This window comes from Amphibalanus amphitrite, unplaced genomic scaffold, assembly GCF_019059575.1.
Source record: "Amphibalanus amphitrite isolate SeventyFive unplaced genomic scaffold, NRLGWU_Aamphi_draft 001564F_arrow, whole genome shotgun sequence".
Taxonomy (NCBI): domain Eukaryota; kingdom Metazoa; phylum Arthropoda; class Thecostraca; order Balanomorpha; family Balanidae; genus Amphibalanus; species Amphibalanus amphitrite.
The window spans coordinates 1-142,032 of record NW_024883057.1 but is presented as its reverse complement, the minus strand read 5'-3'; the positions used below and the strand labels follow the sequence as shown (position 1 = coordinate 142,032).

The window sequence follows — 142,032 nt, the reverse complement described above, 5'->3', positions numbered from 1 at the left end:
TTGTCTAATGTCTATGTCAGTCTGCTTTAAACTGCCCGTTCCAACAGCTGCTATAAGAGATTCTCCCACACCCACGGACGGTGGTCGGTGGGTAGCCTCGTCACGGTGCTCAATTTCATCCTCGCCAGACTCACGTCTTATCTCACGTCCGATCGAACTGTCTGGAATCAGCTCGGCAAGGCATGCTCCCAGTGAGCAGCGTGGCTCCAATATCGTATGTTGTCTCTGAGCCCGCTATCATACATCGCCATCGCCACCGCCGCACCGGAGCACATAACATTCGGACACGTCTCAATGCTCGGGAGGCGCCTATCGCTACGCCGACCGATCGCGCGCGGCAGGACGGCCGGCGGTCGGCGGTCGGCGACCGGGAGGTCGGGCTCCCGTCCTTCTGCGCGCGGCCCTCGGAGATGGGTCCCGAGATAGCCGGGCGGCTCTGGGGGCAGGTGCCGCCGCCGAGCGGCACATAAAACACCGGCCGTCCTGCCGGCGGCCGCATCGCTCACCGGCGCCGCGCGCAGCCTTTGAAGGGCCGCGCCGACCGACCTGCGATGACGAGTCGGGCGCGACGCCGCACGAAAAACGGCCGAGATCCGGACTCCGGCAGCGGTCCGGACTCCGGGAGCGGTCCGGACTCCGGGAGCGGCCGGTGACAATCCGGTGGGGCGCGGCAGGGGGAGAGAGGGGCACGGAGGGAGAGAGAGCAGGAAAGGAGTGGCGCCGAGACAAAGGGGAGAGGGAGGGGTTGGATTGGAATTGGTTTGGGGTGGTGCGGATATCCGGATGAGTTAATGTTGTGTTTAGAGCTGGAGAAAACAAAACTGAGAGCTATACCGATGTGGCGCGCATGTCGCGATCCACCAGATAAAACAAACAGGCCCCACCTGTGCACCTGCCTTATCCCAGTTGGTATCTGGCTGCTGATGATATCAATGTGTCGGTCAATGCATTGTTCTAACGGTGGTTATTCGACCATAAGTCACGTTCTGGGAGAACGAGGGAGGGTGGGACAAAACATCCGTCGGATGATAAAAGTCGGAGATAGAACTTCCTCATTCCTCCTCGGATATATTACCGATATGATTAATTTGTTGATCATGGTAGTTACGAGTTAAACTGGAAAGCCAGCCATGCGGTCAGTCCTTGTGGTTTTCACGAAGGTCGCCAGGCTCCGTTTCGTCGAAGATGAATGTTCCTGATCCCCAGAGCTGTGGCTACTGGGTACACGATCATTTTTTATCTCACATCAAAGGCAACGCACCGACCGTTTCCAAAAAAACAGGGTTGCAACTGTCACACCGCTCACCGGTCGATATTTTGCCCATTGCGGCTGTTGGGTAAAAGCATCATGCTATGTAAGCCTTCATTTTGAAAACATTGCCATTAGTATTCTTCCAATTGGTCTATGACCACTAAACATTCAAGCCCTCGCTAGTTACCAGGCATCCATTCTGAGATATCGCTGTCAGCAGTTAAAACTGCTTCTCGCCATGCATTCCTCCTGTTAGATGGTGAGGCGGTCATCTTTTTTGCCTATCGCCATTTAAGCCCACTAGTATGCCAATATTTAACGTTGCGTTTCGTTATAAAAGTATTTGTTTGAAAGTATTTGTTTGTATTTTAATTGTAAGATTACGCATATGTTCCCAATGTCAGCCTTTGGCGCCGAGTCTATGTGCTAGTCTCCGTTAGCGTTTGAGGCCGTGTGTGTCTATCTAGTCGTCTCCGTTACCGTTTGACGCTGTGCTATAGGTGTAATGCCAGGTCGTTTTCTGTTACCTCTTGACACGCCAGCTAGGTATGTCTCTGCTAGCGTCTGACGCCGTGCCAGGTCGTCTCCGTTATCGTTTGACGCCGCACTGATTCGAACTCTGTTAGCCTTTGACGCCGTGCCAGGTCGTTGTGTCTCCGTTACCGTTTATGGTTTGACGCCATGTCGTGCTTCCGTTAACGTTTGACGCCAGATCGTTGTGTCTCCGTCAGCGTTTAACGCCGCCTCTGCCGTCCCACCGATCGCCGTCCGACAGGGAAGCCATCCGTCAGCGTGGTGCCGTGGGTCGGGGTCGGCCCGTTGATGTATCCTACCGCCGCGTCAGGTGCCGTCCGCGCCCCTGTCAGAGGACCAGGAGAGGACCGCGCCGGTCCCGGTCCCGGTGACCAGCGCGCTCACAAGGCCGCCGGAACCGGACGCACGCGGCGCCAGCTCCGGACAGACGAGCTCGTCGGATGTCTCAATTGGGTCCTGTCGTCGGGTGCCTCCGTCGGGTGTCCTGTGCGTCGCCTCTCCCCGTCTCAAAGTTCTGCATCCCCGCAGCGTTCCATGTCCCCGCTGCCATCCTACCTAAACGTCCCGTTGATCCGTCTACTGCCAAGTATGCCGCTGTGTATGGTTCTGCGACACCTGAGCGAGCGTCATTTCAGCGAACGACATTTTAGCGAAGCCTTTTCAGCGATTATCAATTTAAGCGATTGCCTTTTTCAGCGATTGTCAAGTCGGCGAATTCAATTACAGCGATTATCAAATTAAGCGAGGACCAGAATTAGCGAAACCAGATTGAGCGAATATATGGAGGTCAATGGGGGACCAATTGAGCGAACACAGTTACAGCGAAACCGAACGCGACGGAAGTCAATCATTTGCTACTTTTCGGGAATTCTTGCCCTTGGAATACCCGCTTGGTATGTGTCATGCTTCAAGCTGCGCGCGGCAAATTAATTTTTTTTTTAAAAGTTGGAAACCACAAAAATATCTGGCCTCATTTTGCAACTTTGATCTGGAAATGTGGAACATGCGAGATAGGACGATGGAAGGAATGCCAAGGACCAATAATAAACTCGAGAGATGGCACTGGGGATCCAGTCTATGTTTCAGGGACCTCAACCAAATATCTGGAAATTCGTACGGTGCTTGGGGCAAGAACAAATTTTACAACATGGGGAACTGATCCAAATTCAAGCGGGGGAATTTCGCGAAAAACAGCACAAGCAATATGAATCTCTGAACAAACGTTTGGTCATCATTATTGGCAAACAGCAGGGGGGGGGGGGGGGTGAAATCGAACCGCTGTAATTTTTGAGAAATGTGGCATTAAATTTGGAGCTTAATGTCTGAACTTTGAACGTGACATCCACCATCCAGTTCCGGATAACCATGAAAAGTTCTGGAAACATTCGTTGTACGAACGCTTGCAAAAGAAAAAAGAAAAAATACACCGTTACGGGACGATGAAGTGTTTCGCTGAAATGACCTTCGCTCAAATGTAGTCGACGAAAAAGATGTCGCTGAAACATAGCTTTCGCTTAAATTGATAATCGCTATATTTGATAATCGCTCAATTTGATATTCGCTAAGTTGCCAGTCGCTGAAAATGGTTCGCTCAAATGACGTTCGCTCAAATGACACTCGCTAAAGTCGCTCGCACCGGCTGTGTATACCGTCAGCCTTATCCCGTCTGTATAGACCTGTTCTTCCTTTCATCAGGTTAGCTAGCATCGCTCCTTTTCCCGTTTACAGCGCCGGCCCACTGGGCTGAAGAGGTGATGATTCTTCCTGGCTTCATATCCCACCGACCCACTGCTGAGCTTAGCCGTGTCATCGCCGCTGTGTCGGGAGCGGTGGTGCTGCACCTCCAGGGATCTCACTGTCGGCAGGCGTGTCCACGATGAGATACTCTCTGCGCGAGCCACTAATGGCCGCTCTCCTGCCAGCTCGTGATGTGGAGATTCCAGTTCCCACGGCCCCGAGCGCAGTCGTGCATTCTTGTTGTGACCGGCGCACAGAAGCGACAAGAAGACAGCCAAGAACCGGGCGGCCTTCCAGCTAGTCTCGTCGTGCCCGAACAAAGCCGCCGACAAAACCTCGCACGGCGCCGACCGCCGCCGAGTCGCATCGGCTTCTGCGAGATCGCAGATCTGACCAATAAATTAGACTTTAGCCACCGCCGTGTGTCTTCATTTTGCACCAATCGCGGTCAATCGTGGTATCGGGCCGTGAATCGGAGAACACTCATTAGCACCTGCCTCTCCGCCGACCGCCACTAATAACGTTGTCAAATCGGCACTCGGCGGCCACCGTTCTGCACCGGATGTGGCGTACCGCAATACGAGAACACATAAGGCGGAGATGTTGTAAATAAGCCGCTGGGCGGGGCGGGCGTTTGTGACGTCCCCCGCCCGCTATCGAGAGATAAGTGCCACTGGCAGCGATCGCGCCGCCCGCCGACATGGCTTCCTGCAAATGCGATATGTAATTTGTGAATGGTCGCTAAAAGGACCCACTGAATACGGCGGGCAGCGTTTGAGCGGCGGCTGCAGTTGTCTGCGCGCGGTGGTGTAGATATCGGCGGGGCTGCGCGGGGAACGACACCCCGCCGTCTCACGTGGCCATGAGGTGGCCCGCCGCCCGGTGAGCGGAGGTTCGTTATCAGAGCCCGCCGGCAGCCGCTAATGGTCTCAATTCCTGCACTCGGCAGCTCCTGGAAGCGGGACCGCCGCGCGCTGACACACCTAGCCGACGTGGGAGCAGTACGGTCTGCAATCCCCGTCTGCAGCAGACAGTGGGCTAGTAAACCACGGCGCACGGCTCTGGATGTGTCACAGCCCATCACCGGGGTGGTCCGCCGCAGCCGGCCCGAGGCGCACTCATTTGCACTCGCCAGCTCGGAACGGGACGCTCGTTTGAGAATCGAGCCCGCTTACGACAACCCATCAGCGCCAGTGAAAACGGCCCGGCCGACCACGCTGGAACTCTTATGTTATTGAGGCGGCGGCCTGGCGACCGTTTAGCTGTCAGCACGTGAGAGACGGCCCGGATCGACTTAATTTGTGTGTCGTAATTCGAAACTAATTTTAGAGTTACGCAACGGCTCATCTGTTAATGTGATGGAGTGTGAAATAACTCGATTGAAACGACTGCCGGCTGCAAATCCTATCATAAACTGACCCCTTCAATCAGCAGCTGACTCGCAACTGAGTGATCCACACGCTAAGCAAGGTATCGGATGGCTTTCGTGCAGCGAGTGACCAACAAGTGTCTTTGGACGGATAGTTGTGTCTACGGGATGACCCAGCCGGACGGGAGGTGCCAAGTTCACAAACTTCAGCTGCCTGTGCAGCGTCCACAGATGATCTTATATTCCGAAGAAATCGACTCCAGCAGCTTTGCCAATCAGCTTGAGTACTTCGACGGTGCCTGTGTTCAGTGCTGGAGCTGTTGCCGCAGTGTCGTTTGGACTCCAAGAGCCCAGATACGCGGTACGGGTACCCTCTTGTGCCGCTCAGTACCTTCAGGGCACAGAGCGGTGCCGTTCGGCCCACCTGGCTCGACCAGATCAATGGTCGGTCGATGGACGGACCGGACGCCCTGTCCCCGGAGAGAGAGAGAGAGCGAGAGCGAGAGCGAGAGCGAGAGAGAGAGAGAGAGAGAGAGAGAGAGAGAGAGAGAGAGAGAGAGAGAGAGAGAGAGAGAGAGAGGGAGGAAAAGAGGGGGAAGGAGGGAGAGAGGCGGCGGTCGCCTGATTGAGATGAATGTCGGACCCGCGGCTCCGGCAGGCCGGCCGGCTCCCGGCAGCGTCACTATGCGGACAAAAACGGTACAGAGGCCCCCGCACCCCGGACCCCCAGAGCCGCGCACCCCGGCCCGGGTGCAGCGGGGGGTGTCACGCTCGGGTCAAGGGTCAAACGCTCGTGAGTCGCGTCTCCCTGTCCTGTCTCTGAACGTTCCCAGTCGCGGCGCGAGGTCCTGGAAGTGTTCCACGGTCAGCGGAAGCCGCGACAGTAGCCGTTGCGGTGGCAGCACTGACGGCGGGAGCAGTGATGGCGGCGACAGGGGACGACCCTGCAGCACCCCGCCCTCACCGTCAAGGACGGCGCGTGCACCGGCGTCATATGCAGACCGCGCCCGACCTCAGTCCCGCCCCGGCCATATAACGTGCTGGAGGCGGCGGCGGCCGGTCACGTGACGGCCTCACACCCGGGACACGCAGCTGCGCGGCAGCCCCTTAGTTCGGCGACACCTGCGTGACAGGACACGATTGGACCTCTGACCGCCCCCCGCGCCGGACCACTTCCGTCCGAGCGGCTAATTGTGAACCGTGGTCGCTTTCAGATGTGAAAGTGGTTGCAGCGCTTCAACATGGCTGATGCGACAGGCGATGACACGTGATTCAGCAGCTTGAAAAGGATATGAAGAAGACGATGATTGAGAATGAAGCCACATAAGCATCTTCATCGAACTGGAATACACTGGGTGGTTCTTCGAACTCAAGCAAGAAATAACATTTGAACTAACTGAACCGTCTGAATGCATTTGATTGTGACCTGAAATATGAAGTGTTCGTAACCAAAAAATCGGCACGATATAAGGCCCGTGCCAAGGCCCTAGTGGTTGCTGTCAGGCCACTTTCTTACGTCTTTGTGACCACTTAGGTGCAGGTAATCTGAGGTCAGGATGTCAAAAGGCGAGTGTCACGAGCTGTTCCTAGCGCACCAACAACCGACATCGTTCAGTCTGCCGACCGTCGAGACTGCCAAGTCATGCAGCATGTGTTGCAGGAAGCATCCACGTCGGTACGACATAACCTTCTGTCATTGTGTCGCGCTGCTAAACGCTTCCTAGACGTACCAACACAGCTTCTGGACTGTAGGATCAAATGGCTGACAAGGCAATCTGTCGCATTTACAACATGCATTTACCCATTGTTTGGACAGAGCTGACATCATACGGCAGTCGTGAACCAAGCATGTAAATAGCTCGCGGCGAGTGTTTTCTCGGCGCTGAAGCTTGCCGCCTTCCTGTTCCTCTTTAAAATCCGGGTCAAGATCGTTTAGTTGTATCGCTGTTACGCAGTTGCAGTACTCAGAAAAGAAATAACCTTTCCACTGCGCGCTCACCGGACCTCATTACTGTCACTAGTGTCAGTCGCTGTGGTAGCACACTGGGGCGCGTTCGTCGGCGATCGTTCCTCGAGCGCGTCACAATCGCCGGTGCTCTAAAACCATCACCGCCGGCCGGCCTGCCCTTCAGCGAACCAGCTATCGCTCAATCGGCGCTCTCCGGTTACCTGGCCGCCGCCGCGGCACAGCTGGCGCCCGACGCGCCAAATTGGCCGCTTCCCGGCGCCGCAGCGCGCCGTTTTCGAGTGACCGCGGCGCGGCGCCGCCCGCCATTGGCCGCCGCCAGGTGCAGGGGGGGGGGGGGTTGACCTGCCGATGGGCGGGGCGGGGCGCCGGGGGACGCAGGGGGTGATTAGGCGGGGTTAGGGGGCGGCGGAAGCGGTGCCTCAGCTGCCGCGATGGGACGGCCCTCTTGGCACACCTCTCCGTGGGAGCGGTCGGCACAGGGGCGCTCCTTCTAGCTCTGACCGGAGGCCGACACAGGGGCACTCCTGTCAGCGCCGACCGGCGCGGCTCCAATTTATCGCTTCCGAAAATTACCCGATCAGTTTTTACGACAGATAATTATTTAGGCAAAGGGTACCAGGAATATCATAAAACATTTTGTGGCGCCAGAAGTTTATTGTGGCGGCAGCTGGAGCTCAGCCAGGATCTCCGTGGATTAAAATTAGCCTTACCGAGGCAAACTTTTTCTTTCCATTTTTTTTTATTTTGTGGATTAACGAGATTAATTTCATCAAGGCGTCTTAGCTGAATGTTTTGTCTGCTTTTCGGGCTAGTTTGCATCTAAGCATTCCATGTAACGAGGAAGCACCAACAGCCTGCGATCCTTTGGGCAAGATGAATGATTGCCAATGACACATTATTCGTGGAAGAGGTGCATGTGGGCTTATCTCACTAATGGCGACTTGCATTCCCGCACATCACTGTAAATCATCAGACGTGAGGCTTACTCAATACTCAGGCAGAGGCGGTGACCATCTCAAAACAGGGCTGCCGCTATTCTTATCAAGCGCACAGGCTCTGTATCAAAGATCTAAATCTAGCGCAGCGGGACCTTTGTGAGACTCATTAACTTCAGATGCGTCCCTTGCATCTGTTTACCGTTATCTTGCAGAAGGAAGATATGCCTCAAATTCGCTCCGGTATTATCGATTTAGATTTATTTGCTCACTGCATCGACTGCCTTCTTATTTGCCTTCGCCAATGTTTTAGTTGCCTTTGCTGGCAGGTTCTCTCTCCTCACCAGAGCCGCGCCAGCTCACCTGTTCCTGCTCCTCCTCTGTTGCATTTTATGCTTGCGTGAACCATGCAACATTGAACATTCACAGGTGTGCCTATCGCTCTTGGGCTCGATCGCAGCCCTCTCGCCCTTGCTAGACGCTCGAACAGAAGTTGCTATCTGTTAGCCCCCCGATCTCGGTAATGATGCAGAGCTGGGCACTGGGCAGCTCACCGCCATCGGTTCAACTGGAGAGAAATCGCCCCGAGCTCGGGTAATCGGGCCATATGGTTCGGAGCAGAGCGGTGGGATGACCGGGTGGGGCGCGGCCGATTGTCGAGGCAGACGGGATGGGAGAGAGAGGGGGAGAGAGAGAGAGAGAGAGAGAGAGAGAGAGAGAGAGAGAGAGAGAGAGGAGAGAGAGAGAGAGAGAGAGAGAGAGAGAGAGAGAGAGAGAGAGAGAGAGAGAGAGAGAGAGAGAGAACAACACACAGAAGTAAGACAGCTAACAGAGTGTATGTATTATACAGAAAGAAAAACGTAAGAATAAGCATGTGAACACGCTGGGAGAGTACCTGTATGTAGTTCTGATGACCACTGGGTGGGAGGAGAGACAAAGGGATAAATGTCTTTCCCACGATCAACAGTCGCTTTATCATACGCTGAATACAGCTGAAAGGCGGCCACATATGTGCTCACATTGTTAACCGTTTATTGCCCTCGTATATCAGGGATGCACGCCGGCGCCCGCCATGACTGTCGTCCACGACACGAGGTCGGGCGTTTGAGGCACATAATTGTCGAGCGTTCGTGACCGACGGAATGCCGCCGCCGGCCCGGTGACACGGGCGACTGTCATATGTCAGCTGAGTGACACAGCAGACTGTCACAGGTCAGCTGAGTGACACAGCGAACTGTCAGACTACATACGTCACTTCTGACCGGACAGTACGGAGTTTGGTAGGAGAGGATACAGTGATCTCCATCACTACTGCGCTTTTCCTCTGGCCGGAGACAGTGGGAGTGACCTCCCAATTCCCATTGTTTCAGCTGTTACAGACATGTGACGCCACCGGCGTCTGGAACAACAATCGACACAGACTCGTACAATGGAGCGACCACCGATCACCCTCGAGCACCACCGCCGCCGTCGCCGCCGCTGCACCGGCGCCGCCAGTCGCTAATTGAAAGCCGATGGTTTTCGGCTTTTTGTCCGGCCTGCGGCGAGCTCTGCTAATTGGAATGTTACCGGCCGGTGAGCGATCGGTGAGCTGCGTCTCCGGTGAGCGCGCGACGGGCGAATTGGAGCGGAAGCGGCCAACGCGGCGCGCCGGCGGCGGCGGCGGCGCGAGCTGACATTCGCCGCCGCCTGACCGACGACTGTCGTTGGGCCAGGTCGGCTCTGGCAGACGGACGATCGGCCGCGTCGTTGGAGAGTCGCTGTAAATGACAGCCGGAGGCGCCGTCAGAAACGACAGCCCTGTATCGAGCGAGAGCGGACTGAGTCCCGGCGGCGTCGGCAGACGTCGGTCACAGACACGGGAGGCGAACGCAGCCGGTGTCACCAGGTCACCAGAGATAAGCCTCCGCAGTGCCGCCGAGTCCACCGAGCCTGCCCTCACACTGTAATTATCGCTAAGCGACCATACGGTGTCGCCAGAGCGCCAGTGCAGCGAAGCGAGAACAGCGGCGAGGCGGCGATGCAGATAGAGCGGGCGAGACGCAACCGCCATCCGGTGCATTTGGCTGATTGCCGACAGCCGGGCGGGTGAATAAAAAATATCATAAACAGAATACACCGGTGTGCGTGTATTGATTGGAGCCGACAGGGCATTGTGCGGCATCGGTCGGAACAGAGGCGGATTACACGGCTGGCTGGCCGGGCGGCGGCGGCGGCGGAGGCGGCGGCGCCGCTACAAAGACGCCGTGTTTACCTTATTGTGCGCGCCGCGGCGGCTGTCACAGCATTCGAGTTCCACAACACTTCACTGGGCGGCGAAAATATGGCACCGACGATCGGCGCGTCGCCCGTCGCCGGCGCGCCGTTTTTGTGCTCGGCCCAGCGGGAGTGGCGACGCGGCGGCGACGGCGGCGCGGCGGCGGGCGACGCGGCAAATTCCGACGCCGCTCACACGAACACGGCGCCACCGAACAAGAGTAACGACCACCGCTTTCAATATTTTCTGTCGTATCGGCCGCGTCGGTAATGTATTGGTCTGGTGGCGTCGGCAGAGGTATAGGGACGGCTGCGGAGGCGGGTGCATAGTTTCGGCCGGCGCCGGGCGGCGCGGGCGCCGACAGCGGCCGGCGCCGCCGTCCCTTTTTGTTGCAGGCGGCGCGGCGCGGCGCGGCGCACCTCGCACGCCGCCGCCGCGGATAATTGAATGCTCGGCCGGGCCTTGCACGAGCAGGCTGGCGGCGCTGGCGTCATGTCGGCACGCTGGTGCGCGCCGCGCCGACCGGCCGCTTTTTTGTTTGCTCACCTGACATGCTTACATTCCCCGGCCTAATGAATGAGGCTTGAATAAATTAAACTATTGGGCTGGCTGCGCCCGGGCCGGTGAAGTTAGCGCCGGGATGATCATGCACTTGAGTCGGGTCGTTCGTTACCGAGATTAATGCTCGTACGTCGACCGCCCGCCGACAGCGGCGCCGCGACTACGCGCCGCTAGAGACATCTATTGAGAGAGGGCCGAACTGGTCGCCGCCGACAGCTCACCCGACGGCCCGTCACTGACGTGGCCCGTGGACCAGGACCGCTGGACCGCGGAGTCCGGAGCGGGGCGGACGGTGGCGCGATATCGGACTATGTCGTCTCGATCGCGTCGTGCAGGGCGGTGCTGTGGAGCGGCCCACGCGGCGCCGTCCGCGGAGGCTGACGGGTTTACGGGCGCAATTTCCGTCCCCGCGCCCGGCTCTGCAGCGCGGCGGGCCGCGGACGGCGGCGGGCGGCGGCGCGGCGGCGGCGGTGGCGCCCCCTGACGGCGGCGGCGCGCCGCGCGGGTTGGCCGGCCGACGGGGGCGGGGCGGCCGGCGCGCGGGGCGGCGCCTGCGTCCGCCGCCGGGGTGGTCGGCCGTCAGCGGGCCCGGCGGGGTCGCGCCGCCCGCCCGCCCGCCCGCCGCCGCCGCCGCCGCCGCCGCCGCCATCGGCACCCTATTGATTCGCGCCGGCCGGCGAGCAGGCTGAGACGGACGGTGCCACCCAGCCGATCGAATGTCGGCCAGCGCGCGAGCGATAAACACCCGCCGGCGCCCAGATGTAATCCCATCGGGACGCGCACTCACCTGGGCTGGAGCTCCGCTCTTCCGGCGCAGCTGTCCCGTCCCACGCCGCCCTCACCGAGAGCGACAACTCTCCCACACGCAGTACAATCTGATACGCATGCGTGAGAAATATCTGTGGGAATTCGTAGGTGGTTTGAAAAATCGAGAACAATTTGCGCGGACACGAAGCTCCCACTTATCCAAATTGTGGTGTGAACCATGACGATATATACCTACCTACGTTTTATTAGTGGTAAGCTAGATAACCATGCTGTGAAAGCACCTGTCAAAGGTCGGACTCGGTTTGTGGGAAAAATGAGTAACAAATAAATATAATATGCCTGTACTGTACCAGATGCATCGAATCCCCAGGCCAATCCTCCAATGAACTGCGTTGCCCTGGCTCCATGGCCGCGTTCCACAGAAATTGAAAATAGGGAAGTGTTTTGCGTTTTTCGCTCCGTTTTCTTTGCATGGGCTCAGCTTCTTTTATTTATTTATTTATTTATTTATTTATTTATTTATTCATCTATTTATTCGATGTCATGGAACAACAGGCGAATTCAGAAATAGAGCATGATTAGGTACTTAAACTAAAAGGATAGGCGCTCGTACTGTCATTCAGCATCAGACTGCGGTACTAGGACTAGTCCCGAAACACTCCTCCTATCGGTTCCCAGGTCAACGGACACCCGTTAGGACGTGTCACCCGACCTCCACCGATCCGGGCCCACCATCTGGCAGCACACGGTGGCATATGGCAGCCGCTACCGCCGCCAATCGAGCGGCGATGATTATAGCTCGCGCGACACTTTATGGCAGACGCTGCGCCGCCGCCGAGAAAAGTGTCTCCCCCGCGGGGCGGACGCGTCTCGGGAGGGCAGGACCGGGTCGGGGCGGGTCTCACCCCGACCGGTAACGGGTAGGTACCGGCTGGCCAGCGAGGGGTGGCGACTTCCGATGGCCGGCTGGGGGCCCAGCAGTCGCCGCCATCGCCCCACCCGTCAGTCACCGGGCAGACTGACACCCATGGGTTCCAGTGGTCGAGCACCCGAGGCTCGAGTCTCTCACAAAAGGTCTGACGGTGTCTTTTGAAGGTAAGGTTTGTTTCACTATGGAAGAGTCATTTGCTAATTGAAAAGCTGCCAACTGCGGTCACTCTAATTCAGCAATACCTAATTCAGCAATTCAGCAAATTGAGCAATAATACCAATCTAATTCAGCAATACTTTCCAAAGCATTTGACTGCTGAAAATTCCGATCGATAGCATCATTTTTTTTTATATAAACGCGCAGGGAGTTGAAACTCTTATGGACAGTGTCTCCGCGAGGGGCCTGCATTCACGGTTTCACGGTCATTCGGTGTGGGATGGACGTGCAGGGTGCAGAGTGGGGGTGGCGCCCGCTCTCTCCAGCTCTCCCCGACGGCAGCCGACCCCTGCGGCGGGGGCAGATTGCCGCCATTCCGGCCGGTATCGGCCGCCGCCGCCGGCTCGCCAAGACGAATGTGGCCAATAAAGGCCCGCCACCGCCGCCGCGCCCTAACCGCCGCCTAACGTGCTCTCTTATTGCGCCGGCGGCGTCTCTGGCGCGCCAACTCCGCCGCCGCGGCGCGCCGTTTCGGTCACGTGACCGGGCAATAGCTGTCGGCGCCGTTTTGTGTCGCTGTCGGCGCCGGCATACGGCCGCTGAAAGGGCGCCGAATCGAATCACGCGCCACGATTGTCGCGCCGGCGGCGATATTGGCGCGCCGGCGGCGGCGGGAGGGGAGCGTGACGGCGCCGAGCGTCACCTCGCCGCCATGACGAGGCCGTGACGAGCGTTGACGAGCGCCGACACGCCGCCGCCGCCGCCGCCGCCGCCGCCGCCGGACGTCATCTGGCTACTGAGCGGCGGCGGCGTGCTCGTCTGGCAGCCGAGGAGAGCCGGCCAAGCCGAGAGAGCGAGAGAGGCAATTATCGTCGGAAGCCATTCAGCGTCGATGACGATCAAACAAAGGCGACGCGCGCCGCTCTCGGCCGCGCGTGCCGTCGTTGTTAGCAAAGCCAACACGTCGCCGGCGGCGCTCCCAAGTGCGGCAATTGCGCCGACCGCTGCCGGAGGGGCGGCGTCCCTCTGTGCATCCCTCCTCCGTTGCTCCTTCCCCCACCCCATCCCCCGAACATCATAGGGTGTTGTAATGTCGAGTCCTCCCGTGTGCTTCCGTCCAGTTCCACGTCCTTCAAACTCACTGTTTAGCCACCACCATGATATTAAAATAAGAACAAACGGCGATAACGTTACATAACAGACTCCAGCCCAGTGAGCTGGCTCGGCGTCTACCAGCCTCGGCAGCCGCTCCTCTGCTCTCGTGGCCGGTGTCAGACTGAGCGCCACCGGCGCCGCACGACCCGTCAACGGTCAGCGCCGCCCAGTCACGCGGGCGGGCCTGCGTCATAACGTACAGTACGTCGTGAGCCGTCAGGCTTAGACCGAACTACGACGCTAGCGCGTCACACAATACTACGCACAACACTACAGGTGTACTCTCAGCTCAGTGGCTGACAAGGAAATGTGTGAGCAGAAGTTCCCAGACATATTAAAAAGGGACTAGCGAAATACACAAAATGATGAACCTTGGAAGGGAATGGGGTCAACGACCAAAAGGAATGCCTACACATGAAACAATTGGCAAACGAGTACACTGTGTCAGTGAAGCTGGCGCTGCGTTGTTCGTAGATGACTATAAATCAGTTTTCAGTTTCTATTTATCATTTAGCGGAAGCACAATGTTAAACGCACGAATGTTAAATGCACGACACACGTGGAAGAAATATTCAAATAATATTTACCTTGGCAGCTAAGAAAACGTTCCAAGTACTTATGATTTCATTTCTACGCCATGGACGGCCGTGTTGACCTTTTGAGGGCCTTGAACGCGTTGTGGCATCGTGCAAAACTCGCGGAATCCAGGACATGGATACAGCCTGTCGTTCGCAGAAGTTCCAACCGCCACTTTTGTTGATATTAGCCGTTTTCACGACGGGCTTTGCGGTGAATGCACCTAATTTGATGGTTGACCAAGTCTGCACCTAATCTCTTTTACAGCAAATATCCTTATTTTATGAATTTATTTTAGTGTTTTAATCGATGATGCTCTGATAATATGACAAAGTAGGCATATAGGCAATAAGTGCAACCCTAGCTGATAGCTACTAAGAGACACACTGAACCTAATTTGACCAAGCCCAAATCTGCACCTAATCTGCACCAGATGTGCACCAAATGTGTACCAGATGGCCGTCGTGAAAACGGCTATTGAAGACAATGCAGCGTCGCCACTTCGCACATCATATGCGCGCCGCTCGACAAGTGACCCTTATAGATACGTTTTACATTGTGAGCTCGCATTGTAGAGGCAGCATTACACTTTTCAGTTGATATGGTTGAGCAATGAGTATTTTGTATGAACTTCTCTTGCTAGTTCCTATTCAGGGGCGTAGGATCCTATACAGTGGGGGGGGGGGCTTCAGCCCCCCCAACCTGCTGGTCAGCCCCCCCCCCAACTTGCCAGGCAGCCCCCCCAACATTATAAAATATTTACAAATTAAAGAAAGCTCAACTTGGCAAAGTTACAATTTTGGGTAGTAGTAAAGCAGGCGTCACACTTCTTTTTGCGACCAAGGAGATGCGCTGTAGGTTAGGCTGTAGGGTGTAGGTTTTAGGTTTTAGGTGGTAGATTTTAGGTTGTAAGTTCCTGGTTGCATGTTTTTGGTTGTAGGTTGTAGGTGAGTTTAGGTCAGGTTTGGTTAGGTTTGGTTTGGCTTGGGCCTTGGTCCGATTAGAAAGCATCTCTGGAGTCTCGGTAAAGCGCCTCTCTGCTTTACGACTAACTACCCAATTTTGGCCTTAAAACTAACTGGGGGCTTTGAAAATGTGCATTACAATGGAGGGAGTAAATTTAATTTATAAAATGACTTTCGAGTCATTAGAAAGAACATACTAGCATAGCAAAACAAAAACCAGGAGGGTACACATAAAAATCAACTGGGTTATTTCACCTCCCGAACGTTGTCACACCGTTTTTGTAACAAGACTATAAATAGTAAAATAGAGGTGAAATCAAGGCCGGTGAAATATCGTCAGCTGATTGTTTATGATTATGTCAAATCTTTAAAATGATAACGTCATAATGAATAAAAATAAACTGGCATTATCTTAAAAGGATTTGGTGAAAGAAATTTGCACATTCAGTAACTTTTACATGTTTTTTTCATCTTTTTTTTCTAAGATATCTCTTATGTCTCGCCTTCAGAAGAAGGCCAAATCCTTTTTACGGAATTTGACGCCATCGCAGGCATAATCAGCTGACGATACAGCACACAACCTTTGGATGTTAGTGCGTGCCTTCGGCATCCGGATAATCAGGGAAAATTATCCGGCATCAGCGATAATTATCGGGGATTACGTTCGGTATCACGATAATGAGACATGTTGAAGATAGGCACCCACCAATAATTTTCCGGCCGAGAATATCCAAACGATATTTTCCGGATACCGAACGCACGCTAAAGCGGCGCAGAAAGCAGAAAACACAACAAAACAAAGGCGCGACACTCAACAGCTTCGTTTCGTTTGTTTAGGGGTGGGTGTAAGGCCATGTGGGTGGAACTCGGACGGTAGGACGAACGATGAGGACAATTGTTCAGGGACGTACCCAAGATGGACAGGGTGCCCCCCCCCCCCTCGGGGTTTTCAGGAGGCCCCCGTGGGCCGAAGGCCACGGGGCCAAAGTCACGTCGGAGGCGAAAGAAATTCAAGGGAATCCCAAAAACCACGTCAGGATATTCAGGGCCTCTGACCAGCCTGACAGCTAGGGTCCTTCTTACTTCCTGGGGCCTCCTGTGAATAACTGCTAGTGTCTGTGTCTGACCGCTAGGGCCCCTCTGACTCCTCAGTAGAGAGGAGGCCCTCTGTAAGAGGAGAGGAGGCCCCTCTGTAGAGAGGAGGCCCCTCTGTAGAGAGGAGGCCCCTCTGTAGAGAGGAGGCCCCTTTAGAGAGGAGGCCCTCTGTAGAAAGGAGGCCCCCTGTAGAGAAGAGGCCATCTGTAGAAAGAAGGCCCTGTGTAGTTAGAGAGGAGGCCCTCTGTAGAAAGGAGACCGCCTGAAAGCAGAAGGCCCTCTGAAGAGAGGAGGCCCGCTGTAGAGGGGAGGCCCTCTGAAGAGAGGATGTAGAGAGGTATGTAGAGAGGACTCCCTCAGTAGAGAGGAGGCCGGAGGCTCTTTGCAGAGATGAGGTCCTCTGTAGAGAGGAGGTCCTCTGAAGAAAGGGTGCCCTCTGAAAGAGATAGACCCTCAGTAGAAAGGAAGTCCTCTGTAGAGAGGAGGCCTTCTGTAGTTGATAGGCCCTGTGAAAAGAGGAGGCCCACAGTAGAGAGGTGGTCCTCTCTAGAGAGGAGGCCCCTCTGTGTTTTGATTTTTTTGCAAATTTGTGTACCTACAGGTCAATACGAGATCGTGACTGTAATTACACCAACCAACCAGACTTGTAAACGACTCAAAATTTTTTTGAGTCGATTCTTTGTTTGAGTCTGGAAATTTGAATCGATTCATCAAACGACTCATGATGTTAAATTTAATTGATTCGAATCAACTCATGACTCATCAAGTTCCTCGATAAAATGATTCGAATCAACTCATGACTCGAGCAACTAGCCAACGGAATGATTCGAATCAACTCATGACTCACATTTTGATGAATCGATTCAAATCAACTCATGACTCACACGACATTTTTAATGAACTTATGTCATTCAACCCATGACTCACTATAGGCATTTGTTGATTATTTGACTCAAAGCTATGATAAAATGAATATGCCGCATACCACAATTTTATTAAGCAGCATAGTAGCCTTGACCAAAGATTCAAGCAGCTACCTAGTAGGACTAGGTACATAGGTACCTACCTTACACCTACCTATCTTCAACACTCAACAGTCAACAGTGCAATATCAGATAAATTTGTAAGTAACTCTGAGAGACAATTATAATATAAGTGAGGACTAAGGAGTAACATAGTAACCTATCTCTTATTATTACCTAGAAAGTCTTTTTGAAAATTCAAAAGCACAAGTTCCGAGAGGCATTCATGTTTTTTTAATCAAACTTTTTCTACATGATAATGAAACAAATGTTACTACTTCTTACTTATCACATAAAATTATTCAAACAGTACAACCTCAAAAATAGGATTAATCCCACCTGTGACACATTCAGCATCAGCAGGGACTCCATGGGCCACGAGGAGCAAACGAGGAGGCCATGACCTTGCATGGGTGGCTCAGGCCTCAGAATTAGATCTTGAGTTGAGACTCATTGAAAGTAGTTAAGGTAGGGGAGAGTGGGGCAAAGCGGCCACCCTAACGCTTCTCACGATGCCAACGCTTGATTTTTAAACTTGGAAAGATTCTTTCTATACCAATGTGATCCCTATTAAGTTGCCTTTTATTTTAACTGCGTTTTATTTCCAAAGGCGTTCACATATGAAAGATATTGACAAAACTTTAAACCTATGCATATTGGCCACTTTGCCCCATACCCTGGGGCAAAGCGGCCACCGGCGTCTTCTCAAGTCCCGATATGAGAAACAAAATAGTTGCCTCGTGTACGATTAGGGTATTTGATGATGACAAAGTCAAGCGAGGATGGATGTTTACTTTATCATCTTCCACCTGTAGATAAACAAAGAAAGGATTTTCATGAAAATAAACATTTAATTGCATTATTTGGTAACTCATGCAAATGAAAAGTGGCCAAGATGAATGCATGACGAAACATTTGAATATAAATAATGTTTTTTATCCAGATGGAAGGAACTTATAGCCAATTGGGGGGTGGCCACTTTGCCCCGGCCACTTTGCCCCGCGCATACCGTCCGAGACAAAAATATTCCAGCTTAGCTATAAGTGGGGTAAAAAACATTAAAATTGGTAGAATACATGTACGATAACCATGCAATGCATGGACAAGAACGCTTATAAAAATTCCAAACGGTTATGGAATAACATAACATTTAAAAATTGTAAACATAGTTGGTAACCTGGCAAGAAATGTTTTTCCGTGTTTCACAGAACAATGGTGATGGGCCTGAAACCCCGGTCTGGCTCATTCGAACGACCGTGAAAAGAAGTATAATTGGAAACCATAAATTGGAACTGACGCCAGCTATGAAGGGCTAAAACGATGGGTGGCCGCTTTGCCCCGGGTGGCCGCTTTGCCCCACTCTCCCCTATCGGTAAAGCTGGCGTCACCGTCGCCTTCCCGCCAAGGTAGGCCATAATGACCAAGGTCACGTATGTCAAACTAGTGGCAGCTTCAGATCGCAGTTACCGTGCGATCGTACTAACTTACTGCAAATTTGTGCTAACCTGCTGCAGTGGAAAACAAGTAAGTATTATGTCCGTGAAGTTAGCGTCAGCAACAACAACGAATACAGCGTCGGATTCAGAACCGCTCAAAAAAACTCATATTCGGTAAATTGGGGGACGGGGAGCAAGAATATGACCTTTATTTGGCCCTAGCTTTTACCCCTTACCCCTTAATCGGCCCTTAAAGGAAGGGGCGCGTCAAAAGTGCCTCAAGGGTTCGTCTGATCGCCAAAATAAGGGTCGCAATCGATTCCCCGGGTTAATATCTAGCCGCAGCCTTGGGTTCCAGATGTGTGCAACTTACCCCTTACCCCTTAATCGGCCCTTAAAGGAAGGGGCGCGTCAAAAGTGCCTTAAGGGTTCGTCTGATCGCCAAAATAAGGGTCGCAATCGATTCTTCGGGTCAATATCTAGCCGCAGCCTCGGGTTCCAGATGTGTGCAACTTACCCCTTACCCCTTAATCGGCCATTAAAGGAAGGGGCGCGTCAAAAGTGCCTCAAGGGTTCGTCTGATCGCAAAAATAAGGGTCGCAATCGATTCCTCGGGTCAATATCTAGCCGCAGCCTCGGGTTCCAGATGTGTGCAACTTACCCCTTACCCCTTAATCGGCCCTTAAAGGAAGGGGCGCGTCAAAAGGGCCTCACGGGTTCGTCTGATCGTATAAATAAGGGTCGCAATCGATTCCTTGGGTTAATATCTAGCCGCAGCCTCGGGTTCCAGATGTGAGCAACTTACCCCTTACCCCTTAATGGGCCCTTAAAGGAAGGGGCGCGTCAAAAGTGCCTCAAGGGTTCCTCTGATCGCAAAAATAAGGGTCGCAATCGATTCCTCGGGTCAATATCTAGCCGCAGCGACGGGTTCCAGATGTGTGCAACTTACCCCTAACCCCTTGAGGCACTTTTGACGCGCCCCTTCCTTTAAGGGCCGATTAAGGGGTAAGGGGTAAGTTGCACACATCTGGAACCCGAGGCTGCGGCTAGATATTGACCCAAAGAATGATTGCGACCCTTATTTTGGCGATCAGACGAACCCTTGAGGCACTTTTGACGCGCGCCTTCCTTTAAGGGCCGATTAAGGGGTAAGGGATAAAAGCTAGGGCCAAATAAAGGTCATATTCTTGCTCCCCGTCCCCCAATTGACCGAATATGAGTTTTTTGAGCGATTCTGAATCCGACGCTGTATTCGTTGTTGTTGCTGACGCTAACTTCACGGACATAATACTTACTTGTTTTCCACTGCAGCAGGTTAGCACAAATTTGCAGTAAGTTAGTACGATCGCACGGTAACTGCGATCTGAAGCTGTCACTAGTTTGACATACGTGACCTTGGTCATTACGGCCTACCTTGGCGGGAAGGCGACGGTGACGCCAGCTTTACCGACCTAGGTGAGTTTATTTATATTATAGCATAGCCTATAGGTAGTTTATAGGCTATAGGTAGTTTGGGCGTATTTGACTCTATAGACGCCCAAATTCTTATGCTGTTGATTGATTATTGGGACCAAATTGGGACTGGGAGAAGGGGAGGCAGCCGCAGGTGTCAATTCTGACTTCTGACAGTGACATGTAAAATGTAGGTACCTAGGTAGTGTAGCAGCCAGCAGGCACTTGGCTTGGTAAGACTAAGTACCTACCAACTGCCAAATGCTTTTGGCTCATTAGGCGCCTGTGCCTGAGCCTCTGAGGCTCTTGTAAGTCTGGAATATGGAGTTAAGTGATGGCTAAAGCTGAGGGAGTGATCTAGCATTGATTATTAGGGTGTTGATGGTGACTTGTAAACGACTCAAATTTTTTTTAGTCGATTCTTTGTTTGAGTCGGAAATTTTGAATCGATTCATCAAATGACTCATGATGCTAAATTTAATCGATTCGAATCAACTCATGACTCATCAAGTTCCTCGATGAAGTGATTCGAATCAACTCACGACTCATCGAAAAATGGTTTGATTCTGAGTCGATTCACGAATCAACTCAGAGTCGTTTACAAGTCTGCAACCAACCGTGTCAAATTGAATCGGAATTCATATGTGTACTATGGAGTGTGAAGGAACGCCGGCTTGTACTACCATACTAAAAGAGTTGTAAAATTTGTGATTTGGAGCAGTGTTTTGACAAATGCTTTTGCAAATTTTCTCGGCGCTCCGCGCCTCCGATTCATACACCAATCAATAAGAAAGGTCGTGACTGTAATAACACCAACCGTGTCAAATTGAATCAAAATTCCCTAAGTGCATAGTCGACTACAGAATGATGTTCCACTCCTCAGAAGCTATCAGTTGACTGGAGCGCTAGTTGTGCCGTTTATCACGCAATTAAGCGCCTGTCGATTGTGAGCATTAGGACAAAGTTATAATTCGTAAACTCAGCCCGTGTGATGCGGCACAGCCTACCACTTCAGGCGAATATTTGCCTGTGAAAAGTGGAACATCATTCTTAAAAAAAAACGTTTTTTTTTGCAAATTTTCGCAGCGCTTCGCGCCGTCGGTTCGAGGTCAATAAGAGAGATCGCTACTGTATGCTACTAATGCATTAGGCTAAAAGTGCGGTAACAATATCAACTTCTATGTTTTTAAGTCGGTCGATACGCCCCCCCCCCCCAAGTAAGAAATCCGTGGCGACGCACTTGCATAGGTGGATTTAACTAAAACCAATGAGCCGAGTGACTTATAACGATAAAGCTTCATCTTATAGAAACGACGAAGACGAAATGCCTTTTGATCTCGACATACTCGCTCCCCTCCCCCGGTCGTCAGAATTCATCCATCAGACCAGTCATGTCGGCCGACCTGTACCCCCCCCCCCCCCACAAAAGCGTTCGCCTAGATCCTCCCTTGCCCTCTGTAGAGAGGAGGCGCCCTGTAGAGAGGAAGCCCCCCCGGATCCTCCGCCCCCCCCCCTTGGGCCAAATCCTAGGTACGTGCCTGCAATTGTTTTGTGCATTTTGGGAGTATTCGTGTGGCTACACGACCTACAACTTTAAAAACAAAACTATGCTTCCAATGATATGCAGAATGCGGGGGTTTTGCGAAATACTACAACAGAAATTGTTCTGTGACTGTCCTGTTTTACCAATCACGATCCGCCTACTTTGTCGATACCGCTATCGTGGCCCTAGAAGTAGTCGAGGAGGTCTCTGAAACAGCCAAAAGGGAGCCATTAAACAGTCTACAATCTTTACACAAAAACTTGATCCTTCCGAAATGAAGTGGGTGATTGGTGAAAAATGAGTACCTAGATTTTAGTTTAGGAAATTGCAGGGGTACCTCCAAGGAAACCCTAAAACAGTTTGCCAAACTAGGGGATAGGAATCTAAACACTGAATCAATCAAGAAATTGAATCTCTCATCAGCCCTAAAGAAGAGCATACATATACCGTTTTAGTGGCATCACTTTGCATTTGAAAAGCATAAATGTGGTTGCAAAACGTTGAGCCGGAATATAAATACCTACGCCTTATTTCATAAGCCTGAACTTGGATCCAGGGGGAGAGAATAGGTCATAACACTCAAGTCATAGACCCGCTTTTCACCACCATGGTCCACGCTCCCTCCCCCCCGGTCAACACCTTTTCCACTGCTGGTTTCCCCCCCCCCCCCGCTCAGCACCTTTCGTCGCCACCCCACCGGCGCGGCGTCCGGGGTTCAGCCCCCCCCCCCCCAACCTATTTTGCGATCCTACACCCCTGTTCCTATTGTTGCTAGTCAAACTCACATTAAAGCTAAGACTTCAACTCACTAAACCCATCGCCTGGAACCTAGGAATGGAATACAATGAAATGGGAAGGTCGTGGGGTGATGCCTGTTTCGTATGCATGCAAATGACCCACATTTCAACGTGGCGGCCAGCTACATTGCACTTCTATGCCATACATTTATAACGAGGCTGAGGGGAGCGATGCATGCCTCCAGGCAGCTCATGAAAATGACCAGCGACCAGAGACGTTCAGCTTCGAAACAGTTGCAAAGTCACAAAACTTTATCGTCTTGGCTTTGTGGGGTCATCTTTGTGATGTTCCGCCGAGTGGAGGGACTTTCTGAGAAACTGAGAGCTCCGCGGCGTCCGGTGTCTCTTCATGACCGGGCTACAAACCGACCATCGTGCTGCGGTGACCGCTGGCCGGGGTCGTCACCGCCCATCAGCGCCGATCGCCGCCCGCGTCCGGCGACTGACCATCGCTCGTCGAACCGTCCAACTGGGCCACTGGCCGGCCCGCCCCGGCCATCAGCCTCCGAACAGACGGCGCCCCTCGCCGTCCGGCCCGGCCGCATCCAGCCACATTCCCGGCCCGCCTCGGGCGATTCGTCGCCAGTGCCCCACGGGCGTCGAGTAGCTTCATCGGCGTCGACGAGCGTCGTAAACGTCGACGAGCGAGGCGCGTCGTCTCCGGCTGACGGGCGCTCAATCATGCGTCCGCCGGCGGGCCGACCGGAGCCGCCGCCGCCGTTTGATGGCCGCGACAAACAGCTGGGCGCCGAGTTTCCGCGACAAATATGAGTGCAATTTGCCGTAAATCGGCTGGTTACGGCCGCGGCCCGGCCGGCGACGACGCCGGCGTCTGGGGCGGCTCGTCGGCAGCGATTTAGCGACGGCACTAAATCAGAGCCGATGTGTTGATGCGGATAGGCGAGTCCACCGGCACGGCGCCGCTGCTGCTCGACGGACGTCGCAGACGACAAGGAGAGGACTGAGGCGGTCCCGCCGGTGGGTGGTCGCCTCCCCCCTTCGACTGAACGAGTCTGGGCGTCAGAGGCTGGTAGGCTTGTTTTAGCGAGCTAATAGACGGCCAATCGGTCGACAGCTCCACCGTAGACTCCCCCCCCCCGCCACCACCACCACCACCACCACGAAAAAGCATGTAAGCAATTTCATAAATTTGATTTTGAATTACCTGCAAAAAGTATGTACTATGTGTAAACTGCTTACCAATGAACAACTGCATTGTGTTACAACTGTATCAGTTAAATGTAAAAAATGTAAGAAAAGTTCATCATTTTATTGCAGCATTTTATTGGTAATTACCCAGAAGCTACACGATGAAAATTAACTGCATCCCTAATATTGTTGCAATTTATAAAAAAGGCCGTTTTCACACATGGATGCCTAATAGACAATGCGGTTTCTTTCCTTTTCAGATACAATGTTATAGTGCAATGCACATCAATATGTAAAGATGGGAATTGGGAAATCTGAAGAATTCTTCAAATTCGAATTATTTGCTTGCTACCGAAGAGCCGAACGATGCCTTTTCAATTCGTCAATGTATTTATCCAAATAAGTCATTTACACATTTTTGGATATTCCAAAAGGTCCTAATGCAGAACATTGCAACGGGCCACACTACTATCAGCGATAGTGAGGGCTGAAAAGGGCAATTAATCGCTGCTGGACTGTTCTTTTCTGTTCGTGCATCACCAGAGACGCAATGTAAAAAAAAAATACCCAGGGCCCAAGTGAGATGTTGCGCCATGGTTCTTGTGGCCGACAATGTCAGCAACTAGCACATGTTCGCGACATCGGCGATCTATCCAAGAAAATCACTTAACATTATTGTCATATCGAAAGTGGCGTCTTGACATAGCTACATTTCATTACTTAAAACGTTCTTAGATTCACCCCTGGCTATTCTCAGGAAAGCAATCACGGAAATTGTTCTATATAACATGCCTTATATGAAGGCAGCGGCTTGGTCTTGAGAAAGCCACCGGACTGACCGACCCCTATACATAGAAGCTTCGCGGACACTGACGTCACTTATTAAATGCTGAAGAGACTAGGCTGCCTTTCTCGCCCTCTCGGTTGATGTCTGAGCGACAGGGCAGTCAACAGCAGTGTCAATATTTGTCTTATGGTGCCATAATTCTGTTCGTTGTAAATATCCGCATATCGCTTCAGCTGCTGATCAAGACAGCACCGAGTGGATTGAGTGAAGAAATGATGCAACTTCCCTTTTCATGAAAAGATGTTTCGTAACTATTATTCTCGAAGACTACGTCTTTTTTCTTTTCTAATCTGTGCAGCTTATTGCTATTCTGAAGCTGCAAAACATTCCCCCGAGTAGCTTTTTCTTCATAAGTCTTACCAATCGGCTATTTTAATTCGTAATATAGTTGGCATGGACCAATGGCCATGCAATCTTCATGACAATCTTCATGGCATAAATCCTATATATCTTATCCTATCCTATCTATCCTATCCTATCCTATATATTTTTTTTAAGGAATGTTATGTAAATTAGATGTATTCAATAAAATAAAATGTAAAACGTTTTCCTTAGCATATTCCTTATGCTTAGGAAATAAGCACCTAACTTTAAATACTTAGGGCTGCTTCTCTCATACTTATATCAGCCTTTTCTGGAGGCTCATACTACGTTTACGTTTGTGAATGAATGTGGGATTCATTTTCAATGAGCAACGAAGTGTATCTTGTCATGCGTTAGTTTTGGTCCGTTAGTCGTGACAGTTTTCCGTTCACACGAAAATTCATCTCGGTGGTCAGCTTGAGTGTTCAACGTTTACCCCCTAGCAATTTGTGCACTTACGATGCGAGCGAGCATGTCAAAAGACATCTGTTGCAGCCACTCCTGAGAGTCCTGAGCATTAATCATGTTCTTTATCATATTTTATTCTACTAATTCTTTTTTAATTTCGTTTTATTTACTTTCATTTTGCTTATTCATAGACCTCTGTATACGGTGCACATACGCCTATGATCAGGTCGATTCCTTTCATTTCACAGAAACAGGCAATCCAAATGTGAAAATCCTGACTGCTACCTTATCGTTGCCGACAGTCACACAATAATCCTTGGAGTGATGCAATAAGACACAATCTTCACCAGCACACAGCAGTTGGCATTTGGCATGTGGTATTCGGTAGCAGCTGGGACATTTTATTTGTCTGTGATTCTATTTATATAAGACCTTCTGTTCTACCCCAATATGCAGATCGTAGATGTGTCCAACGACCCCCTGCCAAGTGTCTAAAAGCCGGGGACGCCTCGTAACTTTCCGCGCCATTTCTAGCCATGCAAACTCTGTTTCGCTGTTGAGCTAGCACTCGGAACAACAGCGGCGGGCCGGTTAATGAAGTCATTATGGCCGGCGAGTTCTGGTAGTGTTGCGGCCGCTGCCGTTTAGACCCGCTTTGCACGCCACAGTCGGCACGCAAGCCACGTGGGATTATGGCAGCAGATTATAGGCATTTTGTTGCGTTCAGTGCTTAGAGCGGCTACTTGGGCGGAAATAAATCACATCTCCGGTTTTGATTAACAAGTTGTCTGGCGGCTGCATTTAGGCCAGTGCGTCACGCTCTGGCCGCTCCTAGTTTGGCGCGTGTAATGGAGCCGGGGCCACGGGAAGTGCCGGCGGCGCCGGGCGCCTGGCACCGATGGGCCATCGCGGGCCAAAGTTGCCCCCTCGCGCTCGAGTTGGGCGGTAAGAGGTCGCTAATGGAGGTGGCTGACGACCGGGGAACAGGAAGCACTGTCTTCGACCTCAGTATGGCTGCACGCGCCCCATCGCCACCTTCAGTCGATGCACCACAACAAAGGGTGACAGGTGTGAGCGAGAGAGACGCCGCTCTCAGTCGGATTTGTGTTATTGCAGCAATCACTTCAGTTTATCATTGTCTTTATTCTTGTTTGAAAGCAAAAATGTAACATCTCGTCCAAACATAGCTCACCCATCAGAGAAACATATTTGCAAGTAACGCAACAACAACACGCTTACTCAAGGCCTAACTTCATCACCCGGTCCAGGTGTTTGGAATCTCTCTACACCTCCCAACCAGTCGCCCATCAGAGTAGTAATGTTATGGTGTTTCCTTTCCTCTCCATCGGCCACCTCTCAGCCGCGCCGCCCCACTCCGCCGCCCCCCCCCCCCCCTCTGACGGAACAGTCGGCGGAGACCGGCGACAAAAGGGCTCTCAGACTGTTTGTTGGCCGCCAGGCACCGTGAAATATGTAACAATTCGTCGGCGGCGGCGGCTGCGCGTCGGCTTCGACGCGCGACCGCGGCCGGCCGAGCTGAGTGCCGCCGCCGGCGCAAAAAAAAGGAGGTGGGAGAGGACGGAGGGGCCGGCAGAATGTGGGGGAAACGTTCCCCGGGAGAGACCGCGGGAGAGACGGCCGCGCCACGTTCCTCGGGAGAGCCCGCGGCCCGGGAGAGACGGCCGCGCCGGCAGCAGTAACGACACACGGCTCCCGACCGACCGGGCGGCGGCGGAGAACGGTGGAGGCGGCGTATTAGAACCGATACGAATCGCACCGGCGGGATATTTGTCAAGGAGACGTGACCGACTAGGCCTGACAAATGTCTGGCGAGAGCTGGTCCGCAGCCCGGCCGTGACAATATGCATTTCACAAGTGTGTCACAACTTAAGCCGAACGATATGTCGGGTATGTGCAGGCATCCAAAACTTGGACATTGTGCGAATGCTTCGCGCCTCTATTTCTATGCTACTTGCTTGCCCTCGTTAAAGACAAGATGCCACGTATTTGCAGTTGGGTGACAGGTTTCATTTCTCAAACTACTTTCGTTTTGTCGCTCATTCGGCACCTTTCACTCGTTAATCGGCGTTCTCTGTAGTTCTGATTTCACGCAGGTCGTTTTCCAATCAGCGCCAATCGTTTCGTCACAGGGCGCGGCGGCCGGCGGCGGCAGACGGGGACGGGACGCCATGGTGGCACCGTTCAGTCAGCGCTGACAGTCAGCTCCCACGTCAGATGATGACACACCGCCGACCGGGCTGCACAGTCTGTATGACAAATCGCGCCGGCCGACAGACCGGCCGATCGGCCGATACGCCATATTAGCTGAGCGGTGCCAATGTTTTGTCACTCGGCGGCGCGCTGCCGGTTGCAGCGCCCATTGTCTCTGCCGGCGGCGCTGCTTTGATCTCAGATCGAGACGTTTAGGCGCGCTGGAATAATGCATGAGCGCGGGTTTCCTGGCGGCTGCTCGCATGTGCCGCTCCTATCGGCGGCTCGAGGAGCGGGCCATACATAGGCCGCGCTCCGCTGAGAGGCGGCTATCGGCTGTCGGACGGACGGATGGCGGCGGCGGGGGCAAAGGACCGACTCCACCGGCCGCCTGTCATATATAGAGACACACCGTCACTGGAGACATGAACCGTGATTGCTGGCATTAGCCTATTCTGGATGGAAAGTCTGGTGTGCGGATGAGTTTACTTCAAGCAAGTGGATGCTAGAATGGGCTCAAAATGCAATCTGGACTCGATCTAGCATTATAGAATCTTCGGACTGTTGAGTGCTTTTACTGTATTGAGCACTTGCTAATAATGTTTTCAGCTTCCATCTACGGATTATCTAGGCACACCGATAAACGACACCATAGTGAACTTTTATTATTCGGCATAAAAAGGCGAAGAAGGCGGCGCGGATGGCTTTTATATCAACGTGGCCCACACTGGAAGCTTACCGGCTACGAAATCGAGATCCAACATTTTTCTAATGCGGTTTAAATTGACTTTGGTGTTTGTCGTGGTCCCTCCCTTAGATTAATTAAAGCACCAACAAGGTGACCAGCTCAGCAATATTCAGTTCATACATTGAATCACTTTAATTTGCAGTAAGGCGCTACCATAATTGATCGTGCATTTCGGAACAGAGGCAGCAGCAGCGACTCTGGTCTCTGACCGTCTTATCCCAGCCCAGTGTGACCGCGGGGAGCTGGTACCCCGCGGCAGTGTATTGCCCCCCTCCCCCCCCCCCCCGGAGGAGGGGGGGGGGGGGGCGCCGTGCCGTGTCCCGTGTGTCGTGTCAGTGCGGCTGACACGTCCCACGGCCGGCGGCGACACCGACTTCCACTGCATTAGGCCGGCGGGCGAGCGGCGCCCACCTAACTAGCCTGTCAGCGACACGGCACAGGGGGCGAGTTATGTGCCGGCTGGCCGCGCCGCGGGCCTCGCCAGTAGCGCGACAACTGACCCCCCTGTCCCGTCCCTCCCCCGGACCGCTGCAGGCGACAGCTGAGCTGTGCCGCAGCCCAGGGGACAGAATTGAGCCCGCCACCGCCGCCACCGCCCCGCAGCGCCGGACGGGGATCGCTAGTGGTGATTGGTATTGTAAAATGGGCAACTGGATCATAAATGGCACGGGCTTTCATCACATTACGACGTTGAAAGACCAAATGGGAAAGAGATAGCACTATGGGCTTCAAACATGTCTTAATCAAATTGCCTATACTTCTAATCTAATGCTTCTTGCATGATGCGTTTCTTCTAAAATCGATAGAACAATAGAAACGTATAGGCACACAATAAAACAAGCATTTGTACGCAATGTCATTTCAACTACATTCATTAGGGAATATGCGTTTCTAAATTGCAATATTTACAGCAGCATACAGAATGACTGTTATGGGTTCTTAAAAATGAGGATTTTCATAATTATTATGAAGGCGTCAATAAATTTTGATGTGGTTTCAAGCAATAAGAATGGTCAAGCAATCTGCCGTGTCACTTATCTTGTTCCTTAGCTACCCTTCCAGTTTCATGCACTGGGAATTCAACAGATGTGTTTAGAGAAAGTATGGTGCAGAAGGCAACAATAACTATGACCCTTATACCAATTCACTCACTTTATGGTATCTTACATGCAAACTCAGTCCCTTGTAATATGACAAAATTGTGTGCATTTAGTTCCGCAGGGGTACTGCCTCAGCAGCCGGCACGACTTATTGCGCCGGTCCGTCGCACCTCACCTCTCTGCAGCGGCGAATATCTGGGCCGGACTCTCCGGACTCCGCGTGGGGCGGCGACCACACGCGCGGCCATAAGTTTTCAATGTAATCACTCCTGAGATATAACCCAACCCACCAATCTGGCGGCCATAGGCGTACGATTTACTAATCATCATACAATTGCCGGCGGACCGGACACTTAGCCGGTGCAGGCTCGTTAGGCGCGCGGACCAGGTGTTCGGCGACGGGTTTATACCGTGTACCGGGCCGAGAGCACTCTCCGAGGGCACTCTCCGGCCGTATGGACGCTGGGTGGGCGGCTCCGGCCGGACGGACCGCGGGCCAGACGAGAGGGGTTAATCAGGTGGGTGAGTGATGTGGGTTTTACCGAAAGTGAGACATTAAGCAAAGGCACGGCTTATGACAGCATTTGGCAAGACTGTCACAGTCGTAGGAGAAAAAAGGAAAGTGTACCTATTATTACGCCCAACGATATAAGAGCGTTCCACGTTGTTCCAGTCTCTGAAGAGAATGTCACATTTTCTGTCTCAGAAAGATTATGCCACCTGTGCTGTTTGGTCTGGTGCAAGAGGTGTCACCGGACTGCTGACCATAGACGGTTGGGCGTCGGCCGGTTTACTGGCAATCGCGGCCCCGCCCAGGCCGACACTCTAACCTGACCCACCCTGTCCGCCACCCTGACCCGACCCCACCCACAGCCGGTCACGACTGCTGGCGCCGCGGCACTGCTGGCGCGGCCGAGACGATTGCGCCGCGCCGAGATCGGCGCCATAGCCGTCGAGACGAGCGCGGCGCATCGACTGACGCCGACACCGCGTCGTTTTTGTGAGCGCTTTTTAGGCTCGGCCGGGCGCGATCGGCTGGTCGAGGTATTGGATAAGGCAGATATTAGATAGGGGTTTCATTAGTGTAGTGCCATGCGAGCCGGGCGGTAAAAAAGTCGCGCCGGTCTCGAGGAGAGCGACCGGTCGCGCCGAGCCGAGGCCAGCTGGTGACCGGGCCGGCCACCGACAGCTCAGAGAGCTGAGTGATGGCGGTACACCGCTCACAGAGCTTATCGGCAGGCTATAAAATGATCCACAGCTACCAAACGCTCTATGTAGTTTGGGAGGACAGAGATATAGAGGTCCCGTTTAAGAAGTCCAACCCCGCGATCGTCACCGCGAGACGCGCGACCACCTCCTTAAATTTTCGGTAACGCCCAATGAACTTTGCAATCTACTCTGCATTGCATTCGTTAGGTACTTGTTAGGCAAGGTTAGGCGCAGAACCAACTTTTCAGAAGTTCTATATTTGTTTGTGTTGCGAGCAGATATATGGTAATATATTCACTTGTGTTTCACGCCCACGCTTATTGAAACTTCGTAATAACTTCCACACAAAATCCTTCAGCTTATAGCGTTGTAAATCCCATGTGTACCCATTACCCATCCAACGCATCAGGCAGCTGAGAGCCGGGAGTCAGCCAATGGATGAAATGAAACGTTTAAATGTGTTCGTGTCATAGCATTTCCTATTCTTCGCTTATAAGCCGAGAGCGCCTTCTGCTAGTTATACTGCAGACACGGCGTGCAGAGTGGACTCTAATCCGATCATCTGTATGCTTGACATCTGCGATCAGCTCAGGATCTCTCCGAACACCCTGTCAGCTACCGGTGCCGCCGCCGCCGCCGAGCCGGTCCCCGGTCCACTCTCGGTCCTTCTCAATCGCAGAAACGGCCGCAAAAACCCGCGGAATGCACGGCGGCATGACGGCAGGCATGCGCCGCCTTTCTGTCCTGTCACCGCCTGCCATCTGGGCTTCAATCACGGCCGATCGGCGCGGCAGATACGGCGCACCGGCCGCGCCAGGAATGTGGCAGCACCCGGAGCTTCCAAATGTGCCGCCGCCGGCGACGGAGGCGCCGCGAGCCGCGCGGCCGGGTCGGAAGGGTTACTTACACAAGGAGGGAGTCGCTGGGGAGCGCAGACAAAATGGCCGGACGCACTGGGGGAGGGCAAGAACTTCACCAGCATAATGATTGAACGATTGTAATAGGATTTTATCCTGCATGTATAAGATAAATACTTTAAAACCCTCGCCCGCACATGCCATTTTCCCATCCTAGAACGCACATGGGGGGGGGGGGAGGGGTGGTTGCCACCCCCCCCGCGCCATTTCGTTCCTGTTGGAGATAGAGCTTAGCGGTAAGACCAAAAAGATTCTTTGGGAAGAGACAAATCCAATGATACCCAGTTTTACCTTCTCAGGTCAGTCATTGACCTTCCAGGTCAGGTCAAACTAAAAATGTTGCTGTTTTGGGTCACCGTTGGATATCAAGTGCGCTGCTTATCATATACCGATGACGATGCCGTTTTCTGGTGCCAAGCCAGCTAGAACCTCTTAGTCACACTACCCGACCAGGTTTTTGCTGCTGAGGTCATTCCAGGTCAAGTTAGGTCAAGGTCAATTATATGTGTTTGTATGTCTGTGTGTGTCTGTGTGTATACTGATGTGTGCACCGATTGTTTATGTGTCCATATTACATGAAATCATGATCTGAGAAGCTTTTACCCAAAATGCAGTCAAAAAAATTCACAAAAAAAATAAATTCCGCTTGCCTAAAACGCAATTATCTTAGATGACCTAGGTTGACCTTGACCTTGACCTTGACATCTGTACATCGTCGAACAACATGTTCCATGATAGGTGGGAGGTAAGACTGGCAAAAAAGGCCGAAATCAAGGTGTCAAAAGCTCACAAGGCCCATAGCCAACGCAAGATATTGAGAATTGGCCATTTGGGTCATGACATGACCTGAAATTCAAGGTCATATCTCCGAAACCAAAAACCACAGAAACCTGAAATTTTCAGTGAACATCAAGAAAGGATAAAGAAGCAGCTATACGAAAAATCAGCCTTCTAGCTCTAAAAATGTTGAGTGCAGAGCAGAAAGACTACCTGGGGGGGGCACCCCCCCCCCCATGTGCGGGCGAGGGTTAAAAACTGCTAATAATGAGCCGTTCAAATGAAGCTGTTTGAACCCTATCCAGAGCATCCCTAAACTCCTTACCTACTGGCTCCTATCCTAGAAAACAAACGACCTGCAAATGTGTCTCTTCGCAGCTTTTCCCACCATCACAAGACCTGAAGTATCCAGAGCGTGGAATCGGGACCGAACCCGAGGCAGAGGCTGGGGCGGGGACACGGTCGTATCTCTGGGACGCCCCGACTAGCGTCCAGCAGTGATTACAGCGGCCGAGCCGGCTGGGTCGCGTACCGAGCACGGCTGTCCCCTCCCGGAACCGCCGCCCTTCCCCAAATTACAGTGATCCGGCGCCGTTTGTATGATAATCCCTCTTCCGTGAGGCGCTCTTATTTACATCGCAGTTGTGTACTAAATCTCACCAGTCGCGCACAATAATACTCGTCTCGGACAACAAAGCACTCAATTATATTCACATTTGGATGATTATTAAGACAGAATTTATGTGGACAAGCTGTGAATTAAGCTCGGTCGCGCGTGGCGATTAAACTCTACCGGCGACATTCCCGGCGATATACCGCCCGGCGTCAGTGTCGCGCGGCGTCCGCAAAGCCATCTAGCGGCCGGATTCTCGGCCTTGTACGATTCATGTCGTAAATCATACCGCCCGTGGTGAGACGAGCGCGGCCCGCCGGCGTTGCATGTTTCCCAGTCTTCTCACCCAATAATTTGGCGGCCTAACGAGCGGCCTGGCCGGTCGGCGCTGCAGCTCAGCGGCAGACCACCCGGGAACGGCCGGCCCACGCCGCCCGGCCGGGTCATTAGGGCTCGGACGGCGGCGGCCGGACACCCGGCCAGAATGGGAACAATGCGCCGCGTGTGTGAACCGAGCTGCTCCCGAGGCGCCGCCGCAGCTGCCGCCGCTCCGCACCAGTAGCGGTAAAACGAGAGGACCAAGGAGAGGAGAGCAGAGGACCGGGATAGAGTGGGGTCGGGTGGCACGGAACCCTCGATGGAATGGGGCCTGAACGAGGAAACGAGGGAACGCAAACAGCTAAAGTGGACTAAGAGAGAGATATGAGTCGAACAGAACAAGAACAAAACAGAGTGTGGGATAAGGGCTACAAGCATACGAGCTGGGCCAGCGTGAGCACCAATTATTTGAATGTCCTGCAACGCCACGGCATCCTACGTAACACCAGTGGCTGGCGCAGCACGGGCCACAATCAGTCACCCTGTCACCCTATCCCCCTGTGTCAGAGCTCCGCAGAGCCACGGCACGCACGAGCCGCTCCATTAGCACATGAGACAACGACTGGTGGAACGCAGAGAGACTCTCAGGATGCGCCATCGGACGCACGGTATGCGACATGGTGCTTCACACGGGCTCTTGGTTGTGCCAGTGCCGAAGACGTGCAAGCTTGATTTGTTTCAAAACACTGAATGCGTATACACCGGGACAAGCCGTCAGGATAAACAGCAAGAGGATAAACAGGACAGGAGTCACTGCTGGCTTTCATACGAATTCCTTTCTGGTAGCTAAGTCGCTGGAACAGGGCGGAACGAGTAGACGCGACAAGTGGCGACCTGTCCGGTGCCCATCTGGGTTACGTGACGCCCCTGTGGGCTCCCGAACAGACGCTGCCCGGGAGGAGAGGGCTGTCACGATATGTCACGTGACTGGCCGCTGGCCGGAGCGAGCAGGGAGGGACGCACGCGACTGTTGTGATTGTGGTATTGTGGTCGGCCTGGGAAACGGTGCACCGGCTAATGTGTGATGACGCTGTGTGCGTTTTTGAGCAAATGGGATGTGCGGTTAGTCCAGGCTGAACGTGGAATTCATCAAAGAGTCCCGCAATGTTTGTAGAGGTGCTAATACGTGTTCACTCTTATTTTTCACAAAATGCATGAAATATTTAACATTTTGTCAGAAACTCTTTAAATTTTGTTTTGCTGCTTAATTTTGCTGCTTGCTGTTTAATGAATTTCTCGGAGGAAGTTTGAAATTGGAAAGAAACTTTTGAGAATCTATTCAAACTAAAGTTGGGTAGGTCTAGATTTGTAGGCTTTTATAAACATTAAACGTGTAGCTTTGCAAAAGCAAAAGCGTAATTTCATTTTAATAAATTGGCTTACAATAAGCCAACAAGGACATCAGGTTAGCTTCGTATGCTATCCATAATCCACATTAGCTATACCAGTACCTACATAAAATGTGAAAATAATGAGGTCGAGCAAAAACAATGCTCAAGCCTCAAGGCCCAAGGGCTAGGTTTACATCACCACTCAGCGTTAAATTATTTGAAAAATCGTCAGTGGCTTTAGAGTGACTGTCCAACAATAGGTATCAAGCATTGCCGAACCTCAGGAGCTCTGGCCCGCACATAGAGGGGTCAGTACAAGGTCACGTGGTCTCAGCCATCACCTCCCCGGCCGCCATCAGAGGCACCGCGGGACGTCCCCCTCCTGTCACGTGATCCTCTCCACCCCTTCCTCGCTGGGTTCCCTGTCCGCCCGGCCCACCCGTCCCGGTTGGATAACAACTTGAGTGAGAAATTGCACCTGGAAACATGAGCCGCGGCGCGGATTTTTGTCTCGCGCCGACCGCTGTTCACGGCTCCGGTGACAGGGCAAAAAGCCACCGCCCGGGCCGAGCTGCCTTTTTGGGAGGAGCCCTCTGGAAGGTCGAGCTGGGCCTAAAGAAGGACTGGTTGGTAAAAATTAGGAACCGGCGTCGCCTGCGGACGGAAAAGCATGTCCTGTGCAGTGTACATAGCACATATATACTTGGGCAATGTGTGGTCCCACTACCGTCTCAGTTTCAGAAAACCCTTAAATATATAAAAAAAGATCAAAGACAGAAGTCAGAAGCTGGACATAATTACACAAACTTATGGAAATTGATTATGTAAGAACTAAAAATTACATTCAATAAAATAATTGCTTATCAGGACTGCATGGTAAAGAATAATAAAATAAACCTTTGAAATAAAAGATAGAAAGAGAAAGGTCAGACAACTGGAACAAATGTAAGGTAGTACGTTAAAAGTTCATTTTTTTAATCAGTATTAAAACAACGTGTAACGTGTTTTGGAGCTATTTACCATCTATTCACCTGCATGCTACCTAAGCCAACAATAAAGAATGTCGTTTCGCTTTTATCACAATCCCGGTCATGATGCAACACCGGGCACCAGCTCCACCCACCCCGTCACCCTCTCTCAGCTCCCCGCTCTATCGCAATGAGCCAGTCCGGCAGCGGCCGCCAAGACTGGCCGGTCGGGGCGGCGGCAAGACCTCCTAACTGGATAGAGCGGCCGCTAAGCGTGTTAGCGGAGCGGATAATCAGGTTAGCGGAGCGGGCCCGGACAGGTCGAGTGTCGGCTGACCCGTCGATGGTGGCCCCCCCCCCCCTGAGAGGGGGGTGGTAACCACTCTGGGGAGCACGCCTCACTGGGCGCCGACAATACCGGCCGCCGCGTGTTTGATTGGGTTAGCAGGGGCGGCGCAAAGACAGTGCAGGTCTCTGGGAGACCTTCGATGAGTTCTGGAACCCTATCCAACACGATAGCGCTTCAAAGTCCCACATGAAGGAACAAGGAGGGAGATTTTCTCACAGCTGCGTTGGTCGGTGGCCTTTGTATTTTACCATCCTTCGACCAGTATTGAACAGTTCTGAATTAAAGAGTAACGTATTTAACATCTTCAGTATGGAACTGATGAGCAGACAGCACACCGATATGTCATACTTTGCGAGGTCAGTTCTATTGTGGTAATAGCGACCGTGTGACGGCGAAGTCATCAACAGTTAACTACACACCTGTTGATTAATGGTGGCTGTTCACTGTAAAAAAAATACTAGCTTCATGTTATCTTGGCAAATCTCACTAGCCCAGTAGCCCATTAGACGTGCTAAATTGACATAAACAAGCCTTGGGTTAGTGAGATTTTCCAGGATAACACGGAAGTTAGTAAATATAGTAAATAATACAGTAGTAGGTAAATATTTTTGTGTAGGCAAAAGTTCCGTGTTTAAAAGCTCTTTGCTAATATTCAAAAATGATGCCTATGCATTTTTAACCCGCGCCCTGATGGGGTCTGCCGAGCAACGCGGTCTGATGGGGGGGGGGGTCCATTTTGGCCCCCCTAAGATCTCGAGAACCACGCAACATAGCGACAAGCGGTAAACGGCGTTGGATAGCCCCAACGGGGAACTACCTTGTGACCCAATTTCATTGACCTCGGTCAAACCGATGACGTCACAGGTCAGGTCAAAGGTCGAATTTTCACCATTTACAGGCATTTCAAGAAATGCGTTGTAAATTCGAGTAAAATGCATTTCATTGAAAATCATCGATGGGGAAATGTTCTTCAAACACATATTTTGCTATTTGAGGTCACTTATACCAGGCCAGGTCACAGAGGTCAGGTCACTGGGGGGGGGGGGGGTCACAATATGAAAGTGTCGTGTGATACATGTTTTATGGTCCATTTTACATGACAAATGCGATAATGTGGGTCAGGCTAACTTTTGGGCCAGTTTAGGTCACGTTTTGGTCAAGGTCAGGTCAAGGTCAGGTCAAGGTCAGGTCAAGGTCAGGTCAAATTAGGTCAAATTTCAAAGTTGATATTTTTGCTTGAAATGGGTATCGATTCGATGCAGCTCGTCACGGGGAGTTCAATGGTGGCCTCCGTTTTGCGCTACGAGTTCTAGAATTGCTAAAAATTAAGTTAAAAAATTTGACGTCATCAATTTTTAACAGTTTTTCGCTATAACTTGGCCAAAAAGAGGTATCGATCTAAAATTTGGTATGTATATCGAAGAGGGCAGGGACCATCACATATATTCTGGTTTTTTCGAAATTCGAAAATTTTTGGAAATTTTTTAGTTTTTCTAAAAAATCATTTTTTTATTTTTGGGGTGAAAATCCCAAAATTTCGAAAATCCGAGATGGCAGTTTTGTAGCGCCGTCTTTTCTCTACACAACCACATAAAGAACTTTAAAATTGCTTGTTAACTGTAGAATTGGTGAGCGTTTCAAGATGTCATGTTTTTTGCTCATTTTTACTCGAACATGACCTCAGTTTGACCTCAATAACTCCTGACCTGAGGTGACCTGTGACTTGAAATTTTGTGTGAAGGTGTCAAGTTGATGCCCGGTAAGGTACCCAAAATTTGGCGCCGCACGCCATTTTTTCGCTATTTAAGAAAAACCACAGGGGGGGGGGGCAAAATGCCCCCCCCCCCATCAGGGCGCGGGTTAAAACAGGCATTGCATCGACATATATCCCTACGTAAGCAATGGTGTTTAGGCTTGAGCGGAATATAATTCATTACAAAGATGCAAAGATTTTATATAAACGGGCAACTTTGCGCACTGCGCAGCTTCTCAACTTGTCAAACGAGTATGCGGCTCTTGATGAGACTCAAAAGCGCAAAACGTAACGGGTAATCCTGTAGCTTTAAATGCTTCCCCAAGAAGTTATGGTATTCCTTCAACCATTTGACTTCACCTGTGTAGGGTCTGGATGATCGATATCTCCCAAAGATGGCCTAAACAATAGGCAATGATGCCAATGTCGAAAGGATTGGGAGATGAAACCCGACAGCCGATAGGTTACGTCAAACAAGAGAAATACGACATGGAGTTTTGCCACTGGAATGGACACCAAGCATGACATATCGCACAGACACACCTGGATAACGATAGTAGGTATTTAGATGTCATTTATGAAGAAATGTTACAAGATGGACGCTCAAATTTCAATGCATTTTATTTAGTTCTGTTGCGTACCTAACTCATTTAGCTTAATCTAGCTGCAAGAGTGCATGTGTTGCCAGTATTTTGATATTTGACTATCAATATTTTTCCCTTTTACTATCGCTCTGCCGAAATCATATAGGTAACAAAGGCTGGCTTTGTGACTGACCATTGTGTTGCCTCATGCCTGACGAATACAATCCCTGAACACGCGCCAGCCTTTTCCTCGGGAGCGAGACGGCGGATAAAATATGATATAAATACATGCAATCATAGATACTCCTCTATGATATACTTGAATTGAACCTCTAAACTTATTAGAACAAAATTATATACTGTACCGGATAAGAATCCTTGCCAATCTGATTTCGCATCCATTTTCCCACATCTATAAATGTGTGCCGGCGGACAAAATAGACATGAATTTCAATGACTGTGATGTTTAAGTTGAGGCAACAATGCTTAATAGTCATCACGCTGAGCATTATGAGGCAGGGGCTGCACGTGCACTGATGTTGTTCTGCACGTGAACTGTGCAAACTTAGCGATGGGCTGTTCATCAGCTCACAGCCTTGTGTGCCAAATGGGATATCGAAGCAGGAAATGCGGGTATAGGCTGCCAAAATAAAGGCGCCCGTTTTAAACTGGGATCCGCCTAATTGAATGGGAAGTTACTCAGCCGATAGGATGAGCTTCCGTGTGAATTCATGCAATATTTGCATGTTCTCTCTAATGCGATCAATACCGAAATACCTAAGAATAGAAGTGCTATTACCATGTTTCTATGCGCGTATATTTACTGAGGCACTTCAATGCAGCACTCAATCACACAAGCCAAAAGTTCAGTTGTCGTTTGTTGCTCAAATTGAAATAGCTCCGAGCAAGCCAGCTTTACCGAAATACGCACACCTGGCCCGCGCGCCAGTCGATCCATATTCAATCAGCAATAGTTGTGCATTCGGCCGGTCCTAACATGTCCGTCACGAGGACAGGCGAATCACGTGCCGGCCACACACGTCGTTGGCCCGCGGCGCCGCCCCTGCCGGCCACACCCACCGGACAGCGGCCGCCGACACACTGTGCGGCGCGCACGGTGTGTAATTTCTGGCCGTGTTAAGTGGTCGTCTCGCCGTGTCGACGGCTGCCGCCGGCCGGCACCGCTGCGGAGCTGGTTTGTCGGCCCGTTGCCGCCGGCGGTCCCGCCGACCACCCAGGCCGTGATCTCGGCCAGGGTTCCGGCGAGAGCTCGTTGGCAGAATGTGAGTCTTGTTAGCGTCAGCGGTACGCCCTCAGCGTGCTAACCGGCTGAGTCACGGAGTGGCGGGGCCGACAAACTGGCACCTGAGACACTTACGGAGATCACGGCGCGGTTCACAGATGAGGTGTCCGTGTGAAGGTAATCAGACACGTGCTTGAGAAAGCTAAAGTCGTATAATACAGTCGACATTAGCTAGATTTAGTGAAGAAAGCGCACCACAGGTCAGGTCATGATCTGTCACCTATCCATAACTTTTCCCATGACGCGCAACCGAGCCCATGTTTGCGCTTGGAGACAAATGCATGTCGTATCTGACAAGCATGGATCCTTGAGCGATTTTCGCTCCGGCCAGGCTGCTTGTCATGGGAATATCTAACTTCTAACGTCAGCACTAGCAGTACATACGAACAAGCACATATGCAGTGCCTTACACACACCAAAAATGTTTGTTGAAATTAGAGGCATGAAGAAACCACCACAGTGTCTAGTCGTGCCATAATAAATACAAGCCATCAATTATGCAGGCATTTAGTTAGTATTTGACCAAAAAAAAAACAAAAAAACAAACAAGACACTCTTATCTACACTACAGCTTGAAAACGTGACCGGTGACTGAAACATGATTTAGGCTTACGCTACTTCTGTGAATTGTATCACGATCCAGAAACCTTGATGGTCACGGTATGTTTGAGCTGTAGGACATAGCTTGGCCAATCAGTTGGTTGGACCGACTCTATGGACCACGGCAGCTGTGTATTGTGCCTGAATTTCAGCGCTCTCGCTTTCAACAAGCCACGGACGAGCGCACCAGCCCCGGGACACAGCTCTAACAATACCGACCCCGGGAGCGGTACTCTCGTCACCACCCTTCACCAGGCCCTCGGCGGTGCCCGGCCGATTGAGTCATCACCAATTCGTCGTTACCGGCACCGGGTGGCGGCACCGAGGTGGGCGGCTAACCAGCCAGTCCGATCACAATGCCGCCTCCTGATGACGGCTATCCGGAGCGGCATTCGCCGCTAATGGTGGACTCGGCCCGGCGCGATTGCCGGTCCGACCTGTAATGACCGGCCTGGCCGTAATAACACACATGCTGCGTGGCCGCGGATAAAGCGGGCAGCGCTCGGCCGGCGCCGGCCGCCGCTCACCCATGAGAGCGCGCGCCGAGTGCGACGAGCCCGCCGCGCCGCCCGCGCCGATTTCGGCGCCGTGGCGTGCGTCGGCACAATTACAGCGCGGCACGAGAGCCCGCCCGCGCCGGATCCGCGTCGTTTTTGCCGCACGGCCGGCGGCGACGAGCGCGGCGCGCCGCGGCGGTTTTGTCAGCGCGTTTTTGGCCGCCGCCGCCGCTCGCGCTTGTTAGCGGGTATGGCTGGAACGCGACGCGAGGCGATATTAATGCGAGCGTCGTTCGCGGTGGCTGGTAGGCCGTCGGCCGGACGTCACTGTCGTTCGCCGCCGCCGCCGCCGCCGCCGCCGCTGCCCCCGTCGTTGCCGCCGCCGCCGCTCTGTTAGTATTCCGCCGAGCGGAGGTATTGCAGTGGCGGCGCGTGCCCCTCCGCCCGAGCACCGCCGGCCGCTGCATATTGATTATCGCGCGCATCTGTCTTTGCCCTTTCTTCTGTTTGACTTTTTGCGTCATTTTGCGATTTGGAAGAGCAATGGACGCACAGTTTTTACCCAGCTGTACCTGAGTTCAGTTTTTCGGCCGACCTGGACCGGCGCTTTGGGCGCGCTGGAACGCCGCTTCGCCGATAAATGAATGATTATGATGGTGACCGTAAAATCGCCAGATCTTTACATTAGCAAACAGAAGTGGCATTTCTGGGATGGCGATGTCTGTGTCGGCGAGTGCCGCCCGTTTCTTGCCGCTCGCCTGTCGGCCCGAGAATGTCGTTTGCCAACCGGACGCCATGTTCCAGTAGCGCTTTTTTGTCGCCGCCGCCGCCGCCGCCGTATCCAGTAATGGAGGTGCCGGCTGCGGACTGAGGACCCCCGGCCGTGCTCCGTTCGGCAGTACCGGGTGGCACCCACCCGCCCGGACCGGCCCGGTCACAGGGCGAGCCGTCGTCGGTGGTCGCAGCGGGTCAGAACTTTTTTAGACACCACCGCTCTCGCTGACAGAGACGAACTAGCCGACCAGCTAAAACACCTGCATTGACTTTTGAGCATTGATCATGAGCGTTGACAGCACCGTGTACAGAGCATCGACTCAGTACCGGCACATCAGCGCCGTCAGCACCGCGCAGCGCCGCTTCTGATGCGTCTGATGCGTTTGTGACGCGGTGGACTCGTTAGTAGCACGCCGATGCGGGCGCCGATTTCGTCTCGGCGCGCGGCGCGAGTGCGTGCCGTCGGTCGGCCTCCGTGCCGGCGATCAATTAGCAGCCTCTTCCCCGCGGGTGGGCCCGTCGCGGGCCGGCAGCTCGGCGGCGATGGCGGCGCCAGATTAGCCGCGCGGCTTCAAATGAGGCGCTGCGGATGCACGGAGCGGCGCCGACTGCCAGCGGGAGAGGCGCTGCTGCCAGTCCGGGGACGTGATCCACGGCCGGCGGCCGCCGTCAATCGGCGCTATCAGCCACACGTCGGCAACGCCGCTGTCCGTTTGGCACTTGGCACCGCCGGCCGCGGCCCTAACTCCAATTTGGATATGCGCGAGCGCGAGGGCGTGAAGGAGGGATGGCGGAGGGATGGCGGACTGGTGCGATCAGTGTGCCCCATATAGGTACTTATGCTGGGATACTTACTCCCTCAGACTAATAGGCCACCGACGAAGCACGTTCCTGCCTAAAATAGAACTGTGCGCGAAGGCACCCATTAAATCTGTTCTCAGCTAATCTGATTAACACATTGAACACCTGCACTTGAAATGAATATGTTCTGGGAGTTGGGACGACCACGAGATTTAAGTCGCTAGTACCTACTCCATTGAATCAATGAAGTCGTTTACTTGGGTTTTTAACTCAGCTTTGCTGTGAATCAGGTTACCGTCTCAAAAGGCTGAACGCTGATTCATTATCTAGGTTCAAAATTTCCTTCTTGCAGAGAAGGTCGTTGGTTGAAACATTGCAAGGGCTAAGCTAAATATTCACCGAATAAGTAGCTTTTCAGCTAAGCAGCTTTAATCATCGCTGGATGTAGATTGTAGAATATACACTGGGAGCTTACAAAGCTTTTTCACATTTGCTTCACATGTCCTTAGTCCTGAACACGGGCAAAAGGCGGCTGGTCTGACAGTTAACCATGCCCGACGGTAAGCCGATCCTCTGTTGTGGTCGTCGCCGGTTCCCGTCGCGGCTAAACCGGAAACGCGATCCATCCGGCGACGTCCTCGACGCTTTTTGTTTGCTGTGATGTCGTGCGGAAACCACTGATTTTCACCATTTTGCGTCGACAAATTACGCCATCCGATTTCAGATTTCCCCACCGATCACTATTCATTGGGCCGCCTGAAATCGGTACCTTCCAGAGCGCTCGGAACCAGGTCACCGCGGGCGGCGGCGCTGCGACCCGCCGCCGGCGCGAGGTCAGGGCAGCAGGCGCGCTGTCGATCCCGTCCGATTCGACACACAATGGAACGCTGATTAACGAACGCGGCGCGCAAGTGAGCGCTTCCGGCCGCAGCCGCCGCTCGACATTGTTAAAGCGTTCGACATTATTGTGCGCCGCCGGAGCGTGCGCGCGCAGCGGCGGCGGCGGCGAGCGGCGGGCGGAGAGCGGACACCAGCGAGCGGCAGCGGCGGCTCGCTTTGAGCCCGGCATCGCCCGAAGAAATGGGGCTTATCGGTGCTGCCGAGCGTAATGGAGCCAGCAAATAGCTCACCAGATAAAATGATCTCATTAGGCCGAGCGTGTGATAGAACGCGCCGGCGCGCCGGCCAGCGGAAGCGCGCCAGGTACGCCGCACCGAGACAATGTGAGGCGTGGAGCGGCGCACCTGGTCGTGACATGGCGCTTCTGCGACTGACGGGTGCCACCGACGGGGGAGGGGATGACACGGTGGCCGGTCGGCTGTCCGGCAGGGGAGAGCAGGTGATGGACCTCATTATCTCAGGCCTCAGCCAAACATAGCTGGACAAATGTAGCCGGACAGGAAATATTTTTATAAACCAGATTCCGTGACCATTGGGGACTGATTTGATATTAAAAGAACCAGGTTATTTTGTAGCGGAAATCGCACTAGAGGATTGCATCGTATGTCACCAGGACTGGGGATACAGATCTGCTGGGCGCAGCAAGGGAAGACCCATGGCGTTTAGTGCAATAGGCACTGGGCAGTAGACTCAACAAGACAGGATAGTCAGTCACTGTCGGCAACCGTTCACGAAAAAAGAGCGACGGGTAGGCATCGGTACATACTAGCAAAGCATGGCATTGGAAAGTGTTACTTGCCGCAAATTCTGGTAAAGTGCAGCTTCAGAAACAAAGACGAAGACTGAGAAACAGACTGCCGAGGAGTTATATTCTCTACAATTCCGGACACGCTGTAACGTGAGTGTAGCCCTGCGGCGGCAAGCACTTCTGAAAGTGGGAGCTGAGATCTGCCATTGCTGTGAGGTGTTTTTAGACGATGGTAGGGGTCGGGCACCTCCCGCTTTTGACCCAGTGATCACCATCCACAGCGCAGATCAATCGCAGTCCGTTACAATTCATCCACTGAGTCCCTCTCTGGCCCAATCCAAACGAGACACCAATTAATCGCCGCTCCCCCTGTTCTCTCCCGCTCCCCTCTGCGCGCTCTCTCTCCCCTCTCCATGCTCTCCAATATTACCCGCGGCGGGTGTGCCGGGGTCATCGGTCAGCCGCGTCGTCGGTCCCATTGTAATCCCCCGTCGCCGTCGACGACCGCCGACAGTCGACGCTGAATTCCCCGGTGACAATTGCACACGGCGGTCGCCACCGAGACCGATGGGCATTAGATACAAACGACGGGGGAGGGGAGGGAACACGGCACTTCTCAGTTTCAGTGTCAGATGCTGTGTGGAGAGAGTGGAGAGAAGCATAAAGAGAGAGGGAAGAGGAGAGAGAGAGAGAGAGAGAGAGAGAGAGAGAGAGAGAGAAAGAGAGAGAGAGAGAGAGAGAGAGAGAGAGAGAGAGAGAGAGAGAGAGAGAGAGAGAGAGAGAGAGAGAGAGAGAGAGAGAGAGAGAGAGAGAGAGAGAGAGAGAGAGAGAGAGAGAGAGAGAGAGAGAGAGAGAGAGAGAGAGAGAGAGAGAGAGAGAGAGAGAGAGAGAGAGAGAGAGAGAGAGAGAGAGAGAGAGAGAGAGAGAAGCCGATAGCAACAAGCATTGGCAACGGAGAGAAATAGGTAATCAACAATCAAAGACCAATGCACAAACGAGAACAGGTTGTGCCGAGTCGGCGCGCCTAGTTGCTCGTCCCAGCGTCACGGTTGTCGCCGGTAATGGAGAAGTGGCATTAGTGACGCATCTTCAGTGGCGGCGGCAATTAATGCATTAGCGTGCGCCTCCCTATTGATTATGGAGATGGCCGGCTCGGCTAGTGGGCGCCGCAGAACGGGTGGCCCCGACGAAACGAGCGACAGCGAGACAGAGGGGTGCCGGGGAGAGAGCCACAGGAGCCAGCGAGGGGAGAGCAGGAAATTATCCGAGAGAAAGACAACACACGGCTTGAGTGGGATGAGAGCGGAACAGAAAGGGTAAAAAGGAGTTAGTGAAGGACGAGGCAGGCGTAAGAGGCAGTGCTGATGTTTTTAATGTGAACTGAATACAAATAATGAGCACAGTTTGAGTTTGACCGTTCACGTAAGCCATCTGTTGCTGAACAAAAATTGCACTAATTATCGGTACTGAGATGACCCTGACTCTCCCGCGTTCAATCGCCAGTCCTGCATGGGTTGGCAGCTGCGGCGGCGGGCGGTGGCTGCCGCAGCTTCTCCGGTATCCGAGGACAGCGGCGGCCTCCGGATAGCGGCGGTCTCGGGGACAGGCATCGGCGCGGTCAGCGGCACCGCCACCGGTCAGATTCCTGCCAGACTCAGCCGCCACCGTCAGGCCATAAATCACACACATTTTGACGGTGTCTGCCGGCGTCCGCGACGGCAGCGCGACGCGAGGCGGCCGTGGGCGCAGCGGATTGGCCGCCGATGGTCGCGCCGCGCCGCCGCTCGCCGCGCCATTGGTGCGGCACATCAAACCGGCGCGGCTCGGTGGCAGCGCCGCTCGGCGGCATATCAAAGCCCGCCCGATTACCCTGAAAGGGTTGACGTGTCTCGGCGACGGGCGGCGCGCCGCGCGGCCTCGCAGCGCGCGGCCGGCACGGCACTAAATCACCGACCCGGCGCGCCACCGGCTAATACATCTATAACAATTAAAAACTGCCGATGATATCGGCCGGCGGCTCCTCAGAAGGCCCGGACTCCGCGGCCTCGGGGGGGGGGGGGTCAGGGAGGGGCACGGTCGCCCAGTCGATGACGGACCCCCTCACGGAAATGCAGGTGATGCGAAAAGCCGTCTCGTGAAAATTCAGGTGATGCGAAAAATGGCCGTCGCGCCGGCTTCAAAAGACGGGTTTCAAAGGCGCCGCGAGCGGCTGTAAAAAGGCGCTGCAATCTGAACGGAACGGTGGCGCGGAAAAGGCGCCGCCGGCCGCAGTCGCAGCAGAAATTAATGAGACGCCGCTTCATGAGATCACTTATCAGCGGCCGCAATATGTTTCGCCATCGTGGTGACAGGTGCGGCAGCAGAACGTAATTGTCATTTTGGCAGGGCATTCCTCAAGCGCAACGAAATAGGGACTTTTGATGGAAACCGAAAAGCAGACGTCCTGCTCAGATTATATTAGATTAACTGAACTCCTTAGGACGTGACGCGTCCTTCCACCAGTGAGCGTCGAATTCCTCCCCTCGCAGACGGGTGATCTCACTCAGAGTGAAACCCGACGGCTGAAGATCGGAGGACGGTCGGCGTTTGGCAGCAGTTATGTGGGAAATGTCCAACTGGCTCTGTGGCATTCCTCCCCGTACGCACGGCGCTTACCCCATCTGTCTGGCTGTCAGGGTGTCCGTCCGTACCGACCGCGCTCTCAATCTTAGCCGGTGTTCGGAAACGCAGAAATGCCCGGCGACACGCAGTCTGTTCACTCAGCTCATCAATACCGGGTTCCGGGTCAAAATTATCACCAGTCCTCTGACTTTTCGGATGATGACACAGTTTGATATTGGCCCGGGTGCGTCTTCGTTCTGATCTTACGCCGCTGTATTCCTCCCCACTGCCTACGTCTACGTCTCCTTTGTCCGTCTCCCCTTGGTCGTCAGAGCGCGGTGACGGATGGTGTGGGGAGTCCTCCCTTCTCTCCCACCCTCCCGCGGCCCGGCGGCGGCGCCCCTCCCTCCCCCGCGCGCCGGCCTCTTCTGTGCGTGTCGATGATTGGCGGCGGGCCGGCCGTGACGGCCAATGGCAGCGCCGTTCGCAGGTGTCGGTTTTCACACCTTTGCTGGCGGCGGCGCGCGGCCGCTGGCCCCGCCCACCCGGCCAATGGGCGCGCGCCCAGCCGAGGTGTCGCTGTTCACACCTCGCCGCCGACGCCCGGCGCCATTTTCGACACCCGCCGACGTCCGCCGATTATCAGCCCCAGTGGCGAGTGGCGGGCGCCGGGGCGGGGGCGGGGGCGGCGCCCGTCCTGGTTGGCTGCCGCCGGCCGAGGTGTTAGATTTCACGCTCGCCGTGTCGGCCGGCCGAGTTTCCGGCACCATGGCGGGCCGGGTAGGCTGTGCCGCACGGCACCGGGGCGCTGCGGCGCAGCATCGGAGGCAGCGCTGCAGTTGTGGGAGACCGGAGGACCGGGCGGCCGTGGGAATTCGCGCCGGGACGCGCGGCCGGACGGCCATTAGCGGTCAGCGTTTCAGCAGAGCCGTGTTGGGAACAGAGGCGGGCGTTCGGCGCAGAAACTAACGAGCCTCCCTGTCGAACGCGCACCAGCGCAGCGTCCACCTAATTGGCCAGCCCGCCTGCAAGATGGCGCAATTGAGAGGAAGTGATAGCGCCGAGTCCTCTGTAGTCATTACTCGAGTCACGCATCGTAACCGGCGCCGCTGGGCCGGCTGGCCGCCTGGCCGGCGCGCCACGCCCGTTCCAGATAGCTGATGATGATAGTCCAGCGTTTTGAGAGCGCCGAGACCATGGCCATATGACGCCTATCGGCCTTTTGGCGGGCACGCTTCCTGTGAAGAACGGGCGCCCCGGAGCGCGGCCTGGCCCGGCATTGTGGCCGCCGGCGCGGCGCGGCAGCTGCAAGGCCTGTGAACGGCGATTGGCCCGCGAACGGCGCCCATCGCCGTATAATTCTGCCGTGAAATAAAGCCATCACGGCGGCGCCGCGCTGACCCCTCCGCCCCGCGCTGGCGGCCTGTTCAGGGAACTCGGGGCGCCGCCATCCGCACTCCGAAATACCCGGCCCGTGGGCACACAAAGGGCCGATAGATGCCTGCCGATGGCGGCACTGCACTCAAACAAAGGATTTATTGTCAAATCTCGCATGAATGTGGTAAAACAATAGAGCGCACAAAGGATGAAAGAGACCAGGTGCAATGCTGTATTTCAAGCCGAGCATTTTGAATTTTAACGGCTTGGTGGCCGTGCCAATGACCATATCTTACTACAGTGCGGCTGGCAAAGCCCGAGCATGGCTAATATCTGGTTGTGCGTTCAAAACTAGGCACGACTTTCAACTGAAGACAAGCTTGAGGATATGTGTTACAGTGTGCAATGAGTTATTTTCAAAGATATGGGTATAACGTAGGCACTAATCATTTCTCATTTTTAAGGGAGCGTCTGCGTAAGTGACGAAGAGCATTGCCTCTATAGTCAGTGGCGGATCCAGGGGGGGGGGGCTGCGGGGGCTGGCAGCCCCCACCCAAGGAAAACTGGCGCCACTGCGCCGAAGGCGCAGTGGCGCCAATTTTCAATTCGCAACTCATCGGAGTGCCGCATACTAGGACTAGGATGCAAAAATCAGTCGAATAACGTCGTTTCAGTACGCACCGCACCGATATTTCCAATCGTGTGGTGTCACTGTACATACTGATCCTGGGCGCCTCTTGTCAGGGCCACTGGGCGCCAATATTTCAGCGCCAATACGATGCGACTATGGCGCCCATCCGGGGCGTGGCGCCCAATTATGACCTGCAGCCCCTCCCCAGTGAAAATCCTGGATCCGCCACTGTCTATAGTCTATATCATTGCATGCGTCCATTTCTCGTTGAACTTTATTTGCGGGATCAAAATGCTGCAGCTAACATATTGCATGCCCCAAACCTCTATATCTCCTTCTTTCAGTAGCATTGCGCTACGCTCGGCCCATCGTATTGCGCTCCCTTGCCGTTCCCCTCCGGGTCTCAAGCAGCCGTGTCATTTCCCCTCATAACGGACCCTTTAGTGGCTGGTGGCGTGGCCTGTGAGGGTCCGTCCTGTGAGTCCGTCCTGTGAGTCCATCCTGTGGCCTGTGAGGGTGCGTCTAGTGCGGTCGCCGTTCGTCTCTAGTTCCCTGCGTTCGCCCGTTTATGTGTTGCGTGGGTACACCTATTGTTTGAGACGGGCACGTAACATTTGCAATGCTGCTTTCAAATATTGCTAAACGTTCCCTGAACATTTAGTTTATGTTTCTAGTGTGTGCTGTGTAGTGTCTAATGTAGTGTGTGTTTCAGTTTAGAGTTCCACAGTGATCTGCTCTCGTTCTCGCCACTGAGCCGTGTCCCCCCCCCCCCCCCTCGGCCCTGGCGTTACCACTGCTCCCGTACCGAGCCGTCGGACACGTCAATAGTAGCCTGCGGCCAAACACGCCAAAGGCTAACGGAAGCACGCAGCGCGCACCGCCACACAATCGGCTAATCCAATAGAGCCGGACGCGGCGCGGCGGCGGCGGCGGCGGCGCGGCCGTCCGCGCCGGGCTCGCCACAGTCGGCTGCGGCCTTTGTGGCGCTCCGGCGCCAGCAACGACGCCCCCGTGCGCCGGAGCAGACAGGTTACGGTGATATCAGCCGAAATTCGAGGGGATATCTTCCGGTAAAAGTAAACAGAGAAGGGTCCGGAATTCGGAGCGAGATGCCAGCCATTCAGAACGTAGAAGGGTGGAACGGTGCATTTGGGAAAGGATGTGTAAATTGAAACGCGCTGAGGTTGAAAATGAGTGGAAAGAGTGAAAGCAGCGCTGTGGTTCGTTCCCATTTACCTGGCTAATGCATGATAAATACGCCCATTCAGCGTAGTCCTCAGCACCCTATTTGCCTCAGACATTATAGATACCTACGCTCTTGGGGAAAGGACGTTACTCACTCACAAATAATCTTTCGCGCGCTGATTGATTTGGTTTTGAGATCAGTGAAAAACGTTCGCTCGGGGAAGGACGGAATATGTGAAAACACTGGCAGGACTGTGTTTCTCCCCGATTGGGGCAACGCACAGTTTCCGTTTATCGCTGTTTCTCGCAACATTTTTTTATATTTCAGAAGATTTTTTTGACATATATAGCATCTAGATAAACGTTAGCACACACAGGCACTGGTGCCGCGGACCACGAGTTTCGCTCAGAACAGAGCGCGAGCCACCGCGCCGCGCCGGCGCTGCCATCCGGCGCCGCTCGGGCAGAGGAGTGCCTTTCAATAATTGGCGGTCGGCTGCGGCGTGGCGGCTCATCAGATGTAATGAGCACTTCCGCCGGTCCACTGGCTGCCGCTCTCCGCAGAGCCGACGCTAATTGGCCGGCGACGTACGCCGCTAACGCCGTGCGCCGCTATAATGTCAGCGGCCCGCTAATTGTGGGACACGCACTCGCGCGCGAGCGCACCGCACCCGTATACTGCGTCCCACGCCGGCGCAAAGTGTAGCGCGCAACGTGCGAACGGAGCAGGTTGGAGGTGATGGAGCACGCTGGCAGGCGCTGGCGGGTTAATGCGTGCGCGTTAGCCCCACTGCTGATGAGGTCAAATGAGTCACATTTCACACTAGTTCTGCTCTGATGAGTGCAGCTCTTTGTTGCAGGCTGGACTACAATGGAACATTTTTCATCCGGGGGAACCATATTTCAACGGATGCTGAACTCGCCCGTTTCTCGCCAAAAGGAGTTAAATGAGCTTCCGCTAGTTTGCCGGTCGGCTGCCGGCTGCAACAAATGCACACATTTTTTCATGTGATGCCATCAATGTAGCCAATTTGAAAACACTCATCAGTCCGGCTTCGCCTTGAAGCTCTAGATTATCATAAAGTTCACGCGATAAAGCATACACGCAAAACATGTTTGCGAGGCAGCACGCGTTTTTGGCGGCGGTGGCGGCGGAGGTCGCGCCCCGGTGGCCAATGTGCCAACCGAGGGAGAGGGAAGGGGAGGGGATGGTGGCCCCGGGCGGTGGACAGTGGCCATCGGTCGCTGTGGGGAGGGGGGGTGCTCCCCGCCAGCCTGGCCACTCATTGATCGGCCCTCCACCGGCCGGCGAGAGGGGAGAGAGGCGGGGAGAGAGGCGGGAGGAGCGCAGACACCGCCGTCGGTGACGGCCGCCCAATCAATCGGCGACGAGGCTGATCACGTGGGCGGGCCGCGGACCCCGGTCCCCGGTCTCGGGACGAGGGTCCCGGCCGGACAGATGACCGGGGCCGGAGACAGGGGTCGGAGGGGGGAGGACAGTCGAGCCGTATCATCACCGTCCGTCACCTGCCCATCACCTGACTAGCGGGCCCGTCCCACCGTGCCCTCCACCCGGCTATCCACGCCGGCACAAAACCAACACGATAATTGTCGGCGCGTCCCGCCAGTACGCACTGCGTCGCCGGCGCCGCGAATTAGGCGGCAATTACGCGCGCGGCGGCGGCAAAAACAGCGCGCGCGTCGGCAGCTGCGGCGCGGCGCCGATGCCGGCGCAGATGGGACGATAGCGGCGCGGCGGCGCTCAGGTAGGCTCATTAGGCCGTCGATGACTGCTGATCGGCCGGCGCCGGGCTCGGACACTCTCATGGGAAGGACCTGGGATGGCCACTGGCTGTACACGAGCCGGGTCTCCGTTCGGAGTGTTCTCCCATTAGGAAAGGTTCAATTTATAGTTAAACTTAGCTTAGCCGGACTTCAGCCGTTCAACAACGACAAGAAGTGCTCAAAATCAGTTAGGTATAGATCATAGAGAATATTATGATTTCCAGAGCACGGGAGCACTAAGATGAAACACGTGATTAAGTACCTACTATATCCTAGGCATGTGCTTAGATTTAGCATAACTGAAGTCAAAAGCGAAAAAGGACGTAAGGGCCTGGCTACACTATGCGTTTTCTGAGTGCGTTTTTGCGGGTTTGCGTTTTTTTTTGCATAATATCATTCTAGAAAAAGTGAAAAATAATATAACTTTTACATTGGTTATATACAAAAGCTACTATAGGCTCTTATATTAACCAAAATTTAATATAAAAACATCACAAAAAAGTAAGATCGTTTTGTTTCTGGAACGATATTATATTAAGCAAAACACGCAAACCCGCAAAAAACGCACGCAAAAAAAAACTCTTAGTGCAAGGCGCCAGACCTTAAGTTCATATTTCATGCCACTTCCTACGACTAGGTGTATCCGCTTTGGTAAAGAACGCGTGCCTTTGGTCACTGGCAGATCAAAGTTGAGGGGAGAATTCGAGGCATTTGTTCCTCCTGCAGTGTCCGAAGCTCGCAAAACGTGTTTTTCTACCCCCCCCCCCAAAAAAAAGAAGAAAACTTAACGACTGTTATCGACAAAAAATAGTTATCTACCTATTCAAGTAGGCATAGCCAGGTAGGTACAGTGTGTCTAAAAAGAATGTACCGTCGCCACTACGTGGCGCTGGTGTCGCGAGCCGGTAGTTGGCTGAATCCGCACCAGACCACACATTCCCAAGCGCTAGGTGACAGCTGCGCAGCGGCCGGTAGTAGCGTAAGCCCGAACCTTCGTGACACGACCCGGGGGGGGAGGGAGGGGAGCGGGCGGGGCAGCGCGTGTAGGGAGGGGTGCTCCAGCAAGCTGGCAGTTGTCGCGGCCAAAGGTCAAGGGGTCACACACCAAGCGAACGGACGCTGATGTGGGTTCGTGGGGATCATGAACTTGTGTGTGGTAGGTGCGTCTTGCAATGCACGGGTGATACGCCAGGTCTAAGCCAAAGGATTCAGGGGAGAGCTGAAGAAAAACATCTGGTCAACTACGGCGAATAATGGTGCTGAAAAATGGAAAGTATGGGTCAATGCAAGCCTTCATGACTATAAACAACTTTTCTGAGGACGCAAAGGCCAGCATTGAATAACGATATCCGGATCAAAATTAGCAATGATTTATAATTAAATGCCGAACATGGCCGAACTAATAGCGCTGCAAAACCTTCCTAGTAAATTGTCAAGTCGGATTATACCCACTTGAATTAAAGGGACCCTCCCACCTTCAAAAACGTTAATGAATTGGCATGAAAGTGATGTCGCTCGGTTCAGAAAGAGCAAAAACGAATATCTATCAAATTTCATCGAAAAATATTCACCGGTTTTCAAGATATTAGACTTTTACTTTTGTTTACTTTTTGGGATCTCCGCTGTTCCTAGCGACTTTATTTGAAAGTGCGGCATTTGTTGCGCGCTAAGCAGCATATACCACCGCGTGCTACAAAATGTTTTAGTCAAACATTTAACCCGCGACCTGGTGGGGGGGGCTATTTTTTGCCCCCCCCCTCCAGACTTTTCGATATATCTCCAGAACCACTACGCCGATCGTCACCAAACTTTCAGTACCCTCCCGGACATCAATTTTACACATTGTGACCAACAATTTTTCCAAAGGCAATGATAGTTTGGCCGGAAATGACGTCAGAGTGACGTCATGTTCTGCCGTTTTCGACCCAAAAAAGGGTTTCGCGGGAAGAGCTGTCAGGCCTATAGCTTTGCAAATACAGAAAAATGATACAGACATAAAAGCTGTAGAATGGACAGGGCTACAAAACTGCTATCTCGGATTTTTGAAATTTTTGGATTTTGACCCCCAAAAATCAAAAAATAGATTTTTTGAATATAATAGCCAAAAAATTCAAAAAGTTTTTTGAATTTCCAAAAAAAAGGAATATATGTGATAGTCCTTACCGCCTTCTATCTACATACCAAATTTGAGATCGATACCTCTTTTTTTGGCCAAGTTATAGCGAAAAAAACTGTTCAAAATTGATGACGTCAAATTTTCAAACTCAATTTTCAGCAATTCTAGACCTCGTAGCGCAAAACAAAGACCACCATTAGACTCCCCGTGACGAGCTGCATCGAATCAATACCCATTTTATGCAAAAATATCAACTTTGAAATTTGACCTTTTTTTGACCTGACCTTGACCTGACCTCCACCAGAAAGTGACCTAAACCGTACCTGATGGTCTTATAACCAACACCATTGAGTTGGAAATGAAAAACTGGCCATAAAACATGCATCGCATAACCTTAGTAAAGTTTGGTTCATGTGGTGACCCTTGGTGACCTTTGGCGACCTGACCTGTGACCTGACCTGGTATGACCAGTGACCTCTAACAGCAACATATCTACTAGGCAACTGACGCCCTATCGCTGATTCCCGACAAAATGCGTTTTCCTCGGTGTTATAGCGCATTCCCTAGAAGACCCGTGAACGGTGAAACATTTCATCTTTGACCTGACCTGTGACGTCATTGGTGACCCCGAGGTCAATAAAATTTGGTTTCCCTCCACAAATTTGACAGGCCTTTCGAACGCCGTTTGAATTTTTCGGATCCGTCCAGTAGTTTCGGAGATACGAGGGGGGGGGGGCAAAAAATAGCCCCCCCCCCCACCAGGTCGCGTTATAAACAGACCCCACCAGGGCGCGGGTTAAAAATCGTTAGATATCTGCGCTGACGTCACACATTCAGAGGGGTATACCTATGCATTAGCCCCTCTGAATCAAAATGCTGCAATTTTGAAATTCAATATTTCCGATTTAAGGCATTTCTCGATGTTGTAAGTGCCGAAACCGGTAATTGTGAGCCAGGGACCCCATTTTGGCTATCTCAACTCAAATCTAATGTTAAGGTGGGAGGGTCTCTTTAAACTATCCTAGATAAAATTGTTAATTAACTTTCTAACACTGACGTTCTTTATCATACGATAAGTATGGGGTTAACCAAGATTCAGCATCTTCCGCGTTCAAACAATCACCTGTAAGGCTAAAACATTAATGGCCAGGTAAAAACATGGTCGGGATTTGATTAACCAGATTATAAGTCGATTTTTTTAGTCGGGATTTGATAAGTCGGACTTTTTTACGCCAACCGCATTTTTAAGTCAAGTCAGGTCACTGATCTATGACGTCATAAATGAGCAGTCCTAAAATGAACTGTGTGAAACTGTCCTAAACTGTCCTAAAATGAACATTTTAGGACTGTGCTAAAATGTTCCAACTTCGCAACACCCTCAGTGCAGAGCCTTCATAGGGAGATGAAACTTACAGGATCTTATAGTATGATCGAGAGGTCTCACAACTTGTATAAATGTATATCTAGGATTTTCTGAAGGGTCGCCTGAGATCAGGTCAGTCTCTCACCATTAAAAGTCAGGGGAATATGGAAATTGCTAGTTTGGTCCGGAAATGATATACAATTATCTCAAATTCTCAAGCACACGGAATCGTGATTTCATGCGCTCTTTGCAAGGTCTGATGCTTCAATTTTGCTTTGTTGATCTTGCGTGACGTCATTTATCACGTAACTAAGGCTATCAGTTTTTCGTCAATAACTCCCGATCAACTAAAGCTACCGAGTCGATAAAGCCACTAATGGACATGAAAAGACCTGCCGAATCGATTGATATGCAATATGACCTCCTTTGACCAGCTTCGTGACCTGACGGGCTGTGACCTGACCTTGACTCGAGGTTAACACCGTAACTCTCGCCCGTATTGGTGTTTTTCCAGCCTCAAACGTATAAGGGTCCGTTGGACCCCCCCCTTGCCGTTTCACCCCTGATCGAGCTAGAGCTTCGCGGAAAAAAAACGAGCGTGTTGGCCGTGACGAGAGGAAGTCGATGATACCCAATTTTAAGGTCCTAGGTCATCGGTTGACTTTCCAGGTCAGGTCAATGACCCAAAAGTCGGGGAAATCGGGACCTGTTAGAAAGTCGTAAAGCGTGGCTGCTATGGGGTTTTCGGGGTGCTGATCACGAATATCATGTTAGTTTTGATCACAGATGATGTCTTCATGCATTTAGGCCAGGTCGGGTCAGGTCAGGTCAGGTCAACCAGTAAGGGTATTCGTAGTAGGTGGCAACCGCCTCTGACAGCTTCGCAACATGTTAAGAGGGCACCAAAACTACTTCGTAAATGTTCATATGGCTGCTAAATTCGAATTCAGCTCCTATAACTGGCCTAGAAACATGTAAAACTCGAAAAAGTGAACCGAGGTCATCAAAGGTCAATGACCTGACCTGACTTTCCGGTGACCTTGACACCCACCCAAATGCATGGAAGCAAGATCATATCCCATGTTTGAACGTTTAAAACCACGAAAAGACTGCAAACGCGCCGCTAATGCGAGCCGACATACGCCGAATCGCGATTCCGGCCAAACATGGTCTCGAAAAGTAGGTCGCAGGTCAAAGGTCATTAAGGTCAGGGTCATGACAATTTCAGGGTGGGTGTAAAATTGATTAACCCGCGCCCCGTTGGGCTCTGCCGAGCAACGCGCCCGGTTGGGGGGGGGGGGGCATTTTGGCCCCCCCCTAAGATCTCGAGAACCACGCAACATAGCGACAAGCGGTAAACGGCGTTGGATAGCCCCAACGGGGAACTACCTTGTGACCCAATTTTATTGACCTAGGTCAAACCGATGACGTCACAGGTCAGGTCAAAGGTCCAATTTTCACCGTTTACAGGCACTTCAAGAAATGCGTTGTAAAATCGAGTAAAATGCATTTCATTGAAAATCATCGATGGGGAAATGTTCTTCAAACACATATTTTGCTATTTGAGGTCACTGATACCAGGTCAGGTCACAGAGGTCAGGTCACGGGGGGTCACAATATGAAAGTGTCGTGTGATACATGTTTTATGGTCCATTTTACATGACAAATGCGATTATATGGGTCAGGCAGCCTTTGGGGCCAGCTTAGATCACGTTTTGGTCAAGGTCAGGTCAAGGTCAGGTCAAGGTCAGGTCAAATTAGGTCAAATTCCAAAGTTAATATTTTTGCATAAAATGGGTATCGAATCGATGCAGCTCGTCACGGGGAGTTCAATGGTGGTCTTTTTTTGCCGTACGAGGTCTAGAATTGCTAAAAATTGAGTTCAAAAATTTGACGTCATCATTTTTGAACAGTTTTTTCGCTATAACTTGGCCAAAAAACGAGATATCGATCTGAAATTTGGTATGTATATAGAAGAGCGCTGGGACTATCACATATATTCCGGTTTTTTAGAAATTCGGAAAATTTTTGGATTTTTTCAAAGTTTTTCTAAAAAAATCAATTTTTTGATTTTTTTTGGGTCAAAAACCAAAAATTTTGAAAATCCGAGATAGCAGTTTTGTAGCGCCGCCTTTTGTCTACTAGACCATATAAAGAACTTTGAAATTGCTTGATAACTGTAGATTTGGTGAGCGTTTCAAGATTGCATGTTTTTTGCTCATTTTTGCTCGAACATGACCTCAGTTTGACCTCAATAACTCCTGACCTAAGGTGACCTAAGACTTGAAATTTGGTGTGAAGGTGTCAAATTGATGCCCGGGAAGGTACTGAAAATTTGGCGGCGCTGCGCGCCGCCGTTTTCTTGCTATTCAGGAAAAACCACAGGGGGGGGGGCAAAATGGCCCCCCCAACGGGGCGAGGGTTAACGCGAGGGTACTGAAAGTTTCGTCGCGATCGGCCGCTTTTTACGCGAGTTATTCGCGAAAAACCGAGGGAGGGGTCCGTTCGACCCCCCCCCCTCTATACGGGCGAGGGTTAAGTTGATCTCACCCGAAGAAAAAGTATACCATTCGACACGCCTGAGGTAGACAAACACGATGCTGCTAAAATCGCGGATCTGCGATCATTTTTAGCGAAGCTATTTACCAAAAACCGAACCTGTGCCTTGGGCCACTTGACCTGACCTCCGAAGTCATCGGCTGACCCTGGTCCTTAAATCGGAGACTAATCGCTGCATTTCGTAACGACGCACACGATCGTTTCTTTCGTGAGGCTCTAGCTCAATTAGGGGCGAATCGGCGAAGGGGGTTGTTTCCTCACTTCCAACCCCCAACGTCCCCTCGGTATTCAGAAAACCTGAAGGTCCGGTGAGGGTTAAAACGTTTCTCCTGAACGAGGAAGAAATGTGAAAGTCAAAGCTCTATAGACGTCCTGTAAAAGTGGCCATAATAATAAATTCGTTAGAAATAAGATGCTTTTTAAACGACTTCCTCATATAAAATCGGGTGCTGGGACCAATCTTATAAACGCTTTAGAATGGACAGGGTGTCACTGGCTAAAGTTTGGGTGCAGAAAACGGCTATTACCTAAATGCAAAATGGTTTTCATGCATTTCAGTCCATTGTATATTGTCGGTCCTAGTGGCCGAGCTAAAAAAAATCGGTAGTGTTTTGCATCTTTTACGCCCTAAGAAACTACACCATCTATCGAAGTGGGCGGGCTTATTTGAATGGGAGGGCGCATTATGCACGAATCGTGTGCTTTCGTTTATTTTGGACTGTATTTTACCACATCCACTGCTGGTATCACTATTAATATTATCTAATGCCGTGAATACGACAGCATTCCATTTATAAGATTGGGCCAATGGAGTCGCGCCCCGCGAGCTCGGTTTTCCGCTGGGCCGCTACAGGCCAGGAAGTCGGTCTTCGCCTGAGGGCAGGACAAAGGTCAGCGAGGGAGCGGGGGGTCAGCCAGGTATCGCCAAGTGCCGAGCGAAAGCCGCTCCCTCCCCTCTCTTCCCCTCTTCTCCCCTCCCCACCTCGGTATAGATGGGGAGGGACCGAACTGCCAATGACATGCGAGCGGTCAAGGCCGCTCGCGCGGCAGCGACCCTGGCGGCCGGGTGCCGCAACTGGGATTCAGCCAAGTTACCGATTCGCCTCCTGTGGGAGAGCCAAACCAGGGGACATACTTTTTAGATATACTGTACCTGCTTCGAAATGCACAGCAAAGAATTGTAAAGCGAGATTACGAAAGTTTTTTTTTCAAAATTGAAGAGCCGTTTTGGGGATAAGTTATGCCGTCTCAAGTCACATCTCCCGGTTTCCTGATGCACGTCAAATGCACGTCTGTGCCCACTGCGGGGTTGAATTTGTTGTCCCATCCTGTCTCCCTCATTGTCCAGCAGGTGGCACTCACTGTCGGAGAGGCTCCCCATTTACCGTGTATGTACGTAAAGCCCCTTTCATACTGTGCACGGCCGCGCCGGTTTACCGCCGTTACTCGGCGTTCAGGGCCTAATTAGTCCGTAGCACATTCGCCATGATTGTCAGGGAAGGTGGCGTGCCGCCGTGAGCCGGCTCTGCAGCAACGCTCGCCGATTGCTTTCACACAGGTGATTGCTTTCACACAGCCGGCCTGATTGCCGTGTATGTGCCCGGTCCCGGTGGCGGCAATATGTCACGCGGCACAAACACACGCCCATACATTCATAGTCAGCACGGGCCCATTCGAAAACGGCCGCCGGGCGGGCTCTCCCCAGCCACCGCGCGGAAATTGCGAATGTTTTAATTTTGCGGTCGGCGCGGCGGGCTCGTCACGCGCCGAGTGGTCGCCGTTGTTTAGGGTCATTTTCCGGCGGGCTGACGCGTGTTTGTCGACCGTGTGATAGTCGGGTCGAAGCGTTTCACGTCGCGGTGGTTCCATAGGCCAGAAATGTCGACTTTATGAGCCTCGTTACTGATGTTGAGCCATGTAATCGGGCTTTGTCATGCATTGGAGGCACGCGAAAATCATGACATGGTGTTTGGTGACCTGTGCTTTTATCAGGATTTTAGTTTTTTTTCTCACACAGAATTGAATGAAATAACAGGAAAAAAACGTCCAGGTAATGAATGAAAGGAGTCAAGTGTATGTTTAGTGTATCATTGAAAGTAGCAAAGAAAGTAACATTTTTTATTTCTTAAAAATACTTCCGCGTATAATAGTAGGTAAGTATGCAGTTGCTAAGCATGTTTACGTTTAGTAACAAAAAATACTTCGATAACTAACGTTTCAATACTAAATATGTAGGTACTAGATAGTAGATACGTTTTAGTACCTAAATGCTTCTACGTTTTGCACAGTGTTTTTCAGTGTTTGTGTAGATTCGTTTTGGCAAAACAAACAAATAAACATAACTCGGAAAATATCCAACCCAAAAAGTCGCCAATGCTTTGATCGAGCATCGAGCTCTGGCCGTCACGAGGCTGGAGACAGCAGAATATATCCATTCCAAACGTATCTGTTCAAAACGTCTGTCGATTTTTCCGCATCACACATAAAATTATTTTAAATGCAGCTATCGCCATTTCCTTGCAGAATCGTTATTTATTTCCACCCATTTTAAATAGATGAATTTCAGTTAGGCAGCCAAATACCTGTTAATAACCGTTGTATCCCAGCTAGCACGTGGTCCCATCAGCTCCGCCCCCTACGCACTATGCGTGCGCCGGTGCCGTTAATTCGATCGGCGTTTGGCAGGTGATCGAGCCTCGACCACCTACTCCAGTCGTGGCAATTATTCCAGCTATATCGTGCGTATTGCAGGCCACATAAATATGCAAGATTGAGGAGTATCCAATTTCGGACCACCCCGTCAGATGTATACAGAGGGTGTACGACAGCTTGAGGGCTGCAATACAGCCAGTTTTAACGTAATTTATTTGAAACATGGAGCCATTAATGATCGCTAAGTACAACGAAAAGACCGTGGCAGGGTATTTATTGATATGAGTAAACTGTAATTAGTGTATTGCGTAAGAGAAGTAGACATAGAGTTGTTGCAGTGAACAGTATACCTTCTACTGATCAAAATGATAGCATTCATTCAGTGCCTACCCATGATGCATTGTTGTCTGTTGAAAAAAAACAAGAAATAAATGACAGCCTTACATTGCATAAGCGTTGCGACTATTCGGTGCTTTTTTAGAATGAATGGTGCGCGGAACGGCCTCAACATTTATTTGCTTAAAACCCCACCAAAGAAGCCCGGCATGGGCTGCGCAGTGCGCACTGAGCCCTAGATCAGGGTTCCGGGACGCCCTCGCTCGCTCGGCATTAGACGGTAGTTTATCAGTCAAATCGGCAGCCATGAAAGCAATGGCAGCATAACGGCTAATCAGCCCCCGCGCTCACTGATTGGTGCCATTGGTCGGCCGCGCAGAGCACGCCAGAAATTGACGCCTATCGCAGTTAGGCTACTGTCCAGCCATAAAATTTGGCCATACGGCTTTGACGGTATCATTTGCCATCGTGCATTAGCGGACCTGGTCATCGGCATTGCCGATTAAAATTAGTCTTACGACTACCGGAGTATAGCATTACCGTGAAAAATTAATAGCGCAGCAGACTGAATCGCTCCCGTAATGGTATTCCGTGGAGCGCGCCGCTGCTGATGTTTAAAGATTTGTGCTTATTACGGGACGCTCAGGCATGGAAATGTGCACGGATGGGCTAAAAAGGCGGCCTGTCGGGCAACTTTCCACGATACACATAGAAATTCCGGGGATAAATCAATTACACCGCGCGGTCGCGCTGAGAGCGGCGGTGAATTATTCACAACTGCACAGGCCGCGTCGCGACGGCGGCGCTCCAAAGCCGCTGACTTCAAAGCGTCCGACGGCGGCCAGGGCGGGTTTTTATCGGGTCGTGTTGCTAATATGTAATAGGCAGCCGGATGGCCGGACGGGGCGGGGGCGGGGGCGGGGGCGGGGGCGGGGGCGGGGGCGGCTGGACACCGGACGGCCGGGCGGGCCGTGACGGGCGGACCGACAGGCCCGTGTCGGGCGGACAACTGCAGGACTGTCACTGGCTGTCACAGCCGACCGGACATCGACCGGCGCGGTCCAAAGGCGGCTACAATACACACTACACAGCCTACACCGCAGCGACCCTCGGCGACTTCACATTGCCCTCGGCGGCTTCACATAACCGTGCAACACTTCAGTAGTTCGGATTTCGAAGCATAGTGAAAAAAACGAATGTAATAAAGAAATTTATGCGAGAGTTTGACATGAGTTTTGCTTGATTGGTCTCTATGGTTAATTGTTATGACCTTCGATTTTATATTTTTCTGACCTTAATCGACGACTCGAAGCCGATGTCTTATGATGTTACCTATAAGTAATAATGTAAAATCATAGTTTCTTTTTACCATAATCGCTAAACTTTTGTGCAAACTTACGTCTGTACTTGGACGGACATGAGTTAGTAAATCAGAATGATCTTGAAGAGGCAAGAGCTTCAGGCCATAAGCAACGCTCAAACCAGTTACGGGGACCTATTCAAACTTCTTGCGTAGGTAACCATTTAGTCCTACTCTTAGCTATCCAATCTACATCCTTTGCGTCTGCCAGGCAAGAGCATTAGGCCACCTAAGCAAGGTTCAAACCAGTTACGGGGACCTATTCAAACTTCTCGTGTAGGTAACTATTTAGTCCTAACTATCGAATCGATATCATTTACGCATGCCTCTTGAAATCATGACAAAGGCTCACCTATTGGCCACTCTCAAATACTCCCACTCTTTCACAGAGGACTCATTCAGCCTCCGACTACCATTCCCCACAACACATAACACCTACACTTCCACTGGCACGATCCCCGACACTGGGCCTGTCAAAGCCGACACACACCCCCTTCAGCGCTAACCGGCGGCCTTTGAGCCGGCTGAGAAGGGGTGCCCACTGACCAGGCCGTGACTTATCGGCGTCATTATTCGCCATCGCCGGGGGCTAACAAACACCTGGGATCCGGCGCTGCAGTGTTGGAGCCCGATCGGCACACAAAAGGCGTCCATCTGTCGCGCCGCGCATCGTCGACAAAGCCGGCGCACTGTGACGTGTATTGGCCCGCTGTGCGGCGGACAAAGGCGCACAGTGCGGTCACTGGTCATTGCGACGGTTCCGACGCGCCCTGCGCTGGTATTGTCGCTGAATGGTGGACTGAGGCGAATCACCTAAGCATCGGTGAAATTAAAACAATGTTTCAGTGGGCTGCGTGTTTAATGGGTATAGAGCGTAAATCAGACTCTTCTGGTGATTAAAAAAGATACTCCGATCCGCGCTACTTCCACCACTTACAAGTCATCCTCATTCTTGGTAAAGGTATGAGCCTCTGCTGCCTGGATCTCCAAATCTCCGTGGGGCACACGATTCCGCGTCACTCATTAATCCTGGTCTCATGTGAACGCTCATCTGACCCCTGACCTAACACACACGGGCCGGTGACCTCCGATTAGCTGAGGATTAACAGTCTTTCAGCAGGCACCCATACGGCTATATCGAGGCTCCAGTGAGTTGCAGTATGGACCAGGCACGACTTCTGCACGAATCCGGACCCTTTTCCTCGCTTTTGTGTATAGCTAAGCGTCTTTTATTACGCTGCACATTTCGGCAGCGCCGTGCCTGCGGTGCCACCGTGTCAGAAGGAGCCGTGACCGCGGCGCCGGCAGTCTCCCGAGTCCTCGGCGGCGCTCCATTACTGCTCACCGCCGCCGTTTGGACAACAAAAGACGCTGGGCGTCGCGTTATTGATCGGCTCCGGCCGTCGACAAAACCCGCGGCCGGGTGTAACACTCGCCGCCCGCCGGCCCGGCTGACGGCCGGCCCACCTGGAAATGGAATTTTCATGGTAATTAAAGCAGCTCATCCGAACACCTCACTTAGTGACTCCGTCTCGGCACCGGGAGGCGGCCGTTTTCCATTAGTGGCTCGTTGTGGAGTCGGCGGCGCGAGCCGGCCCGGGCGCCGGTCATGCATCATTCAACAGTCATCGGCCCGGTGCCGGCCGGCCGTGTTTTAGGGCCCGCGCGGCGGCTCTTGGGCGGTAATTACCCGGCCCACAGCTGAAACAGACGGAGAGGCAGAGTCGGCCAGCTTATTGGCAGCCAGAGACGCGCCCCGGCCTCGCCGCCCAGACGCTAATGGACGCAGAAACAAACGATGGCCGGGTACAGAAACTGAGCTGGGCGACACCCAGGCAGTTTCTATTCTGGTTGCGCGACTCCGGATTATACCAGACATACCAGCTTTTACGTGATTATTTCACCAAATATACCCCGTAATGCATTGGTTGCTGCGCGCAGATTGTACAGACATACCTACCGGCTAAAAATACCACCTTATGTCCTAATCGGTTTGGCTATCCCGCTCGCTTACACCTACTGCCGATCTTCCGAAAGCCAAGGGTAAATGGTGGATGCTGCACATTCTGGCTGTTATGTCTGCTCGAGCTACCACTCAATCCTTCGCCCCGCTCGTGCTCTCCGGCTGTTTACGTCTATCAGACACCGTCCAGAAATAGCACCAGACAGGAGGGCGGCAAAAATCACCGATCGGTCCGCGGCTGTCGGCCGCCTGATACAGCTACCGACACCGCCAGTATTTTGTGTTTGGTCCGCGGGCGCCGGGCGCACATGCCATTGTGCCGGCCCGTGCGGCTGATTGCCGAGAGGAGGTCCCACGCGGCGCGCTGCAGTCAGCAGTCGACGTCACCCATTGTTCGGACGGCGTGCGCCCATTGTCCCATCAGCTGCGCGCCGACGGATGGCCCGCGACGCGCGCGGCACGCGGCCCGTCCGTGCAGAGAGCCCACAGATCGACTCGGGCCTAAAACAAACAGCGGCGCCGGCCCCCGCCGCGTCCCCAATTCGCCGGCTGCCGCGCGGAGCCGCCATCATCGGCACGGCGCGCTCTGGCGGGGGGTAAAGCAGCTCGCGTGAAGACAATTGTTCTCGGTCCGGGAGGCGGCTGGACGGAGCGGGCAGCGGATAGCACCGGCAGCGGCTCGGTGTCGCCACGGACCGCCTCCCGCTGAGAGGCCCGTGCCGGCTCCCGCTGACCCCCGTCCAGCCCTCTCTGCCCCCGCGCGACCCTCCGACCCCCGCAGTCACCTAACGACCCGGGAGCAGTCAGCCGTGTCCCGGTGTCCGGCGGACACTGCCCGCGCGGGGTCAGCGCTAAACACCGGCCCACAATGACCGGCAGATGGTGTCATAGCGCGGCGACAATAGCGACGCACGCCGCCGCCCCCGCCGCGCCGCTCCCGCCCTCCGTAATGGGACGCGTCCTGAATGCCTGCGGCCGGCTGAAAGCGACCTGGCTCGCGCCGCCGCCGAGAACGTCGCAACCGCCGCTGGACGATCGATGGTGGCCGGACAGACGAGCGCGGCGCACCGGCGGCGGAGAGCGGCGCCCGAGCCGCCGGCGCTGGAGGTATTCATCACCGGGCGGTGGTGGCCGCCGCGCCCGATCCGCCGCCGCCGCCGCCGCCGCCGTATGATCTTTTCATTAGCGGATTAGCATATGAATGGCGAACCAGTGTCCAACTCGTGTGAGCCCCAAACGGCGTGCCAAAGCAGCCGGCGGCGGTCGGCCGAGCGGTGTTCGGCGCTCTGGGCCGCTGTCGGCTGGGAAACCGACCTCCCGTCATATTTCTTCGGCCACTGTCATGCAAAGTAGCTGGTCAAGTGTGAACGAAACCCACCGTACCCGCCCATTCATCAGCTCCGACCGGAGGAAGTGGAATCTCTAATCACCAGCCGGGCTCGAAAATTAGAAAATGAGCCGCCAAATGAACGGGCTGTGAGAAGCTCGGTCCAGTGTAGAACAAAAGCCGGTGAATAGTGTGGTGGTTGTGCGGCGGCCGGGCTGGTCGCCGGGCGCCGGAACAACACTCGGCCCCGGCGGTGTCCGGCCACCGCGGCGCGATCGGCTTACACCACCGGCTCGCGGTCAATCATGCCGGCACAAAACAGCCCCCACTTACGGCCGCCGCCCCGCATCGCGCGCCCAGACAAGAACCGGCCGCTTTGTCCTGTAATTGCGCGCGCTGTGTTGCCGCGCGGAGCGGGGTGCGGCTCGGCGGGGCCGCAGCGGCCGTCGCCCACTCGCCATTGGGATGCGGTGTGACGGCGTCCCATTTTAGACACACTTTACAAGGTGGCTGACGGACTAGTGCCGCTCCACCGGTCTGGTCGAACGCCCGGTTTTATGATCCCTCGGCCATTGTAATTCAGGTATAAAGCACACTGTAAAACATACGAACAACACCAATAAAATGAGTTAAAAGCAGTCAAATCATTTTAACAGGATCCCTGTCTCAAAATTATAATGCTGTGATGGTTTTAGCGCCGGTTAATTCACTACGGATTGCATGCTGTAAACCTTGGAGGAGGAGGAGGAGGTGAATTCCTCCGCTGTACCTTGTGTCTTCAAACGAGCCTCGTTATGGCTAACAAGGACCGCAGAACAAAGATTTGGCCAATTAGATGGGCGTAAAAAACGTGTGGCCTCTCTGGAGAGGTGGATTGGTGTGAGCTTCTGAATTGTTAAACCGACAAATCGGATAGAAACCCACTCTCCGGATAGACGTCGCGTTTAACCCAGAAGGGCAGCCAGGCATCTCAAGCCACGAAAAGGTCATGCCTAGCAAACTAATGCTGTACAATAGGTAGTAATGCACTAGATACACAAATGACATGAAAATCTATCTTCATGAGCCCGATATTTTATATTGACATTGTGATTTGTCCGCATATTCAGTTGAAAGTTATCAGACATTGATATGAATGTCATATGTGCATGCTACATGCAGTCATGAAATTATGTACCTATTAGGTAATAATTACCTAAATATGTACCTAAGTGAAACAAAAGTGAAAGATAGATAATGAACGACCATTTTGGGGGACCAATTTATAAATCCATTAGGTATATGCCGCAGTCCTGCAGTCCTAAAAAATGAATTATGCATCTTCAAAAGCAATTAGCATAGCCTCACACTGAAAGGCTGTTAATAGCTAACCATCCGCACTTATTGGTTATACCTATTACCGCTTTTATATCATCACTTATATTGCTTAGGATGACATGTATTGCAGTGCATGGCGCCATATTGCTCTGCACCCCTTCCGCCGCCGGCCACACCCGCCATGGCGCGCCACCCCTTCTAAATCGTGCACACCCGCCATGGCGCGCCACCCCTTCTAAATCGTCTGCCCACACCGGCCATGGCGAGCCACCCCCTCTAAATCGTCTGCCCACACCGGCCATGCTGTCGCCGACCAGCAGCCAGTGTCCGGCCGGCGCGGCGCAGCCGTTTTTGCTCGGCAATTAATGTAAATAACGCGCCGGCGATAGCGGTATCGCTGCGGCCGGGCCGTTTTGTGAGCGATTACTCGGCTTTCGCCGCGGCGCGTCACACGGGCGTCACGTCACGCCGCAGCGCGTCACGTTACGTGACTGGGTGCGGTTCGGAGCCGCAGATAGCCGCAGGATGACGGGGTTGGATGGCGGGACGGCAGAACGGAGCGGGTTGGATAAATGAGAAAACAGAATGAGGTAAAATCAGGACGGTGTCATCGGCTGGGTGCGCTTCAAACGCTTGATATATTTAAATAAATAACGAAACAAAGTAAGAGAAGATGTCTATGGACGTTAGTTGCACCGATGTTCAGCAACCGTCGCATTATTTCAGCAGCGCCTTGACGTCTGACGGATCAGACAGAAGCAGAACTGAGAAAGACTCGCGTCGCTTCTCTGCCGGCCAACAAACCCTCGTCAGGGCGTCGAGTCCGAAACTGCAACTGCCAACTGTCAACACAACTGTCAACTCTGCTGCGCGCCTGCTGACGCCGGATAGTGAGAAAACTCGGCCCGACAGGCCGTCGGCAGCCGTCGCAGCGGCGGCTTTGAGTCTTCACTCAGGACCAACTTTCCAGAGCCCGTCGGCATCCCACACCCCGTCCGGAGACACGAGCCGCACCATTCTCCGAACCGGCGCCGGCACGGACGGCCCGGCCGCGTCAGCCCCTTCGCGGGAAGGCCCCGGGCGGCGGCGGGGGCGGCGGCGGCACCTAGTTAGCGCTGTGGGCGCGGGCGGCCGCCGGATCCCGGCGTCGCTAACCACCGGCTGTCGACAAATGAGCCGGTCGGCGCCGACCCGACCTCCCGGCAGAGTAATAGACGGCCGCGCCCGATGACATGTTTGGCTTGTTTGCCAAGTAATCACGGGCGGCTTCCGTCGGGCGGCCACCTGCCGCCCCCGCCCCCGCCATCAGGCGCCGCCACGTAACCCGTCCGCGCCGGATGCCCGGCACAACACGCCAATTGCGTGTCAATTTGTCTAATGTTTGTTTTAGTCGCCGCGGAGGCCGCAGCGCCGGCGGCCGTTCCGACTGCGGCGGTGACGGTGGTGCCGGCGGTATCGGCATTGGTGCTGGTGGCGGCGACAGTGGCGATGACGACCGTTTCGGTAACGGCTGCGGCGGCGACGACGGCGCGCCGCCATCTTTTATTCAGTCGCGCCGGTAACACACTACATGATTACGCGGTGCCACAAATTACCACCTGCATAATTCAGTTGCTAATTGTGCGACCCTGATTGGACCCGACTGTGGCATGGCCGCCGGCCGCCGGCCATGCATGCTAGATCAACTGCGGCGCCGCCGAACGGTCGCGCGGCGAGCAGCGCCGCACCCCAGGGACGCGCGGCGAGCGGCGGCGCACCCCGGGGACAAACGCGGCGCGATGGCTCTATTGCCGCCACCGGTGACATTTGTGGCGTGCACGCGACGATCTGCGGCGCGCCCGCGGGGCCCGTGATGGCGCCGTGCACGGAACTTGCCGCCATTGCCGCCGGCGGGGACATGACACCACACCGCCGCGGTGGATCAGCCCGACCGTCTATCCATTATCGATGGCGCTGGTGAACGCACGCCTCTGTCTGCCACCGGTCAATAGCGCCGCACAGCTCGGTGGTGTCCGGTCGGGGGCTAGAGTTGGGTGGAAGGTCTTCGGGGAGAATTGTAGCTTTTAAAGACATTATTTTGAATGTCGGCATCATGCATAGATCCATGTTATGCCATGCAGGGAATACTAGATAGGTATAGCCATTAGCCAGCCAACAAAGTCGGTCAAAAATTGGCTTGCTGAAAAAATAACCATGCAACCTGTCTACCTCCCGAGACCCGTATTGGTGTACCCACATATAATATTTCTCTGCATTCAACACTCACCAATTCGGTTTGTTTTCATAATCCAGTCCAAGACGAGCACGAGCAGAAATAGCACCACGGGTAGGTACTTCAGTCACTGAAGGCACTAGAAAACACAAAGAATCTACAGCCCAAAAATAAAAAAGAACACTCGCCACCACCCCATCCAGCACAGTGCACACATCGCAGCGCACCCGGTTGGAGCCAGCACTGGACGCGGTCCCGGGGTAGACCACACTCCTGCCGCTCTGCGGGTCACTCACCTCTGACCTTGACCTGACCTCCGGCTGACCCTGACCTATCTGTCCTCGGACCAACACAAGCCCCATAAGAGCACGCGGTTTTCCTAGGCGAGCGGCGGTTGAAGTCAGCCGTTCACCAATCTCCCTTGTGATCTCATCTCCCCGACTCGGTCGCAGGCCATCCCAGCTTCTCAGATAGAGGGGAGGGAGATCGCCCCCGCGCCGGGCCATTTGTGTGAACTCTATTTTCTCCGGACACTATCCGTTGATCCGCACTCAATTACGGCGGTCTCTGAGGCGGAGTATCGCCGATGGGCCGATACGCCGCTATCGCCCGAGGCGTCGGTCAGCCGCCCCCCCCCCCCGCTGGACGCCGCTGCGGCTGCGGGCCCTATCGCCGGATTACGGCCCGATTCGTGTTGGCCCGTCAATGTCCCGCGGCGGCGGCGGTGAGGTCCACTGAGGATCACACACGGCAGATTGGAGATTGGAGATGGGTCAGCAGTGTGGTGAGTCACATCAGCTAGTATGTACGTACCTATAGCTGCCGTGGTAGCTGCTATTTAGCTGAGCCTGAGCTGTTAGCTGGACGGTATAAGGCGAGTCAGATTGTGACGCATGCGATGGCAAGCGATTGCAAATATAATCGTAAGAATATGACCGTCAAAATATTTTCAATATTTAGCTTCAATCTTAGTTTAAAACATATGAATGTTTGACTTACCTACTTAACATTCATCAACGATTTTTAAAAGGTGTAGCAATTCAAACTTCAGATGCACCAAACAGCAAACGCAAACATACCTATGTATCGTTATTGATTAGAGCCTTTTAATCAGCCTTTTCAATATCTCCCTATAGGAAATTCACCAACGCGAGCGAACGGTTTAACCCTAGAACGCCTAGGGGGGGGGGGGTTGTATCAACCCCCCCCCTGAGGTTTTTTCGAAGTGCACGCTAAACGGCTTGTCGTAGCGGGCTGAAATTTTCAATACCCTCTGGGGCAACCTTTGCGCATCTTTTGCCGAAAAAAAATTGATCGGGTCATGTCAGGTCACGGAGTTATGACGTCATAAGAGGTACAGCCTCCGGCCGACAGTTACCAAACGTGTGCGCCGAATCCCTAGGTTTTCTGCCGGTGATACCCACATTGTTTGATGGATCATGATGAAACTTCCCATGCATGTTGGGGCAAGCATTGGCTATCGTGTGGTGCAAGAAAATTGACCGGGTCAGGTCAGGTCACGGAGTTATGACGTCATAAGAGGAACAGCGTCTGGTACTATTTTTGAAAAGCACCCGAACCACTATTTTGCTAATTCTTGTCACCTCAATGGGAATATGCAGCAATATTAGCTACTATAAGGAGAAAATGGACCTTCCAAATCCAAAAATACAATCAGATTTCAAAAATTTAAATTTTGATTTTTCGAATTTCTGCCGCCGACTGTGACCTTGCCGACTTCCGGCGCTCCCAACGCGCCATTTTTAGAGCTAGGGAAACGAAATACATACCAAACGATAGAGAATTGATCAAGGAACACGATAGTGAAGGTTTCGAGTCGATATCTCCCACCGTTTTGCCGCAATCGCCGCGGAAAGTTGAAAAAAGTCTATTTTTCCGAAAATTTGACCTTTGACCGGTCAAAAGTAGGTCAAATGTTGACCTAGGACCAAAAATATACCACAAATCGCGAGATCTCGTTGCAAGCAATCCGTTGGTTTTTTCCGCTAAGCTCTACGACCTTCCGTTTCGAAACGCCAGGGGGGGGTCGTAACAACCCCCCCCCCCCTGGTCGTTCGTGTTATGAGAAATGGCCTGGTCGTGCGAGGGTTAATTCATCAATTTGTATAATTGTGTTCAACAGCTCCACCCTGTTCGTGTTTCAGCTTCATTTCACCGGCGGCCTCCCTGCACTCCCCCTGGATTCCCGTCCCCAGCATCCGTCCCTTCCGCTTCCGCATCGGTCCCGCAGAGCGCATCTCCCTCTGAATCTCCGCCGCATGCAAATAGGACAGTCGATCGTGGCACTTCCGTCGCCGCGCGCCGCAACCGCCCCTGCCGCGCCACAATTGTCGCCGTGCGCCAGAACGGCCGCGATGCGCGACAAACGAGCGCCATCTCGCCGCCGGCGGGCGCGCCGGGTCCGTCCGGGTCATAAACTGTCATCTCTCCGCGGGCGCCCCCTGCGGGGCCGGCCACCGGGCGGAAATCCAACTCATCGGCCACAATGAGTGCGCCGCCGCCGCCACCGCTACCGCCGCGCCGCGCACAATGCCACGCCAAATCAAATTAATACTCGACTGGATAAATTGATACATGAGACGGGTAACAGCGGGGCGCCGCGGCGGCGATGGCAGTGATCAGCCGCGCCGCCGGGGCCGCTCCCACGGTCGCCTTGTTGACCCGTGACCTAGTCAGGTCAGTGCCGGCCGGCCGGCCGCTGCCGCCGGGACCCGCCGATTCATTAGGGGCGGGGTCGGCGGCGGCGGCGGCCGGCGACGCGGGAGCCGCGCCGATTGTCGGCTTTCTAGAGAGGCGACTCGGCCGACATTAGCCGGCTCATTACCGCTAATAAAATGTTATTAGGCCGATTGTGTCGGTGTTTTCTCAGCGCGCGGCGGCGACGGCCGGGGACTTGTTAGCGATACCGGGGAGGGATGGGGGGAGGAGGTCCCACAGCGGGTACCGCTGGTGAACGGGCCGAGACGCGTGAGACCACGACCCGACAGCGGCAGCGACATCGTCATTGGACACGTATAGCTGCCATTCATCGGTGACCCGTCAGGCGACCCGGACCCGTGCTATTTAAAGGTAGTGTGCCACCTTTGAAAGATTTCCCATTTTATTTTTCCTAGGATAAGAAGCTTCTGTTTTTACCTAATATCGCAAAAAAAAAATCAAAAATGGGCCTGGAATAGTGCCTTTTTCGCCTAAAAGTTTTTCGGTTTTTAGATATGTATAACAACTGTAGTGGGCTCACCTGCAAACAGGCGTCGGGCAACAATCGCGAATGCGGCGCACTTGTGACAATAAGCAAAGGTCATTATAGTGTTACGACCATACGACGTACGGGAATGAGTTATCAGCTGTCTAATCGTAGACAACACAATGTCGAGCCTTAAACTGTAAGCCCGTATTGGTATTGTTTCTTTTATTTGGCTGTCGAACATTATTTATGGTTTGAAATATGATTTTATGTAAAATAATTGATATGAAAAAGCCGTCTTATAAGTTATGGCCCCATTTCACCACACGCAAGTGGCAGAAATGACAATGATCAGCTGACGCATTTTTCTTGGCCGAAGTCAGAGCGCGCGGCCCGACGCACCACGCGTATTTGGAAATTCCGACCTCGACGAGCATCAGAAGCCACCTAACAGGCGTGTTCGAAACCGCAGGAGATGATGAACGGGTTTATCGAAACTTGATTGGATGAGCATATCGGTAATAGCGATTTCAGTGTGTGCATTTATTGTTCATAGTGGTGTGAAATGTGGTTGGGGTACGACCGACAACCCGTCGGGGCGAATTTCGCACTGGGGTACTCAAAATTTGAAGAATTTAAGACGTTTCCATGAGTTTTGAAGGTATGGATGGATAAGTTCTAAAAATCCGGTTCTCCTCATCTGGGCCATTAACTCCATACGGTCCAAGAAAGCTGGCACACTACCTTTAATGCCAGGTGTGTGTGACCTGCAAACTAAAGCCAGGTGGAGGTGTGTCGTTGTCAAGCAGCCGGCAGTCATAGTTCCGTCATAGGCTCCTACACATAGAATGATTGGCCAGCAAGAGATATCCACCGTGTCATTGTTTTCAAGCGAACAATATTGGGCCTGGTTACGAGTAGGTGGGCAATGGACACAAGCACGAGTATCCGTAATAAGCATGTGATTCCGGCGTCACCCTCGCCCTCAGTCCACCTCGGCCACCCGTCCGGTGGCAGCTGATAACACCATTTCACCCTGTCATACCCAGTGTCCCGCAGAATAAATGGGACCCGCGCGCTCTCCCATATTACAAATACGCATTGTTTGGCCTCCCATATCACCCCGAGGATGGGCAAACACGGCACTCGATCGCCGAGAATGGGACAGATGTGACTGCAGCCTCCCCCGGGTTCCCACGCGCTTCACACAGCACGACCAGCGCAGTCAATCGCAATGAATGCGAACACTTACACGCGCAATAGTTTCTGGCATTATGGGCCGGTGCCATATTTTACCATGGTTGGTTTGTTGCTGCGCACGGGCCCGGCCGCCGTGCCTGCCATTTCGACCAGCGCCCTTTGTCGCAGTAATATATTCGGGGGCGATGTTACGGCGGGCGGCCACGCGCTAGCCGGGCGCGTTTTAATTGTGGCAGCTCGTGCCTGCATGTGAGTTATTGGAGCCAACTATAAATTAGACCGGCAGTGAATTGCTCCGTGTTTGAAATGGAATCACTGGACTCAAATCGCGTTTCTATGGCGACGGACCCGTTCGATTTCTGCCGTGATAATGTGCCACAGAAGCAGAGGTTTAGTAATTATTGTCATAACTACAAACTAAGACGAAATACAATTCACAGAATGCCCAACGTTGAAACGCTGCTTGGGTCACCTGCTCCGTCGACCGTCTAAGCCAGCTCTTAAGCTCTGTGTCTCGACCCGGAGGTCTGGCCCAGCTCATCTCTGGGGTCTCCAGCCCCGAGTCTCTCCGCCGTCTCTCTGGCTGCCATCATCTCTGCCGTCTCCCTAGCTCCGATGCTGAGCTCGATGCCGCGGTAGCCCGAACTGTCGTCTCGCGGTACAGGGACTGCTGCCTGCTGCCTGCCGACGGCTGACGGCCGGAGACGGCTGTCGCCACAGACCCGTCTCGCATTCAGCGCTCGGCCGCCGCCGACCGACTCCTTCCGGATCGGGGGACGGCGCCGCCCCGTCCGGAAGCTCCGCGACCGAGCTGCGGCCGCCACTGACAGCCATTGACAGTCGATGACAGCTGGTGACGGGCGCTGACAGCTGAGATGACGGCTGTGTGCCGCGCCAGAGGGCATGTCAGGGCGCCGGGGCGGCGGCCAATTCCATTAGTCCACAGAGGACGTGGCTCGATCGCGCAGCTAACGATGCCATGACATGTCACCGGGGGAGCGGCGAGGGAGGGGTGACCCAGAGAGGGACGGGTCACGGGACCGCCACCAGCGGAGAGGAGGTCGACGGGGGAGGGGTGACCCAGAGAGGTATGGGTAGTACCTATGGCCACCACAAAAGCAAGAAGTGGGACGAGTAAAAAAGGCGAAACGAGTATCTGTGTGGGTGGACTCAGAGGGAGAGAGGCAACTGTCGATTTAGGTGGAGGAATACGGAGCCGCGAATCGTGAACGAAGATGTTCAGATGCATCGCCAACTGTCTACAACACCCGGTATTTGTAACTGTTTGAGAATATATTCTTATTGAGCGAAGCATATGCAGTTTGGTTAATGACTGCGAGTGACAACCTAACCTTACCTAACCTAACCAAAAAACCGCCTTTACAAGTAAAAGTCACCGGGAGGCGAAACGTTCCTATATCTGTTCAAAAGGTTGATCATCCGACGGCGATATCTGATCATGCACCATGAAATTCTAAGCAATATCGTCACAGATCCAAGAGACCATCACGATTAGGTAAACTTCACTACTGCCAGCCAGCTGTCAACCAAGTGCCTCCTGGATGGAAGAGATAGGTGACCTGGGCCAATGATATGACACTGCACCCATATGGACAGGCCAGGTCAGGCAGACGGAGGCGTGAGTAATCGACCACGGCGGCCAGCGAAGTGAAACAGGGAACGATAGCAGCAACAGCTGAGGCAAGAGCATCGCCCCCTCATCCATCATGCTACAGTAGCGGAGTTCGAGATTAGCTCAGACGGTTATATGCTGGATAACTTTATCTGACAGAAAATCTGTGTCACATGTCATCTAGGGACATGTTTTTAACGTTTGGGCCGAGCTTCAACGCTCAAATATGCCGCAGTATAATCATCTTCGCGTAGGGCGATGTGCAGCTAATCATGAGCAGGAAGATTTCACAATCTTCAAAACTGACCAGCAGCCCGCGGCCCCACGCAGTGCACTGCGCACGCCACAGTCTGTCTGATGTCCGACATGCCAGTGATCTGGCCCATTCCGGGTGCCCCCGACTCTCGAGTCTCGAACGTCCGTTGCTGCTCTCAGGCACCGGCAGGCCCGGTTGACTGACTCGTGTGGCGCCGTCAGACTCTGACTGGGGCGGCGCGGCGCCGTCAGACTCTGACTGGGGCGGCGCGGCTTCGTCAGACTATGACTGGGGCGGCGCGGCACCGTCAGACTCTGACTGGGGCGGCGCGGCGCCGTCAGACTCTGACGGGGGCGGCGCGGCGCCGTCAGACTCTGACTGGGGCGGCGCGGCGCCGTCAGACTCTGACTCGGGCGGCGCGGTGCCTCCGACAATGGCCGTGTTTGCTCGCTCGTCCAGCGGGCAAACAGAGGGCCGTCTCTCTGAGTGCTGCGCCGCGCTGATGACACGCCGCCGCCGCCGATCACTATCGGCGCGCCTCGTCACCGCCGCCGCCGCCGCCCGGCGCCACTGCGGGCGGGGGCGGCCGAGTGGCCGTGTGATCGGTCCCCTCCGCCACCCGCCCCGGGGACGGTGTCGTCTGTGAACCGCCGGTGATCAGTACCCCGACACGGCGCCGGGCGGTGGGAGGGCAGGTGACATGTCGCCTTTTACCGTATCGGGAACAGGACACACCGATAGGAAACAGGCGCCAGGTAAAAATACCCGCACTGACAGTGCTACATGTGGTAACATGATGGGTGAGGGGCACTTAAAAGGTCATAACGTGTCCGCCGCCAGCCCCTGTCTCGGGGTTTCACCTTCTCCCACCATCCAGTAAGCCATGATCGTGCACGTGTCAGCACATATTCTCACTTCCCCACGACGAAAATGTTGGCGAATATGATTTGTTGAGCGAGTTTGATCCCTATCAAGTCACAATACACACATCTGTAAAATGGTCACGTGTAATAAATGAAAATATACCAACCAAAATAAATAAATGAATACAGCTCCACGACAGACCAGCGGCAAGTCACCGGTGTTGCGGTCTCTAATGTCGCTGTTTGTTCAGCAATTATTTCAATTCAATTCAAGGTACACTGCACGGGCAGTGGGCACCCTCGCCGAAAACTCAACGGTCAATTCATCTGCTCAGCTAGGAACCACTCCATTTCCCACGTTCTTGACGAAGTACGTGCATCCAGTCAAACACACTCAATACAAAAATACGTGTATTTTGACACGCTTACAGGGCAGACTAGCACAAGGTGACCAATACAAACCGTAGCAAAAATACTGAATGTCAACGCGCACAGCTCTCAAAACAAAACAGACACGTCGCGAGGCGACATACACACGACCGGTGCAAATAACCCCGCCGACGCACACAAAGCAGGCACACTGTGCAACAACAGTAACATGGTGATTCCCGGAGACACATCCAGGAGTGACGTCACTCGGCTGGGTGTGACGTCATCAGTCGGGACTAGTGATAAGACTCCGCTCGTCCGGAAACTCCAGACTGGAGCGATGTGGTGCTTCAGTGATCGCAGTGGGTATATAGCAGTCAACGTAGGTCGATAATCAATGGAATCTAAGAAGATGGTCGCATCTGAAGATGCACGATGTGAAATAGTATTTCCGTTGTAAGAGGGGCCGGCAAGGGTCGGTAGATGATCAGGGTAACCCACTAGTAGCTCTCAGGATCGGATAGGATCTATAACATCTTTCAACCACAACGTGTGGGTCAAACGGTCACGGGAATAGCCGGGTCGATAAGAAAGGCGATACTTTACTCAAGGCGTCTCGCTTCTCACTGGCAGGCCCATCTCTATGGGAACCGTCCCTCTGCTCCATTCACCATCCGTCCTACCGACTCTGAACCGGCACTGACACAGGGACCTCTCGCCACCCGGAGCTGTGACCCGGCCGACCCGACACGGCGGGTGTTTTGGCGTCACACCGGGACGTTAGCCGTCATACGGCGGACGAACGACCGTCGTAGGGCGGACGTACGGCCGTCGTAGGGCGGAGTGTCTCAGCGGCAAACAGTCGACACGGGCCGTATCTCAGCGCGACGAGGGAGGAGAGGCGGCAGACACAGCACCCACAGTGTGTTCAATTGTGGCGCTCGCTTCTCTGAACCTCCTATGAGGATTGCCGGTATCTATATTGCACGAAAGCAATAGAATTTTGAGGCGCTGGACGTTACATAACTGCCCACTGGCGCGGCGGGCCGGCCGTCTCCTCCTCCGTTCCATGTGAGCAGTGACCGGCTGTCCGTCTCCGGTGGACTCTGCGGCTCCGAGCAGGTCCCTCTCTCTCTCTACCCCTCTCCCGGACTGTGGACAGCCGGACGGCAGTGTTTGCGCCCCGCCCCGGCCACTGCTGTGATTACATCAGAGGTGAACGGGATGCCGCGCATCGTCCGAGCGCCGACCCACCGACCGACAGCGGGTATATCGACACACCGATCGACAGAGTCACGACAGCGGTGAGCCAGTGACACACCGACCGACGGCGGGCGTACCAACACGGCGCCGACCCACCGACCGAGAGCGGGTGTACATACGAACACAGCGTGACCCACCGACCGACAGCGGGTATATCGACACAGGTGGACCCACCGACCTACCGGCCGACAGCGGGCCGTTCCGACACAGCGAGACCCGCCACAAGGCAGCGGATGCTCCGACACAGCGCGACCCGCCACACGGCAGCGGATGCTCCGACACGGGGCGAGTCGCCACACGGGAGGTGCGGCCCGTCGTCACCGTGACCGCCACAACCGGGACGCCAAATGGAGCGACAAAAAGGTTCAAAGCTAGACAGTTCTGGCGAAGGATAGCGTTGGTGGTGAAGCGCGACTTCGTTGGCAGGATCGAACTGGTACCGATCGGGTATTGTTGTGTTCTAGGTATGACTACCGTCTACAGCGTAGCAGCTTACGTCGACTTGAGATCACACATGAGATGATAATGGTGTTAAGAGTGCAACCAGCTCACAACAGCGACCAGTCCACCATAAATGGACCGTGACCAGAAAACACACAACATAAATGCACCGAAAACAAAATCCCAAAATCCTTAAAATAAAACAAACGGAAACAAAACAAAATCGGCGACAAAGCATGATCGTTCTAAGACATCAAATGATTCAACATTCACTTAGCTTCCACGATCAGCTCAGACATTTCCGCTTAACTTACCCCGCGTTTCAACTAGGAAACAGCCTATTTCTGTGCACCTCTCTTTGGTCTGCGCCACTGAGAGCACGCCTCAAACGGCAGCAGGGCAGCTCACTAGCTTCACCGCTATTCCGAGGGGAGTGAGGAACGCCACGGCTGGGTAGAGCCCGACAGCGACAACGTAGTCGCCCCTCAGCTATTCCAGATGGGAATGAAAGGCCACAACAGCTTTACGACGGTGACAACAGCAAAGCTCGTTGGGAGCGAAACTGAGCGGCAAGGTACGTTAAATACATCCTAACTGGAAATGGTGATAAGGAATGTGCTGAAAGGGTTAGCTTAGGCCTTAGACTATTAGAAAACAGAGAAACTTGGTGAGATAGATTCAGCTAGGCTACTGATTCAGTAAGGCACAATGCCAAGTTTAAGCCTCTAAAAGGAATTATGAGATTCCATATACTGAGAGAATGGTGTGACAGATCAGTAGGAGGGTGTAACGCAGCAAGGCCAGAGCAGCAGTGCCCAGACTACATCTCACCCCTAGTCGCAAGAGTCCTAACAGCAGCTGATGTGACCAGATCCTGCAACATCGGCAGGACAAAGCTAACTCTAGGAGCCCACCGCCTGTGTAAGGCAGACTCGGCCCCGCGGCCGGTCCCTCCGCAGACGGCAGCGCCCTCTCCATTCCAGTGGTCAGCAACGCTCGGCCACCGCCAGGGGTCCCCTCCGTCCCACCGGGCGCCCCTCCCGTCCCCCGGCCCGCCGTCGGTCCCTCACAGGGCCGAGGTCGGTACCGGCGGCGGCGACTGACCGTCGGGAGTCAGCAGGCCGGTGGGGGAGGCCGGTGTGCGGGACGGACTGTCCGGCGGCGTCAGGTAGAAGTAGGCCGGCGGCGTCTCGGAGATGGTACGAAGCAGCGGCGGCGGCGGCAGCTGCGGCGGCGCCGGGCTGGCCCGGCCGCCGCTGGCGAACAGCTCCAGCTCAGCCAGCAGCTCGGCCGGCGGCTCCGAGCACACGCCGATGTGCAGGCCGAGCGTCTGCAGCCACTCGACAGTCAGCGAAAACGCCGGCCTGCGGGTATAGAGGGTACTGTCAGTGTATCAGACACTCCACTGTAAGCGCCGGCCTGGGACACGACACGAAGGAAGGGGAGGCGATGGGTGGTCAGCCACTCCATTACCGGGGAGGAAACGGGTGGGGGGGGGGGGGGGGGGGGAGACAGAGAGTGTCAAAGTCTCAGCGACTCGACTGTTAGCGAAAACGCTAGTCTGACGGCAGCAATACGGCAAAGAAAGCTTCAGTTTACCCTTGGATGGGACTGAATTGGCGAAGCAGGCATCTGAAATCAAGTAACATCCGCTGAAGCACAGCTTCGGTTTGGAACAAAAAATGTGTGAAATTTTGGGGTGGTTGAAAATTGAAAATGAAGTTTGCGATATCAATTACTGCGGCATTAGTTACAGCAAAACTATAAATCAGAACAACGATTTTTTAAAGAATAATAAGCGCCGATAAGCGGATTATTAGAACCTTCTAGCGCAGGCTAACAAGGACCTGACAATTTAGAGAAAGCCGTTGCTATTTTATCTGGCCGGGATATATTTTATCTAGCCACCAGCCAAGGGCTGGTATTCGGTGCCGACCAGCGGAATGCTCCGAGGAATGGGGAAGGGTTGAGGTTATAATCAGTGTCACACACACTGGCATCTACCCGCTAATTAAGGCCCAGCTATGAAATAAAAAGGCAAATGACATCTGCGTCTGGTAGAGGTAAAATAAACCCTGTCTTTCAAATAAGAAGAAGTTTGTACATGAATGTGACACGGAATATGTTTTATCCAGGCTTGCGTTACACTTTGAATACCGCCAAAGGCCCCATCATGCCACCAAACATTGAAGAGCCAGTCCATCTGGACGAATGTCAACGCTGCAGAGGCAGCGCTCAGGTTCCGAGACCTTGGTTCACTGAATCACCAGTTAGATTGTGTTCCCCAGCGGCTCTTACCCGAGGTCATTTGGTATGCACTACATCACCAGCGAGTAAAAAATAAAATATATCACAGCTAAACAGCCGGCCAGATCGTGTTTAAAATAGGAGGCTAACTGGGTAATGGTAGATGAGTGTAAAAGACATCACCCTTAAGTCCCATGGTGATTGGTCACCGACTCCTAGCAACTAACTCAGTCTGGGTGCCCCCGGTTTGCACCATCAGTCCATCAGCCTGACTCGCCACCAGGCGATCCTCCGAGACTGACCTGAGGTCGGGGTCGGTGTTGCAGCACATGCAGCAGATCTTGAAGAAGGCCATCGGACAACTGCTGCAGAAGCGGCTGAGGAACTCGGCCTCGTCCAGACCAAAGTCCTTGGAGCGCCGCGGCAGAAAGTCCGGGTCGGCTGCTACTCGGCCGATTATCTGCCGGGTAAGGACAGGACACACTGTCAGACTGTGGGGCATATATCTGAGATGAGGCACATCGAGGGCCAATACTGCGCCAAACATGACAGAGCACAGAGGGTACTTAACTGGAGAAGCGTCACATCGAAAACTGTGGACACGCCACTCTGGAGTAGCGATATAAAAATGACAGGCTAGCCTTCGTGCTACTAAATTTTGAAACAATTATGACAGTGTCCGTTACATGATATGCAATGTATTTTGAAAGAGCCAATGTAATAGACCATAATCGATAGAGGCACCAACCGGAACCAAATCATTCTTGGATACTTAACGCCGTTCTACAAAACCCTCACTATTTTAGACACAAGGGCACCTGCATAAGCCTCTTTGCCGGAGAATCCAAAGCTGTGCAGCTGAGCGTCACATGCGCCGCTTAGCGTTTCCAATCCGGTCGGATCCCTCCCATCTGCCGGGCACCCGTTCCTCGGTCCGCGGCGCGGCGGGAGTGGGCCGCGTCAGTTTTGTCCGGCCACCGGCGCGTCTCGCCGCTCCGCGATCCGAGCCTCGGCTCACGGCCGGCACTCCAGACCGACAGTATCACCGGCCGGAACCCGTCTTCAAAGGGCGGCCGCCGCCGCGCGCGACACACAATACGCGTCCAACGGCGGCGGCGGCGACCTCGCGGCGGCATTCCGGCCGGCTGTTTTGACATATAGCCGCCGACAAATCCGCGATGGTCGACTACTGCACCGCGCGGCGACCGTCAGACCCCCCCCCCCCCCGTCCGGGGAGGGGGGCAGTCCAGTCGAGCCGGACGAACGAGTTATCAAACGGTGACGAGGGACGATTGGCTGTACGTGCAATGTGTGCTGCCGAGAATTTCGCTCAGATTTATGACTAACGGACGGCCGCGCGTATGCAACTTCACGAACCCACTTTCGGGGAGTGGTCATAACCGACAAGTAGCTGTCCCGGCGCCGATGATTTACCGAGCCACAACTGTCTATTTTCCTACACAGGGGCGACTGTCAATACATGAGACGCCACTGATTCTGCACGGCGGCGGCATCTAACGTCTCCTGAGACCCCATACAATAACACCGGGCCAGGCACGGGCCGCAGCCCCACCGATTTAGGCAGTCTCTGCACGACGTGACCCGATTCATAGAGACCGTCCGCCGTCCACCGCCCCGAGCATGAACGCAAATGGAACGCCGTAACTGGGCGGAAACTCAATCAGTGGGTACGACCCGGCCAATACCGTCGCACAAAGTGGTTGTCGAAACGTATTTGGCGTAACGACATTTCATGCAGCCGATAGTATGTTACCGAGCCAGCTAGTTGGCAGGTAGGCGGCCATCCCGAGGTAACTACATCCCAAATGGCCGCGGATTAGCTGTGTAACGCGAGTCGCAACTGACTGCTAACCACAGGTCTGTGTGTCACGTCCAGCAGGTAAAACGGCGGCATTTTTAATTCGATCACCGCAATGAGCCGACCACCACGGACCTTGCCAATTAACACCGATAGACGACGTCCGATACGAGCTGTCTGCGAGCGGCCAGCTCAATACGGCCAACGACACTTGATGACAGACCCAGGCCTGGTTCAGTTTCCGGAACGACCGGCCCCGGCCGTCCACTTACAGCCAGCCCATCACAAACGCATTAAACAGCCGTCAACGGGGGAGGACGCTCGACCTGTAGAAGACAGAGCCTGGTCATACGGCAGAGGGGTCGGAGCCGCCCGCCGGGGCTCGTCTCTTACCTCACATAGGACGATACCGAACGAGAAGATATCCACCTTCTCGTCGTACTTTTGGCCCCTCATCATCTCTGGGGCCATCCAGTACGGGTTACCCACCACCGTGTACCTGAAAAAGGACGGAACCAGTTCATCACATCACTTTGCACAACATCAACTTACATAACACCACTGTTCGTAGTCGGCCGAGTGGCAAAACGACTAAACCCTTCGTAGCAGACTGGGATGTCATACCGCTGATCCATCACACTTTCATCGTATTGGCCGCTGTACCGAGACAGCAGAATACCCACGTTTCTACCGACAGCGGCGGCTGGGTCTGTAAGAGACGGGCGGCTGGCGACTCCAGCTATGTCCCCGGACGTCATCCATCAGTGATAACACTGCGGTACCCCTTTCTCCCTCCCCTCGCCACCAGTGCCGCCGCTGCAGCCGCCAAAGGGCTGCCGCTGCAGCCGCCGATGTGACGGCCGCCGCGGCGGCATTAAAGGAGCGCCTGTGACGGTGTAAGATGGACCGCCCAGGGACTGAGGACGGTCTCTCTGCACCTGTCTCTCCCTCACACACCGAGAAGACACAGGGGAGGTAGCGGACAGAGGCCGCCGGCCGGTCAGGGGGCCGTGTCACCGCGCAGATGGATGGTCCAGGATGTGTTCCACCGCAGTCCGTGTGCCCGGTGATAGCATCAGATGGAACTGGAGGGGAGGTGTAGTAGGAAATTGATACCACATGATATGCCATACACAGGCTGGCTATGAACGAAGCTAAACAAAACAATTACTCACTTTGTGGGTAGGTAACCGAAAATGTGCGAGGGAAAGTGCATTTCATTGATATTATGACCATTTGCAAGGTGTGATCCTTGCAGGTAAAATATAAGGTCCGACAATGTAGCGGCAGGGAGCAGTCGCCATCACCAATAAAATACCTAGTCCTGACTACGGCCCAGTAATATCTAGACCAGATAACTCCAAATGATTCCCCAAAAGTATGACAACTCTGAAAGAATGTAGCTCACGAAGAAGCGAAAAAAATGTAGCTGACAACCAGGTGAGAACATTGCTCACTGATTGCTATCGGAAATATTGTCCTCCTGGGAAAAAATGACAGCGAAAGTAAGTATGCGCGTCATTCAATACAGGATACCGATTAAGGGTGTCAAAAGGAACATTGACATGTTGCGAATATACAGGGTGTCTCAAAAGTTCGTTGACACATTTCCCATGCCAATAAAGCCTATAAGAAACGGCCAAAAATCTAAGGTTTTGGTATCTGTGTGTACACTAGACAAATATGCATGCAATGACAACTGATTCGGAAGGTTGAAAACCAAACCCTTTGCTGCATCTCCAAAAATATTTGCCCATACCGATTTTCGTCGCGCCGTCACCTGCCGGAGGCTGAAAAAAGGTTACCAGCTTTCAAGCTCTTGTAGGGGAATCCCCTGCAGTTTCTGCGTCGAATTTAGGTTTGATGAGCTCCCCGGCAACATCCGCTTCTCCCTGAAAGCCGACAGCTTGCATCGACACCATCCGTGAGCATTTTGTAGGTCTTCTCTGGCGCTAACTCCTTCATGAATGACTGGCGCCGACCTCCCAAGCACCATTTTCCTATTCAAAACAACCCAATTCCTGAACAAATGGGAAGTGCCAGGGGCAAATTTTTCGCAGCATATCGTAGCAGAATGCGTCGGCCATCTGTTTCTGAGACACATTTGCAAATTTTGCAAATCCCAAACGCTCTTCATTCCCCATGCCGAGACCTTCGCTGGGTTGCGGAGTGTTTTCCTCAGGAGAGGTTCTGCTTTGTAAACGGCCAAAACCTGTCCATCGTGCGGTTTTGTTGGGATTTTGTGTCTAAAAGAAAGCTATTTGCTCCAGATCTGCCTCTTGAAACTTCGTAAGATAAAACTTTACATTAAATGACACTTTTGGAGGGTCAGTTGCCTTGGCATTGACGATTTTCGTATTATTTTCCCCAAAAAATTTAGCATTATAGATATTATAAACAATTTCAAAATGATTCTTTGTCTTTATCTCATGATGACCTGCAATTTTTGAAACTGGGTAGCCTCTGTATGTGAGCTTCTGGCCAGTTTTCAATAGTTATGACCGCATTTTCAGCTGCTTTCCGGAGCACGTGTCTGCTGCCGTACGAAGGTCGTTCAAAACGCTGTTAGTCTCGCATGGTTTCGTCCTTCCCAAATTTTAGCCACCGTTTTTATCAGATGATCATCATGTTATACTCATCCTCGCCGGCACTTTGCCATGTGTCATTTCCGACTTAGCCATTCCCATTACTCCTGAATCAGAGAGTTTCTCAGCCGACCCGATTTTGCGACCTCCATTTTCATGCCTGACCCATGGTCAGAGGTGAACCCTTTTTGTGAGCTCATGAATGGTCGAATGCACTTGAAAACAATGCGACTGCTGGGGGAAGGTTGTTACCAATGCCCATGCAAAATTTCTGTTAATTTCTCGTTGATTCAGAATTATTGACAAAAAAGCATGGCTGGTACCTGTCAACGAACTTTTGAGACACCCTGTAGTATATTTCCAGCTGTCCCGGCTGCTAGTGCATATACCACGTGGTCTGTTTTTTCCCATGCTGTACACGAACTGCCACTTTAACTGGCACCTGCACCCTGCCTCGCTCTGCCCTCCCCACCTCCATCCCTCGCCCCGGCCTGTCTCACCGTTTTTTCCTCTGCAGGCGGCGCGCGCGGTTCATCTTTCTCCGCTCGAGCGTCGAGTGGTTCTCGGTGATGATCCGCGCCAGACCGAAGTCGGCAACCACCACTGTCCGGTTCTGAAGGTCACAGACGGACGGACGGATGGGTCAGCGGTCAGCGGTCATATGGTCACCCTGTTCAACACGTGCTCAACAGAATCCGTATCACTTTCGGAAAAGCATAAACTCAAGTTACACGTAAAAATGTGCCGCCATTAAAGGAACAGTCCCCTCACTGACCTCCCTGACGAGGCAGTTGTGCGAGTTGAGGTCACTGACCCCGGTCCCCCTCACTGACCTCCCTGACGAGGCAGTTGTGTGAGTTGAGGTCACTGACCCCGGTCCCCCTCACTGACCTCCCTGACAAGGCAGTTGTGTGAGTTGAGGTCGCGGTGGATGATGTCCCGGCTGTGCAGGTACGCCATGCCGGCCGCGATATCCCTGGCGAAGCCGACGCGCTGCTCCCAGGGCAGCGGCTCGCTGGCGTTGTGTACCAGGGCAGCCAGCGAGCCGCCACTGATGTACTCGGTGACCAGGTGCAGTCGGCGCTCCTTGTACAGCACGCCGATGAAGCCCAGCACGTTCGGGTGGTCCAGAGACCGGAGCACGGCGACCTGTCAGGGGCGGAAATAGAGGGTCAGTCAGCCTGCGACCGGCGCATACTCTGCACGTGGGTGGCGGGTAAGACCCCGGACCGACGCGCGGCAGGTGGCAGCACTGGAGAATGGCCCAGCGAAGAAACGGGGGGGGGGGGGGGGGGGCACTGGCAGGGCATACCAGGAATCCTCACTTCAAGAGCTGACGCAACATCGTCCCCTAAAATTCCGTGCAGGATCATGCCCATCAGATAGATGAGCAGCGCGCAGTTAAAACGTTCGCTTTACGTTTATGCCGCTTGAAACCGTCATAACATGAGCCGTCAGCACGGTGGCCCGACTGTCAGGGGACCAGCTCAGGTGTCGCTGGCAACCGTCTCCGCCTCACCTCCTTCAGGAAGTTGGACTGCGCCTCCTCGTCCACCCGGTACAGCTCCTTGAGCACCATCGTCTCGCCCGTGGTCCGGTGCGTCACCTGGCGGGACAGGTAAATGACGAATTAATAACAATGCGAGGTGAGCACGAACAACACAGCATTTCGACTCACATCATTTAACCTGCGACACTGGCTTGAATGGCAGCTGAACAACGATATAAATATAAAGTGGCTCCATAGTCGCACGCAGTTCAATCGTTTCTAATAAACGCCTTTTTACGATTTACCAGCACGTTTCAATTGAAAACTGATAAATACGTCGGCTCGAACGGGCCAAACCTACCTTGAACACCTTTCCGAAGAACCCGGTGCCGAGCAGGTCACCCTTGACGAGGTCGGCCGCCCGAAAGATGCGCTGGTGTTTCGGCGGAACTCGGAACGACTGGGTTCGGGCCAGTGTGTCCGACTCGCCGCCATCCGGGCCACTGCTGTAGAGAGACACAGCACACGGCGGAGGGTCAGATATGCAGGGACGGAGAGGACCAGCCTCACAGGGCCTCTCTGTTACCATTGACTATCAATATAACTACATATTTCAATTGGCATCGGCACTTAGCGCCCCACCCTACTACAAAGCACACACTCATCGCACCCCGCAACCCGTCCGTAGCCTCCTACTTCCCCAGGACGCGCCCGCATTCCGGTCCCACCTCCCTCCCGTCCCTCCGCACCTCTCGAGTATGCGCGGCATGCTGCTGGAGCGCTCCTCCTTCTCCTGCCGCCCGGGCCGGCGCAGCTGGCGACTCCGGCCCGACAGGTATCCCTCGTCAGAGCGACGCCAGCGCCTCTGGCGGCCGCCGTCCACACTGAGGCGCCGGGCCGACGGCGGCACAGGACGAGGGTCGTGCTCGATGGTTAGCTGTCGGCAGAGAGGGGAGGTAAGGCAATGCTCTCGCCGAATGAGACAACAGCGGAGATGCATGATACACATTGCAAACATAATAGTTACGGTAATGTTCCCTGTCACTAAAGGGGGCTTCAGAATACATCAACAAAGAGTCCATCTCAGACATCAGCGGAAAATGCTAGAAAAAAAGAGGTCAGAGAGGAAAAACTGACCGATAGCCAGCTCCAAAACGATATTTGCTGAATTCCTCAAACGAGAAGTGCTATCGTAAACCGCCCTCACAACCAATGCGATCCATTCGCACTGTTCCCTCACTACCGCGTCCCACTGCCGCTCCCCGACCGTCCGCCGCTCCCACCTGCACGTCCTCGTGGGCGTCGTTAATGATCCTCTCGATGGTTTCCATGTTGTCGCCGGAGACGGGCAGACCGTTCACCTCCAGCACCCGGTCACCGGCGTGCAGCGAGGCGATCTCAGAGTTCAGACTCATCCTGGGGAGGTTAAGGTCACAGGTCACGGGTCAGGTCACTTTGGAGAGAGGTCTCATACAGAAGCGGGGCGATCTAAGATTTCAGACTCATCCTGCGGAGGAAAGGGGATGTACAAGTTACAGAGACTCATCCTGGGAGATTATAGGTCACGTCCTGTGAGGTCAACAGAGGCGCAACGTTCATGCAACAGGGAGACGGTCTCAGAGTTCAGACTCATCCTGGGAGACACAGGTCACATGTGAAGTCGACTGAGGCGCTAAGTCTGATAAAATACGGAGGCAATCTCAGAGTTCAGATTCTTGTTGGGAGACATGGAGCACAGGTCACACGCCAGGGTCTAATCGTGGTGCGACGTCTGATGAGGCAAGTGAATGTCGCACGGTTCAGAGCAATGCTCGTCTTAGTTTCAGTAAACAACAGTACTGAGTTCTACCCCACTTTTCCCATCACACTCACTCTGCGATTCGGACGGCCACCGAGCCGGGATCTGGCGACCCGAGCCGGATCTGCCGGGAGGCGGCGTCCTCCCCGCCGCCGGGCAGCTGCACCAGCTGGATCGAGTGTGGGACGCGGAACGGCTCCGAGGGCGCCAGCAGCTCCATACGGCGCGTGTAGCAGTCGCCGCTGGAACAGAGAGGCATGGTGAGACAGTGAGACAAATGCGATGGAATGGAGATGCAGTGAGGCAGTTGCGGTGGAATGGAGAGACACGGAGAGACACCGAAACAGGCACGGTGAGGAAATCACGACTGGTCCGGATAAACACGATGAGACGTAACGGAGAGGGAGGCACAATCACCGCTGGAATAAAGACACCCTGAGACAGTCACGGAAAAGAGGAAAGGAATAGCCGCACATCAATTCAAGTCTCAAACCAACAAACGAACGCGCACAGGAGGGTCAAACAGATAACTGTACGTACATTTTGATCGGTAGGCAGTGTTGAAAAAAGAATGCGATATGCAGCACTTACGATGAGTTAACAGTGCGTAAGTAAGACTAATGGTAGCACGGGACGAAAACCGATGTAGCCAAAAGGACACCTCAGTCACACATAGCCCACTGCGACTTGGTTCGCTCTGCACCGTGCACGATCTATGTACAGTAGGTGGAGACAGATAGCTAACAGGAAGTCAGTGCCGCACAGCTATTTAAATCAGATACCGTATCAGTACCTATCGTTACAAACTAATCTCGCCACTTGACTGAGTTGAGTCACGGGGGAAGTTTAAAGACAAGTTAATACGCGGGGATCCCTTCCACCCACTAAAGAAAGGTCCCAAACATAAGGTGCCTACATCCCCATATGGATAAAAGGCAGCTGTCACCACGCTACCCAAGGCTTTACTAACCCGGCAGTTGCTGGGGTATTTCGCCACCCACCGTTTGCTGGGGGGGGGGGGGGCGTTAAACGCCCCCAGCCGATAACTCGAGAACCAATAGGCGCAGCGAAACGCACGAGGCGTCAAACGAAAGAACGCGACGAGACGCTTCAGATGAGTACTTTAAAGTTGAATTTTGAGGTCACAGGTCAGGTCAAGGTCAGGTCAAACACCTGAAATCGGGCTTTCAGTAGCATGGACTTCAGGACTTCGCAATGGGCGCCTCTCGTCATAAACTCTGTCAAAACGGTGCACAATCCATCATATAAGGCCTACAAGAGTGTCAGCTCCATGCAGGAGTCAGTCAAGCATAGGTCAGGGTCAAGGTCAGGTCAACCGGGCAGGCACATATCCCCGAAAATAAAAACTGATATTCGCAGCCTGTGACACATGTTTTATGGGTAATTTGGGGCGTAGAACACGATGGTGACATTCATTTTATCATATGTGTACGTGTTTGGCTAAAAAAGTTCAATTTAAGAAATTCATGTATCATGGTCGTGAAGTAGTCACGAGAAATTGCCAAGATTCAGTTCAAGATTTTGGAAAATGCGGAACGATAATCAATAATCGAAGATAGCCATTTGATTCTTCATGGTATTGGCAGTCTAATGGCGTTTACGGCATGTTTATATGTCTATTCTGTGATTTTATATGATTTTTTGAACATATGCCGTTTTTGGTTGAAAACTCAGAAATCATGACGTCACCAAAACCTCGATATCTCAAAAATTTTCCGACCGATTTTTTTGAAACTTTGTCACAATAAACTTCAATCAATTCCCTACAGGTACCCAAAATTTGGCGCGCCTGCGGCGCGCCGTTTTTATGCTATGGCCCGGCGAAAAAAGTGGGGGCGTTTAACGCCCCCCCCCCAGCAACTCGCGGGCTAATTTCCCACACTGCCCGAGGATTTACTATTTTACATTCACCAGCTACGCAGAGCTTGGAGCGTCGTAAGATCACTTTACACTCACCAATAAGCTTGGAGCAGTACAATAGTAATTTTACACTCACCAGTAGAGCTTGGAGCGCTCGATGAGCGCGTACGCCTGTCCATCCTCGATGAAACCGCTACAGGAGGTGCACCGGAAACACTCCGGGTGGAACTTGTGTTCGGCCGCCTCCATCACAGGGCCGGTGATCACCTAAAACAGGTCAGGTCAGGTCAGGTCAGTAGCCGGCCGCCTCCATCACAGGGCCGGTGATCACCTAAAACAGGTCAGGTCAGGTCAGGTCAGGTCAGGTCAGTAGCCGGCCGCCTCCATCACAGGGCCGGTGATCACCTAAAACAGGTCAGGTCAGGTCAGGTCAGGTCAGGTCAGTTCAGCGACCGGCCGCCTCCGTCACAGGACCCGGTGATCACATGAGGCCAGGCCAGGTCAGGTCAGAGCCCAGTGGCCTCTGTCACAGGACCATTGATCACCTGAGGTCAGGTCAAGTCAGGTCAGGTCATGCCAGAGCTCAGTTACTTCCATCACAGGCTCAGTGATCATCTAAGGTCAGGTCAAGGCCAGGTCAGGTCAGGTCATGTCAGTTCAGTGACCGGCCGCCTCCATCACACTGATCACCTGAGGTTAGGTCAGGTCAGGTCAGGTTGGACCAAGTATGTTTTAGACCGTCACCAATCACTACCGTTCTGAACCGACGCGATGATTAGGACCCTAAGGTCACGTCAGGGCAGGTCAGCAAGTTTGCCACTGCATCGTCTTTGAATTTGACCTACTCGCACTAGAAATTTCATAGCTCTGCCACAATTCATTCGACGTTCGTCGTCGGTGACAAATGAATTTGCAAACAAAGCAAAATGTACTTCACCAATATTTACTTTCTGCCCGGATGCATCGATTCAAATAGCATCCCGTGGCTGCAAAGGACAGCATAAACACCAGCAGAAACATGGAGTCGGGTATTTCCACTAGATCCAAACACAACCCGGTCCTTGCAGCGTGCATTCGACCGACCCGGTCCCACACCGCGTCCCGTCCCGTCCCGTCTCCGCGCCCTACCTTGGAGCAGGCCTGACACGACTCGCCGAACTTGTCGGCGTAGTCGGCCTTGCAGAAGAGGATGCCGTCCTTCTCGAAGTACCAGGTGGCCAGCGACGCGTCGCAGACGGAGCATCTGCGGCGGCCGGCGCGGCGGCGGGGAGGTGTGGGGGTTAGCACGCAGAGATTTGGGCACATTACCATGGAGGGAGGGCACGCCATCACAGCAAACAAGTTCAGTCACCGACGGCACACACACACGGCACACGGTAGCTGCACCCCGACAGCCGGTGAGTGGTTAGGAGGAGAGAGTGACGAGAGGACAGGGAGACAGAGGGATGGAACGAGAGGGCCCATAGGGAATACAAGCAGGGCAACGAGAGACTTTGATACCGACTTTGAACACCAAATAAGTCGCTGTTAGAATGTTAATTTGTTATTATGACGTACATACATACAACAGAATCTTTTACAACAAAATGAAAACACCAGCGCAAAAATCATCGAATAAATAGTAATAAAATCAACCACAATAAACGTAAAAAATCCCTAAACATAAAAAGCGCACAACAAATCACAGATAAGGGCACTGACCAATATATAATACATCACCTGCAGTGCATGCGATGAATAAAGAAAATGCAGCTGTACGTACCTGTAATTCTTCCTGAAGTCCATGAAACACCAAAACAGAACACAGGTTAGTCGCCGTTGCCGAACACACAGTGGCAGTTCTCGAACGGGGAGCACCAGTCAGTTCACCGGCCGAGCACCGTGTTATCAACGCAGCCGCAGAAGCAGTGTCAGCACAGTGGTAGTTATAGTTAAAGGCGCTTCACCTGATACCATTTATTATCAATGCTATCTGTAAACCGCTCCAAAAGCGAACAGAGTATAATTTGAATGGTAAAACCGACACCATCGCAGCCATGAATAGTTTGTCGTTGATGTTTTTGGTAGAATTGGAAGTGTTCGTGAGTAACAAGTAACAACCTAAGCCAAACAGGAAAATACTAACGATAAACACCATTAACCAGTAACAACACACTTATTGGATAAGTCACTGATTAAACCGTTATTGTATTAGCATTAACATTTATTCTTCATGTTAGACACAACATAGCATAAAAACAAAGTTACCGTGCGAGAACGCACCCGATGAAGAGCGTTCTCCCCTTGCCAGCTTTCTTCCGAGTTAGCACAGGTTAAAACCTCTGCGACATTTATTGAGTACTTACCATTTATCAAAAACTACCTATAAAACCCGAGCCCGCCCGCCGGTTTCCGTAACCCGCACCACCGCCGTCCTGCCTGTCTGTCCCCGAGACTCACCGGAAACACTCTGGGTGGTAGGACTTGCCCAGCGCCTGCAGCTCCTCGTCCTCGATGTCGTTCATGCAGCACGCGCACGTGGGGTCCTGTTCGTCGCCAGCGGCCTCCTCGGGCTCCGGGTCAGCCGGCGGCTGGCCCGGCCCGCCCGAGGAGCCGCCGGCCGCCGCCGGGCCCCCGGAGCCTCCGGCGCCCAAGCAGAGCATGCCGCCTACGGGCCGGGGCAATCGTCAGATACGGGGGGACACGGGACAGACAGAGCAGCCCCAGCGCCCGAGCAGAGCATGCCGCCTGCGGGCCGAAACAACGGTCAGACACGGGGGGACACGGGGCAGACAGACACCGGCACAGCAGACCGCCTGCGGGCCGGGGCAATCGTCAGACACGGGGGGACACGGGGCAGACAGACACCGGCACAGCATACCGCCTGCGGGCCGAGACACAGACACTGGTCATACACGGAGGGACACGGGGCACAGGATACCGCCTGCGGGCCCAGACAACGTAAAGCACAGAGGGAAAATATAACACACATTGAACACACATTGACGACGGCCGCGCAGAATCAGCACAGCGAAACATCTGCCAGCGCTCAATGCCTAGAAAACATTTTTATTTCACATGCTGCATCTTTCTCTTGTCAGCAGATAACCAAAACCATGGGAGAACCAATCGACGATTACTGATCCTGCTATGCCGTTGAACATGTTTTTTTTTTTCAAAATAAAAATAAGTGAGCAATAAGGGACCATCCTTGGGGTGCACACGAACTGCGGACCTCCGTCCGACAGTCGCGGCGGAGACTGAGTTGGCAGAGGGCCGGCCGACCAAGTGCAATGCAGCCGAGCTCAGCCGGTGCGTGCTCGGACATTGAACGGCGCCCATTGCCCAGTCAGCAGAAGGGCGCTAAACACGACGGCTGGCGACCGGCCAAAACACCACTCTGTTGCTAGATGAGAATGGGAATGGAGGGTTTCACAGGGACCAAATGAGATAAAGACAGCACGCTGTGGATGTTGTCATAGTCCGTGCAACACTCGTGCATATTTTGTGCTTGTAGATAACTGCTCTGCGTGCTGACAGCTCGTAATCAGATCATGCATAAGATGCATGCATCAGGAACAAATCGCTCAACAATGTCCATGTGGACAAGTGGATGCCAACAACCCTCTGAAACTGAAAAACAGACAAGCGGGAAATAATATATTTGCATCTAATAATCCAAAAACTTGATATTTAAGCTGAATATAACGAAGCCTCGGCGTGCTCGTGAACGCATAACACCAAAACAGCGACAGCGCCGAAAATAGGCCGACAAAAGTGCGGCAGCGGCTGGCAGCTGGTCTTACAGCTGGCGCCGGCGGAACGGAGCGCCGCCCACCACCAGGAGCTCCACGCCTCCGACCACTGCGAGGGGAGCGAGCGGACGCTGACGAAAATGTCCTCCAGCATGGCCCAGCCTGAAAACCGCGCACCGCGTGCCTGAAAATAACGCACCTGGGGGAACGCATCCGTCTGGGAACGACATTTACGAGAATAAAACAAATTAAAAATATTCCACTGCGAGAGAAGCAACCACACACGCAGACTGAAAACTACACATTGTAAGGCTGAAACAGGAAATCACGAGTCTGGATACTACACTAGAGACGAGTGTAATGGCATATGAAGTCACTCTTTTGTTCCAATTAATGTGTGCGTGCTTGGTTCTATCGTAAGCACGCCAGCACTAGCTGCCACTTTGATACTGCATGTGGGCACCATAATGTTGTGTAAGCTGCCTACGAACTCAAACAATAATATTATAAAAGTGCATGATTTTATTACTCGTGAGTCGTGATGCAATGCAGGCAACTGACTCTTCCAGCTGGTGGTGAGATATTGGGTATCGGTGGTTCCATGAGCGCCGGCTTCCTGAGAAGTAGCCAGCCATTGCCGCCCGCGACACGGATCTCGACACTGGTGAGCTGAAGATGCTCACTGCGATCGACACCGTCACGCATCACGACACTGGCCGATTCTGTCCAGTTTCCGAGCACGAGAGCCGAGGCGTGGGGTATTTCCTGTCGCATGGCGAGTCACAAGGGCACCGCAAGGTCGCTCGTGCAGCGAGCCACATCAAATATTTACACTGCGCCTCGTCACAGCTATCCTGTCGGCTGAGCGGCCGATCACAACGGGACAAGGTGCGCCCCCCCATATGTTGGGCCATTGCACCGCCTTCTAATCTCAAGACAACCACTCACGTGGTCTTTAGTAACTAGACCGGCGCATTCCGATCCGAATTCGAACAAAAAGCATGTCACGCCAATACAACAACCATATCCGTCCCTGCGGCCTGCCCCTAGCGATTCATCCAGGGCTTTTATGGTAGGTACGACATACCATGGTTACTCCAATGGTGTCGACACAGCCATTTAGCTAAATGGCTTGAAAACCTGTTAAGTAAGACCCCACTTACAAAAATAAAAATATAAATAGCAAAATGTGGGCTCATCGCATGCATTTTCAGCACCATGATTTGACTACTTGAGCCGCGGCCAAGTAGCGTTCCTCCAGGCCTATCATCAGCCATGCGCATCTCGCCCTACCACCGAGCGACAACACCAAACCTTTACATGAACTGAGCGCATCTTGTTTACCAACGCTGCATAGTGCAAAAACCTCAATTTTTTTTCGACGCAACTTGTTATATAGCTGCGTCGAACGGTCCGGTACATCATGTTCGGTAAACCGTATACAGTATATTATTTGACTGCAGCTTGAAAATCATTTGCAGTGTATTATATGACTGCTTGAAGCTGTGGAGCTGTGGTCTTCAAGTTCAAGCCATCCCATTGGCCCTGCACAATGGGTTAGTCCACATCCTGAATCCCTCCCATCAGCCATGCTCATTCCTCTCACCCTACCGCGTCCGCCCGTGCCCCACAACAGTGCAACTTGCCAATGGCTGCCAACAGTGTGGAAACCTGGGTTGGGCTGCACCATCCCTTTCCTGTTCCATACCACCCTGAACCTTGGGGGAGGGGGGCAAATGCATGTATTTGTGATTAGCATTAGCCTTAAAAGTGAAAGTAAGGAAGCCACAGGCCCTTTGAAAGGGGCCTCTTTCCATGGACAGCTTCAACTTCTGAACTGATTGGGGGACAAGTTTCAATAATTAGCCTGTGCACCAGCAGTTTCAATGGTAAATATTTAGCCATTTATTCACTTTAGGACTGGTAACCCATTTACTTTTGGTGCAGTCCCCAAGTAATAAGCAAATCACATGATATCCTTTGACCTGATTTCATATCTGATATGAGATATCTATTCATGGCACAAACAAATTTAAAAGCACTAATGCAATATGTAGAGTAACATAAAATTCCTCGTGGCGAAGCAGTGCAGTACCAAAGGCAATACTGACACCTTAGGGGAGATTACAGACAATGGTAAGTCAAATATTTTTAGGTTAAATTGTTGTGTAGCTGGTTTCAGGCTGAAGGCCTGAAGGCTGATGCACAACCACTCACCTAAAAATATTTGACTTACCATTGCTTGCAATCTATTCATGTCCTCTCCGTGGCCGAGTGGATTATAGCACCGGAATTCGACGCTTAGCCGGAAGTGACAGCCCGGTTCAAGCCCCGGTGCGGGCGGCCGCATTTAGCTCCTACATGTAATGGCGTGCGTGTCTGTGGCAGGGGCCGCGCAGAAGCCAGGTAACGTGAGTGAGCGGAGGGGACTGTGTCCAGTCATGAGGGCACGTTAAACGTTTGGACAAAATTCTGCCATACAACTGGAATTGCGTGATCGGGTGGTGGGGTCAGGGTCAGCATAACAAGCTATGCTTAGTGCTGACTCTGATTCCTCAAAACCGCCCATTCAGACATTCGGACTAAATTTATTTAAAAAAGAAAATGTGAGTAACGGTATAACCTGCCATACTGAAGTATGGCAGGTTAGGTAGGTAAGGCGGTAGTCGTAAAGCAGGGCGCAGGCATCACATTTCCGTGTATATGGCTGGAAGTACGTCCGTGACATGGTATATTGCGGTGACACTAGCACCAGTCTCAAGGCCACAGCCTGTCACACTACCTTGAGCTATCTACACAGAAGTGTGACGCCTGCTTTACGACTACCGGTAAGGCTTGGTTATGTTTCTTTAACATTTTGATGACATGTTATTAGCATACCTATCTGGATTTAGGATGTTAACAATAGAAGAATGTGTAAAATTTACCGTTAAAAGTGTGTCAGTCCAAAAGTAAATATCTACCGCCAAATCTGGATTCTGCACCATTAGAACAAGCAATCACTGAAGAGAAATAAAGCGAGAAAAATCATGACGAGATCTCGTATAAATGGCCATGCATTGGCATTGCAGAATGGGCTGTGGCCTGTGGGAATGAGTAATGACTCGAGTCTTTATTGAAATTAACCTTTCCTAAATCCAGTTGGTAGCCTAGCCCTAACAGAAAGCATCGCACAAACCTTTGAGTTGTCCCTTTTGTTCTGCACACCAAATTTGACGATCAGTTTGAGTTCAAGTTCTGCAGCCCGAAATGGCCTTGGACTTGGAGCACCGAACTTCACAAAATTCTTCCAAGCACCGCTACAAAGATAAGGATGCTGAGATTCGTGAGTTGCTTATAACTCCGCCACAAAGCTGAAAAAAATATTGTCAAAACATATCTCAACCTGCTTCGCCTCCAAATTCTTAATTATCGAATGGCAAATGGCAGCTTCGTTTTACATGAGTATACAGATATAGCGCAATAAAGACGATCTAATGGCAGATACTAAAATCAAAATAAATAGCTCATTTCTGATTATAATGACGTCAATAAAGTTTCTGGCGCAGCTGTTTTGTAAAATATCTCATCTTGCTTCATATTTATTTATAAAATTGAAATATGCTTACATTTTACTTCAAATTTTGTAAAATATTGTGAAAAATAAGATTGAACTGTAAATATTTTTTTTTATTTAAAAGTAATGACGTCATCAAATTTTAAAGGGAAATCCCTCAAATTGAAGGAACCTGAGGGAACCTAGGTTAAATTACAAGATTTAAATAAATAGATATATTTCGATTTTACATCATTTCTTTTGTGTAATAGCCCTAACAGTCTTGGAGTCTTGCTCGCGCTTTCGGCGGGGTCGGACGCTTCTCGTCGAGCTCTCGCCCCGGATCACCTGCCGCTGCGCTCCTAGCCTGTCAACACCGAGTGACCTTGAACATTAACTGCGATACCAAAGACCTTTATGAAATATATCCTGTTAATCCTTACTTTTTGGTCCTAAACCTTCCGCCAAATCAACGAAAACAAGTGTGATGACACTGGAACGGTCTCCAATTTTGAAACGTCGGGGCAGACGACTCGGTTCAAACGGACAATCAGCTGTTCCAACTACGACGGCTGTAGGGGAAGATGGCCGCCCCCACGCTGCCCCGCCGGAGCCCGCGCCAGGTTCGTCGAGAAGTGTCTCAACGAGTTTCGACGGTAAGAAAAGTGGAAAGAAAGCGGTATCTGAGTCGAAAGACGGTGGTGTGGAACAGCAGAGGAGCGGAGATGAGGATCTAACCCCAGAAAAAGGTGAGAAAACCCTTTCAGCTGCTAGTAAGTGCAAACGAAACATTCAGAAGCTCGATGAGAACGCTTACCGACTCTGGGGAGGCTGTTCTAGAACATCTAGTGACACTGGGAGTGAATCAACAATCTGCAAAGGTGGGCCCCTAAACATGGATTGTGGGAATCCAGTTCTTGATAGCCAGGAGGGGGTCCAATGTGACTGCTGCTCCGGGTGGTTCCACGATACATGTCAGGGAATCGAAGTCCCAGCAATCCGAGCTCTGGACAAGTACAAGATTCTCTCATGGCTCTGTGCCGAATGCAAGTACAACATCAAAAAGAAGGATGAGTCCAAGAAGGTAGACTGTCTCGAAACAAAAGTTCACAACCTTGACACGGATGTACGTAAGCACATGGAGTTTGTCGAGAACTTCCTCAAGGACCAGGAAAAAACTCACATGGAGCAAAGTAAACAGCTAGAACAAAGCCTAAAAACCTACAGTGAAGAGAAAAAAACATATGCAGAAATTTTGAAAGGTACATGTGAAGAAGTTGCCCAAAAGGTGTCAGAAAGGGTGGCATCCCTTCCAGCCAACAATGGTAAGGGTGAAGCTCAGACCACAGGTGCATCTGGGAAAACTGTCCAGGATATCTCATCTGTATTTGATGACTTCCTCGACAAAGAGAAGCGGAAGTTAAACGTGGTTGTTCACAATCTGAAGGAGTCCCTGGGTGACTCTTTTAAGGAAAGGTCTGAGGGAGATGCTGCCCTGTTCACATCCATGATAAAGAATGCTTTCAAGTTGTCTGTCACTCCTGTGAAAACATTCCGAGTTGGAAAGAAACTCCCTGATAGACCACGACTTCTTATAGTCACACTTGACAGCTTGTCCTCCAAGTATGACATACTTAAGATGTCCCCCCAACTAAGGAGCTCGGATGAGTTCAGCGACATCTTTATCAACCCAGACATGACCCAGAAAGAACGGGAACTGGGAAAGAAGCTAAGAGATGAACTTGCTGCCCGTAGAAGAGCTGGCGAAACAAACCTCACTATCAGAAGAGGCAGAATTATCCAGAGAGATGATGGAGCAGCTCGCGCATCTGCTCCCGAGGGAACAGCTCGTTCATCTGCTCCGCAACCAAATCTCAACTCAGTGCCACCCCAAGCTCCTGCTCCAGGGCCACGCACTGTTGTTGGCCAGGAAGGAACTCTCCCTGTACAGGAATCTGGAGCCAACCAGGAGTCTGCTTCAGTCTCAGCCGATGCTCTCAATCCAACTCCGAGTGCTAGACCAACCAGCACTCACCAGAGAGGCGGTCAAAAATGACTAGCCTCCCACCTCAAGGAACATGGCAAAACGGGGCTGAAAGTAATTTATACGAACACTGACCAGTTCCCTAACAAGAAGGACGACCTTTGCATGCTCATCGCTGGTAACGAACCTGATGTAATCTTGCTCACCGAGGTCATCCCGAAAGCACAAGTTCATCCTATTTCTCCAGCCATCTTGTCTATCCCTGGCTTCACTCTACATTGTAACTTTGAGCCTGACCAACCCAATCTCGGCTCTAGTGGAAAAAGGGGTGTTTGTATCTATGTGAGAAACAATCTACAGGCTGTTCAAGTTGAATTTAGTGGCCACAACTTCGAGGAGCAATTGTGGGTGAGGTTTGAACTGATGAACTCTGACATCTTGCTTGTTGGGTGCATCTACCGAAGTCCTTCAGGAAACAATCTCCAAAGCATGCATGAGCTTGCAGACCTTCTTGAACAGGTGTGTTCACTGAATCCATCCCATCTGCTTATTGCTGGGGACTTTAATGTGCCTGATGTCGACTGGGATAGTGGCTTCTCAACCGCTCCTGACAACCATTACTCTCACTTACTGGTGCAAACTTTCAACGACTGCCTCCTCGAGCAGCATGTCTCCAAACCAACCAGATATAGACAAGGTGAAGCCTGTAACGTGCTGGACTTGATTCTCACCAATGAAGCAGGACTGGTCTCCAATTTAAACTACATGCCTGGTCTAGGAAACAGCGATCACGTTCTGCTGAAGTTTGACCTGAATTGTTATGCTGGCCCAGGGAAATCTGACATCCCGAAGCTAGATTTCAGGCGTGCCAACTTTCCCACCCTGAATGCACTGCTGAGCGATGTTAACTGGGGTGTGTTGGCCCAGTTGAATGTGGACCAAAGCTACAACTTCTTCAAACACTCAGTTGCTGGGGCTGTCAAGGCCTCTGTTCCCACTGCTAGGGCAGGACAGAGGAAGAAGAATCTATACATCAACGGGAAGGCCAACCAGCTCAAAAAGAAGAAAGTAACCCTGTGGCGCCAGTACACGGCAACCAAAGACCCCATTGATCATGCCAGATTTGCACGCTGCCGAAACGAGCTCAGGAGCCTCACCAGAAGCTTGCGAAGAAACTTTGAGCTCCAACTGGCGGCCAAGATCAAAACCAATCCAAAGGCCTTCTGGCAGTACACGAATTCACGCCTGAAAGTGAGGACGGGCATCGGAGATATTCTTGACCCCGAAGGCAGGTCAGTCAGTGACGACTCAGCAAAAGCCGACATCTTGAATGACTACTTCTCCAGTGTCTTCACTACTGAGGAACAGGAAGTTCCCGATCTCGCCCGGCAGCAAACCTCACTCAACATCAGCGATGTGTCCATCTCTCCAGAAATGGTCCGACAGAAGCTGGCATCCCTGAAGACCACGAGCTCTCCTGGCCCCGACGACATCCACCCAAGAGTTCTATCTGAGTCGGCCAACTCCATCAGTGCTCCTCTCGCTTCCATCTACCGCAAGTCATTAGATGAAGGATGTGTTCCCCACGACTGGACACTTGCCACAGTTGTGCCCATCTTCAAAAAAGGAGACAGAAGACGACCAGAGAACTATCGTCCAATTAGCCTAACTGCAGTGACGTGCAAGGTCATGGAGTCGCTGATAAGGGACCAATTGATGGCATACCTCACCTCGAATGGACTGTTGTCGCGTCACCAGCATGGTTTTCGCCCACACCGATCCTGCACGACTCAGCTACTGGAAGTCTTGGATGACTGGAGCCGTGCGATTGAAGACGGGAGCCCGGTCGACGTCATATATCTGGACTTCAGAAAAGCTTTCGATTCCGTCCCTCACGAACGCCTACTCGTCAAACTGAGAGCATACGGTGTGACTGGACACCTCCTTGAGTGGATAAGGTCATTTCTATCCAATCGGCAACAACGAGTCGTCGTGCAAGGTTGTCAATCCACCTGGTCTCCTGTCACCAGCGGGGTGCCACAGGGTTCTGTACTAGGGCCCCTTCTGTTCCTTGTATATATCAACGACATCCCCGACGCGGTGAGGTCCTGCATCAAGATTTTTGCTGATGACACGAAGTTGTACCGCAGCATTGATACTCCCAGTGATGCATCCCTGCTCCAGCTCGACATTGATGCTCTCACCACCTGGTCCAAGAAGTGGCAGCTTGCGTTCAACCAGAGCAAGTGTGCGTCCTTGAACGTCGGGGCCAAGAACTCTGGTCACTCCTACTCTATGAACGGTGTCTGCCTCGCCTCCACCTCAGCTGAGAGAGATCTGGGTGTCATCATCGATCCCGAGCTGAAGTTCAGGAGGCAGGCTTCCTCGGCTGTATCAAAGGCTTCACAGATTCTGTCTCTGATCCAGAGGTCATTCTCGAATCTGGACGAGATCACTCTGCCGATTTTGTTCAAGGCATTTGTCAGGCCCCACCTTGAATACGGCAACCTCATATGGGGCCCGTTCAATCGTGCAGACATCAAGCTTGTGGAGCGAGTCCAGCGGCGCGCTACTCGATTAGTGTCCGGCATCAGGAGCAAACCATATACTGAGAGACTGAAATGCCTGAAGCTTCCTTCACTGCTCCACCGAAGACGCCGTGGTGACATGATTGGAATGTACCAGCTGCTGCATAACGAGATCGATATCGACTCGGACAAGTTTGTCAAGCCTGCGTCCACGAGGTCCAACCGTGGCCATCCCTGGAAGCTGTACAAACCACATGCCAAGTCACGAGCCAGAAGACAACTATTCACTATTCGAGCGCTCAACGACTGGAACTCCCTCCCTGCAACAGTTGTCCAGGCCCCATCCCTCAATGCCTTCAAATCCAGACTTGACAAGCATTGGGCCAATCTGATGTACCTGACTCCTACTCACGACTAGAGATGACCACCAGTCACGAGCTCGACGAGAGCGGGACCTACAGGCGAGTTGCCTTTCAAAATTCCCGATAGTGTAAGGTAAGGTAAGGTAATAGCGATAATAATTCAACATTTATGCACATACAAATTTATTCAATTCCACAGAATTATGATTTTGGTGGCTTTCTTCTGCTTTGTTGCTCTAACTTTATCTTCAGACTGAAGATAAAAACCTTGATGATTTTGGGCTCGTATATTGCGCAAGCGATACAAAATACATTGAAGTGAATTTGGGTGTGGGCAAGATACCTATAAATGGTGTGGGGTGATTCTTTTAGGGGTTTAGCGGCCTTGGGGGTTTAGTAGCGATGAGCCAATGCAAAAGTGAAATATTTTCAACCTATCTGGACCTAAGATGGTGAAATTTTGAAGTTTTTGTTATGCCTTGAAAGGAGCATTTTGATTTTAAAAGTGGAGACATGACAAGTGTGCAGGTAAGGTGTAACCTAAGTCAGAATTTTACAATTTATTGGTCACATTACACATATAATGATAATTTACTTTTACTTTAGATAAACATTCCACAACTTGTGCATTAAAATGGAGTGTAGGGCTGCTTATATTTGCTGCCTTTCTCAACTTTGCTCGTTTTGTGACTAAGTTATTTTTGAAATTGCACAACTGCTGTCAAGTGTCAATTGTCAAACTGTTAGTTTGTAAGATTCAGATCTCATTTGTTAAACTCTTCAGTGATGTTACTGTTTGTTCCTAGGATTACCTGCGAGACCTGAGAGCTGCCAGGAAGGAGTTTGTAAGCAGAGCAGCTAGTGACACTCCCAGCACTCAACCACTAGTAAATGCTGTATCTTCTACCACTGTCTCCTCACCATGGCTCAAATCACCTGCTGTTACAAAGAGCACCACTGCTGTGGCTGCTCACCCTGACCTAAGCCATGGAGAACCCGCCTCTGTAACTAAACATGGAAGCAAAAGAGCTACCAGCACACCTATCAAACCTGCTGCCACCAGGGACCAGAGCATACCAACTGTAGATGCCAGCAGTGACACTGACACTGATATAAGCCATCTGATAAACCAAATGAGCCTGAAAACACCCCAGAAGCCACCACCGGCTCCCACACCAGCAGGGACGAAAGCTGGAGCAGTGCCGCGGCGCGGCAGCAAAATGGACATGCTGCGCCGCAAGTTCTCCGCCTCCAGTCCGATAAAGTCGCCGACGGACCTGGGCAGCAGCGGCGGCGGCGCGTCGCTGGGCCGCGCCCGGACGCGCTCCCGCTCTTCGGTCAGCATCCTCGACCAGAAGATCATCCTGAGCGGCATCTCGGGCGACGAGGACTCGAGCTCCTCGGAGGACACCTCGTCCCCGAGCGCAATCCGCACCGAGTCGGCGGCCGGCGCGCGCGGACCGGCCCGCTCGCCGTCGGGCGGTGAGGTCTCGGAGCGGCTGGAGCCGAGCGCGGCTGAGAGCGCCGTGCCGACGGTGCCGTCGGCCAGCTCTGTACAGACGGAGTCGGAGCCGACGGCTGGGACGGTGGCTACGGAGTCGGTGCAGACCGAGCGGCCGTCAGAGGGATCCGCGCGGACTGAGGGATCCACGGACACCGAGAGCGAGTCGACACTGAAGTCAGCGTCAGAGAGGACAGTGCAGTCGGAACGAGAGCGGCCCGAACGGTCACCGAAGTCTGGTTCAAAGACCGCATCAGAGTCGGAGTCGGAGTCGGAATTAGGATCGGAGTCGGAATCAAAATCACAGGCTGAAGTGGCTTGGGAGAGATCAACGGTCGAAAGCAGCAAATCAACACCCAAGGCGGAAGCTGATAAGACTGGCTCGCGAGATCGCGAGAAGAAACGGCCATCAACCCCAGCAGCGGCCAAATCTCACCGGAAGCGCACTAAGGAAAAGAGCGCGAGAAGCGACCGCTCCTCTCCTAATCGGCACCACAAGACGAAACACACCAACGCTGTCTTATCCAAGCACCACCGTTCCCCTGTGAGAGGAACTCACTCTCCAGATGAGCCTCGTCCAAAGGATAGTCGACCCCGTCTGAGAGACGCCGGCGCAGACGGCAGAGATCATCGAGCGAACCGGGATTCTAAGCGACGTGAGGAGTCGCGGCCGTCTCGCTCTGTGCGTCACACGAACTCGAGGCGGGGGCTGGAGAGGGCGCCGGGGGCCGACCCCGACTCTCCTTCAGCACGGAGGCGGAGACGGCGGAGGGACCGAGACCGAGACCGGGACCGGGACCGAGACCGCGACCGTTACGGAGAGCGCGACTCGAGCTGGCCGGAACGGGAGCGGACGGACGCCTCCGAGTCGCTGGTGGTCAGCTACCAGCGGCGGGTGGCGCGCTCCTCGGCTGCCTGCCGCCGCTGCCGCCAGGCCTGGCCGCCGCCGCCGGCCCCGGTGACGGTGGTGGTACCGCCGGCGGCGCTGGCGGCCGGCGCGGTGACGGACGCCGCGCGGCTCGGCGCTTCCACTGCCTCAGGTGAGCTGCAGTTCTGACTGACGGAGGGGAGCTGGATGGCGTGTATTTCCTTCATTATGCCAAAGCTGAAGATCCTGGGTGGCTACACAGATCTGCAGTAGTTATTGTTGATATCTTACTTCGTTTTTTCATTGTTCGCGCGCGTATATAAATTTTTATCTTGTCCTCGACGATTGACACCGTTGACAGGTCCTCCCACATTTGCACTTATGCAAAAAAGTAACTTTACGCTGCATACGTCGCCATAAAAATGCTTGTTGGCATCAACACAACATGCACATCACCGTTACTGTATTGCCCTTGACACCGTATCCTCGGAGTCAGCAGTGGCGGTTCTCTTTGTCTCCTGCCGCTCGCGGCGTGCCTAAGTGCGACACACCTCTGCGGGCCGGTTGCCGGGCCGATCGGGCCCAGTCATCCCAGCTCGCCACCTCTGCCGCCAGTTTTTGTTGACGCCGACGAGGACGCCGCGCTGGCGGCCATCCTGACGCAGCAGGTGGTCCTGACGCGCCACTTCCTCGCCACGCAGAAGCATCTGCACGAGATGTACCGTCGCACGCTGCGAGAGACCCAGCGCCAGGTCTACACTCACAGGGAGGATCTGAAGGTGATTTGAGGGGGAGAGGGGGGGAGGGGCAGTTGAGGCGGCGTAGTAACAAAAACGATGGTGAAACGATCGACCATCAGGGTGTTTGTGCGGATATTGTGCCGTGTCATCGTGTAGGGTCAGCGTTTATTGACGTTGGTCGTTCTTGCATGTTTTATCGCTGCCGATCTGGGTCGGGCAATGACTCTCTGCCTCCCTGAGCGCTGAATGGGGCCTCTTCTGCCGGCCCGTGGCAGTGTCATTGGTGACTGTGATAATGCCATTTATTAGGCACGGTTATCGATATGGGACGGACTCAGCTATGGAAATTCGGCAAGCGTTGCATCATATTGGGGGCCGATAGAGCGCCTGCCCACGACCGCAGGACGACTGACGTAACTCGGTCTGAATCGTGCCAAAGACCCTCACCCGTTCGCCGCGTGCTGGCAGTGCTGCCAAGTGCCTCCTTACCCAAAGTTGGGCATTTAACAAGCCCATGCTTTCTCGCAGAGTTCCACTCACAGTTCCGAGTTATCTGTATTTTCCCGGTTAGCCCACCTGCCCCGCCCCATGATGGCCGAGGTGAGGTCTCTGACAGTAGAGTTATTTCCCAGGCCAGCAGCCGGTCTCTGACAGTAGGGTTGTTTCCCAGGCCAGCAGCCGGTCTCTGACAGTAGGGTTGTTTCCCAGGCCAGCAGCCGCCGGCGGCAGGTCTCTGACAGTAGGGTTGTTTCCCAGGCCAGCAGCCGCCGGCGGCAGGTCTCTGACAGTAGGGTTGTTTCCCAGGCCAGCAGCCGGTCTCTGACAGTAGGGTTGTTTTCCAGGCCAGCAGCCGCCGGCGGCGGAGGCAGCTCGACTCTCCGCTGGAGTGACCCGACCTCTAACACTGCGGGGTACTCCCACCGTGCTGAGACTGCCGAATGGCCGTGGGAAGGAGGCCGGTGGTGGTGGATATGGTAAGATTCATGGAGAGGTAAATATGACAGCTCCACAGACGCTGACACCATCTTCAGTGATGATCGATGCAGTGTATCATGGTTGAGTAATTGGTGTGAGATGTTGATCTCAGCGGAGAGCGTGGTACCGATCTCACAGATGGCGCCGACGTACAACAGCTGTGTGTGTGTGGTCTTGTGGTGCTGCTACGATACATTCCGTCCCTATCATGACCAAATGTAATGACTGGAGAGACTGCCGTCCAGATGTTAAGATTGTTTTCATGTTGGCTAGTTTTCCTAACTCGAGTACAAAGGCAGGACGCTCGACATGCCCATATCTGCTCTAGTCACTTCTAGTCCTGCTCAAGGATGTTTGGATGTTTCCACGAGCGAACACACATCACCATTATTAGTTGCTTTTTCTAGGGAGCATCTCGTTTACTTGTCATTTAGTTTAGTCATTACCCGCAACTCGCACGGCTTTGCTGAGAGTCGAACTTGGATGAGACAGCTCGAATTTCCTGAGCATTGCTCATGCGGTACTGTCTCTTTACACGCGGATAGCTCGGTTAACAGCTGTCAATCGTCAGGTGAGATCATGGCTTTCCGTGCCGTCACTGTGCTGTGCTGCCGATGTCGAGGTTGATGCCAATGACGTCAGCACGCCCTCTGCGGGTCATTGCCTCCGTGCCCCCTAGTTTATTTTGATTTGTAAAACGTTTTAGTATCGGTTGGCAACAGAGCAGCAGCAGCGGAACGTCATGAACGGCCCTCGGGTGTTGGTTGGCCGGAGCCGCTTCTATTGAGGTGGAGACCTAGACAATAGGCATGCCCACTTTTAGGATGCCAGTATTAATCGCAAATCTTCAGTGCGGATACTACTGCAAGTCTAAATGGCGCCATATCGCGAATAACCTTTCGGCAAGAGCAGTTGTGAGCTTGTGACGTTTTAACTATCCACATGTCCTGCTCCCGTGTCCTCTAGTCACATCGATCACATCCATATCCTATTGCTGACTGTCCGGCGTCCATAACAAAAACGGTAGTTGTCATGACATAACGTGTAGAAATAACACTGACCCTCTTATAATAAAAGTGCGTACATATTACGGTCATACACAATGTTCACACGCAGACACACAAGTCACATGGCCGAATATCGCCCACACAGCACACGCCTGCGCCACCTTACCGACGCTAACTCCAGAGATTGGTCCGACCCCGTCCACCGCCGACCCGCGGCGTCACAGCTGATCAGCGCGGCCCCACCAGCCGGTGCCACCCGATTTGGCACAGAACAGGACACAGCCCGGCGGCCGTGGCGGCACGCTGGTAACGTTTGATTCTGAATATCCGCGCCGTTTGCACAGCGTCTACCCGCGGCAGGTGAGGGTACCGCTCTCCAACTAGGTAAAGAAAGCACCGAGACAGTGCGCCGCCCGGCGGCCATCACACACGACGGCAGGGTAGACCGGGCTACCCGCCAGTGGATGAAACAACTATAAACATCTCATAATTCACCACCAATCACGATCGAAAATCGGCCTAGACACTGCTGAAATACCTTCGCCCCGCACGGTGCCGCACTGCACCCCGAAAACAGCTGAACAAGCTTTGGCAGCGGCCACTCTGGTCTCGCGAGATAGCCCCGACCAGATCACCTCAGCTTCCCGGCGCCGCCACGGCGCGGCGGTGCGACTCGTGTGCAGGTCTCACCGCCACCACTCTGAGCTCCGAGCGATCCGCAGAACGGTGGCCGCCAGGGCCGGTCCGTCCCTCCTCTCCGTGCGGCCAGCCGCCACCTATTGCACAGGCCGCGCCGCCACTGCTCAGGTACACCCGTATATCACCAGCCACCGACCAGCGGCCGCGCTCCACACCAGCGACCCGCACTCACGGCACCAACCACTCACACGTCACATCCCGTCCGTCCCGTACAGGGCAGCCAGCGCCCTCAGTCGGCCCGTATCACAGATGGCGCGCGGAGCCCGGCCGGCCGCGCGGCTCGCTCGGGTCGGCGGCGGGCCGGGGTCACCGCGGCGGCTGCGGCTGCTGCTGCAGCTGGTCACAGTCGGGCCGACGGTGCCGGTCCAGTAACGAGGGGTCCGTGTGCGCGAAACAAGGCCGCACAGACGCCGCCGAGACGTGGCCCGAGCGCGCCGTGGTCATGGGCGCGCAGGCGCTCCATGCGTCTCGGGCCGGGTCGTACATTTCCACCGTGCTGACGAACTGGGTGCCGTCGAACCCGCCTGCGGACAGATGGGGCCCGTCAGAGAGACGCCACCACAAAAAACAGCCACCACAACGTCCTCAGCACGGTCAAAGTCCATAGCACTCATTGGTGTATCATACCCGAGTGAGTGGACCAGCACAATCACGAAAAACAAACCGCTGCCGCCCTTGTCATGCTGACGGACGGGCCCGCTGCAGTTACCATGAGTGGGACAGCGGCGCGGAGAGTTTATCAGTGTGTATGGGATAGCAGGTCGGCCGATAGCGGTGCAATGAACCTGCCTAGTAGTTTATCTCTGCAATGAGGCGAGCTCGGAGAAATGACAAACACTTGACACTGAGGAGGCCGTCGGGCCGTCCACGGCCATTGCCACACGGTACAAATACACTGCCGACGGCGCTGCCAAAGGTCGATAGTTCCACTCTCCACAGGCTGCATTCAATTGGATAGAATACAGTAGGCGACATTATTTTTATGTGTTAACAATAAATTTTAAGAAGTAAGAACAATGCCAATAGATGATTGACGATTCGGCGAGGAAAATTAGAGTGCGAAGCCATGACTGCAATTTTTATGCCACCAACTTTATCTCCCGCAATCAATAATATGGTGCGTTTCCTCTGAAGGTCTCAGCCCGGCTATCCACCGCCGGAGTGACCAGTTCCAGCTCACGCCACTTCCGACAGCCGCCGGGCGCGGCGGACCGGCTACTCAGGGTCGCCGGCTCCCGCAGTCCATAGTACAGCGGTCTGCCGGCCGGCGCGGCGCCCCTCCCACCCCAGCACGCACATCACACCACCCCCACCGGCCGGGCAGAGGAGAGAGGAGAGAGAGCGGCCGGACAGAGGGCGGAGAGGCGCCGATTACGGCGTCACAACAAGCCAGGTGAAAGTCACGCTCACTGGGCGGGTTTGGCCGGCCGGAGTGGCCCGGCCAGGCTCGGCCAACCTCCAACTCTGCTCCGGCTCCAACACAGGGCCTATTTATCCGTGTGGGCGCCCGCCGGGGACCTAACCGGCCGGATCACTGCCCCAAGTGGCCGCTCGCGTGACCACTTAGCTTAGGCGACGAGTGTGGCGGCGCTGCCGCTGACACCTCGCCGTCGGGCCAGCAATCTTTATAAAACCTCCCAGAAGAGATTGAGATCAATATGTTGGCACCTCAGTGCGCAATAGGCCAGCCTTCACTCCCAGTGCGTCTGTACTGAGTCAGCCGCGAGACCCCCCCCCCCCTTCCCACCCCCGCGCCGTCGCCGAGTCCCGCCCACCAGCAGCTGATTGCCCTGCTGGGGAGCCCTGTGCCGCCGGGTCGTTAGTTTATCGGAATATTCTGCGGCCCTGGGCCCGGCCGGCACTGTGCGCTAGTCCCCTGACATTTCGGTGTCAGACCGGGCTCGTCGCACTAACGGGCCTGAAAGGCCGCAATGCCCGTCACACGCGGGGCGCCGCGTGTTTCAGGGCCGGAACGATAGCCCGCAGTTGGAAACAATGCAACATATGCACACAACTCACCATGTAGTCAGAGTAAGTGCGATGAGTGTCATTCAGCACTCTTCCTTCAGGACAGTATGAGCTTAATATCGATATTTCACATCACTACCAGTGTAATCAGGATTAACTCACAGCCATCATTCTGCATCGGGCCCCGTAACATTTCGAGCATCAGTTACATTTTCCCGCCCCCTCGTAACACCTCCACCGGCCTCCACCCATCTGCCACCTACCGAACGCGTAGAGTTTGCCCTCGTCCACGGTGACGCTGAGGGCCGACTTTGCTGACGGCAGGGGCGTCACCATCCGCCAGGTGCGCGCCTCCGTGTCGTACCGCTCCACCGTCCGCAGCTGCTGCGAGCCGTCGTAGCCGCCCACCACGTAAATGAATCGGTCGATCACGCCGATACCTGCGGGCGGGGGCGGCAGGGCTGGGTCAGGGCGGGGCGGGGGCGGCGACCCTGACGAGAGGGGGAGGAGCGCCCACTCGACGCTGACACGGCTGGGCGCGCCGCTGCATCACTGGGAAGGTCCAGTGACTGTGATGATGACATGCATGACCCGTTTGCAATGCCCTTCAGATAAAGTACCGTTATACATGTACAGCGCGCGAGAGGCCCACACATTACACCTCTGTATTCGTATCGGTAGAGTATACTGTTCCGCCGCGGGATGCTGCATGTTATGCAGAATGTAACGCAGACGTCAGCGGGCCGTCACACGGGACATCCGTCACGTCACGTCATGCCGGCGTCCAGCGCCGCCAGCCAGTCCCTGCGTCACGTCACTGGCTCGTCAGCCGTCGTCACGTGGCCGCGCCGTACCGGTCGTCACGTATCGCAGCGCCGCGTCACGTGACACGGTCAGCCTCCGTCACGGCGGGCGAATGTGCAAGTCACGGGCACGGGCGCCGCGGTCGGCGCCGCGGCGATCCCGGAACGGCTGCAGGCCGGACGCGCAGCCCCGGCCCAACAGGCACTAGTTAGCCTTGCACGTAATCTCCGTGATAACTGATAACGGCTGCGAGCTAGCACACCAGCGCTTCGGCAGCGTAATGTCGCGAACGACCGTTTTCCAGCATGCTGTTCACGGGTATCAACTAAAACGAATTCAGCTTTTTGTCGCCGGCTCTCACGGACATCGAGTTGAATAGTTTGCTATGAGCCAAAACCAATATTGTAAGAGGTAAATTATGCCCCGTAATCATAAGTCCAGCTTAGAACACGCATAACTCATGGTTCGCTAATCACCAGGCGTTGCGCTGGCGTGTCGATCTTAGTGGCGGTGCACTGCCAAATGTTGGACAAGACCACACTTTTCCTCAGTTTCAATGACGCACCATCTCCATACGTCACCGTGCAGTCGGCACAGGACGCGCCAGTGTCCCCCAGTACACGGCGTCTTCCAGCGGTGGCGGTTTTCAGTCCCGGCGTCATGGCAGAGTCAAGCAGCGAATAAATACCGAATGCCACCGAGCGTCACCAAATGTTCCCGCGAAACGTCACGATAAACTCACACCATAACCACCGGCCATTAGTCGCACCAGCCTGCCTAACCGCCGAGATCCGATCGTCGTTCTCGTGTCGCCAGCTCGGCCGTTCATGACGCCATCAGTTTGCGGCGTCACGAGGCGGTTCGGCGGCGGTGTCGCGGCACCTCCTTCCCACGGCGAGCTGCCGGCGGCCGCCGCGCAGCTCGGCGTTCAAAGTCGGCCAGCGCGCCCGATCACGGTGGTGAGCCAACCACCGACGTGGGCACAGTCAGCGTTTTCTGCACTCGCACAGGGAAGCCCCAGCTGCGGGGCCGGCCCGCCGGGGGATGACTGGCAACCCGCCCCGGGGCCGTCCGGCGCGGGCCAGCTCAGCGGGCATACCTCCGCCGGCCGCCACCCACACAAAGGCAGTCCCGAGCCGAAACAATGCCGTGGCTGCCGAGACATACCCTTTCGTGTTCGCCTTTTTTATGTTTACATTGCCAAAATATCCCACATTCTACCCTTTTTTGCAATAGGAATCGACCTAACTTTACCCAAAACTACGGAAAATGCATTGCGACTATACGCCACAGTAGTCTATACAGCTCTGTCCAAGACGCATACCCCGGTAACAAGTCCACATGCGGTTGCCCCGGGTCAAAACCAGCTGACTTATCTCACTGACCCCCTAATCCATTAATCTTCACTAACCCCACCATCTCGCCGCAGCAGCCCCGTAACAGCGTCCTGCCCTGCCCTGGCAACAGTCGTTCGCTGCGGCTCTGTGGCGCCGTTCGCCAGTCATGCTTCATCAGCGGCCCGGCGGCGGTCCGGCGGTGGCCGGGAGCACTCACCTACGCCACTGCGAGGGGTCGTCATGGGCGGGATGGGCGTCCAGCTGTCCTCCTCTGGGTGGTAGCACTCGGCGCTGCGCAGCCGACAGCAGCCGTCGTAGCCGCCCAGCGCGTACATCAGACGGTTGACCACGGCCACACCGAGGCCGGTGCGTGGCGTGGCCATCGGCCTCAGCTGCGCCCAGAACTCCCGGTCCGGACAGTACCTGTGGGGAGGGGGGGGGGGGTCAGTACTCCAGGTCCGATGGGAGGGGAATCAGTACTCCAGGTCCGGACAGTATCTTCGGGAGGGGGGGGGGGTCAGCACTCCCGGTGTGGACAGTTCCTGCATGAAGGGGAGGGGGGAGGAGATGGATCAGTTACAATAAGGCCCCTTTGCTGATGGGGAGGAGGGTCTAAAAACAATAATTTCAAAGAAACTTTGCATCCTTCAATATACAGCCTAGGCTTCAGAAACACGCAGCCCCAGCAAAAACGAGGACCGGATTCCAACAAAACTACATCTTATCGGACACTCGATAGAAAAATAAAATAACGAAATAAATTGAGTTTCGAAAGCGGGACAGCAGCCTGACGCGGCGTTTATCGATATATCGCAGCCATCTCTCCCATCCATCATCCCACCAATGCGGTTTGGGCCGCGCCGATAGGGCCGCGGGCCGCCGCCCGCCGGTATCTTGGACCGCCTGTGGCCCGTGACGCCACGACGTGGGAAGGCCGAGCCGGGGACACCGGAGGAGTCCTGTCCTGCCGCGCCCCACACCAACGCTCACGGCAAGACTCGCTTCCTTCCTCCATGTTTGTTTTCCTTTACAAACACCAGTGTCTTTCCCGCTCTTCACTATTTTCCAGTTCACATCCTGTAGTGTACACATTCCTCAACACATCCACTAACATGCTCGTCAAACACTCTCGTACGTGAACACCTCACCGGTCTCCATCCCTCCCCCGCGGCGCACCCCTCTCCCTGCGCGACACGCACCTCTCTATGCTGCTGAGACACTCCTGTCCGTTGGAGCCGCCGACGGCGTACAGGTAGCCGTCCAGCACGCCGACGCCCAGTCGACTGCGCTCCACCATCATACCGGGGCAGGTGCGCCACGTGTTGCAGATGGGGTTGTAGACGTCCACCCGGTTGGTGTCTTGAACGCCTGGGGGTCGGAGAGGGGGGGGGGGGGGGGTCAGTGATGCTGGGGAGAGGGGCGGAGGTGGGCGTTCAACGATGTAGTGATTACACGATGGTATCTGGATACAGGGGACACAATGGCGTTGGGGCGATTTGTGTGTGCGTGGCTGGTAAGAGGGAGGGGAGGGAAAAGAGACGATACACATGCGGGTTTACATTTTCGACGAGAAGCGGCGGAAACATGCATTACCACTCCAGTGTCCCAAAATTATATTTTGGCTTGGATGTCAGAGGGGGAAATTCTTCACAGTAAAGCGGGCTGAGAGTGGAAATATGCGAGTTTCATGAAAAAGGGTGAAAAACAGGGATCATCAATTTACATGTGAGTGTTACAGGATGTGGGAACTGGGAGTTGTTTTTACTAGATGATTGAAGAAAATATGGAGGAAGTATAAAAGCCCACCACCAAAGGTACACATTACATGCAGATGCTCGTACAGGCGAAATTGGGAGTGAAAAATTGCTCTAAAAAATTGGAGGTGAGAGTGGAAAATTATTTCCATTTGGATGTCATTTCCCACCCAAACTGGCAAATTTTGGGACACTGTGCATTACACATGCGTTAAACAAAGAAAGCCAATTCCCTGGTGGCTGCGAAGTCAGCGGGTTTGCCCATGCACCCAGCAGGCTGGTTAGCGCATGTTAGTGCCCGTATTACCTGGCACGAGTGCAGTGCGTCCCTCGTCTCTGCTGCCTGCCGCTGCCGATAGCAAAATCAAGTGCAGCGCCGTTAGCAATCTACAGGTCAGCCCGAACATCCATCTCCAGCCACTTCATCTTGTTACAGTTACGGCAGGAAAAGGCAGCGCACAGCAAAACGTGACGTCACTGGCTACACCTCCCACCCCTCCCGACCACTGCGATAGCCAGGCGTTTTAGCAGCATTAAGCAGAAGAGCAGCAGGACGCGTCAAACAGCACTCTAGTATGTTGACATTTAAAGCATTACTGAGCAGCATGCAGTGAATATTGATATGACGGTATGTGCGGGTAAAGCATCGTTGGCTCACATCAGCATGACAGGATGTGATAGCTACGCTCCCAATAGATCAGTGAGATACCACAGATACGACAGACAGGACGACAACATATTGCGCATGTGTCGGGCAGCGGAGGGATGGGGGGGGGGGGGGGGCAGAACAATTTACCAAACCACCAGCCCAGCTAGTAACGGTCGCTCCAGACACCACCGGCAGAGGTTATCCCCGTGACGTCATACAGCCGGGCCACTCGGCCAATCAGAGGCCCGGGTTTGAAGGCCGGCGATTCCCAGATCCGTCGCAAATGTCAGTGTGACGTAACACAACAGGAACTGAGCGTCACACCTTCCTGGGAAATGCGGCACAGCTGTCGACCCGGCGGCCGAGACCGGTGGGGTCTGGTGCATGTATAAAACCACTGATCGGTCCGTCCACGCTATACACCGATGTCGGGCATATGATAATAGGCTCCGCCAGTCCCTGGCCCAAATATGTGTGGGCGTTTCTCTGACGTTTGCTGAACTACGCACTCAGCTGCGCGGCAGCGACCCGACCTTTCCGCCGCGCCGGCGGGGCGACACGCCTGTCTCGGCCCCCGGCGGAGTGGCCCGCGTCGACCGCTACACGGCCGCGTATCGCCCGGACCCACCCCGAATGTAAACAGGTCGTCTGCACCCCGTCGACATGCCAAACAGCCGGCGGCCCGGTGTCACTGGCTCACCCCCTCCTGCCTGCCTCCCGCGGGAGCCGATCGGGCGGCTCGGGCGCGCCGACCGTGACTCGGCAGAACTCGGCCGCCGTGAGTCAGCAGAATCGCGCGCCGGCCGCGCGCTGCGCCGCCGGACCGACTGGTTTGTCGACTGTTCCTGTTCGCAGTCGGGTTCGCAGTCGGTCCAGTGAGCTGACCGAGCTGGACCCATCGGCTGCAGAGACTGACCGGGCCCACCACGCACCGCGCCGGGGCTGGCTCAATCGGCGACCTCACGGCCACGAACTCAATGATTTATTTCCAGGACTGCGCATAGGTGAACCGATACGGTCCCCGATCTCGCCTCGCCGACCGGTGAAATTAACTATCTCGCAGCAAGGTTTGACTTCGCGTGTCATTCTACTGGTTCCTAATATCCCGCACCATGTGCCCAGTTTGGGTTCCCCATTTTGGACAGGATCACTGCACCAAGCCAGACCAACCAATCACACGTAGCTAGCGGCTAAAAATACGCCGAACCGCACCGCTCCGTCCCCGGCCTCCACCGCCACCAGCCACCAAAGCAGCGGCAGCGCACACCCGTCCCACACTGGTCCGTCCCTCTGCCCACCTGTGGTGTTGTTTTTCCGTCCGCCGACCACGTAGAGCAGTCCGCCCATGAAGGCGCCGCCGAGCCCCGAGCGGGCGTCCGGCAGGGGCGCCAGCTCGTGCCAGTGCCGGTCGGCCGGCGCGAAGCACTCCATCTTGTCCAGGCTGTAGCGGAAGTAGCCGCCGGCCACATATATGAGGCAGGGCGCGTTCGGTGTGCGCTCCTTGGTGCCGGTCGGCTTGTGTAGGCTCATCTCTGGGGAGAGAGGGGGTGGAGAGTTAGACTGAGGTGATCAGAATCATCTGTTATGAGCCAAAATCGAAACCGAAGTAAGGTTTGCAGGATACCTAAGGAAGACAAAATGCGGATCGGATCCTACCCGTGGCAAAAATCATACAAAATACAGGAGCGAAGGCTGCTCCGATTGGACTTTTATTTTTGCAATGAACCATCGTTTCTATAAAGATTGAAAACAGCCAGAGGAGGTCGCATTAAAGAAGAATTATTGAGGATGTTCGGCTGTTACGGCATGTGATAACGTGTGATTGAAAGTGATAATTACGAAAGGCGCTCGGTGCTGTTCGATGCCACGTGACGGCAAGATAGCCGTGAGATAGCGGGCCGAGAGCACGTGATCGGCTTCCTGAGAGTACCCACGGTGTGACGACACACTGACCGCCGGACGGCCGACAAACCATACCGTACGGCGGCCGTGCAAAGTTCGATAGCGCCTCAGCAGAGAATGGACTTTGGATAGCGGTCGATAGGATTCCGGGATCAAGATGCTGAGCGCCGTAAGGAATGTCAGGAGAGTGGTCCAGGTCACACGCACTCAGAAACCTTCGCTCGATGGTGAAATAGATACCCACCTATCTACGGGGTCAGGTGTGCCGAAGGGGAGGGAGGTGAAGCGTCTCTCGTCATGGGGAAATGGAACTTGACGGCCCTAAACGTCATAGCAACCATTTTCATTTTCTAGACCAATAGGGTAGACACTTGAAAAAAAATGAATGCTTTAAAATAGGTAAACGTTCTTGTCTACGATATGTAGTTCGTTGTCTCAAAATGACATAATTCTTAAGCATAACACGATAGATGGCATCCCATTGAGTCTCCGAGTTCTATTTTTGGCCTGAAGGTCCCCGCACGCTCCTGAAGGCCAATTCCTGGTTCAACGCTGCCAGTCATTGCACTTGACAAGAGCGTAGGCACTAGGCAGCAAAGGCGCAACGTGCACACATGAATGCACACCTCACACTCATTGCTGAGGACCTCAGATGCCGAGCTTGGGTGTCGTGCCCAGCGCATCCCGTTCACTACCTACCACTGGTTGAGCCAAGCGTCGGTGCAGCTGCAGATCACGATGCGTTACAGTTTCTCATTACCGTAAATCATACGCAACTCGCATATCGGCTCATAATTCATCTTCAGTCTAACACAGATGCCATGCGAAACAATTACGAAGCAAACTATTACCTCTAAATAGTTAAATACAGTGTGCGAATCTTCGGTCCAGCTACGCTAGACGCCTAGTTATGCTAGGCTTATCAGTTTGACAATTGTTAGCACTACTGGAAAGCACCATCTAAAGAAGCGCTTGACACTCCTGGTTTGTGTGCTGTCAAACAGCCTGAAGTGGCCACGTGGTCACTGTTTACCTGCGGCGGCTCGGCGGAACCCCCACACCCATTATCCCGGTGACGGTGCTGACTGGACCGTTTGCGCCGCACGGGCCCATTGCCAGGGGTTCCCAGGGCGAAAGGCGACCAGCGTCAAACGCTTGAGCGCATGTGCTCGAGCGCTGTTCGAGTGGCATTATGCTAATTGACCGTGACTTGCCTCGCACGATGAGAAATGAGTGTGTCTGGAATCCCCGTGAGTGCGAGTCATCGTTTCGCGGGTAAGGCCGTCACAGCTGTTAGTTTCGGGGTAAACTAACCGACGCAGAAGGTGACAGCGCGAGCCCAGTCCAGACCCGTCTGCTGGCCCGTCGGGCGGGCGGGTGACAGACCAGCCACATGCGAGACACGTGATAACTGACGGCGAGCTGGCGCCAGGGAGGAGGGGTGGCGGGCCACGCCGCCGCCGTGAGGACTGACCTATTGGCGGGGAGGAGCAGCGCCGGAGGCATTGAGCCGTGCGGATATTTACAGCCCATTGCATACGCGCATCTCTCATCCGAAAATGATCACAAGACAGAGTTTCAATGCGGACAGACAGAACAGACAAAAATACGGACTCAACTTTGAAACCAAAGGATGTTGTTCTAACAGCTTTAGTTTACACTTTACAAGGTAGAAGAAACAATTGCGGTATCGGCGTTCGGAGCCCCATACAAAGCGTCAAATCACATAACGGATGCAGACAAAAGGGCAGGAGCGAAATACCAGCGGGCTGAGACCAACAAAGACGGCTCCTATCGTTTCGCTGAGTCACTGTTACAAGCGAAGCGCGACGACGAAAATATTCCGGCTCGGTACAGCTATAAGGATGGCGTGGGGAATGGACCAAAAGGTGAATTACGAATGTTTACGAGGCGAGTCAAAATAAACATCAAGCATAGAACACAATACGCAACTCGAGCTCAGCGGACCTATTCTAGTGGTCCAAAGAGGAGGCATTTGTGATCCCATTGTACACTTTTGGCACGTATGCAGGGTATAGAGGGATGAGCCATTATGAAGTAATTTCCATCACAGTAAATTGGAACGAATTCATAAATAAAATTCTCACTGGGTTAGTAGGTAGGTAAGCACTACAGCCATTAATATTCGTAGCTCGCCAATTCTCCAGCCTGCATTTTCTGTCATCCCTTCGTTTCCGGTGTACTGTTTCTACCAGCCTGACACGAGGTTACGCACGCGTTTCACCATGAGCCCGCGTGTTCAGGACGCGCAGGTACACTGTCGCGCCGGCCTTCCCGCCTATCAGTCGCTCGTTGTCGTCGGTGTCCAGTCATCCTGACTCGATCAGGGACCAGAAGAAACCAGCACAACAGCGGCCCGAGTACAACCTCTCACCCGATGGCTAACTGACTGACTGTGGCATCCAGTAACAAAAGCCGGTCCCAACTATCATCCCAGCGGGTCCACGTAGGATTCAGCTGACCTGCCTCATTACCACACACTCAGGAAAACACTGTAATTTCGGCGGCGCTGACCGCTCCCACTGGACTTGGTCCGGGACTGTCCCCTCCTGTCCGCGGCAGACAGGCCTGGACAGCATCAGACGACCTCGGCGCATGGTCTGTCCGTCTGTCTGTCAGACGGTACCGCCAACCACCTCCGGCCACCTCCGCCGCCGTGAGCCGGAGCCGGACACAGAACCACTAACTCACGCTCAGCCGGAACCCCACTCAGCCATTAGGCTACAACACCTTGCAGTTTATTGCACCGGGATCCCGCTGGGCCATCAGGCTACCGACGTCTCGCAGTGAGCCACCCCATCCGTTGGGTCATTTCTCTCGCAGTCGACAGCCGCCGGGTGGCCCTCGTCCCCGGAGCGTTTTACTCGCGCCGTGGTGTCTCATCACACCACGCAGCCGACCTCGGCCAGTGTCCGTAACGGAGCCGGGGTCGCCGCCCACACGTTACAGATTCCGCGCCACGAGGTCCGACCGCCGCCCGTCGCTCGGGGGGTCACGACGGTCCCTCGGGGGGTCACGACGGTCCCTCGGGGGGTCACGACGGTCCCTCGGGCCGTGTCCAGTCACGGACGTGGAGAGTGGTGCGACGGGGCGGGCCGGATGTCTGGTGCCGGGGACGACAGAGGTGTCCCCAGGGCACCAAGCTCACCCCCGAGTCGGGGTTACCGGGGAGGTCGGCCGGTGGACCGGACCGACAGCCCCACCCCGCTGTGCTGACTAGGCACCTTCGGGCTGGTCGGTCGGGCGGATACCACACTGATCGCACCGACAGGCGGAGAGCGAGACCGGACGCGGCTGACTGAGTGGGCGACGTGGGGTGCGGGGAACAAAGCAAAATCCTGGGAATGGCACGGTAATTGCCATCCGTGCGAGTAATATCAGCCCTACTAGCCCTATACACCATCAACAGTTCATGTGTAGAAGATGGGGTACAATTCCCTATCGACCCCTCAACTAGACAGCGAACACTGTCAGCCACGAGGCAAAGTCTGGACACGAATTTCCATTCCTCACACTATGACAGTCTTCCATGAGATGATTTTGCCGTTCGTTCGCGATCCGTACAGGACTTTGCACGTTTATCCGACCGGGTCTCATTATCATATGAAGCGTGCGTACCCCAGCGCTGAATGAGTTCGCCGAATGAAGTGTTTACGGCAGGCGGGAGCAGAGCGCGGCCCGAACGCCGCCGCCTGGATGGGCCCTGTGTGGGCGGGTCAGTGCAAACAGAGAAACATGTACTTTTAGACTGCCCAGAATCAAATTCACTTCGAGAACATTTCCCCAGATTAAATTTTTCCGGTCTAACTGTCCTTATGGATGCACACCCTTTAGATCTCGCAAGGCTATGTAAGAACATTCTTGAAAAGTATGATTCATAATATGTATTTAGATTGTGCTTCGCCATGTCCGCGGTGCTCATATTGTATTTTGTTATTTTAATGGACACGTTTTCACTCGAGTTTTATCCTTTTTATGTATATTTTTAGTGTATTGCATTATGTATAGAATTTTGTATTTTATGTATTGTGTGTATTTTATCAAGAGTGCAGTGTCAATAAACTATCTATCTATCTATCTAGCGAGCCAGCGCCACCGACCCTCCGCTCCCCGGCAACAGTAAAAATACACGGAATGATTGACAAGCGAGGGGGACGAAAGGTATCACAGATTCCGCAGAAATTTGAAAGCACACCAACAGACTTGAAAGACCATTCTAAAGGTTTTGGTATTTCAGCACGGGAGCTGACCAGTATGTATTTTGCATGTGTTTTTTTTTTCCGCGACCACACATCACCGCCTGACCTACAGAGGGATGCTTTAGTAGGACGGCCAGCATCTCATAAAGCCCAAGCAACCAGGGGCGTCGCCGACGGGGGGGGTCGGGGGGGTCGCGACCCCCCCCCCCCACTCGTCAGAACCGGGGGGGTCGACCCCCCCACTTTTGGCGAAGCTGAGTATGCTTTTTTTAGCTATCATGTCAGGGAAGTTGGCGTCAGCAACATCAACAAATACAACGTCAGATTCAGAATCGCTTCAAGAGCCCCCTAGTCCCTATTGCTTATAGGTCAATAAGCTGTGGGCTAGCCCACGAGCCGCTGGGGGGGGGGGGGGGGCATAAAGTTGCCCCCACCCCCCTTTACGTTTTGTGAAATATCTCCGAAACCTGATGAGCTACGAAGGTGAAACTTGGCATAGCTTCAAATGAATACCTAGGCAATGTTTGAGGAAAGTTTGGTGGTTGTAGCACCTAAGATGACGTCACAGTGACGTCATAAAGTTTTGTCGTTTTCCGATATGGACCGTTTCTGATGACGCTGAGCATGAAACTCAACTGTAAATGAACTAGACAGCACCTGATGTCATCCTAAAACATCTAACTACACTTCTATCTAGTCTCTGACCAATAATCGACCCTTTATATTCGGTCCCATATATCTGATGTATCGTGAGAAATATGAGAGTCGCAAATCTATAATTTCACTTATGACGTCACTGTGACGTCATTTCAAATGGGATCGACACCAAATTTGGACACAACCTCGGCTAGGTATTCAGGAAGACGTGTGCAGAGTTTCGTTTCTCTATCTCCTCGCGTTGCGACGATATCGTCGCAGAAGTAAAGGGGGGGCAACTACATATATGCCCCCCCCCCCCCAGCGGCCGGCGGGTGGCGCGGAGGCCCAGCGGCCGCCGGGCTAGAACATCAGCATGACAATATGATTTTAGTCCCTTTTTATCCCTCAAATGAGCGAGCGCGTCAAAACTGACCCAAGCGTTCGTCTGATTGTCAAAATAATGGTTGCAGTCGATTCGTCGGATGACGTATCAGTAACTACGAGGGTATATAGGGCCTTGCTACGAGGTACCTGGCTAGCCTCAGCCCTGCTACCCTCGGACCTGCCTGCGTAGGGGAAATGGGGTCAGATGGTGGATCGCTCTGGGGCTTTCCTAATAAGACGCGCAAAAAGGAGTATATTGCAACGAAACTTCCAGTGACCTCGAGTTAATGAATTTTACACCTAACTATTCTAAAAAATGGCCCTGATTCGAATATGGATGACCTTGGTTAACTTTTTTGAGTTTTATTTGCTTCTACTTACAAGTGTGGTTTTTGGGGCTGATATCGAGTTTAGCGCCCGTTTGAACCGTTTGAAGTAGTTTTGATAAATGATGGTTATGTAACATGTTACGAAGCTATCGTTGGTGGTTGTCAGTCACCCACTCTAGATGGCAGGCAGGAAGCCTGCTGGTCGACCTGACCTGACCCGACCCGATCTACCCAAAATGCATGGAGTCATCATCTTTGTTCAAGACTAACATCGAACTCGTACTCGGGACCCCGATAACAGCCGGTTCACTAAGTTCTAGCAGGCGGCCAGATTTTTCCTACTTTTGGGCGTTGACCTAAGATGACCCGGCCAAGACCTTGAAATTGGGCATCATCGGCTTTCTCTCATCACGGGCAGCATTTTCGCTCTTCCGCGAAACTCTACCTCGATCAGGGGCCGAAAGCATGCCTTATGCGTTACGTTGGTAAACGTTTTACCTTATGCGACCCGCAAAATACGAATAAGAGCTACAGCAACACAGCGTATTAGCTTTTTAAAGCTCTTTCGCCAACTTCGCCTCAGATATGACTTCGGGTCTATGGCTTGTGTAATAGAGTCCAAACAGCTAAACGGACGGATTTTGCCGAAACATTTGTTGTGTAACAACCTATGATTCAGTGAATGTGTATGATATTCATGTTATCACCATCGTTTTTGTTTCGTCGAAACACGTCGCATGGCTTACAATTTGAGCTTAAAAACTTGAATAGAAAACTTGACATCAGGTAAAGGTCATGACCTGACCGGAAAAGAATCTGCTGCATATGGATCGATCTGTGTTACTGAGCTGAACACACTCCAGGTGCTGTCATCGCTCTACAACGTCTCCATCAAAAGTTGTCGAAAATGTGTTAGAGACCTTTGATGACCTAATGACTGACCATTTCAGTCACCACTGGTCATTAGCTGCACCTTATCTCTAAAATGAACAAGGTGCCATGGCTACAAAAGTATCTAGCGTTTTTAGCATATTCTTTCAAAGCAGAGGGCATCGTGCCTTTTCCCATATCTTATCATGATTGGTGAGTTCACACACCTATTTGACCTGACTTCGCTTCTCAGATGTAAAATCCCAGATTCATGAACTGTTGGCACTTATAATCCCATTCATTACACCAAATTTCAGACTTATAGGAGTCCGGAGATAATCTATAGGAATGACAAGATTGCAGTTTTAAGAGGCATTAAAACTGAACTTGACATGACATTGTGACCTGACCTCAGGTGACCTCTGCTTGATTTTTATGCACGATGCAAAATTGATGTACAATAAGATATACCGCTGCTTTCGCGGCGCTGCGCGCCGAGGTTTTTCTCCAGGCACACGAAAAAAACCGGGAGTGTGGCTAAAAACACCCCTACCCATCAAGACGAAGACCGGAAACCCGACCCCCCCACTCAAAAATCCGTGGCGACGCCCCTGCAAGCAACATAGCCACATCCCTTAGAACGCATTCAAAATGATGATTGGGCTTAGGGGCCCCGGAATTATAAATGGTCCGGAATCACCCAAACAGTGCAGGAAGTCGCCGGTCCGCAAGCTCGCAAAGTACGCCATTCTCACCGAATCTGATGCATGCTAAGCCGGTCTGGATTTGCATGGTGCACATGTCCTGGCGTCGTCAGATGATGCAACGGTGCCGGTGCCGGTCCGGGGGCTGGCCGGCGCCCCGTGCTGCCGGGCGGGGGCCGGGCCGGGTGGACGGCACCGGACCGGCACCTCCACTCCACAGTCCACCGGACACGCAACAAACATACCGCCACATCCACAGGCTGGAGGGACTTATATAATACATCCAGTTACCATTTCTACGCAGCGAAAGAGTTCTTAAGTACCTACGGCAATGACGCCTGGCCTTGGCTGACTCAGGTAGATAATATTCCCGACGTCAAGGCGCCCGCAAACGTAGTATACAGCACGCGAATACTAGACCGCACCCACCGAACTCGGTCGAGTGCCGGCAGAACAACAGACCACCGGCCAGCCCAGCTCGCTCGCTCTGTGCCCTCCCAGCCGCTCCGTGGCCCCGGAGACGCGGGCCGTCCGTGTTTTATTTCGTCAGCTGACCACAGCGGCGTTGAGCGGATCACACTGCCGCGCCCATAGCACACACAGACCGAGCGGCGGAGGCCAGTTGCATCAGGAGTTGCCGCGCCGGCACTGGGACGCGGGCAGCGAAGGTCGGCGGTCAGCAGTCGGCCGCTGGGCGGTCAGCAGTCGGCCGCTCGGCGCTCAGAGCAGAACAGCAAGTCACGCCGCCGGACCGCGATATGTGTCGGACGCTAATGAGCCACTTGCCTCGTACGGATGAGAGCAGAGTGAGGTAGCTGGCCGTGTTATCGCAGCGGACACGTGTCGACCAGAGGATAGTTAGCCTATCGCGGTATATCGCAGCCCGCGCCGGTCAATGTCGACAGCCTAGTTTAGAATACCAAAATCATTTCGAATGTTCACATTTCACTTCATTCACGTAATACACTTCATCGCATGGATTACTCGCCTCCCCCTCCCCTCCCCCTTCGCCATAGTTAGAGCTGCTATAAATATTGCAACACCTTTTCTTATTCAAGCTTACCTCAGGTAAAACATGCTGACATGCCACTTCAATCCACAGCCATAGTGACACGAGATAAATTTGAATGAACCATTGAGTAGAAACCCTTCGAAACGCGGCCCACCCATCCACCCTCGCTACCACAGCCCACCGGCATGACGGTGCACTTTACTCCCCACCAGCAAGCGCTCCGCACGCGCCTACCTCCCCGGTCCGGCCTGTTCACCTCCCAGACGCGTTACCTGTCCCCGGCTGTCACATACGGACACAGAACAGGCGGGGGACGGGGCGGCCGGCCCGGGGAAGGGTGTCCTGCCGCCGGACCCCGCCGGGCCAGTCGCCGGGTGCGCGTGTACCCAGCGGCCTTTGAACGAGGTCGGTGGTTGGACGAGGAGGGAGGAGTGTCACACGGTACCAACGTGGCAGTCGCGTAACACTTCATCACAGCCGGCTCACCTCACACGCAGCTGAGAACACGGATCTGCAAGTCATCCAGCCAAACTACTGTGTGTGAATAGGTACTAAGGCACAGCGCTATCACCCCTAATAACCAGTCAGGTGTCCTCATCCTCACTAAACCGTCAGTGGCGGTGCCTTCCCTCCCCCCCCCCCCGTTCGGGGTCGGTCACAGATCCCAGCGCAGGTCGGACAGCTGTCAGCCCCCGCCGGGCCGGTCTGGTCAGCGGTCTATCCGGCATGGCCACATTCCGTATCGTATGGAGACCTTTCACAATAAGACGGGTGCTGTCCACCGCCCAGGGCAGTTCCAAACGCACCCTCAACGACAGCCTCCTGGAAGCCAGAGATACGAGAGCCAGGAACTGGTTACTGGCGAACTCAGAAAACCTTGAGTTGTAGGGGAGATAAAACTCCCCAATCCCCAGAATAGATAACAGAAGACCCAGCTTTACCTGCAGACCCAAATTTTGTCCCCAGATTAACGCACAGGCATCACGAGCATATTGCCTAGTCGCCGTGAGCAAACTAGCCGTCGCCGTTGTCTTCGCTCTCCGTCTGTCGATACTCGATACCACCAGTCACAGCATATCCTGGCCAATGTCCACGCCTTCCTGTTCACATTTTCGTCCAGCCTAAGACAAGGGAGACTGCGAATAGCTCCGGAAATGTAATCGTCGAGAAACAACGGTTCGCTGCTCTCAAAACGTGGGACAATGAGTCCAATTTAAAGGCAAATACTGGCCACGCGGCCGGCCGCCACAGCCCTGACGCCGGCTTTGTCGGTTTGACGGACAGCCGTCACGGTGAGGACGGCCTTGGAGCGTGGCGCGCGCTGTAACGGTATCCGGGCCGCGCTGCCATCTATAGCGCTCAATTACCGGACTGCGCCTCCCAAAATACAGCTCTCGCTAGCCTGTGGTATCACCCACGGTAGATTCAAAGCAAACTGTGTAGCGATATCGAGCCCCGGACGTGTACTGTGGCTCGTCCATACAGCCGAGCCGGCAATGACGAGGACATGACTTTGCATTGGCCGGCGGCCCCATTCCTTGCTGTCCACCCACACGTCAGCAAAAATCTTAGGCAGCAGCCCAGCAATCAATATAACACCTACTGCCAATATCAGGCACTCGAATAGCGTGTTTGAGTGGCACTCGAAATCTGAGAGAAAAATCGGCAACCGCTTCGACATCTCTGAAACCTTCAGAAATCAGCCTTCAATATCTTTAGCAAATACAGTCACTGTTGATTTTCCCCAGAGAAGCGGTCCAAGCGCCGAGTCCACGCTGCTCTCAGCACGCCCCCCCCCCCCCCCTGCTGAGGGGCGTGGCGGGTCGGTGATACGGCCGGCCGCCGCCGGCGTCTGACGGCCATGGCAGTCACAAGGCCGATCAACAGGCGGCGCGCAGTCGGGCGGCGTCCTGCCGAGCGGAGGTGCACGGCGCGCCCAGCTCGACCCGGGCACAGCGTCCGCCCCGGCCCCCGGTACAGGATACAGCGGCTACCCCGGCCCCCGGTACAGGATACAGCGGCTACCCCGGCCCCCGGTACAGGATACAGCGTCCGCCCCGGCCCCCGGTACAGGATACAGCGTCTGCCCGGGCCCCCGGTGCAGGATACAGCGGCTACCCCGGCCCCCGGTACAGGATACAGCGTCCGCCCCGGCCCCCGGTACAGGATACAGCGTCCGCACCGGCCCAGGAACAGCGGCCATTCAACAATGACCAGCGGCGCAGTCTGGATGATGGCATAGCGGACGGGTGGCGCATTACTGGGATGAGGCGGGAAGCACTCAGGCTTTTAGCATTAAACTGTGTATGCATGAAAAACGATTACGTTTTCGTTGGCTCTAACCGCCTACGTGATACTCATCAATCAACGTCTGACTATCCTGCTCTGCGTTATGACTTGCTGAACGACTGATTTCCAAAAACCGCATTCTCGAAAAGGAAGCATGCTGTTCAATACTTCCTTTTCATCCAAGTTCCGGCCAATATGACGATGGTTGCATTGTGCTGCTCGATTTTTAAAGGAACCAAGGCTGGATGCATAAGCCGTCTAATTACGTCATTGTACGGAAAAAAACCTACTAAACAATCATGAACCTCCACTGCATGTTTACGCCGCTTAGCGGCGGATATGGAGGCTTTGAAAGTGTTGGTATCCAAGTCGTCAACACAAAAACAATTGTGCTAAGTCATGCTGGGACGAGTGTTGTCACAAACCGGCGGAAATGTTTTCCTACAGTGCATTCCTAAGTAGTCACCCGGACGGACGCACGACACGAGAGAACATCCCTCTCGGTCTCACCCACCCTTGAAACCCATACGTTTCCGTTTTACCCCGGCGGCGGGGGACCCACCTTTGAGCAGGCGGACGAGGTACTCGCGGCACGGGTCGTGTCCGCGCAGCAGAGGCTGGTTCTCCAGCTCGTCCTTGAGGTAGCGCGCCGGCAGCAGCTCGCACCGCACCGACTTCATGATGCACTCGAGTTTGGGCCGGCGGGTCTTCTCGTCATACATGACCCACTGCAGCACGGCCTTGTACACGTCCCGCTCGTCAAACACATTCAGCTCGTCGCGGTGGATCAGCTTGATGAGCTGAGACGGGTTCAGCATCAGAAACTCCTCCTCCTGGGCGATCTGAAATCGAGGCGGGACGGTCAGGCCGGCGCCGGAGCCAGACAAGTCATACAGCCGCCAGTGATTAGTGATTGTGCGTCGGAGAGGCCTACCCTTAGCCTGCCGGCGCCGTTCCCTACCTGTGTAAAATGCTGCTCGATAAACTGCGTGGCCGTGTGCAGCAGCTCCATACAGCCGTGCTGCTCGGCGAATGTCGCGATACCGATGGCGTTGCTCGGCTCCAGCTGGTTCTTGAGGAAGTTGCAGCACACTTCAATCACGTGCTGCATCTGGAGACACAACAGTGGGACATACAGTTAGTGGAATAACACGAACACCCTCGATAGGAAAAAAAACGAGCGAAAACGCATATAAACCGTAAAACGTCCATACATGAGCAAATATGAGTGAGGTACTTGCAATAATGCGAAGAAGAAATACACAATCAGTTGCCGTAAACCAACAGGCAGTCACAGGTACTGAAAAGATGAGGATGCGCTCTCCAGACACTTCATCAAGTTTCTCTAAGAGATATGCTGGCCCTTAGCTTTGCATCACTACTGGCAAAGTCCGCCCACGCCACCATAGCAAGTCAAAGTGCGCAGCAAAACACAACATCCATGTAACAATGACTAAGGGATATCCATCGGAGTCGGGGCGGCGGCTTATCGCGGCCGGCTCCACAGCGGGCGCCTGGCAGGATCGACTGACCGCGGCAACAGATTTTGCTGGGCCGGCGAAACACATGACGTCACCGGCGCTACACAACAGCGCAGCCATGACCGCCAAACGCCGACGTCCCGGCCAGTGACAGTTGTTCTCAACCACGGGATGCCATATAGGCTAAAGAGGCAGCTGATTCATATGATAACGCCTTCCACCTTCAGTAACAAGCATATGTAATTTCACACGCTATGAAAAAATGTGCCGAGTGGGTGATATGATGTAGCTATTGTTTGATGTCACCCAGCGAATCGGCCTTTTACCCAGTGTGCCCATAGTGTCCCAAAATTTGTTGATTTGAGTGGGAAATGACATTCACATACAAATCATTTTGCACTCTCATCTCTAGTTTTTAATGGCATTTTTACACTCTAAATTTTACCAAGAAAAACATTTGCATGGCTGGTCGTTTTACATCCTACACTTTACCAAACTTGTATAGAAATTAATGCTATTGATCCTGAAACTTCCTCTCTTTTTGGACCTTATCAGACTGGTGATTTTCCACTCTCATTCTCCATTTCAAAGAGGAATTTTCCCTCTGACACCCCAGCCAAAATACAATTTTAGGACACTGGCTAGAACAGGTCTTGCCATTCAGTGTACCGATCTGTTCGCCCACCTGGAACATGGTGGCGGCCGGCAGCAGCGCGCACACCGTCTGCTCGTTCACCGTGATCTCGCCCGTGTAGGCGAACAGCAGCAGCCGGCTGAACGTGTACGAGCACACGCCCTGCAGCTTGATCGAGCTCATCGAGCTCTCGCGCAGACCACTCGTGAACATCGCCTGAAAACGAATGAGGTCGTAGTCAAAGCCGTAATACGGACCCGAGTGTAGAAATGGCTCTGCGTATATAGCTACACAGATAGGACGGGAATTGGTACAGCCTGGAAACATTTACGCTCCACAGCGCATTCATATATCTATGAAAACTGGGAAGTCATGTTGAAATCCAACTATCACAAACCATTGTTAAATGTACTTTACATATGTGTGGGTATATTCACCTTGAAATAGGGACTGGCCGCCGCCAGCACGAGTTTGTGCGCCCGAACCTCCTCACTCTCCAGTTCCAGAATGACATCCGTCAGTAGACCGTCACCGCGCATTTTGAACATGGTCTTAAATGCGTCGGTGAGATATTTGGGCATTTTGAAGTGCATCTCTCGGGTGCACTTGCTTTCCACCGACTTCTTCGGCTTGAAGCAGTTGCCGTGACAAGGCTTAGCAGCCTCTGTGGAGCCAGTGGCCTGGCCATCTCCGTCGCCGCGATCACTCATTGCTGCAACAATCGTGCATCCTGGTGAATGTCCGAGCTAACATTGAAAGAATGTACAATGTACAGTCAAGGAATTTGAAAATACTGATGCATTTAAAGATCACCAGATGCCCTTTTTGCTGGCTAAAATGCATGATCAGTAGGTAAATAGGTAATGCACTTGAAGCCAAACCACTTAAAGAGATCCAACTAGAGTCACATGCATACATCAATGACAAACACATGGAATGCTGAAATGGGGATGTGCTTGAGATGAATATTCAAAGGTCTGCATGAAATCATAAGAAGTAGGTATTATTTTTTTTCATTGGTTCAGTCTATTTCACTTGCACAAAATGGCACTAATACCTTCCACTATGGTGAGCATCTACTCTGGTGAGGATCTAAAAGAGCACAATTATGAGAAGTGAGTTTAAGGTTAAATGCTGGCTGCTGGAAGGAACCAAACTAAGAATGATGAAATAGGCGATACACAGAAGAATATATGACAACTGAAATACAAAAGAAAAAATGAGGCAACAGCAAGCAAAAATGCAGGAGTGGAAGCACTAAGCAGCAATCCTAAATGCAATAAAGTGAGCGAAGACTGCAACAAGTACCTGCATTATTTCACCATCTGTAAAAAGGATGGCTATAACTGCATTTGCACTCTCTAAAAATGGAGAAACTCACAAAATACAACGTGAAAGGAAAGAACACATCCTTCTAAGCTTCGATAGTGATTCCACACTGACACATCAATGCTTGGATAAAAAAGGACACAAAAAGAAAGGAAACTATGATACAAAAGGACAATTTGTCAAATTGTCCTAATCCATTGAATTTTTATGAAAAGTACCTATAAGAATTGAAATTGGCCAATAATTGTTACTGCAGCTTTGAGGGTTATAACACGCAACAGCTGTGGTGACTCCCAAACATTTATGATTTGTGCCTTGTTGTATTCATTGATGTTAACAGATCAATATGATAAAATAATTATTTTGAAAACGAAGAAGATAATGTATCATAAACATTTTATAAAATGATTCCGCATTCGCCTGACTTATGAAGCTTCAACTCACCAAAATTGATAATGCAGGCTGGTCACAGCATCTGGAACATTCAAAACATATGGAAAATGTGAGTTTGAAAATTTCGTCAACAATATTATGGTCACAAATGTATTTAAAGAAAATACAAATCTTGAAATGAACAAAAAACCATACACACCGAGGGCGCGAGCGCACCAACCCGGACGAAGGATTGCCGCCGACTGGCGCCAGAGCGCATTTCAAGGACGACCTCTCAAATGATACACAGAAGTCTAACTAAAATCGCAGAGCAAGGCAAATGACGTCATAGGAACAGAACTATTCTTTGATTGATGCGCTTGGTTGCGCTTGGTGCCTGTTGTATTTTTGTATTTGCATTTACATTTGAGAGCGATCCATATTCCAAATGCGTGGTGATTAAAGGGACCCTCCCCCCACCTTCAAAAAAGTTTATGAATTGGCATGAAAGTGATGTCGCTCGGTTAAGAAAGAGCGAAAACGAATATCTACCAAATTTCACCGAAAAATATTCACCGAGTCTGCATATTTACGTCTGGACAACGAGTTGCGTTGGAGAGGCCGGAAATAGTGGCGATTTCAGGACCGCAAGAATGGACCGTCATTGCAATGATTCTTTTTTAAACCGTGCACTGTTTTCGGCCGGAATTTAATAGTTACTACAAAATATTTTGTAATTACGTTTCCACCAAGAACGAATGCCATCAGGGCTAAATTTTCAATATCATTGCATTTTGTCAAGAAGCATATAGTGCTGTGATATTGCAGTTTTAGCGCGTTTGTTACAAAATATGAAGCGAATAAGCGTCAGTGTAATTCATCATCAACAGTGCCAGAAGTTAACTTGAGGGAAAGCTATGCTAATTGCTCTTGTCCATCCACTAAAATTTATTAAATATTTTGCTTTGTGTATTCCAAAAGGAGAGGGAACCATTTCATTTGTGCCTTCATGTCAGAATTGAAGGTGGATCATTAAATTTTCAAGGCAGTTTACAAACAAGCATTTGGTCTTTCTCGTTTATAAGCAGTGGCTAAGAAAAGGTTGATCAATCCTGAAGTTCAGTCATCGTACCTCAACTTCGCAGCAAGATCCCCCAAGGACAGAGGATATATTGTATACATGTCCTGTAAATCAAAACAAACAAGCATTTGGTCTTTCTCGTATATAAGCAGTGGCTAAGAAAAGGTTGATCAATCCTGAAGTTCAGTCATCATACCTCAACTTGGCAGCAAGATCCCCCGAGGACGGAGGATATATTGTAAACCTGTCCTGTTAATCAAAACATTTTTGTACCTTCAAAGGCTTAAGTTACCTGTGGTGTGTTAGGAGTTAGGCTATATGGCCGTTTTTGTTGTATGTTTATGTGGAGATTGAATATAACTGTGACCCTGTGCCTGTTTGTATACTTACGGTCAAACAGGGAACAGCACATTCACATAACATACTCACCTAGCACCTAACTCATAGCTATACCCTGCAGGATCTGTACTTGTTCATGTCTCGAGCATTAACAAAGCACTAAAGTAGCTTAGTAATCATTTCCCACATTTCCTGAGCATCTAACATGACATACAGAAGTGCAGAGCAGCTTCAGAGAAGAAACACTTTAAATGCACAGACTCACACCAGCCACCCAATGAGCCAGTTCCTCAGTTGACTGTTTCCCTGGACACAGCTTGGCAATGTGAGCTAACTTTTGGCAAGTTGAAGGTTAGCAGGTAAGATTGAGTTAGGGTGAGTACCTACCTATAACTGGGTGCTACTGCCATGCAGGTCTTGGGTAGGCTGCAAATATGTGTGATGATTGAGGTTAGGTCAGCTGTCAGGTTAGTCAGGTTCAGGTATGCTCATTGCTCAGGTCACATTTTTATGGACATTTGACAAATTAAAAAACTAACAATCTGATCTAAGCTAACCCGACTAAACATACACAACTACTGAGTACTGACTATAGGAACTGAGCACCTAACTACTTGTGCCTACATCTCATACCATGTCAAAGTAGAGTTCCTTGGTGGAAGATTACCCTCAGTACCTACTTTTTATCCCAGCCCTGTGAAGAAAACTAATACTTCTAAGCTCTGAGTCACTGCTGGCCATCCACAGGAAGAAACGCTGAGACTGAGAGCTTTGCCATTGTATATTGGACCAATAATGACTATCACGAATGACTATGAACACATAATATGATCACATTGTTGCATGGATTGTCACATTGACAATTTTACTACAATCCTTTTTTCAAGAAATACAGTGATGATGATTAACATCATAATCAACATAAAGTGGATTTAGTGATCCAAGCTTTCTCCTCCAGTAGCAATGGAATGATCGCATGTTTCATTTGCCAGACACTGAGTACCTGATGCACATTTCTGCATAGCATCTAAGCATAGTAAAACTGCCCAAGTCCATTCATTCTAGATTCTAACTTGATAGTTAGCACTAATTTATCTTGCTGTTGTAAGTTATAATTCAATATTCATACCAATACATCAATATGCGCTCATCAGTCAACATTTTCTGGCATGATCCTGCTCAGCGTGCTCTTCAGTATTGCTCCAAGGTCTGCAATATTATAGCTTATTTTTTGGACAATAAGCTCTTTTAATTTTACTTTTTCTTGCTGATATATGAGCCCGATCAACTTGCGTTTATCAACCAAAATTTCTTGACTTGTTCAACTTGATATTGATATTGCTCAGTAGTCAGGACCTCTGTCAGCCTCCTGGATACTTCAGATTGTTTTCAGTCAACATGCTTCTTAAATATGATATGAGTCAATCTTCAGGGATTCAAAACATCCAACAAAACGACGTACAAGAGCAATAAAACCACCAGATAAACTAAAAAATGGCCTTGGAACAGAGCCAAGTGGTGCTCCATTTGTTTGTTTACAATGATTGTAGTGCTGATGTATTTTTAGGACTCTGAACGTCGGCTTATAAAAAAATGAAACGTTTTTACAAAAGTTGTAAGACAAGTAATATTTATCTGAAAGAACTAAAAGATTCAAAAGCCAAACACTATGAAATACATGAATCGGAACGAAAAAGTAACCCAAAAATCCAGCCTAATCACCGGCTCCTAAAACTGCAACACAATCAGCACTTTTCCCCGCAACTCGTTGTCCAGACGTAAATATGCGTTTTCAAGATATTAGACTTTTACTTTTGTTTACTTTTTGGGATCTCCGCTGTTCCTAGCGACTTTATTTGGAAGCAATAGTTTGGCAGCTGAAAGTGCGGCACTTGTTGCGGCATATTTACGTCTGGACAACGAGTTGCGGGGAAAAGTGCCGATTGTGTTGCAGTTTTAGGAGCCGGTGATTAGGCTGGATTTTTGGGTTACTTTTTCGTTCCGATTCATGTATTTCATAGTGTTTGGCTTTTGAATATTTTAGTTCTTTCAGATAAATATTACTTGCCTTACAACTTTTGTAAAAACGTTTCATTTTTTTATAAGCCGACGTTCAGAGTCCTAAAAATACATCAGCACTACAATCAATGTAAACAAACAAATGGAGCACCACTTGGCTCTGTTCCAAGGCCATTTTTTAGTTTATCTGGTGGTTTTCTTGCTCTTGTACGTCGTTTTGTTGGATGTTTTGAATCCCTTAAGATTGACTTATATCATATTTAAGAAGCATGTTGACTGAAAACAATCTGAAGTATCCAGGAGGCTGACAGAGGTCCTGACTACTGAGCAATATCAATATCAAGTTGAACAAATTATGAAATTTTGGTTGATAAACGCAAGTTGATCGGGCTCATATATCAGCAAGAAAAAGTAAAATTAAAAGAGCTTAGGTATTGTCCAAAAACAAGCTATAATATTGCAGACCTTGGAGCAATACTGAAGAGCACGCTGAGCAGGATCGTGCCAGAAAATGTTGACTGATGAGCGCATATTGATGTATTGGTATGAATATTGAATGATAACTTACAACAGCAAGATAAATTAGTGCTAACTGTCAAGTTAAAATCTAGAATGAATGGACTTGGGCAGTTTTACTATGCTTAAATGCTATGCAGATTGTAATGTGCATCAGGTACTCAGTGTCTGGCAAATGAAACAGGCGATCATTCCATTGCTACTGGAGGAGAAAGCTTGGATCACTAAATCCACTTTATGTTGATTTTGATGTTAATCATCATAACTGTATTTCTTGAAAAAAGGATTGTAGTAAAATTGTCAATGTGACAATCCATGCAACAATGTGATCATATTATGTGTTCATAGTCATTCGTGATAGTCATTATTGGTCCAATATACAATGACAAAGCTCTCAGTCTCAGCGTTTCTTCCTGTGGATGGCCAGCAGTGACTCAAAGCTTAGAAGTATTAGTTTTCTTCACAGGGCTGGGATAAACAGTACTGAGGGTAATCTTCCACCAAGGAACTCCACTTTGACATGGTATGAGATGTAGGCACAAGTAGGTAGGTGCTCAGTTCCTACTTCCTATAGTCAGTAGTTGTGTATGTTTACCTAAGATCAGATTGTTAGTTTTTTAATTTGCCAAATGTCCATAAAAATGTGACCTGAGCAATGAGCATACCTGAACCTGACTAACCTGACAGCTGACCTAACCTCAATCATCACACATATTTGCAGCCTACCCAAGACCTGCATGGCAGTGGCACCCAGTTATAGGTAGGTACTCACCCTAACTCAATCGTACCTGCTAACCTCCAACTTGCCAAAAGTAAGCTCACATTGCCACGCTGTGTCCAGGGAAACAGTCAACTGAGGAACTGGCTCATTGGGTGGCTGGTGTGAGACTGTGCATTTAAAGTGTTTCTTCTCTGAAGCTGCTCTGCACTGCTGTATGTCATGTTAGATGCTCAGAAAATGTGGGAAATGATTACTAAGCTACTTTAGTGCTTTGTTAATGCTCGAGACATGAACAAGTACAGATCCTGCAGGGTACAGCTATGAGTTAGGTGCTAACTGCTAGGTGAGTATGTTATGTGAATGTGCTGTTCCCTGTTTGACCGTAAGTATGCAAACAAGCACAGGGTCACAGTTATATTCAATCTCCACATAAACATACAACAAAAACGGCCATATAGCCTTACTCCGAACACACCACAGATAACTTAAGCCTTTGAAGGCACAAAAATGTTTTGATTAACAGGACAGGTTTACAATATATCCTCTGTCCTTGGGGGATCTTGCTGCCAAGTTGAGGTATGATGACTGAACTTCAGGATTGATCAACCTTTTCTTAGCCACTGCTTAGGTATATACGAGAAAGACCAAATGCTTGTTTGGTTTGATTTACAGGACATGTATACAATATATCCTCTGTCCTTGGGGGATCTTGCTGCCAAGTTGAGGTACGATGACTGAACTTCAGGATTGATCAACCTTTTCTTTGCCACTGCTTATAAACGAGAAAGACCAAATGCTTGTTTGTAAACTGCGTTGAAAATTTAATGATCCACCTTCAATTCTGACATGAAGGCACAAATGAAATAGTTCCCTCTTCCTTTGGAATACACAAAGCAAAATATTTAATAAATTTTAGTGGATGGACAAGAGCAATTAGTATAGCTTAGTAGCTGGCACTGTTGATGAATTACACTGACGCTTATTCGCTTCATATTTTGTAACAAACGCGCTAAAACTGCAATATAACAGCACTATATGCTTCTTGACAAAATGCAATAGTATTAAAAATTTAGCCCTGATGGCATTCATTCTTGGTGGAAACGTAATTACAAAATATTTTGTAGTAACTATTAAATTCCGGCCGAAAACAGTGCACGATTTAAAAAAGAATCATTCCAATGGCGGTCCATTCTTGCGGTCCTGAAATCGCCACTATTTCCGGCCTCTCCAACGCAACTCGTTGTCCAGACGTAAATATGCAGGCAAACAATTCGAAATTGACTCAGATGCGCAACTTCTGAATCCTGCCAGCTTGTCACCATATCGAATATACTACTGGAATTTGATACCAGAATCTTCGCTTCCAACTAGGGCCAAAGTTTTTATTTAAAATTATCGTATTATTCCAATCAAAAGAAAAAAGCGAGATATACGTTCTCTAAATTTAAAAAAATTGTAATGTAGATATTAATCCTTAATTACAATAATTTGTATAACTGGAGATCATGCATACTAAACTTGGACATACCCCCTAATTCAATATACCCTGGGACAGGTGACGATACCGGCGCAGCTGTCACAGAAGGCTGCGGTCTCGCATATTTACGTCTGGACAACGAGTTGCGGGGAAAAGTGCTGATTTTGTAGCAGTTTTAGGAGCCGGTAATTAGGCTGGATTATTGGGTTAATTTTTCGCTCTGATTCATGTATTTCATAGTGTTTGGCTTTTGAATATTTTAGTTCTTTCAGATAAATATTACTTGCCCTACAACTTTTGTAAAAACGTTTCATTTTTTTATAAGCCGACCGTCAGAGTCCTAAAAATACATCACCACTACAATCATTGTAAACAAACAAATGGAGCACCACTTGGCTCTGTTCCAAGGCCCTTTCAAGTTTATCTAGTGGTTTCCGTACTCTTGTACGTCGTTTTGTTGGATGTTTTGAATCCCTTAAGATCGACTTATATCATATTTAAGAAACATGTTGACTGAAAACAATTCCATGTATCCAGGAGGCTGACAGAGGTCCTGCCGGAGTCCTGAGCAATATCAATATCAATATCAAGTTGAACTTCAACTTGAAGTTATGAAATTTTGGTTGATAAACGCAAGTTGATCGGGCTCACATATCAGCAAGAAAAAGTAAAATTAAAAGAGCTTATTGGCCGAAAACAAGCTATAATATTGCATGAGATCTTGGATCAATACTGAAGAGCACGCTGAGCAGTATTGAGTATCATGCTAGAAAATGTTGACTGATGAGCGCATATTGATGTATTGGTATGAATATTGAATGATAACTTACAACAGCAAGATAGATTAGTGCTAACTATCAAGTGAAAAATCTAGAATGGATGGACTCGGGCAGCTTAACTATGCTTAGAAGTTAGATGCTATGCAGTTGGTAATGTGCATCAGGTACTCAGTGTGGCAAATGAAACATGTGATCATTCCGTTGCTACTGGAGGAGAAAGCTTGGATCACTAAATCCATGTTATGTTGATTTTGATGTTAATCATTAATGTATTGTTTGAAAAAAGGATTTTAGTAAAATTGTCAAGGTGACAATCCATGCAACGATGTGATTGTGTGTGTTCATAGTCATTTGTGATAGTGACTGTTGGTCCAATATACAATGGCAAAGCTCACGGTGCTTCTTTCTGTGGATGGCCAGAAGTGACTCAGAACTTAGAAGTATTAGTTTTCTTCACAAGGCTGGGATAAAAAGTACTGAGGGTAATCTTCCTCCAAGGAACTTTACTTTGACATGGTATTATGAGATGTAAGCACAAGTAGGTAGGTGCTTGATTCCTATAGTCAGTAGTTGCGTAGGTTTAGTTGGGTTAGCTTAGGTTAGGTTTTAATTTGCAAAGTGTCCATAAAAATGTGACCTGAGCAGTGCGCATACCTGACTAGCCTAACAGCTGACCTAACATCAATCATCACACATATTTGCAACCGCCAAGACCTGCATAGCAGTACAGCAGTGCACCCAGTTGTAGGTAGGACTCACCATAACTCAATATTACCTGCTAACCTTCAACTTGCCAACAGTTAGCTCACCTTGCCAAGCTGCATCCAGGGAAACAGTCAACTGAGGAACTGGCTCATTGGGTGGCTGGTGCGAGTCTGTGCATTTAAAGTGTGATGTGCATTCTCTGAAGCTGCTCTGCACTGCTGTATGTCATGTTAGATGCTCAGAAAAATGTGGGAAATGATACCTAACTAAGCTACTTTAGTGCTTTATTAATGCTTGAGACATGAACAAGTACAAATCCTGCAGGACAAAGCCATGAGTTAGGTGCTATGTGAGTATGCTATGTGAATGTGCTGGTTCCCTGTTTGACTGTAGTAAGTATACAAACAAGCACAGGGTCACAGTTATATTCAATCTCCACATAAACATACAGCAAAACGGCCATATAGCCTAACTCCGAACACACCACAGATAACTTAAGCCTTTGCAGGCACAAAAATGTTTTAACAGGACAGGTATACAATATATCCTCTGTCCTTGGGGAATCTTGCTGCCAAGTTGAGGTACGATGACTGAACTTCAGGATTGATCAACCTTTTCTTAGCAACTGCTTATATACGAGAACGACCAAATGCTTGTTTGTACACTGCGTTGAAAATTTAATGATCCACCTTCAATTCTGACATGAAGGCACAAATGAAACAGTTCCCTCTCCTTTTGGAATACACAACGCAAAATATTTTATAAATTTTAGTGGATGGACAAGAGCAATTAGCATAGCTTTCCCTCAATGGCACTGATGAATTCAAGGCTATATCATATGATCAAGGCTATATGATATGATGAAAATTACACTGACGCTTATTCGCTACATATTTTGTAACAAACGCGCAAAAAATGCAACATAACAGCACTATATGCTTCTTCACAAAATGCAATAGCAGTAAAACTTAACGCTGATCGCATTCACTCTTAGTGGAAATGCAATTACAAAATATTTTGTACTAACTATTAAATTTCGGCTGAAAACAGTGCGCGGTTTCAAAAAGAATCATTCCCGTGACGGTCCATTCTTGCGGTCCTGAAATCGCCACTATTTTCGGCCTCTCCAACGCAACTCGTTGTCCAGACGTAAATATGCCTTGTTGCGCGCAAAGCAGCATATACCACCGCGTGCTACAAAACGTTTTAGTCAATTAAAAATCGTTAGATATCTGCGCTGACGTCACACATTCAGAGGGGTATTCCTATGCATTAGCCCCTCTGAATCAAAATGCTGCAATTTTGAAATTCAATATTTCCCATTTAAGGCATTTCTCGATGTTGTGAGTGCCGAAACCGGTAATTGTGAGCGACGTCACAAATTCTAAGGGGGCATACCAATGCATTAGCCCCTTAGAATCCGAAAACTGCAAGTTGGAAATTCCATATCTCCGAATTAAAGCATTTTTCGATGTTGTGAGTGCCCAAACCGGTATTTTCAGGCCATGGCCACCAAGGGCGCACACAAGGGGGGGGGGGCACACGGGCCCGTGCCCCCCATTCGAGTTGGGGGGCCCAACTCGAAGGAAGGGGCCCATTTGAGGCGGCCGAAGGCCGCCTCAAATGGGCCTCTAACTAATCCTTAGACCACCGAAGACCGTGTACAAAGGGCCCTCAAATGGCCTTAAAGGTATTATCAGGGTTTTTTTTCCGAAATTTCGGAGTTACTCAGTGAAACGTGTAGAAGAAGGTGGCTGAGGCCCCAATCCGAAGTCATTCGTCTCAAAATTGCCTAATTTCCAAATGGTGGGCCTCCAGAGTTGATCCGTCTGCCAGCCAGTACCTGGAGGAGGCAGTACCAAGTACTCGGATACATTTCCCTATAAGTCCATAGGCTTAACACTAGCTAGAGACTTCTAGAGATATTTTTATGCCAGATAAGGCCGTCGCATACCAGATAAGGCCGCAACGGCCGTTCAACGTTACGTGGGGAAATGGGAGAAATCTAAAGACTTTTTTTTCTCTGACGTCTCCACTCCAATATCTCTAGCGCAACTGGCAAGCGTTGTTAGCATTGGCTCGTGTCGTCGTAAATAAGATTTGTTTGACGTATATTCCGTAAGTTGAGTGTGTTGTTGTAATTTCTGAGGCTGTATGAGTTGGACGGAATGGCGCCATCCCGCCATGTGCGAAATCTGTGCGAAACAAAGCTGTTCCTATTCATATTTAATGTTCAAGACTTGTGGGCTTTGTAGACCCTCCCACCTTCAAAAAAGTTTATGAACTGGCATGAAAGTGATGTCGCTCGGTTCAGAAAGAGCGAAAACGAATATCTACCAAATTTCACCGAAAAATATTCACCGGTTTTCAAGATATTAGACTTTTACTTTTGTTTACTTTTATTGGGATCTCCGCTGTTTCTAGCGACTTTATTTTAGAAGTGCGGCGTTTGCGGCAGATGTTGCGCGCAAATAGCATATACCACCGCGTGCTACAAAACGTTTTAGTCAAACATTTAAAAATCGTTAGATATTTGCGCTGACGTCACACATTCAGAGGGGTATTTCTAAGCATTAGCCCCTCTGAATCAAAATGCTGCAATTTTGAAATTCAATATTTCCGATTTAAGGCATTTCTCGATGTTGTGAGTGCCGAAACCGGTAATTGTGAGCCAGGGACCCCATTTTGGCTATCTCAACTCAAATCTAATGTTAAGGTGGGAGGGTCCCTTTAAAGGGCCCTCAGATGGTCTCAAAAGGCCCTCAGATGGCCTCGAAGGGCCCTCAGTTAGCGTCATAGGGCCCTCATCTGGTGTCAAAGGGCCCTTAGATGGTGTCAAAGGGCCCTCAGATGGCTTTAAGGAGCCCTCAGATGACCTCAAAGGACTCTCAGATGGCCTTAAAGGGCCCTCAGATAGCCTCAAAGGGCCCTCAGCTAACGTCAAACGGACGTCAGAAGGCCTTAAAGGGTGTCAAAGGTCCCTGAGCTGGCGTCAGAGGGCCATGCCCTTGCGTCAAATGGCTCTCCGAAGGCTCTAAAGAGTCCTTTGCTGGTGACAGAGGGCCCCCAGCTGGTGCCAGATCGCCCCCAGCTGGCGCCAAATGGCCATCAGGAGGTCTCAAACGGTCCTCAGCTGGCGTCAAGCGGCCCTCAAAAAGCCTCAAGGGGCCCTTAGAAAACCTCAAGGGGCCCTTAGAAGACCTCAAGGGCCCTCAGAAGGCCTTAAAGGGACTATCCCACCTTCTAAAATGTTTTTAAAACCAGTTAAATTGTGCGGTGTGCCCGACTTTATAGATTGGATGACCAGGAACACGGTTCTGGCATTTATTTTTCATTAAAGATCTTAGGCTTCCCATATTCCAAACACAAACTTTCAAATATGTGACGTCACAGCCCAAAATTACCTCCTTCCCCAGGCCACATTACTATCATAAAGCTGATTCTTTTTACTCTGTAGGCACCACAACAAAGTTCAGACCAAGTTTTAAGCGATTTTTCAACGAACAAACCCATTTAAATCAGAATGACTAAACGAGGTGACGTCACACTAACGGTCGCTCCATGTTGAAGATAGGGCCTTGTACAAGGCCCATTTTCAAATGAAGGGAACGAATTTCTTCAACACCAAGAGGCCGCGGGGGTTGCAACCTAGATAGATAGTGGTTTCTGAACCTCGCCGCAACTTGGCTATCTCAACTCAAACCCCATGTTAAAGGTGGGATAGTCCCTTTAAAGAGCGTCAAAGGGCATTGAGCTAGCGTCAGAGAGCCCCCCAGCTAATGCCAGAGGGCCCTGAGCTAGCGTCAACTTAAAGTGCCCTTAGCTGGTGTCAGAGGGCCCCAGTTGGTGTCAGAGGGTCATCCATTGGGTCTAATGGCCATCAGAAGGCCAAAAACACGATTCTCAGCTGGCGTCCAACGGTCCTCAGCTAACGTCAAGAGGCCCTCAAAAGGCCTCAAAGGCCCCTCGACTGCTCAAGGGCCCTTAGAAGGCCTCAATGGGAACTCAAGAGACGTTAAACGGCCCTCAAAAGGCTTGAAGGGCACCCTGCTGATGGCAAAGGGCTCGCACCTGAGTCAATAAGAGCCTTGTCAAAAAACGGACCTGAGAAACC

General features: G+C 52.3%; 3 protein-coding genes across 9 annotated transcripts; 1 reads left to right on the top strand and 2 right to left on the bottom strand.

Annotated features, from left to right (window-relative positions):
- Nucleotides 1-76,177: 76,177 nt before the first annotated feature.
- LOC122373869 (LIM domain kinase 1-like) lies at nucleotides 76,178-96,817 on the bottom strand. Of its 3 annotated transcripts, none has more exons than XM_043352262.1 (15): nucleotides 96,584-96,817; nucleotides 92,111-92,318; nucleotides 91,434-91,445; nucleotides 90,800-90,914; nucleotides 89,808-89,938; nucleotides 87,865-88,032; nucleotides 87,276-87,408; nucleotides 86,742-86,929; nucleotides 86,354-86,498; nucleotides 86,023-86,109; nucleotides 85,395-85,652; nucleotides 85,004-85,116; nucleotides 82,312-82,417; nucleotides 80,402-80,559; nucleotides 76,178-79,216 (listed from the first exon to the last, which is right to left on the bottom strand). In XM_043352262.1, exons 2-15 carry the CDS (start codon nucleotides 92,311-92,313, stop codon nucleotides 78,919-78,921), a joined length of 2,115 nt encoding a protein of 704 aa, XP_043208197.1. In that variant the 5' UTR covers nucleotides 92,314-92,318; nucleotides 96,584-96,817; the 3' UTR covers nucleotides 76,178-78,918. The 3 variants fall into 3 exon arrangements, with proteins under 3 accessions (XP_043208197.1, XP_043208198.1, XP_043208200.1); XM_043352263.1 differs by having other exon boundaries at nucleotides 86,354-86,495; nucleotides 96,584-96,795; XM_043352265.1 differs by lacking the exon at nucleotides 91,434-91,445 and having other exon boundaries at nucleotides 96,584-96,795.
- A 326-nt stretch (nucleotides 96,818-97,143) lies between these two features.
- Nucleotides 97,144-106,115, top strand: LOC122373868 (zinc finger CCCH domain-containing protein 13-like). Of its 2 annotated transcripts, none has more exons than XM_043352261.1 (4): nucleotides 97,144-97,689; nucleotides 102,621-104,355; nucleotides 104,799-104,962; nucleotides 105,766-106,115. In XM_043352261.1, the coding sequence occupies exons 2-4, from the start codon at nucleotides 102,948-102,950 to the stop codon at nucleotides 105,811-105,813; spliced, it is 1,620 nt and encodes a 539-aa protein (XP_043208196.1). In that variant the 5' UTR covers nucleotides 97,144-97,689; nucleotides 102,621-102,947; the 3' UTR covers nucleotides 105,814-106,115. The 2 variants fall into 2 exon arrangements, with proteins under 2 accessions (XP_043208196.1, XP_043208195.1); XM_043352260.1 differs by lacking the exon at nucleotides 97,144-97,689 and adding an exon at nucleotides 101,954-102,342.
- Nucleotides 106,116-106,925: 810 nt separating this feature from the next.
- LOC122373866 (kelch-like ECH-associated protein 1B) lies at nucleotides 106,926-133,487 on the bottom strand. Of its 4 annotated transcripts, none has more exons than XM_043352257.1 (12): nucleotides 133,454-133,466; nucleotides 130,354-130,384; nucleotides 129,018-129,292; nucleotides 128,632-128,796; nucleotides 127,427-127,576; nucleotides 127,028-127,307; nucleotides 115,415-115,648; nucleotides 113,775-113,816; nucleotides 112,913-113,081; nucleotides 111,931-112,136; nucleotides 109,836-110,012; nucleotides 106,926-108,128 (listed from the first exon to the last, which is right to left on the bottom strand). In XM_043352257.1, exons 3-12 carry the CDS (start codon nucleotides 129,288-129,290, stop codon nucleotides 107,911-107,913), a joined length of 1,914 nt encoding a protein of 637 aa, XP_043208192.1. In that variant the 5' UTR covers nucleotides 129,291-129,292; nucleotides 130,354-130,384; nucleotides 133,454-133,466; the 3' UTR covers nucleotides 106,926-107,910. The 4 variants fall into 4 exon arrangements, with proteins under 4 accessions (XP_043208192.1, XP_043208191.1, XP_043208194.1 ...); XM_043352256.1 differs by lacking the exon at nucleotides 133,454-133,466 and adding an exon at nucleotides 130,502-130,564; XM_043352259.1 differs by lacking the exon at nucleotides 113,775-113,816 and having other exon boundaries at nucleotides 133,454-133,487.
- Nucleotides 133,488-142,032: the final 8,545 nt, after the last annotated feature.

What these genes read in the sequence shown, in the direction of transcription:
- LOC122373869 (XM_043352262.1), bottom strand. Translation starts at nt 92,313, where the DNA reads ATGCTCTGCTTGGGCGCCGGAGGCTCCGGGGGCCCGGCGGCGGCCGGC. An exon ending in GTGGCCGTCCGAATCGCAGA is followed by an intron (nt 87,409 to 87,864) that starts GTGAGTGTGATG and finishes TAACCTCCCCAG; the next exon opens with GATGAGTCTGAACTCTGAGA. An exon ending in ATGCCGCGCATACTCGAGAG is followed by an intron (nt 86,499 to 86,741) that starts GTGCGGAGGGAC and finishes GTCTCTCTACAG; the next exon opens with CAGTGGCCCGGATGGCGGCG.
- LOC122373868 (XM_043352260.1), top strand. An exon ending in CGGCGCTTCCACTGCCTCAG is followed by an intron (nt 104,356 to 104,798) that starts GTGAGCTGCAGT and finishes CTCTGCCGCCAG; the next exon opens with TTTTTGTTGACGCCGACGAG. An exon ending in CTCACAGGGAGGATCTGAAG is followed by an intron (nt 104,963 to 105,765) that starts GTGATTTGAGGG and finishes GTTGTTTTCCAG; the next exon opens with GCCAGCAGCCGCCGGCGGCG.
- LOC122373866 (XM_043352257.1), bottom strand. Translation starts at nt 129,290, where the DNA reads ATGAGTGATCGCGGCGACGGAGATGGCCAGGCCACTGGCTCCACAGAG. An exon ending in CGGCCAGTCCCTATTTCAAG is followed by an intron (nt 128,797 to 129,017) that starts GTGAATATACCC and finishes ATTCGTTTTCAG; the next exon opens with GCGATGTTCACGAGTGGTCT. An exon ending in GGGCAAACTCTACGCGTTCG is followed by an intron (nt 108,129 to 109,835) that starts GTAGGTGGCAGA and finishes ATCTGTCCGCAG; the next exon opens with GCGGGTTCGACGGCACCCAG.